The following is a 140,656-nucleotide window of genomic DNA, read 5'->3' on the forward strand; positions in this document are numbered from 1 at the left end:
CATGAAAGAACAGCAAGGAGGGTGGCGGAGTGGTATATTAATTGCTCTGCATGGAATTCCCAACAGCAGCAAAGAGAGTTAGGAGCATAACCTAACGAGGTGATTCACGACTCTGGCTGTTATGTGTGCTCCTAATTCTCTTAGGCACTTCACATTCCTACCTTGTGTCATCTAGGCCTGAGCCCTGCTTACTGTACTCCACCGATGGTAGAAATGCTGGGACATTGTATCAACAACCTCCACGAGCGTAGCTGAGGCCTAAATGCTCAAACGCCCATTTCGAGAACAGTCTGTCACATTTTCCAGGTGAAGGAACAAATCTTTGAAGGTTTGCAGGTTGTCCTCACCCTGAGCCCTTCGCCTTCACCCCCACAGGAGTTCGTACAGAACTTCCCGCGGGGTAAAACCCGTGTCTGGCTGGGACTCAGGTTTACAGCTGCAGAGAAAAACTGGACCTGGGTGGACAGCTCAGTGTGAGATCAAACGCTGTGAGTATCGCCTGCTGTGGTTGCTATTTTATAAAAATACAAAAGCACAGGTAACAACGCTCGCTGGCTTCACTCCGCAGGGGACAAGGGCGGTCAGCTGAAGAGCCGAAACAGGAATGGATGGAGTGCAAAGAGCCAGATAATTTTACAGATCTATGTAGCTAGAGATAGCCACGTATTAGATATTTCCTATGGCTATATAGATATATAAATATACGATACGCAGCTCAATGCTCTCTGCCAGAGCCAGGCCCCGCCCCAGCGCACCCTGGCTCTAAATCAATGCTGGTAACTCACTGGAGCCGCCACCGCCACTGCCACCATGTACATCTCCTACCAAGCACTGGGGCACATGCACGGAGCAGGCCCGGTACTCCCAATGTGCGGCTCTAAGGAGCCACATTCATAGGCTCAGAAAGTCAGTTATGCCTCCAGAGCTGTGGGTTGGCCACCCCGCCACAGACCCGTGTGTCTAAGCAGCCCAAACTCTAAGAGTGTGTGAGTTACAGCCCCAGCTCTGTGCACTTGGAATCTAGCAACTACACCTGGGTTCGTTTTTTTTTTTCTTTTGGTGAGGGGTAAATTCCCTGAACATAGTGTATTTAGGGTGATGAAACTATTTGTGAAGTCAATGCAAATAGGCAAATAATTTGCGCTGTCAATTTTTCTCCTCCCCAAAGTTGCAGGGGTCTGCTTGACTGTTTGAAACGCAATCGTGTGACTTTTCAGTTTCAAAATTAAACCTTCTCTCAAAATGTAGCAAGGTGAATTTAAAAAAAAAAAACATGAAAAACTTCCCAAAACAAAAAATAATACATTGTAGAGACGTTTTTGACTCATGGTGATATTTTTCCTCTTCAGTTTCTCATCCCAACAAAAAGAACTTGTGGGAGGGGGAATCAGTTTTGATTGGAATCAAACCCATTTTTCTTTTAGGTTCTGCTCCCAGACTGTTTAACTGTTGTAGCACTTGCATAAGCCTCTATTCTGTTTTAGGGCCGGTTCTGTTCAGTATCTTCATTAACGATTTAGATATTGACATAGCTTGTTTAGTTTGGAAAAGAGAAGATTGAGGGGAGACATGATAGCCGTTTTCAGGTATCTAAAAGGGTGTCATAAGGCAGAGGGAGGGAACTTGTTCTTCTTTGCCTCTGAGGATAGAACAAGAGGCAATGGACTTAAATTGCAGCAGGGGAGGTTCAGGTTGGACATTAGGAAAAAGTTCCTAACTGTCAGGGTGATCAAACACTGGAACGAATTGCCAAGGGAGGTGGTAGAATCTCCATCACTGGAGATATTTAAGAAGAGGTTAGATAGGTGGCTTTCAGGGATGGTCTAGAAAGTACTTGGTCCTGCCATGAGGGCAGGGGCTGGACTCGATGGCCTCTCGATGTCCCTTCCAGTCCTACTCTTCTATGATTCTATATGATTCTGTGATTCATGGTGTAGTCACTAGATGGGACAAAGTGCTACACTGTGGATTTCACACGGCCCATGAAAGAATTCAGTACAAGCTGCCCACTGGGTTAGTCTGGAGAACCACCTACCCGAGGTTGCTTTCATTAAGCCAACTGCATCATAACAAACTGGTCCCTGATGCAATCAACTCTGCTGATTTTGGCAGAGTTTCAAGGCTCTGAATTTGGCTCATTTGGCTTCCTTTCTCCCCCATTTTACAGGTTCCCGGTAACGGGCCCTGCTGATGTGAACTGCTGTGGGGTGATGAAAGGGAATCAGATCAAGTCTGAAATCTGCAGTGCAGAATTCAAATGGATTTGCCAGAAGGAAGCTGTGACGCTGTAGTGGCGAGACCGACCCTCTTTCCTCGAACAGACCAGTGCGCTGACTTGAGCGCCAGTTTTGAGCCACGCTTCCAGGAGTGGATGTGCCCACAGAGACATGCACATGCACCCTCCAAGCAATTATTTGTACAGGCAACTTGGGTAGATGCATGTGCAAATCAGGCTGTCAGGGAAGAGCCCCACTCTGACACTCTGAGTGCAAAACGTGGGGCCCCCAAGAGTCCTTAAAAATACTTCTCCTCTATAGGCTTCTGCTTAAAAGCTCCCCAGGGTCACACATGCCCTGACCCTGGGAGGTCGCTGCCACCAGCCACCTTCCCATAAAACCCAAGCAGATGCACTTGGGATGTCTCCCTGTGGGGCAGCTCCAAGTTCTTAACCCTCCCTTAGGAGAGAGCTGGAAACAAAGAGGATGAAGCCGCAATTTGACCACCGCTCTTTCAGTTGTAGGCCTGCATAGACACAGGCCCTTCTCCAGGACACGCAAATCACATCATTGCCTTAAAACGGTGATTTATTAACAGGACAAAAGATTTACGTGATAAAGCACACTTGGTCTCTTGGTGTTAGAGAACAAGAAAAGGTAGGTTAAAGCACAGAGAACTACTTCCCTGGCAGTCAGTTTAAAAGTCACATTGCACAGGTGGTACAGCAGCCAGGCTGAGAAGTTTTGCACCAAACCCAAAATAACACATAACCCGGTTGCGTCTGACTAAACATTTTCTTCTACTTACATGTCTGTATGCCCAGGTCATGTTGTGGCCTGAATATTTACTGAATTCCTTAAGTTGTCTTGGGATTAAACATCTCTGAGTCTCTCTGCTCAGGCCACACAACAGAAAGACCCCTCAGCAGGTAACGCCTTCAGTTCAGAATTTCCCCTCTGGGTTTGCAATGGCTCACCTGGCTGTTTGCCAACAGAGAAGTGGCCTACCCACCCACCCCGCCCCCCACTCTGTGTTTAACCCTTTACATGCATTTATTCATGACACAGGGCCACCTCATGGACATAAATCCTGCATTGCTGACTCTGGCCCAGCAAGAACATACCTCTTCCTCCCCCTGCATGACCTTCCACCATCACTGATCCTGCGTCTTCCCCCTTCACCTGTGAGGCCTCATCTGCTTTATACCTTGCACACCTCAGACTTCAATTTCCTTGTGCTTCCACTTAGTCTTCCTCTCTGCTCTGTTTTTATCGCTCCCTCATCTCCTTCTGCCCGTGAACACAGACTCCTCCTTCCCCACCCAAGGAAGTAACCTTCCTTCCAGCCCTCTGTGACGTTACTAGACTTTTCAAATAAATATGCAACCATTTCTGTAACCACTGCATTGTCTGCTCCCAGGCTTGTGCTAAGTGGGCCCTCTGCTCATCAGCTGTGTAGAATGTGACTCTCTCCTGAGCAGCTGCAGAAGTGCACAACGGACGGGGGACGCTGGTTGTCAGTGGTGTTCCCAGTCAGCTGAGCACTCGGGCAGCCGCCCTTTCCGAGCAGCCTACATGTGGCCATTGAAACCTCTCTCCTACCCTTCCCGGTGTCACATTTACCAAGGCCACCGGCTCCTCCCCAGCACTACACATAAGTCTATCTAGATGCCCCAAGAGATCCGCAACCTTCGCACCAGGCAGGCAAGTGACTGTATGGTTCTCCTGGTCATCACAAACCCAACTATCTATGTTTCCAGTGATCGAATCTCCCATTACTAACACCCACCTCTTCCTACTGCCTGGAGTTCCCTTCCCCGGAGAGGGATCCTCAAGGCGAGAGGGTACCTCACCATCAGCTGGAAGGAGGGTCCCAACTACGGGATGGCTTCCCTCTGCTCCTGTTGAATGTTCTCCCTCCCTGAGTCTCCCACCATCCTCAACCATGCAGGGGCTGTCAGAATAGCAGTGGGACAGTTCTACAGCCTCATCTACATACCTCTCTGCCTCCCTCACCTCCGCCAGTTCAGTCACCCTGGCCTCCAAAGCTCCCCTGTGGTCTCTGAGGGCCAGGAGCTCCTTGCACTGAATGCACATGTAAGCCACGTGTCCATAGGGCAGCTTATCATACATGCTGCATTGGGTGCAATGAACAGGCCAACCCCCACTCTGCTGCTGGTCTTCTGCCTGCATTTCCTCCTGGAGACCATTAAACTTTTGACAAGTTTTTTTTTGAATCCAGCAGTGTTGGTATTCTACTGGTGGTGCACCTCCCCACATGCATTGGTGCACATAATAAAACTTATTCTGTTCCTGTGTGGAAAACACTGATCAGGAGGGGTGACTTGGACAGAGAGAGTGAGCAGATCTGTTGAGCAAAAAAAAAGAAAAAGGCCATTTTTAGAGTCATCTCCCGGAGAGGAATCTCCTCTCGTGTCTCAACCGGCTGCAGAAGCTGTCGGTAGTAAAATAACCCCATCAGCTGCACCCTGCCCGTTGTTCTTTCTGGCAAAGGCAGAAGCCGCCTTCCTGAAAATCATGCACAGAGCTCACAGAGCACAGGAAGGCCAGGGCCCTGATCGCAGCTCATATCGCCACCTACGCCTGTTGGCAGCTCTGCTGCTGAATTACCACCTGGAGCCGTGATCAGAGAGAGCCCAGTCCCCAACTCTGCCCCAATTGTAACCTTGCCTCTCAGCCCTGCCTCTGTCCCCAGCTCAGCTGCAGCTCCATTCCCACCCCCCAGACTCAGACACACTCCCAGCCACAGTCCCCATTACCCTGTCTTCATAGCTCACCCCCTGGAGCCACAGACCCACTCCTGGCCCTAGTTCCAGGGGGGGGAGGATATGAAAGGAAGGTGTGACCCAGCATTTGCTGTCAGCTGGGAGCTTGGGCAGCCACCCATGAGAGATCCAGGTGCCGCCCAGAGACGGCAGTGTGTGTTTCTCTTGGTGGTGCGCATTCGCACATTGCGCATTTCACATAGCAAAACTTATTCTACACGTGGATGGGAAAAAAGAGAGAGAATCCTGGTATGAGCTTCCAAATATGGGCGGTCAGGCTGGGACGTTTCAGAGAAGGGGGCCTGATCCCAGCCCCTAGCGGAGAGGTTTGGAATGCCCTTGCTTTCTAATTGACTCGGTTGGCTAATTTTTAGCCTTTACAATGCTCCACTCCACTGAGACAGGCCACCAGGATCAACCCGATTTCGTGGTGGGGAGGAAACTGAGGCAAATCAAGCAGAAAAACACAGGGCTGCCCGGGTTCCCTGTGAGCTTGTGTGGCCTCTCTGGAGTGATTCAAATGCCGCCCAGCTGCTTAGGAGATTGCCCACAGCTGGGGTTTTTTTTGCACTGATGGTGCACATGCATCGGTGCACATAAAATTATTCCACAAGTGGATGGAAAAGCTTAGAAGGAACATGGACGCTTGCACTTATTTTGTCCTCTTCTGTTTGGCAAACATTTCTCTCCACCCTCACCCACGTCATGGGATTTGAAGGAAAAAGCTCCTGCATGTGACGGTAACCCCTCAGCCCCCATAGCAACTTCTGGTGGCTGGTGCCAGGGGGTGCTGTGCTGCAGGTGGAGGGGTGGGGACTCAATAGAGGGCACGCTTCCCTGGCAGAGGTGAGTCCAGTGCCTTGCCGTGGCAGGGAGCAGAGTGGGGCCCTAATAGGAGGGCCTCTCCCCTTGCAGTACCCCAACATGGTGATAGGGGGCACTGTGCTGCAAGGACCAGCATGGGCGAGCCACTAGGTGGCACTCTGTCTTTGCAGGTGGCGCCAATTCCACTGCCCCAGGAGGGCACCAGGAGGTGCTGTGCTGCAGGGAGTGGGGTGGGACTGTAGGAGGGGCTTTCTGCCCTGCCCATGAGGGCCCACTAAGGGGCACAAAGGCTGTACTGCTTGGCTGTGGCAACTCACTAAACCACACTAAGGCAGAAGAGAAATGTCTGATGCGCTAGCTCATGACCACATGACCTCAATCCCTGAGCCCCCAGCACTTGGAGGCAAATCCACCCATCACTCCCATGCAATGCCTGGGTTGCAGCTCAGGGATACTGTTGTGTGAAGAGCACTGCACACAGCTATCCGCATGGGCTGAAACAGAAGGGAGGCCTGCAGAAGTCAGTGGAAACTGAAGGTCGTCCACACCATGTCTTCCCTGTGAGGGGGTTGGGCACGCTCCAGCGGCCTTGGGGTCCTGCCACACCCTGCCCCAGATAAAGGCAAAAGAGAGCTCCTCCAGGCTGGCTAGAGCGGCTGCAGCAGAAGCAGCCAATCAGGGGCCAGGAAGGACATATAAAAGGAGTGGCAGACTGGAAGAGGAGTAAGTTCCTCTGTGGAGCTTGAGGTGTGCACACTGGCTGAGAGAACAGCAGTACTGTGGATAGCGTATTGTCAAGCGAACTATGTTGGCCCTTTGAGACAGAACCCTGAGGTACGGGCAGAGACACTGGCTCTGGGAAGGAACCTCTGGGGGCAGGGCTCTCGTCCAGGGAGAGAACAGGATGTGGGACACTACAGAAGGCAGCAGGAGAAGCCCTGTTAGATGTGTATCCCGGAAGAGGCTTTTTTCCTTTGGCACCCCCTTAACCAGAGAGTGCAGGCCCATGTGTAACCCCCCTAAAGGCAGACTTGAATCTGGGACTTCTGAAGCTGAGTGCATCTCAAGGGGCGGCAGGATCGGGGGGAGAAATGGGGTGGGGCGTGGGAAAGCCAGAGGCACCAGGGAGCAGTGGGAAGAAGGTGAGAGCGGGGAGGAGGAGGGGACCGCGGGCCCCTCCATAAACACAAGAACTTGATATAAAAATGTTACTTAAAATAAAAAATGAGCACAAATAGTTTTCCTTGGTCCCTTGCGGTTGCCTGGTGCAGCCCCAGCTGGCCAGCTTCTGGAGCCCTGTGCCAGATGTGACACCTGCCTGAAACCTGGACTGCCAGAGCCACCTGCCCGAGCCCCACATTGCCAGGGCCAGCCACCCACTCACCCACCAGCTCCAGCTGCAGGCCAGCCACCTGAGCCGCCCACCCAAGTTCCATGCTGCCTGGGACAGCCGCCTGCCCGCCAGCCCAAGCCACCTGAGCCCTGCAATGCCGGGGCCAGACGCCCAAGCCCCATGAATCCTGCAAGCTGTTTGCCCGCCCAAGCCCTGCAAGCCCCATGAGCTGCTTTTCCAAGCCACTCCCTTCCCACAAAGGCAAGCACCACCAGCCCTCCCCAACTCTTACCCCATCACCGTCCCTGAACTAGGCACCCCCAGCCCCACATCTAACCCCAACCTCCTCCCCGCCAACCTACACTCGCTCACCTTTGCATGTGCTTCTTTGCTGGCTGCCTGCTTTTTATAGCCACTGCATTGGGTCACCCACGTAAAGTGGCAGGGGCTGAGAGCCAGAAGCAAAGGCCAGCTCTTTCTTAGGATGTGGGGAACAATCGGGGGGTGGGGCTGGGTCACCTTGCACTCCCCCTGGAATTTCTTCACACTCCCCAGTTTGGGAAACCATGGTCTACGCTATAGGGTTTCGTCGGCAAAACCCCAGGAGCATCCGCACATTAAATGTGTTCTGTCAACAGTTACCTGATGGAAAATAGGACTTTTGGAGACGGCTGTCTGCCTCTGCCCCATGAGCCACAACACATTTTGCAACAAATTCTGTGGACCAAAAAGCAATGTGGCTGCTCCATGGGGAGCTCTGTCAACCGACAGGGCTTCCGGGTCCCCGGGCAGACCGGTTTGCCGACCTTCCGTTCAGTTGTTCTATCAAGAGAGTGGCCTGGCAGTCTTGTGACAATAACTTCCGTCGATCGATCAGTACAGTGTAGATGTAGCCCAGAGGTATTTCAAAATAAGCTATATGGAAGCAGCTGTTTTGAAACATTTTGAAACAATACATCCATACACAAAATGCATTGCAAAGTAGCCCTGAGCTATTTCGAAATAGCACGTCCAGCCACATTGTGCTATTTCGAAACAGTGTCATTGGGTGCCATTATGGTTTATTTTGAAACAGCGCTATTCCATGTCTTAATGGTGCCTATTTCAAAATAGGCCTTATTCCTCCTGCAACGAGGGTTACCAATTTTGGAATACCGCACCTGCTCTTTTGACTTTATTTCAAAATAGCATGTGTGTAGCGTAGATGACTGTTACCTTGCAATAACTCTGTAGTGTAGACGCAGCCTCAGAGTCTAACAAAGGTATTCAGGCATGAGCTTTCATGGGTAAAATCCCCTTCCTCAGAGGGAAATGGAGCGCAAAAACAGAATCCAGGCTTACCCACAAAAACTCACAATCTAATATATTTGTTAGCCTCTACGGTGTCACAGGACTGCTTGTTGATTGTGAAGCTACAGACTAACACAGCTCCCCTCTGAAACTTTTCAACAAATTGTTGCTTTTAGTTGGGATTCCTGAGATCTGGATTCAATTCCTAGCTGTGGGAGAGATGCCCTGTGTGACCTTGGGCGAGTCCTTCCATCCCTCTGGGCCTCAGTTTCCCAATCCGTAGCATGAGGATAATAATCCTCCCCTGCCAAACAAGAGCATGAGGAGGGTGTCAGATGCAGTGGTGCTGAGTGACTCCTTACCCAACAGAAAAAAAAAATCCATTGGTGGATTTTCACAACACTCCCAGTAGCCCAATGCAGACGGCTCTGGCTACAGAGCTTTTTCAGATTTCTTTCCCTGGTCTAATTCAAACTGGTGCTGAGAGGATACCAGGCAGCGTTGCCCCTGATTTTTTTCCATCCATTTTGTTTTGTGCACCAAGGTGCCTTCTGATAGACACACCCGCTGCCAGCTGTGGGCTCTCTGCTGATCACCTGGGAAGCACCTGAATCCCATGTGCCCAGCTGACGGGGAACACTAGCTGGGGTAGACGTGTCATGAGTTCAGACTACCTGAGCCACAATCAGAGCCATGTCTGCGTGAATCAGCTATCCAAATCCCTATGTCTGCGTGTCAAATGCTAATGGAATCCATCAACGTCAAGAAAACCAGTGCTGGGGGGTTCGTTTGATCCACGGGAACCCCCTAAAACAAATGCCCCCAAATTTGGATCCCTAGCTGCAGCCCCAAGCAGCACACCACATTTCAAAGCCAAAAAAGCAGTCGTGTAGCAAGTTAAGGACTAACAAAATAATTTATTAAGAGATGAGCTTTCGTGGGACAGACCCACTTCTTCATTTCAAAGCCGTTCAAGGACCCATGTGGATTTGAGAGCCTTTACACAAGTCAGCCTTTAAACAGACAGAAATTCTAGACCTTTGCTGTGGCAAAACTCAAGCTCCATTGTAATTTCCACTGTCACAAGAAACGGCATAATCCATTAAACACTTCTACATACAGTAAACTCTGTCTTAACTGGCATTCTATCATCCGGAACTCTCAAACAACCCACATTCTATCATCTGGAACTCTCAAACGACTGGCATTTTGACCATAAGTAATTTTTTCTTAGGTTTTCCATAAGTACAGTAGAGTGAAAGTAAATACAAATAAATACAGCAAATAAATTTGCAGTGAACAATACCACTGTTTTTGGTACATAAAACACTCTGCATACATTGTTGTTTGTTTATTAATATCTAATCTTTGTTTTCTTGAGCGGTCAGCATTGCTAGGTGTACCTCTCTAATACCCAGAATATTTTAATATCTGGCAGCATCCAGATCCTGGGGCTGCCAGATTGAAAGAGTCACTGAGAGGTAGCCATGTTAGTCTGTATCTTCACAAAACAAAAAAGCACTCCTGTAGCACCTTAAAAACTAACAATATTATTTATTAGGTGGTGAGCTTTCATGGGACAGACCCACTTCTTCCAATCTGGAGAATAACTGATAACTGCTGGTATGAAACAGTTTACTAGATCGGGCTTTCTACTGCATGTAGCACTGTTGACTTCCAGCCCTGCCCTTGCAATGATGGCTAAATTGTCTGGGCCTCAGCAAAAGATGCAGGAGAGAGGCTGTCAGGGTCATGTGGTGGCCTCAGAGATGTGGGGCGGGGGTGGAGGTGTTGGGTGTTGTTTGAGTGTTCAGAGGCCCTGCTTCCTGTGGTTTCTGATGAGGAGGGGGTCAGAACTGTTACTGAAGGTGAGAGTCCTGAGCTGCAGAGCCTGTGGGTCAGTTGGTAGTTACCTCTGTCCCTGCCGCTGAGGACCTGCCAAGGAGAACTCAGAGCCGGAACGAGCCTGGCCAATGGAGAATGAAGAGGGGTACATGGCGTTGGACTTTCGTCAAAATAGGACACCAAGTCGGCTATGCCAAACCAGTATCCAAAGTAAGTAACTTATTGTCTTCCTGGAATTGCCGTTACACACTATCCAGCAGTTCCCAAGCTGGAGTCTGCAGTACCTGGGTGGGCTTTGCAGAGGGTCCATGAAAAAAAAAAAGAGAAATAAAAATTATCTCAGAAAATAAGTTTTAAATAAATTGCAAAGTTACAATCTATGATTATTTTTCAGTTAAATCTCTTCCAACCATATTATCAATGGCTTTCCAAAAATCTATGTGGTGGTTTCGTTTTTTATTGAATGCCATGTACAGAGTGGCTAGAAATGGCTTTGATGGGGGTCTGCAAACAGTTTGTGGGGTTATCGGGGGTCCACAGTAGGGAAAAGGTTGGGAACCACTGAACTAGGCGTTTATATGCAACAAGAACAACTAAAGATCTAGACAACAGGAGGTCTGAGGAAAGACTGAAAGAATCGGGTTTGTTTAGTTAAGAAAGGAGAAGACTGAGAGGAAAATACTAGTGGTTTTCAAACATCTGAAAGCAGGTTACAAGGAGGCAGGAGAAAAATTGATCTCCTTCGCCTCTGAGGACAGGACAAGGAGCAATGGGCTTAAAATTCAGCAAAGGAGGTTTAGGTTGGACATTAGGAAGAAGTTCCTAACTGTCAGAGTGGTTACACACTGGAATTGCCCAGGGAGGTTGTGGAATCCCCTTCACTGGAGATACTCAAGAGCAGGTTAGATAGACATCTATCAGAGCTGGTCTGGATAATGTGTGGTCCTGCCCTGAGGGCAGTGCCCTGGACCCAATGACCTCTCGAGGTCCCTTCCAGTCCTAGGGTTCTATGATCTGCTGCTAGAAATTAGCCAGTCATCCAGTACCTGATAGAGAATTCTTCTCCTGTGGTATTCAGGAGTTCACTTGAGAGGCAGTTTAACAGTTTTGCAGCCGCTGGGCGGTACCGCTAGCTTGAGACATTTGCCTGGTGTAACTGTTGCCCTGTTCCCTTTCCCATGCCGCCCTAATCCATCCTGGATCCCTGGTACACGGCTTCTTCACAATCTGCCTATATGCCGTCAGAGTCACCCCCAGTCTCAACTCTCAACTCCTTGATTCCAGAAGCTCTGATGAGCTCTTGTTCTCCCCATGCGACCTGCTTCCCTGCTGGCAGTTTGATTAAGTCATCAGAATGGAGGCCGGTTATCTGCATATGGGAACAACCTGGCAGAAAAAACAGCACCGGGCAGTGGGCTGGCTGCAGCAGGAAGACTGGGGGAGAAGATGGGGACATTACGGTGTCCTACTGGATTCATGGCAAGGGAGAATTGTGGTCTATTTACTCTGTTTTTCTCTGGTGTGCTTGGAGTCCATGCATCTCTCTGACACCCAAAATGTTTACAAGAAGGGAACTTACGGCACACAGACTAACTGGCTTGTCCAAGAGCACACAGTAAATCTGTGGCAAAGGTGGGAATCAATGCTGGATTAACTGGGGCCCAGTTGCTCCAAGGCTCTGGGTTCTAGGGGGGCCCTGAGCTTGGTGTTGCTGGCAGGGGAAAGGCTGGCTGGGGACACAGCAGTGCTTCGGAGAGGATGACCTTTGTGTGCCAGGGCCCCAGACTACCTGAATGGGGCTTTGCTGGAAATAGATCCAGAAGAATGTCCTTTCTCTCCAGTGCCGGATCACTTGAATGTGGAAGGAGTGAGGCCTTGTTCTCAGGTGTGCATCAAACCACATTTTTTTAGACACCAGTAGTGGCTTGTTTTTTGAACGTGCTGTCGTGCCATCTCAAAGAAGAGGAGGCCCCTTATTCCGGAGTAAACTGACAACGTATATGACTTCTGTCAATCTCTGGGTGGCAGCCCCTGCAGAGATCCCTTTTCCACATGCCTCCACTTTTCTGTGGGTGGAATCCTGCAGTCCAACGTTTTTCCAGCTGCCTTTGTCAATTACACCAGCTCGTCGGCCGGTTGCATTGCAAGGGAAGTCCGATGGGGATTGGAACCTGCCCAAGTTCTCTTTTGAGAGCCTCTGTGTTGCAGGGACACAGAAGCAGAATGCTTTATTTTACCCTCAAGGTACACAGCGCTTGGAGAAGTGAATTTAAAATAACAGACTTATCCACAGCTTATCTTTTCCACAAGGCTCTGGCTACACTACAGGGTTTTTCAGAAATAACTTATTTCAACCTTCTGACATGGAAATAAGTGAAATCTGAGAAGAGTGTTCACACTGCCAGAGCATTTCAAAATTGAGCATTAAGAACATAAGAATGGCCACACCAAGTCAGACCAAAGGTCCATCCAGCCCAGTATCCTGTCTGTCATCAGTGGCCAGTTCCAGGGGCCCCAGAGGGATTGGACTGAACAGGCAATGAACAAGTGATCTCTCTCCTGCCATCCACTTCTAACTTCTGATAAGCAGAGGAGAGGGACACCATTCCTTGCCCATTCTGGCTCATAGCCATTAGTGGCCCTAACCTCCATGAATTTATCTAGCTCTTTTTTAAACCCTGTTACAGTCCTGGCCTTCACAGCCTCCTCTGGCGAGGAGTTCCACAGGTTGACAGTGCGCCATGTGAAGAACTTCCTTTTATTTGTTTTAAACCTGCTGCCCATTAATTTCATTTGGTGCCCTCTAGTTCTGATGTTATGGGAACAAGTAAATAATTTTTCCTTGTTCACTTTCTCCATACTGCTCTCAGAATTTTATATATCTCTGTCCTATCCCCCCTTAGTCTCCTCTTTTCTAAGATGAAAACTCCTAGTCTCTTTAATCTTTGTTCATGTGGGACCTGTTCCAAACCCTTCATCATTTTAGTTGCCCTTTTCTGAACTTTTTCTAATGCCAATATATGTTTTTTGAGATGAAGTGATCATATCTGTATGCAGTATTCATGGTTTTATACCAGGCCAATAAGATATTTTCTGCCTTATTCTCAATCCCTTTTTAATGGTTCCTAACACGCTGTTTGCTCTTTTGACTGCCACTGCACACTGTGTGGATCTTTTCAGAGAACTGTCCATGATGACTCCAAGATCTCTTTCCTGATTAGCTGTAGCTAAATTAGCCCCCATCATACTGTATATATAGTTGAGGGATTTTTTTTTCCAATGCGCATTACTTTATATTTATCCATATTAAATTTCATTTGCCGGTTTGTTGCCCAGTCACTCAGTTTTGTAAGATCTTTTTGAAATTCTTCACAGTCTGCTTTGGTCTTAACTATCTTGAGCAGTTTAGTGTCATCTGCAAACTTTGCCACCTCACAGTTTACCCCTTTGTCCAGATAATTTATGAATAAGTTGAATAGGATTGGTCCTAGGACCAACCCTTGGGAAACGCCACTAGTTATCCCTCTCCATTCTGAAAATTTACCATGTATTCCTGCCCTCTGTTTACTGCCTTTTAATCAGTTCTCAATCCATGAAAAGATCTTCCCTCTTATCCCATGACAACTTAATTTACATAAGAGCCTTTGGCGAGGGAGCTTGTCAAAGGTTTTCTGAAAATCCAAGTACACTACATCTACTGGATTCCCCTTATCCACATGTTTGTTGACCCCTTCAAAGAACTCTAATAGTTTAATCATAGAATCATGGACTGCTAGGACTGGAAGGGACCTTGAGAGGTCATCGAGTCCAGCCCCCTGCCCTCCTGGCAGGACCAAGTACTGTCGAGACCATCCCTGATAGACATTTATCTAACCTGTTCTTAAATAGCTCCAGTGTGGGAGATTCCACAACCTCCCTGGGCAATTTATTCCAGTGTTTAACCACTCTGACAGTTAGGGAGTTTTTCCTAATGTCCATCCTAAACCTCCCTTGCTGCAGTTTAAGCCCCTTGCTTCTTGTTCTATCTTCAGAGGCCAAGAAGAACAAATTTTCTCCCTCCTCCTTATGACACCCTTTTAGTTAGAAACCTTTATAGAAACCATGTTGACTTTCACCCAACAAATTATGTTCTTCTATGTGTCTGACAATTTTATTCTTTACTATGGCTTCAACTAATTTACCAGGTACCAATGTTAGACTTACTGGTCTGTAACTGCCAGGATCGCCTCTAGAGCCCTTTTTAAATATTGCTGTTGCCTTATCTATCTTCCAGCCATTGGGTACAGAAGCTGATTTAAAGGATAGCTTACAAACCACAGTTAATAGTTCTGCAATTTGACACCTGCGTTCTTTCAGAACTCTTGGGTGAATGCCATCTGGTCCCAGTGGCTTGTTACTGTTAAGTTTATCAATCAGTTCCAAAACCTCCTTTAATGACACCTCACTCTTGAACAATTCCTCAGATTTGTCACCTAGAAATGTGTTCACATGAGAGAGACCAATTTTGAAATAGGAGCAATGACAAGATACCTTCCTGGAGACCAGTTAAGTGGTAATTAGTCTGTTTAGCACACACTGAGTCAATTTCAAAATCTGTCAGAGAAAGTTGTTCATTTTGATGGACTTACTATTTCACGTTAAATGCCCTGTTAGTCCAAAATAACAAGCTTTGCAGCGTGAACTCAAGGGGCTTTTTTTCCGCCAGAAAAAGAGACTTTTTCTGGGGGGAAAAAAGAAGCAGCGTAGACAAGCCCTGAGCCACTGTGATAGAAATGACTTAGGGTACGTCCTTCGCTACACAGCAGACTGACCAGGTCAGGGTTGATCTCAGCTTCGATTTCACATGCCTAGTAGGGATGTGTGAAACTGAATTCTCTGGAGTCAGAAGTCAACCCCTACCCCCTCAATCTCATGAGGAGTAAGAGAAGTTGACAGGTGATTTTTCTCCCATGGGCCTCCCTCAGTGAGGATGGCCAGATAAGTCAAACCCAAATATGTTGATTCCAGCCACACAATTGCTGTAGCTGCAATTGTGCCTCTATGATTGACTTTAAGGTCTAGTGTAGACCTGGCCTAAGACACAATATAATAAACAAGAGTAATGAAGTGGGTGATGGGAAAGAAAGTATAGGAGGAACAACAATATGAAATCAAGAGACGGCATGTATAGGTTAATTAAAGTGTTGCAATGTATTTAGTACATTAATACAACATGATTTGGTAGATACAGAGACCCTCCCTCTCAGGGTTGCCCTCTTATTTGAAAAGTCGAAGAGGGTAACCCTCTCTTCTCAGCACTGGCCAGAGAGTCCTGCTGCCCGAATTAAGATTCAGAAGGATTCTAAGCCTGGCTGTTGTGTTTGGGAAGATGTGCTTTAGCTGATCTTGTTTTACAGTGGGGAGCCGACAGCTTCCACGGTCACCAGGGCAAGGTGTGGAAGGGGGAACAGTCCACACCCTGGAAGGGGCAAGGCCTTGGGTATAAGGAGCAGAGCCTTGAATGAAAGGCTGGGGCTGGATCTAAGCACCACCGAGGCCACTGTGCCCTCCAACACAGCCCTCAGAGACACCTGGCATGGCATGAGGTGCTCTGGCCATGATTTAAAGGGTCTGGGGCTCCAGCTGCTTCCCCAACAGTAGTAGCAGGCCCTGGGGCAATTGTCCGACCCCTCTTCCCCATCCATCAGCAGACCTGGTTTTATCCTTCCTGCCTGGTTTGTTTAACAACCTCTTTTGATCTAGCTCTGCATTCACTCATGGCAATATCACCCAGGTGTGTTGAAGGATGTATGACATTCATAAAAACAATCCATATATTCCAAGTTCTCTGCAGCCTCCTTGGTTACGTGCAAAGAGATAAAAGCACGTGTGTTCGCTCTCCTTCCAGCAGTCTTATGGCTGAAGCACAGAACTTGCAGTCAGGAGAAGCAGGTCCTAGTCATCAGAACAGCCATGCTAAGTCAGACCAAAGGTCCATCTAGCCCAGCGCCCTGACTTCCAAGAGTGGCCAATGCCAAGTTGCTTCCCTGTTTGTGTGTCTGTAAAATAAAGGTCTGGCCCCCACTTCCACCAGGTCTTTGAGGAGCAATTTATTTTTGTAAAGCTCTTTCAGATCCACAGATGGGATAAAAATGCTGAGATCAGTATTTAGGGTTTTGAAAAACTGAAGCATTCAGGGCTGTCATTAATCTACAAATAGTCACAGAGAAGTAGCCATGTTAGTCTGTATCTTAACAAAACAAACCCGCAGTCCTGTAGCACTTGAAAGACTAACAAAATGATTTACTGGGTGATGACCTTTCGTGGGACAGACTCACTTCATCAGATCTGGAAATAGTGCTGTACTGGAAATTCTACCAAGGGGCATGTGTCTGTAACCTTAACACTGTGTATCTCTCCTCATGGTGCACCTTCTAACCTGGCTTGTGTCTTATAACAAATTATTAAAAGGGTTAGCAGAACATGTCTTTAGATTACCCATTTTAGGGCATAGGCCAGCACAGTGGAGGAGATAATGCTTCCGGAGTCTGCTTTAATAAACCACACAGGAAGTTTAGACACAGTAATGGCTCAAGTAGAAGGGCAATATGCCAAGGATTTCAGCAGGTTGTATGCCTCAGAACTTTAATATGCATTAAGTAAGAAACAGTCAGCATGGGTATGTAAAGAATGTCAAACCAACCAAGAGCTTTCTTTGATAAGATAACGAGCCTAGGGGATAAGGGGCAAGTGGCAGATGTGATATATCTAGATTTCAGCAAGGCATTTGGTATAGTCTCCCATAAAGAACAAGCAGTCCTGTAGCACCTAAAAAACTAACAATTTTGTGTATTAGATTGTCTTTAAAGTGCTACAGGACAGCTTGTTTTCTTTGTTTTTTTGGAGGTTTTTTTTTTTTTCAAGCTACTGACTAGCACAGCTACCCCTCTGAGGTGTAAACATGAATAAACTAGAGAAGTACATCCTCAATGGAGCTACTATAAGGCAGGTACATAACTGGTTGGATAGCTATTCCCAGAGATTAGTTATCAATGGCACACTCATACTGGAAGGACCTAATGAGTGGGAATTTGCAGGAATCAGTTAGGGGACTGGTTCTGTTCAATAGCTTCATCAACAATTCAAATAATGGCATAGAGAGGACATGTATAAAGTTTGGGGATGATACCCAGCTGAGAGGGGTTGCCAGTGCTTTGTAAGGTAGGATTCTAATTCAACACAAACGGGAGGTAAATAGGACGAATCTCAATAAGGAAAAATGCAAAGAACTCCACTTAGTGAGGAACAATCAAAATGAGAAATGACGACCTGAGAAGAATTAAATGAGGAAGATAATCTAGTGCTCAGAGTAGACCACAAACTAAAGGTGAGTCAACAGTAGGACACTGGGTAAAAAAAAGCAAAAGTCATTCTGGATGTATTAGCAGGAGCGTCATAAGCAAGACATGAGACGTGATCTTCTGCTCTGCTCTGTGCTGATTAGGCCTCAACTGTGTCCCGTTCTGAGCTCCGCATTTCAAGAGGGATATGGAGAAATTGGAGAAGATACAGAGAAGAGCAATAAAATGATTAAAGGTCTAGAGAACATGAGCTCTGAGGAAAGATCAAAGAAATTGTGTTTGTTTATTTGGAAAAGAGAAGAGAGAGAGGAGAAGAGATGAGCTTTCAAGTACCTAAACGTTGTTTCAAGGAGGGTGGGAAAATTATTCTCCTTAACCTCTGATGGTAGGACAAGAAGCTATGGGCTTAAACTGCAGCGAGTGAGGTTTAGGTTGGACATTAAGAAAAACTTCCTAACTGTCAGGGTCATTAGGCACTGGAATAAATTGCCCAGGGAGGTTGTGGAATCTCCATCGCTGCTGACTTTTAAGAACAGGTCAGACAAAAACCAGTCAGGGATGGTCTAAGTGGTGCTTGATCCCAACATGAGTGCAGGGACTGGACTTAATCACCTCTCAATGTTCCTTCCCGTTCTAGGCTGTGTCTACACATGAATCATAGAATCATAGAATCCTGGAGCTGGAGGAGACCTAAAAAAGCCATCGAGTCCAGCCCCCTGCCCTAAGCAGGACCAAACCCATCTGCTACTTCTTCCAGAAGCAGCGCGGTAATAGCTATCCAGAAGATGCTAATGAGGTGCGGATGCAAATTTTCCGTGCCTCATTAGCATATTGGCATGTGGTTCAGAGTCCGGAAGAAGCTCTTCCAGACTCCAAAGTATAGCCGCGTCTACACGTGCACGCTACTTCAAAGTAGCGGCACTAACTTCGAAATAGCGCCCGTCACGGCTACACGTGTTGGGCGCTATTTCGATGTTAACATTGATGTTAGGTGGCGAGACGTTGAAGCCGCTAACCCCATGATGGCGTGGGAATAGCGCCCTACTTCGAAGTTGAATGTCGAAGTAGGGCACGTGTAGACGATCCATGTCCCGCAACATCAAAATAGCGGGGTCCGCCATGGTGGCCATCAGCTGAGGGGTTGAGAGACGCTCTCTCTCCAGCCCCTGTGGGGCTCTATGGTCACCGTGTGCAGCAGCCCTTAGCCCAGGGCTTCTGGCTGCTGCTGCTGCAGCTGGGGATCCATGCTGCATGCACAGGGTCTGCAACCAGTTGTCGGCTCTGTGGATCTTGTGTTGTTTAGTGCAACTGTGTCTGGGAGGGGCCCTTTAAGGGAGCGGCTTGCTGTTGAGTCTGCCCTGTGACCCTGTCTGCAGCTGTGCCTGGCACCCTTATTTCGATGTGTGCTACTTTGGCGTGTAGACATTCCCTTGCAGCGCCTATTTCGATGTGGTGCTGTGCAATGTCGATGTTGAACGTCGACGTTGCCAGCCCTGGAGGACGTGTAGACGTTATTCATCGAAATAGCCTATTTCGATTTCGCTACATCGAAATAAGCTACTTCGATGTAGGCTTCACGTGTAGACATACAAGCTGAACCTTCACATGGAATCATAGAACACTAAGCCTGTGTCTACATGTGCCACTTCTTCTGGAAGCGGCACAGTAATGAGCTATCCGGAAGATGCTAATGAGGTGCAAATGCAAATTTTCTGTGCCTCATTAGCATATTGGAATGTGGTTTGTACACGTGCAAACGCGCGGCCCAAGATGAATTACCCAAAATTTTGAGGGAAGGGAAGAAGGGGCTTCCGGAAGGAAGGTTTCCTTTTGGGAGATTCCCGCAGGCCGCACATCTGCACATATAAACTATGTCTACACGTGAAGCCTACATCTCTCAAACCATTGATTTTTGGTGTCTAATTTGTAGGTGGCATCATTTAGAAATGCTTAAAACTCTTGTGCTTTTTATTATTTCATCCCACTAGATGCTGGAGGAGTTTCACCAAATCTTTATTCTTACAGGTTCCCCTCCATGTCCCCGCTGGCATCGGACTGCTCTGGGACTCGAATCAGCTGGGATCCTCATCCTGACAGCAGCAGTAATAGTGATGGCTGTATGGTGTGAGTACCTCGCAGGTTGTATCCACTTTTACAGGTGACAACGATGCCCACAAATTCACACAACCAGAGCCCTCCATGGGTACAAAGTTTGCATCCACATCTGTATCTGCCACAATGAGCTGTGGCTACCCACACTATTATCTGTAGATGCAGACACCCATGGATATAAAGCAGATACAGTAAACCCCCAACTTACACAGAGGTTGCATTCCTGGCAACCCCATGTAAGTTGAATTTTCAGCCAACTCAGGGAGCCAGGAAACTGACCAGCATAGCAGCAATACTGGTCACTTTCTTGTTTCCCTCCAGCAGCAGAGTGCCAGGAGCCAGGCGGGACTCACAGCTACCCTCCACACCTGGCTCCCCGCCTGACTGTGGGAACCAGGAAACTGACCAGCGCTGGTGCTGGTCAGTTTCCCAGCTCCCGCCAATGGAGGGGAGCTGGGAGCTAGACTGCCACCTGGTTCCCAGCTCCCCACCGCTCCTGGGACCAGGAAGCTGCTCCCGTCAGTGGCAGCGGCCAAGAGTCAGGTTCTCTGGTGTGGCCCCTGGCAGGAGCTGGGAAACTGACCAGCACAGCAGCTGGTGAGTTTCTCCACTCCTCTGAGTGGCGGGGAGCTGGCACCTGACAGCCTGGAGGCAGGTACCAGCTCCCCACCACTCAAAATCACATTAACCTGAGATATGCACAACTCAAGTGTGCCCTATCTCAGGGTTTTAATGTATCTGCAGATTTGCAGGGTTTGTAGCTTACATCTAGACTATGCAGAAGACTGACCTGGTCAATTTTGCATGCCTGGTAGAGACGCACAAAACTGGACTATCAGAGGTTGGCAGTCATGCCCTGTACTCCTTGATATCATGAGGGGTAAGGAAGGTCATTGGGAGAGTGGTATGGAGTGAGAGCTCAGTGGTTTGAGCATTGACCTGCTAAACCTGGGGTTGTGAACTCAATCCTTAAGGAGGCCACTTAGGGATTGTGGCAAATAGATGTTAAGGATGGTGCTTGGTCCTGCCAAGAGAGCAGGGGACTGGAGTAGATGACCTCTCACAGTCCCTTCCAGTTCTAGGAGGTACGTATCTCCAATTATATCTACCTCCCTCAGTGAAGATGGCTAGCTATGGCAATTGCAGATAAGTTGAGTCCAGCTACACAATTGCAGCAGCTGGAATAGCGTGTCTATAATCAACTTACCTGCCTTGCATAGGCCAAGCCTAAACTTGCATCTGCATTCACTTCCCTACCTGCAAAAATGGGCTGTGGATGGAAGGGGATGTTTCTGGCGACTGGAGGTCGCTGTGGAACAGCTGTCCATGGAAAAGAGAAGCAGAGCCAGTCAGAAAGGATGTTGTAGAGAGAGATGTAGAGGCTACTGGGTCAGTACAGTAGAATTCCAGCACACAGCTGAGCAGGAAGGGCTCTTTTGGCTGTCTTTTTTTTTTAACTGAAATGAGCTGCACTTCCTGCCCTGAAGCAGTATGTAGAATTGAGTATCTGCAATCGACTTACCTGCCTATTACAGACCAAGCCTAGATCAGAGAAATTCACTTTTGAGCCACACAGGGCTGCTCTTCGGCTCTGGGAAACTTTGAGTAGACGTTCTTACATTGATTTTTCTGGGGCTCTCAACATTTAATTTAGTGGGTCCTCTGCAGACCTGCTAAATTGAACACTGGAAGATCAATCTCCACAGCATCAATTTTCCTGGAAGCATAGACAAGCCCTTCAATTAGTTCAGCTTGCACCGATAAAAACTAGATTTAAATGGCTAAACGTCCACACACTGAATTGAACCATTTAATTGATCTAGGTTTTTGAACAGATATAGAGTTGCACTTGTGCAACTGCTGCATTTATGTGAGCACGAAGGTTCACATTTTCTGTTATGGTGAGTGGAAGGAGGGAGAGAATCACAAAGTCCTAGGCCTGGAAGAGACCTCATTGAGCCCAGCTCCCTGCCCGAAGCAGGACCAACCCCAACTAAATCATCCCAGCCAAAGCTTTGTCAAGCTGGGACTTAAAACCTCTAGGGATGGAGATTCCACCACCTCTCTAGGTAACACATTCCAGTGCTTCACCACCCTTTTGGGGAAGTAGTTTCTCCTAATATCCAACTTACACCTCCCCGCTCTGTAACTTCAGACCATTGCTCCTTGTTCTGCCATCCCTCCCTACCGAGAACAGCCTCTCTCCATACTCTTTAGAGCTCCCCCCCCGACTCAGGAAGTTGAAGGCTGCTATCAAATCACCCCTCACTCTTCTCTTCTACGAACTAAGTAAGCCCAAATCCCTCAGCCTCTCCTCCTAGGTCATGTCCAGCCCCCTCACTATTTTCATTGCTCTCCACTGAACCCACTCCAATGCGTCTACATCCTTTCTGTACTAGGGGTCCGGAACTGAACGCAATACTCCAGATGTGGCACCAGCAGTGCTGAATAGAAGGGAATAGTAACTTCTTTAGAGCATAGGTTGTGTATTGTCCCAGAGCAGGACAAAATGTTTATCTGACCAAGGGGCAGTTGTGGGTCTGATGATTACACGCAGGTGATCCAAACGGAATCATTTAATCTAGGTTAATTAGCCAGGAAAATAAAAAGCATCTGCACAGCCACAGTAAATGAGGTACGTGCTCTGTCGCCCTCCTCCCTTTAAACTCTTTCCGTTTTCTTTTCCTCTCTCCCTTGGAGAGTGACGAAATATTGCTAGCCTCCTTACCACCTCATGCTGTGGTCTTCTAAGTAGAAAACAGTCATGACCCTTCATACTAATGCTGCTCTGAAGCTTTTCAGGGGCCCCATCAAGGCGAGACTGGAGCAACCTCAAATGTTACCAAAACCAAGGATGTCACTCAGAGAACCGGGAACGGACAGGCACACAGCGCTGCTCTGGAGAACTCGTTTTCTCATCTGAAGCAGAGTCTTTGTGACCCAGCCCCGAAGAGTTCAGCAGGTAACTTCTCTTCCCGCAGCGCACGCTGTCCAGGTGGGAGCCGGGTAAGTTCCCTGCACGCTCCCTGCTGAGGCGGGGAAGAGCTAAGGATTCATTTGCCCCCTGGGACCCAGTGATTCAGAGGCCTGGAGCTCCTGATCACTGCTGCTGTTACCATTGCAGCAATGGTGGCCTGATTCCTAGGCCCTTTAAATCACCACAGGAGTACAAATCCACGCAGCTCTGAGGGCCAGGGATGGGACCAGTGCCATGTGCGGACAGGTCCCAGCCACACCCTTTCCACCTGAGGCCCCGCCCCTTCCACCTGAGGCCACACCCCCTCCTGGCAAACAGAGCCAAGCTCCTCTTCCCCTCCCTCCCCCACACCCTTGCCTGGGGGCCCATGGACACTGTCAGCCCCTCTGACTCCCTGTGATTAAAAATGGGGGTCTTGTTGACAGGCTGTGACGTGCTATGGGGCTAGGTAAATCAGAGAGAAGTTCTACACTGAAGGCAACTGCTCTGCCCATAAACCAGGGCCCACGTCTTCTAGCACCAAGGCCTTCAGAGCAGCAGAGATCAGTGCCACCATCACCTCAAGAGATGCTATCGTCTCCTCTATTGACCTCATCGCCAGCACTCCCTGGAAGCTGAGCGCTTGGGCAGCCACCCGGAAGAGGTTCAGGTGCTGCCCAGCTGATTGGCAGGGCGCCCACAGCCAGCAGTTTGTATTTCTATTGGTGGTGCACATCTGCACATACCTCAGTGTGCATAAAATTTATTCCACCCACAGATGACAGAAATTAGAGGGAACCCTGCTCTTTGGCACTGTTGATTAGCATCACGCACTGTGTGTGCTCTCAGGGTTGGCTCTCGTACCCTTCTATTGTGATCAGGTGGGGTGGGTGGCCCAAACTCTAATAAGTGGGGTTGCAACCTGGCACATGGGACCACCCGGGCTTGGCCCAGCTACCCCTCCTATATGCTAGGTGGGCTAAATGCATCACCCTAGCTCACTGCCTAGCTTGCCTACTGCAAGAGCAACCCCTGTTAGCAGCAGCCGGGAGGGAAGTGGAGCCGTATGAGAAAAGGCTATCTCTGCAAGGTCTGAAGCAAAAGCAAATACAGGGTGAACCTCTCTAATCCAGCACTCACTCAGCTGGCAAACTCCATAATCCGGCATGATCTTAGTTCGCTGGACACCCACTTATCATGGGTGTGGCCGAGTTTCCTGTGGTCCCGTAAAGTGTATTTCCAGCCCCCAGTCCTGGCTCTAAGTGTTCTGGGCTGTTAGTTAGCTGTAATTACCCCTAAATGTCTTCCGAGAGCCCAGTGAGCAGTGGAAGGGTTGGTAATGTGCTAGACAATATTGACCTCCTGTAGTCTAGCAAATTGTCTCATCTGGCACCAGCCAGGCCCGAGGGGACTGGACTAATGAGTTTGGATCATCTGGTTTAATCATGACCAAGTTAAAGAAACCGTGACAGGCAGGAAACTGCAAAAATCAGAGTCCTAAGGCAGCTCAGACAAAATCTACTGGGCCAATGGCATATCCTGTCACGTGGTTAGCCAAATTAATTTTAGGCTGCACCATCCCTTGCTGTGTGCAGCAGTGGCATCTAGTGGATGGTCTGGGTAATTCTGTATCACTAATGGTCTCAAACAGCAACGAAGGGTCCTGTGGCGCCTTATAGACTAACAGAAAAGTTTTGAGCATGAGCTTTCGTGAGCACAGACTCACTTCATCAGATGCTGGTCTTGGAAATCTGCAGGGCCAGGTGTAAATAAGCCAGAGCAAGGGTGGGGATAACAAGGTTAGCTCAGTCAGCAAGGGTGAGGCTTACTACCAGCAGCTGATCTGGAGGTGTGAACACCAAGGGAGGGGAAGCTGCTTTTGTATTTAGCCAGCCATTCGCAGACTAATAGTCTCATGGCATTTAAATACCTACAGTAACAGAGCAATAGCCATGCTCGTCTATATGGTATCAAAACAAAAAAGCAGTCCAGTAGCACTTTAAAGACTAACAAATTAATTTATTAGGTGATGAGCTTTCGTGGGACAGAGCCACTTCTTCAGCCCATAGCCATACCAGAACAGACTCAATATTTAAGGCACAGAGAACCACAAATAGTAATCAAGGTTGACAAATCACAAAAATATTATCAAGGTGAGCAAATCAGAAAGCAGTGGGGGAGAGTCAAGAATTAGATACAGCCAAGTATGCTTAACAGCCCCAATAATGACCTAGAGAATGGCCATACCAGTTCAAACCACGTCTTAATGTGTCGAATTTGAATATAAAAGAGAGTTCAGCAGCCTCTCTTTCCAAACGGTTGTGAAAATTCCTCTTCAGTAAGACACAAACTTTCAGGTCATTTGTCTACCTTGATTACTATTTTTGGTTCTCTGTGCCTTAAATATTGAGTCTGTTCTGGTGTGGCTATGATCTGAAGAAGTGGGTCTGTCCCACGGAAGCTCAATCACCTAATAAATTATCTTGTTAGTCTTTAAAGTGCTACTGGACACGTGCCTATATGTAAGGTGGAAGCTGAAAGGAGATTTCACTCCCTTTTTGTCCTTGTTGTGGTTGTTTGGTACAATCTGTTCTTCTATTCTGTTGAGGTTCTACCATGGCCATTAAATTGTATCTATGAAATGTCCAGGAATGCAAAAAGAGACCTATTGTCCCTCATGTGGTTCAGTCTCTCCCTCTGCTCAGGAGGGAGGCTGCGATTGCTTACCAAGAAAAACTTGTTCTTTGCTAGTGCTGTCAGGCGCCTATTGTGGAAAGCCAGGCAGAAGTGCAAGATGTGTTGGAATAGAAAGTGGTCCTATCACCTGCACATCATTCACTCTTGTAGCAGATGACTGCTTTTATGTGAGCTATCGGTGGTGTCATTTAGCAGACTGCAGAGCTGTGGATGATCTCAAACTCCACAGGCTGGATCCTGAGGACCCTTAACAACAATATGTTATAAGGAGTCATCTCTGGCCCCTTTCTGACCATCTGTGGTCATCATACAGCATAACTATCTCAGATGACAGCTCCCTCTCTGTCCTTGGTATGAAAACCATCCCGTTCCCGGCACATCCGATTGTCCCAGCACAACCAAACTTTGTCCTTGCTTTAAGTTGTGATAAGAGGAAGCTTCGTGCCAATTGAGGGCATCCTAGCTCTTTCTGTTTAGGAGGAGTTCTTGAACAAACAGAGGGACAGATAGACAGAGAGACTCGCTTGCTTGCTCATGACCAAACGCTCTTAAATATATAATGGTTTGTAAATAAGGAAAGCTTTGCCCCAGTGTTCAAAATCATCTGATCAGAAAATGAGCCTGGTCTCATTTCTCCTTCCAGAGGCATTCAGGTGTAAACTCTGCCCCGTAGACTGGCTATCCCATGGAAGAAAGTGCTACTGGGTCTCTAAAGAGATTAAAGACTGGAAGGGAAGCCAAGAAGACTGCACAGCAAAGAGGTCTCAGATGTTAATGATCCAGGACTGGAATGAGATGGTAAAGTGTGAAAAATAGGGCATAAAACTGCAGCCAAAAGATGAGCATCCCAGTTGTACAGTAACTAGAAGATTTCGGGGTCCTTAACTCAATGACTTGTTGGAAAAAATTGAAATGGACATGCTTTATTTGACTCACGGCTCTGGGTGGGGCTGGGGAGGAGGGGTTCAGTATGCAAGCTACCTCAGGGAGAGAGGACTACCCCAGCCCTCAAGAAGTGGTGTGGTGACTCTGCACATGAGGGTCCATGCTGGGTCCCTCCATGAGTTTGGGGCTTTGCTCTGGCCCTGCACCTAAGTCCTCGCCTCACCAACTGTCTGGCAAAACTGACTCAGAGCTAAGCCATCCAGTGCCTGAAGAAGGCCAACAGATGTCCAAATAGCTATTGGCCATGAAGGTGTGAACGCTGCTGCTCTGGCTTCCTACGAGGACTGAAGTCTTTCAAAATGCTACCCAGGGAGATACACGGAGGGATGCTTCTCGGTGCAAGATGGGCGGGAAGGACAGCTGGCTGCACCACACTGTTCCCATGGTGCACTTCCTCCTCAGAGGAGCTGCAACCTTTACAAAGGCTTCCACCAAAAGACAGTTAAGGTGATGACTTCTTCCCAACATGGCTAACTTATCTATGAAAGGTCCTGTGGCACCTTGTAGACTATTAGAGCATAAGCTGTCGTGGGCAAAGACCAGCTTCATCAGGTGCATCTGTTAGTCTATAAGGTGCCATAGAACTTCTTGCTGTTTTTGCGGAAACAGACTAACGTGGCTATCCCTCTGGCACTTGAGTAATCTGTATTTCGCTGCTATTAGAAAGTCCAGCTCTGCATACTGAATACTGAATTTGGTGATCCTTCCTCTCCCCACTCAGGAAGCGTTTATGGTCCTATCAGAAAGCACATTTTGTTCCTTGAGTAGAACGATTCCCCTCCACAGTCAGAGGCTCTGTATGCACTTTAAGCAGCACCAAACTGGCTTGAGGAATAGAGCAGATTGTACTAATCTGAATGTTTCTATCGTGTATCACAGGAATTCATAGGGAGTGCTACACAAGGTCCCTGTTGGATTGGACTTCATTTCTCTTCCCCGGAGAGGAAATGGACCTGGCTGAATAACTCCTCATTCGATGCCAAACTGTAAGTGTAGCCCGATTAGTATTAGTTTAGAAATCTGGAATAAAACATATAATTTGGTCCTGAACATTGGTGTAATTGGATATAAACTCCTCCTCCGAGCCCAGTAACCAGCGAAAGTGTTGGTAATGCTGCTAGGTAATATTGACCTCCTGTCATCCAGTAAATTCTCTTTTCCAGCACTGGTCTGGTCCCGAGGTGTCGGACTAGAGAGGTTCAGCCTGTGCTAGGGAAGAGAGTATCTGCTGTAGGATTAAAATGTATCAAGTGCTTGTTTTCATCAAGGAGTGGGGAGGGGATCCAAAAATCAAGGAAATTGTCAAGACTTGACAGGCTCGTCATGTATCTCAGATGTGCAGGCTAGGCTGAGCCAAACAAGCAAAAACCCTACGTTGATGGCCCAGGAAAAATTGGTTCCCTGCAGCAAAGTTGTTATAGTTACATTGCTATATGATAGAGGCGGCTTGGGGATTTCTCTGCATTCCCATTCTCCATTCATTGTTCTGCAGTTTTAATACATTACCCAATAATTGATTATGTTGCATTAGTTTAAGAAATAAACTTGCAGAATTTTGAAATACAGGAAACTCTTTCATATCCAGGGGCACTGGGACTGGGAGATTGCCAGATATTTGAATATTCTGGATAATAGAAAGGCATACCTAGCCATGCAGAACATTAAACAAGAGCAGATATTAAGAGACAAACAAACATGTCTGCAGAGCGTTTTATTTAGCAACAAGAGGCATATGGTACACCGTGAACTTACACTGTATTTGCTGTATTTATTTTCATTCTACTGTACTTATGAGAAACAGCTAAAATGTATTTACGGTTAAATACCAGTGATTTGAGAGTTCTGGATAGAATGCCAGATATCATAGAACCCTAGGGCTGGAAGGGACCTCAGGAGGTCATCAAGTCCAGCCCCCTTCTTCAAGCAGGATCAACCCCAACTAAGTCATTCCAGCCAGGACCCTGTCAAGTCAGGACTTAAAAACTTTTCAGGATGGAGAATCCACCACCTCTCTAGGCAACGCATTCCAGTGCTTCACCATCCTCCCCGTGACGTAGTTTTTCCTAATATCCAACCTACACCTCTCCTCCTGTAACTTCAGACCATTACTCCTTGTTCTGCCGTCTGTCACCAATCAGAACAGTTTCTCTCCATCCTCTTTAGAGCCCCCCTTCAGGAAGTTGAAGAGTGCTAATAAATCGCCCCTCAGTCTTCTTTTCTGTAAACTTAATAAACCCAAATCCTCTCCTCTTAAGTCATGTACTCCAGCCCCTTAATCATTTTTGTCGCCTTCTGCTGAACCTGCTTCGGCACATCCACATCCTTTTTATACTGTGGCCTCACCAGTACTGAATAGAAGGGAACAACTTTTCTAGATCTGCTTGAAATGCTCCTCCTTATGCACCCCAATATGCCGTTGGCCTTCTTGGCTACAAGGGCACACTGTTTACTCATATCCAGCCTTTCATCCCCCATAATCCCTAGGTCCCTTTCTGCTGTACTGCTGCTGATCCAGTTGGTCCCCAGCCTATAACAATGCCTGGGATTCTTCCGTCCCAGGTGCAGGACTTGACACTTCTCCTTACTGAACTGCATCAGATTTCTTTTGGCCCAATCCTCCAATTTATCCAGGTCACTCTGGATCCTATCGCTACCCTATCTCTCCCCCCTGGCTTGGTGTCACCTGCGAACTGTGAAAGAGTTTACAGTATTATTTGCAGAATTGTTAATTTTATGGCACAAAATTCCCCCTCAGGAATAAAATAAATATTACAATAAGGCTACACCCAGAATATCCCTGATATCTTTTTCAACAGGAAACTGACCAGCCAGGCCCCAACATGTATCACTCAGTAGAGGGGCAACTGGAGGAACACACCTAGATTCAGAACATTCAAAAGCATGCCTTGTAATACAAGATAGTAAGTCAGGAAGTTTTCGTCTAACATAGATGCGTCAAGAAGAATTCACAGATTCTGTAATCCAGTTTTGTGTCATTTCTGAACTGAGTTTTCAGCTTATTACAAAAAAGCACTGACTCCCCTTTTAAGTGCATGTTGTCCCTCTTGTATACACCGGGAACTATTTAGATTTATGGAAACTTGAATATCCTAGCGAATAAGAAGACTCTCCAGCTGACTAATCCTTTAGAATGAGGAAGATCTGCTACAATTTTTGTCGAGCAGATCTACAACACCGGCAGTGATTTTCTCCTTTGCTTCACAGGTTTCCAGTAGCTGGTCCTGCTAAAGAAAACAGCTGTGGGATGATAAAGGGAAGTCAGATCCGTTCTGAAATCTGCAGTGCGGATTTTAAATGGATTTGCCAGAAAGATGGTGTCTTTTTGTAAGCAACTGTGTGGATCATCCCGCTGTCTTTAATGGAAATTGAAACGGTGTTGAAGTTTATTCTTTAAAGAATTTTTTTAAAGACAAGGACAAAAACTGTGCCTGCAAAAATATCTACATCCATTGTCCCTGCCAAAAATGTGCCTGTTTTTCATGCGTTTGCACCCAAGTGCTAGTTTGGAGGGAATAAAGATAAGACTTACAAATGGGCACTAAGCTCAGGTATATGGAAAACTCAAGCGTACAGAAAGCTCACAGTCCTGCAGTGAGAGCTGTTTAAATATTGTAATTACAAATCACATACAAAAAGCCGTGTAAAAGAATGGCGAGGCTGCAAAGTCAGAAATTAGGAACTGCAAGAATTTAAGTTGCCTGTGCAACCTTAATGCAGGTCCCTTGCCTATATGCATCATGATGGTCTTGAATTACGTGGTCGCATATTTTCCACTGAACTCCTGCCATAAACATTATGGAATTCCTGTTTCTTCTTTGAGTGTTATGTCCATTCTAATCAGATGTGCATTTACCATGTTCGTGATCCTCAGAAAATTCTTTCCTTAGCAGGTTGGTTGTGGAGGCCCCTGGAGTCATGGCACTATGCCACTCAATATAAGACCCCCAACAGCACCCCTCCTCCCCCCACTTACTTTAGTACCTTCCTTACTATCCATGATGGTTGCCAGAACATAGGATTTGCTTCACACACACTTTCCTTAGAGTATTTCTTAATTTTCTAGCTTCTATAAGTTTTAGCTAGTTTAGTGTTTTCTTTCTCAGACCCTGCTCACAAATATTCTTCACAATGTATCTCTTCAGGGAGGTTCGCCTATTTTCCCTGTCTGACAGATGAGAAATGGAAGTACAGAGAAATTAAGGGCAACATTTGTGAGTGCCCACAAATTTTGGACACTCCAAGGTCGTGATTTGTCAGAATACTTGCCATTTTTAATACTACCACGAATTCAGAGCACAGTGCCCACTGACTTCAGCTGCAGTTGTAAGTACGTGGCAAGTCTAGTCCCAAGCTGAGCACCAGAAAATGATGATCACACAGGCTACATCTACGTGACAGAGATCGTTTGAAAGAAGCCTGTCCAGAAGATCTCTTCTGAAAGAACTCCTATGGAAAGAGCACATCCACACACTAAAAACCGGATCAAAAGAGCGGTCTGTTCTTTCGAACAAGAGCATCCCCACAGCCCCCGCTTCTTTGGAAGAACGGACCAAGGATCAAAAACTCAGGCCTCATGAGGACGGCTCTTCCGAAGAAAAGGGCCTGCGGAGCATCTACACGTTGTCTTTTGAAAGAAGCTTTCGAAAGGGGGTGGTCTTCCTGAACCGGGAAGAGAAGAGCGATTTCAAAAGGAGCACCGCAGTGGTTTGATTTACTTTCAAAAGAATAGTTTGTATGTCTAGCCACCCCGCGGGACCTTTCAAAGAGCCCTCTCCTTCCGAAAAATCTTTCAGAAGAACTCGCTAGTGTAGATGCAGCCAGTTAGTGATCAGTACTGAAAAAGTTAGCTAAGGTGATGCATGGATGGTCTCCAATTCTTTTGATTGCTTTTCACCTTCCGTACCCATAAGATTGTCCTCTTTTTCCTGCAGCTCCCACTGCTTCATTCACTACACGCCTTCCAACTTCTGCAAAGGCAGCCCTACTTCTGGTATTTCCTAACTTCTGAGTTAAAAAAAGACATGGCATCACGTGGAACCATCTCTCCAGCCTCTGTCATCAGCGGGGTTTGGTTCTTTAGCTCCACAACATGGTCCTTTCATACTTGAGCGTTGGAAAAAAAAAATCAGAAAAGAGCAACAAAAATGATTAAGGGGAGGGAATGGCTGCCTGATGAGGGGAGATTAATCAGCCTGGGACTGTATAGCTTGAAAAAGAGACACCTAATGGAGTGATATGACAGTTGTCTCTAAAATCATGACCAGTCTTGAGAAGGTGAATAGAATCATAGAATGCTAGGACTGGAAGGGACCTCGAGAGGCCATTGAGTCCAGACCCCTGCCCCAATGGCAGGACCAAGTACTGTCTAAACCATCCCTGATAGACATCTATCCAACCTGTTCTTAAATATCTCCAGAGATGGAGATTCCACAACCTCCCTTGGCAATTTATTCCAGTGTTTGACCACCCTGACAGTTAGGAACTTTTTCCTAATGTCCAACCTAAACCTCCCTTGCTGCAGTTTAAGTCCATTGCCCTTGTTCTATCCTCAGAGGCCAAAAAAACCAAGATTTCTCCCTCCTCTTTATGACACCCTTTTAGCTACCTGAAAACTGCTGTCATGTTGCCCCTCACTCTTCTTTTTTCCAAACTAAACAAGCCCAGTTCTCTCATCCTTTCTTCATAGGTCATGTTCTCTATACGTTTGATCATTCTTGTTGCTCTTTTCTGGACCCTTTCCAATTTCTCCACATCTTTCTTGAACTGTGGTGCCCAGAACTGGACACACTACTCCAGCTGAGGCCTCACCAGTTCAGAGTAGAGCAGAAGAATGACTTCTCGTGTCTTGTTCACAACACACCTGTTAATGCATCCCAGAATCACGTTTGCTTTTTTGCAACAGCATCACACTGTTGACTCATATTTACCTTGTGGTCCACTATAAGAGTTATCCACACCTTCCTGTAACACAAAAACTAGGGATCACCAAATGAAATTAATAGGTAGCAAGTTTAAAACAAACAAAGGAAGTTTTTCTTCACATGGTGTACAGGCAACCGGTGGAACTCCTTGCCAGAGGAGGCTGTGAAGGCTACAGAACTTCCGGCCACCTTCCTTGAGCTCTGTGCTGAGCTGCCACTGGAACTGTGCTACAAGGACACCCAGATGAGAGCTGCTCTTTCCGTGTGGAAGCTGGCTACTTCCGACAGCTACTGCTCAGTTGCCAGCCAGTCTGGTGTGGGGAAGTGTACTGTGGGGGTGATGCTACGGCGGGTGTGCAAGGGAGAGCAATCAATCACGTTTTGCTGCACCAGACTGAGACTCCGGGGAATGTGGACGAGGTCGTGGCTGCCTTTGCAGAAATGGGGTTCCCTGCCTGTGGAGGGGCAATGGATGGGACTCACTGTAATCCTCTCCCCCGCACACCTGGCCTCAGAGTACCTCAAGCAGTGCTCCAAGCACTTGTAGATCATCAGGGCCTTTCTGCAGACATAAATGGGGATGAATCTGGAAGAGTGTATGATGCAAAGTATTTTCAGAAACAGCTGCCTGTAAGGGAAGCAATTTCCAGATGCAGAGAGAGAGAGAGAGAGAGAGAGAGAGAGAGAGAACGCGCCTGCCTGAAGGCAAGGTGGAGCTGCTTATATGGACAACTAGACCTGCTTCAGCACCACATCCCCATGGTCCTTGCCTCCTATTATTGACTTCAGATCCTGTGAGAGAGCAAAGGGGAAGTATTTGCTCAAGAATGGAGAGCGGAGGCAGAGTGTCTGGCCAATGCATTTGAGCGGCCAGACCTTCATGCTGCTAGGGTGGCCCATCAGGTGGTCGTTGATATCAGGGAGGCCCTGAGGAACCACTTTGATGATGACGAACAGTGAGATTATCACAGGATTTGTGGAGATGTCACCTTCCACTGATACCCTGGCTCTGTGCTACCTGTGTTCGCCAGCCTGTAAGAGTAATGGTACTGTAGGTACCGGCATGCTTTCTTTAATCAGTTACATACAGCAGCAGTGGGATAAGGATTGGAAAAAGAGGGAGGGGAAGAGTAACACCTGAGTTCTCCTTAATTCAACTGTACAAATTTAATACATAGCAGCAACGGATAAGGATTGTGGGTACTGGACATGGGGGGCGGGGGGCACAGCCGTGCCAGGGACCAGCTATTTCCCTGTTCGTAGCTGTGGTGTGGGGGTCAAGTGGGTTGAGAAAGGAAGTTGGGTCCAGGCAGGCTTTGCATTGGGGTGCATGGAGCAGTTATGGCAGCAGAATTATGCTGGCTGTGCACGTGGGGCAACTTTTGCCAGCGCTGCTGACTGATCTGGGCCATGGAGCGTATTAGCTCCATCTGTTCCCCTGGAGCTTGGCGAATCCTTTCAGTGGCTTGATCTCTCCTTTGCATCTGTGCTGCCCTCGCATCTCTCTGTGCTCTGCAATCTTCCCTCCCTTCCTTCCACAGCACTGCCACTTGCTGGGTACAGGTGTCCATGAGATGGTGCTAGGAGCAGGGGCAGCGTGCAGGGCCCTCCCCCTAATCCTGCTGGGCTCAAGGTACTCAGAGAGCCACATAGCCCCGCCACATCTGGGCACTCTGAGCAGCACAGAGGGCACACACAGCAGGGAGCATGTTCAAGGCTCCCACTGGGCTGCGTGCTGGAACCAGAGCGTGGCAGGTTGGATCCGGCCCACAGGCCGTACTTTGCCTACTGACGCTACAGAAATAGACCCATAGAATCCTAGGGCTGGACGGGACCTCAGGAGGTCATCGAGCCCAGTTCCCTGCCCAAAGCAGGATCAACCCAAACTAAATCATCCCAGCCAGGGCTTTGTCAAGCCGGGACTTAAAAATCTCCAGGAACGTAGATTCCACCTCCTCTCTAGGCAACGCACTCCAGTACTTCACCACCCTCTTGGGGAAGTACTTCTTCCTAATATCCAACCTACAAGTCTTCTTCCATAACTTCAGACCATTGCTCCTTGTTCTGCCATCTCTCACCACTGAGAACAGTTTCTCTCCATCCTCTCTAGAGCCCCCTTCAGGAAGCTGAAGGCTGCTATTAAATCACCCCTCAGTCTTCTCTTCTGTAAACTAAACAAGCCCAAATCCCTCAGCCTCTCCGCGTAGGTCTTGTGCTCCAGCCCCTTAATCATTTTGGTTGCCCTCCGCTGAACCTGCTCCAGCACATCCGCACCCTTTCTATACTGGGGGGAGCCCAAAACTGGACACAATATTCCCAATAATCACCAATGCCCAATAGAAGGGAACAACCACTTCTCTAGATCTGCTGGAAATGCTCCTCCTAATGCACCCCAATATGCCGTTAGCCTGCTTGGTTGCCTCTCTGCTTTTCATTTCCTCATGGTTCTCGCACTGACAGTCTCTCTGTATAGCTATCTGCTTTGCTACAGATCCAGCGTCTCAGTGAGGAGCACCAGGAACTGCCCACAGCTGCGTCATTCAGGTAGGCACATTCTCCTCTGCCTCTTACTTCAAACCTGCAAGACAAAAGCCAGTGAGCCAAAGTCAGTCGGGGGGGAGGGCGTTCTGTCACCATTGCTCCAGAAACATCTTGCCACTCCAGCTCCTCCTTGGACAGCGGGAGCACCAGGGGGCTGAATGCGCAGCTGAGAGAAAGACATCTGCTTGCATCTGGGTCCCGATTCCCCCACCCAGCCGGCTCCAATGGCGGCATCTCCTGCAGTGTGGAACCTCCGTGCCAGTGCAACCTGGAGAGTGCTCCCCGACCCTCTAAGTCATTCCCACGCACCAGTGTGTTAGGAGGACCCTGAGGCTTTCATGGTGTTGCAATAGAAATGACCCAAATAGCAAGAGGAAGACCGACCTTATGGGACAGGCCCTGCGTTGGGACTCAGGAGAGAGGGGTTTAGTTGCAGGTCTGCTGCAGGCTCCCTGAGTGATGACATTAAGTCAGTCATTGAATCCCTCAGGGTCTCAATTCCCCATCCACTAGAACAGAGCAGTGCTATTTCCTGATCTCCGAGTGTTGTAAGAATGAATGCACTGATGGGGGGGTGTGGTCTGACACTACAATACAGCGGCCCAGAGCAGTACCTGCACTGAAAGTCTCTCGGCTCCATCAAATAGGAAAAATAAATCTTTTCTAAAATTGAAATTATATTCCTTTCCCCAGATGCAGGCATTTATGATCAAATTTGAAACTGACAGCCAGCAAAAGCCCAAGATTACAATACTTGATTGAAATAATTTACTTTCACATTTAGAAATCGTGAAGCAGTGTGCGTACAGAACTTTTAAAGGAAGTCAGAAATTCAAGTGAGAGCCATTTCCCCCAGCCCTGCCTGGCTGAGTTCACCTACAGTAACACACCGAGATATGCGTACCCAAGTTGCACGTATCCCAGATTAGTACAACTGCTGCCCCGACAGGAGCGGTTTCCCAGGTCCCGGGAGTGGTGGAGAGCTAGGAACCAGATGGAAGCCTGGCTCCCTCCGCTGGCGGGAGCTGGGAAACTGACCAGCACATGGCAGGGAACGTGCTCAAGGCTCCCACTGCGCTGCAGGCAACCCTCACGCAACAGTGCACATACATATTGCAACAGGGAACATTTCCAGCACAATGACAGGCACTGGCCAAGCTTAGGTGCCTACAGCCATCAGTAGCAACTGAGCAAGGGTTCTGTGACCCCCAGGAGGGTCCGAGTCAGGCACCTGATGGTCAGTTTAGGTGCTTAAATTATTTTATCACTTTAGCCCTTTGACACCGTAATCAAGTCACCTCTTGATCTTTCTGCTAAAAACTATTTTCTGCAGCCCTCAAATCATACTGTGGTTCTTTTCACACCCTCGCTCCTTATTTAAAGTGCAGAACAAAAGCACATTTTTCCTTGCGTAAGCAAAGCCACGCCTGTGGCCGTGCTGTATTATAAACTTTAATCTTTACAATTTTATTATCAAGCCAGTTCTTAAACTGCAATACTTCTCCCCAGCGTGCTTACAGGAGCCCCATGTGTTCTGCCTGTAGTGGCAGACAAAGTTGTCCTGATTTCTGACAGTGCTCCACACCCTCAATCCTGCCACTTATTTACATGTCACACTGAGAACTGTGGGGTAGTGAACTATTCCGTGCTGTCTCACGTTCTCCTGAAATGCTAACAAGGGAAAAAGCCACGTTCAGGTTTCAGTAATGAACATGAGATCAGCCCGAACTTGGCTCCTTAGTCAAAACATTGAGTTAGAAGTGACAATTTCACAAACAGGTAACTCACATGTTATTGAATTCTCGGCCATTCACCCATATCCACAACTTGTTGAGATCCCACCTCAAACCAATCCAGTGCTCAGAGGGACCTTTATAGCGATGCATGAAATCCTTTAAAAAACAGAAAGATGAGAATGATTTACCTTCATTTCCTGGGCTCCAGCTTGTGTAATGGAGCTAAAAGTCTGGGGAGTTTAAAGTCTGTCTGCATTACCCCCCCCAACACACACACACCAATTACTCACTGGAGCTGTGGGGCACAAGCCCCTTTCCCCTGAGCTGCTGCACGCTCCAACTGCCCCAGATGCCCTGCCACACAAACGGCCTGGCCTGAGTACCTGCCTCTGCTGCTGCGTCACACGCTTGTCTCACTATGTGGTGGGATGTGTCTGCAGAGAGGTGCCCAACATTTGTGGTTCCCGAGTCGCATTCGCCACAATCCGCTGCCTCGTTTGCTACACCACGGCTCTGACCCCTGAGCTATCCCTCCCGCCCTCAGAGCAGAGGTGGCTTTACCTGACCAGGAACTTGAACTCTGGGTCTGCAGATTAAAAGTCTGATGCTCTACGACTCAGCTAGCCATTACTCATCGGTCACGGAAACGTTCGGCCAACAAACCGATTGTTTGACGCGCCAGCGGTTTCTGGAGAGGTGCGAGTGGGCTTGCTGGCAGCAGTCAAGAGTTGCTGCAGCGAGAACCTAGCAGTGTAAGCTCCCCTTAAGGAACGCTCCATCTGTTTCAACTGTCCCAAAGAGCAAATGACAGATGAATTCCTTCCTCCATGCTCGGATCTCAGAATGTTTGCAATGCTTTCCATAAGCCTCCTCGGGCCTCCCAAAACAGAGTCTCTTTCCGGAGCTGGAGGAAGGACAGAGGAGCACTGGGGGCCAGCAGAAGTGATACAGCAACATGCTGAAGGCACACATGAAAAAGTGCAGCATCGGTGCCAACACTCAGGAGAACCTGGCCCAGGACTGGCCCCAGCAGAGAGCGGTAATCCAGGAGCAGGTGGTGCAATTTGAGAGGTCGCACCGCAGTGCAGACAAGGCAGCTCTGGCTGGGAGGCACTTACCTAAGCAGCTCCTGACCAGCAGCATGCCAAGGCAGCTTCCCTGCCCACCAGCAGCCCCAGCCCACTGCCTGGCCCATGTGACTCTGCACGGGGGCAGAGGGATGGCTTCATGCGCTGGCCCCAGAAAAACTCTCAGCTTCTATTGGCCAGGGAACAGATTTTGCTGGGATCAGGGGCAGCATGCAAAGCCCACCTGCTGCAGCATGGAGAGCGAAAAGGAGCAGGCCAGATTAAAAGGTCTGATGGGCTGTATCTGGCCCCTGGGCCACATCATGCCTGCCCTGGCCTCTGGGCTGACCTCAGCCCTGGAGGTTTCGATCTGGGCTATAGCTCCTCTGCCCATAGGGATGAGAGCCAGCCTGAGGCTGCTCTGCACGATACAGGAGGGATGTGAACCACGAGTGGGCACTTGCAGAAGGGGAGCTTGTGCCCCATTAGCTGCTGCCTCCTCCCTCGTGGCTCAGCACAAGCGCACCACTTCCTTTCTAGCTGCAAACCCTCCTGCTGCACCTGGGAGCAGGGCTCCCAGAGCCCCTGTACAGCTGCCTCCCTCTTCACCCGCCAGGTCCCGACACTGCTGCCAGGGCTCCAACAGCAAGTTCCTGGGCGTAGGCACCCACCCACCCACCCTTTAAATATGTGAGCCTCTGGTTTCTGCATTTAAATATTCCTCGTCTGGGTTAAATTCCAGCCGTCAGCTCCAGAGACATCAAAGCTCCTTAACCCGTATTGAGTACGGCTGGGCAGTGGTTAAACTAGACTGGAGAAAAGCAGGGCAGGGTGCACCATAACCTCGGTGCATGTGAGCGTTCATGCCCTTGATGCAGAAGTTTTTATACACACACTATGTAGTCCCAGGCCAGTTGGAGTCATCAAGCGCCTTATACGTTTTTACTGCTTTTAAGCAGAACTTACACTGTTACAACAAAATACATCCTGCGTGTTCAAGGGATGGGAGTTGTGAGGGAGAGGGAGTGCAGTGAGATTCGGTGCAGGCTGGGATCTCGGAGGCTGAAGCCCGAGATTTGTGGGTCTTGAGATACAGGGCTGGGGGTGCAGTGAGCACAGGGCTCAGAGGAAACCGAGTTCATCGGGCTGCCCTGGACTGCGGCGTTAGGCCCTGCCATCCTCGCTGATCTCTGTCCCAACCCTCCCTGCTCTCCCATATGCCCACCTCTCCCTACAGCGCTGCGGGGCAGGCAGCAGAGAGTCCGTGCCCCCTGTGGCTTTGCTTAACCCCTCCTGCTGCCTCACAGGCTTGCCAGACCTCCCTGTGCTGGTACAACCGCTGCTCCCTGATGGACACGGCCCGTGTGTGGGATGGGCAAGGGCAGGGGCAGCCACAGAGTGAGCACTGGAGTTGCACAAGGCAGCAGCTGGAGGCCCAGGGGAGCTGCATCAGGCTGAACTGCTTGAAGCTCCTGGTGGTCAATAAGGGATGTGGAGTGTCTAACCCCCTCCCCCCATGCGTTTTTCCTACCCAAACTCTTTAAGAGCTGGGGCCTGGCGTAATGGGACAGACTATACCTCCACACGCTCACCACAGCACTTTACAAGAATCTCACCCTTTCCTGTGGGGCGTCAATCACAGCCAGGGAGGCACCAAGGGAAGAGCAATTGTCCCGGCTGTATGTCCAGTTCCCTTCCTCCTCTGAGAAGTAGTAGCATTTCCCTCGGTACCCGACCCAGCCGTCTGGGCACCAGGGGGCATTGGGGAAGTCCAATGGAGCCCGGGCGGACTTAAACACAGCCACTGAAAAGAAAGGCAAAAGACCTTGACATTTGCAGCTTCTAAAGAGAGGAGGAGATTGTGGTGACACCTTCCTTCAAAAGGGGGATGGGGTGTCCTTAGCACACCTCTCGCTCAAATGCTTTTCACCTGAACAGTTTTGCTCTAGAACGCCCCACAGGACATTGCAGAGAAGCAGGTCATTGGGTTTGTGGTCTGAAATTACAGGGCTACCAGGAAATTTAATAGCTGGAGAATTAAATCAACACAATACTTCACTGAAGTTCAGCCCGCTGGGAGCAAAGCAATGGTCACCCATGGAAGACATGAAGGGGAACTTTAAGGAAGACCAAGGAGTAGCTACAATCAGGCAGATCGTAAATAACTGCAAAGGAAGTGAACAGAACAAGCCTGAAAGTCTTTTCTACTCTGTGGAATTTCTGACCCAACCAGAGAGGTGACGGTGTGTAATCGACAGTGTCAATGCGAATGGGAATCTCTGTCTGCGGCAAAGAGTTGAGAACTTACCTGCCAGAGCAATGAGAGCAATGCCCATAACCAGGAATACAACTAGGATGCAAGCTCCAACCTTCCACCCAGCTGGATTCCTGAACATAGTCAAACAACCTGGAAAAAAATGAAGCCATTAGTACTCCTGGGCTGCTTGGAGGGGACCAGACTTGCCAGAAGTTGTATGAACAGCCATACTTTTTTTATTGAAACCTAGGCCAGGAAAACACCAAAAGTGACCGTCACAAAGAAGAAAGTTTGGGAAAAAGGACAAAGTTACAGAAGATAAAGATAAAGATTAGTTACACTGTGTTGTGAATGACTATGAGTTCCAATATTATAGCTCAGGCTTGGTCGCATCATCCACAGTGAAGGTTGCTGGACACTGCCCGGTTTTCAGTTCCATATACCTCTGCCAAACTTCAGGCATTTGGGCTGAAATTTCCCAGACTGGGGTTGGCTGCCTCAGAGTGAAATTTGTCTTTAAGTCTCAGGCACAGTGCTTTAGTACAAGGTCCAGATTAGGGGAAAGCCACCTTATTCTTCCCACGCTAAGAAACTTTTACAACTTCTCCATCTCCACATTTTGAAGCAAGGCCTTGAAATTGGGCAGGAGATTGCCCTGGTGACAGATTGTGCAATTTTTTTTTCCAGTGGAAGTTCACCCACATTAGGCTGAATGATTAGAGTCTGGCAATTTGCACATGCTCAGAAGTAACCTGCTAGAGTTTGGCACCTAAATTCTTTACACTGCTGTCTGCACCAACCATTCCCCAGCCCAGGGCTGCGGGGCCTGAGCTGTAGTTTCCCTGCCGCTGTGCTTTGTGGAGGCCAGGAGACAATTTAGTGCTAACCTGGGATTGAGAGAAGGAAGATTGCTAGAAAAAGGTTTAGCCTACCTAATCCTTATGGCTTGTTTAATTAGATAATTAGGGTTAGAATCTATCACTCAAATATATAATACAGAAAGCTGCAGTAAGAGAAATCCAGAGTTGCCAGCTGCCCCATTGTCATTTTCTTATTTTAGGTTACGTAATACACGCCTCTTATACTGGGGCATCCTGGCCACAGACCATAATGATGCCATAAGTCTATTCCCAATTTTACTACAACATAACTCAGCTTTTCCAAGGGAACCCCATTTAATACTTGTTTTTCCTCCAAAAAAACAGAAGTCTCAATGAGTTCAATGGGTCTTACTCCAAATGAACTGCCCTGTAAGCACAGTCTTAGCTTTTTTTGGAAGTTTCATTTAAATCAATGATTTATTTGTGTGGTGATTTTAAGTAGTTTCATTTAAAATCATGCCACACTATTACCTTGCTTTTCTCTGCTCTCCAAATCTCCATGAGAGTGCTCTCGGGATTGTAGATTCTTCCCTGCACCCTGCCTTCCTTTCCCCATCTTCCTTCTCTCTTCAAGAGGCACTGAAGGGTAAAAAGGACCAGCAGGGTGACATGCGCTGATCAACCTTCTGTGGTCGTAACTATTTCTTCTTTCTTGATAGAGCTGTAATGAAAGTCAACACAGTATGAAGTCAGCGTAGTCTGCTCCTGAGTAGGATAAAACCACCCAGCGCGATGAGGATTGTAGTAAATAACCCCTTATTTCATCAGCACCCACACTCCTCCTGGCTCACAAGCGTTAAATTAATGCAGCAAGAAGGGACTCCTGCCTGCATAGAAACCAATGGGAGTTTTGCCATTGCAGGGCCAGGACTTCACCCCCAACACACAAGCCAGTTTGCAGGGAGGAGACGTGTAGCTAAGTGGGGCTCTGGAAAAAATGGCGGGGGCGGGGGAAGTAAGGGACAGAAGAACTCTCCTCTCCTCTGCAGGCTTCTTTTCTATGGAGTACCTGAGCTTTCCATGAGATGGGAATCTGCTGTCTTCCTCCACTGAAACTCCTGAGAACCCCTCTTAATAGCCTGCCCAAGGGGGCTAATGGATCAGCCAACTATATGGGAGGTACAGACCGTACCTGAGGCATCCTCTCCAGCAGCAAGGGCCAGAGCTTGCTGCTGGCACAGCCTTGCATGAAATGTGGCACTTTGCAGGAAGGACTGAATTTGCAGATGGGACCTGAATGCATGTGGAGGAGGAGGAACTGGAGCCAGGGCTGATGTCGGGGAATCTCTGAGTGGAGGGTTCAAGGGGGATTCAGGAGTCTGCAACCCAAACAATCAAGCACCATTCTCAGCTAAGTGCTCCCTCTCACACTTAGCCGAGGCAGGTGTGGGATAAGGAAGGGATTTGTATCCCAGCATAGTAGCCTTTGCACAGGGAAGAGGAACATAATCACTCTCAGGTGAAGAATTTTTTGGAACCAGAGTTAGTTCTAATTATTACAAGCCACTAACTGACTCGTTAAAGGCCCCATCCTTCTAGAGGCTATGTAATAGTGTAACAACCCTGGAGAGTAACGTAACTTTTAGCGGAAACTTTGTATTACTGTGTATCTTTGTATTTTAATAGACCACAGACTTTTGTATTACTCTTTAGATTACTAGTTTTATACTACTTTGTACCGTTGTATTAGTCTTTTTATTGTTTATTTTATATGCATAGATGCTTTGTACCAGATTCCATAGTGTATTTAAAACTCCATTTTACCTTTGTATTAGTCTGTAAACCTTGTGCTGTCTGTGCGAGAGCCACCTGGAAGCATGAATATAGATGCTTTAAGAGAGGTGCCCTCTGGAGCCAGCCTGTCTGGACAACAAGGACCTAGTAACTGAAGAACAATAAGAACTGGACTCTACCGCAGTGATCCACCCACCCAGGAAGATTAAGTCTGGTCTGTAGGTGATGAGTCACACAGAAACCTGGGCTATGGGAAAGGATCAAACCCACCTGCCGCTGACTGGTGACTCGCAGGGTCTGGAGCAGTGGGACAGAACCAGAACTATGGAATAAAAGCTGTACAAGATGTGTGCACCACTACGGAGCTGCGTTCCCCTTCTTGTCTTATCAGAGAGGCAGCCATGTTAGTCTGTACCTTCGAGAACAACAAGTCCTGTGGCACCTTATAGACTAACAGATATTTTGGAGCATGAGTTTCCATGCGGGTCTTTGCCCACGAAAGCTTGTGTGCCAAAATATCTGTTAGTCTATAAGATGCCACAGGATGACTTCTTGTTCTCTTCTCATCTTGTCCACATCGGAGCACTGACCTGGATCAACAGAACCTGCCTTCACACTCACCTCTAATCCATCTGGCCAATGGATTAGAGTAAGCGACCTCTGGTAACTATAAGCACGCACACCTCTGAGTAAACTATGTAGATCATAAGCATATAATATGATGGTGCTGCATTCTCAATGAACGCAGCGTTCTTGCCTCATCCCTTTAAAAAGAGCCTGAGTGCTTCTTATAAGCATAACAGTACATCAGAAAAGTCCACACAGAAAGCAGCAGGCCCAGGGACCAGCACACCCCACTGCCTAGTGTGGCCTTTTCACTGTTTGGAAGATACAGGGAGAGACCCAAGTGACGTGGGAATGACCAGCGCTCAGGAGAGGAATGCGGAGACAGTACCCAAACTCCAACTGAGGCCCCCTGGGGCAATGTTCCCACTAATCTTTTACATCCACATGTGGCTTTTTTCCCCACATAGGGGATAGGTTTTATGTGCAGAGATGTGTGAACATGCACCAACAGAAGCAAAAACCCTGGCTGTGGGAGCTCTGTTAATCAACTGGGCAGCACTGGAATCTCTCCTGAGCGGCGGCAGATGCACACAGCTTACAGAAACTCAGCTCTAGCGATAAGAGGCTGTGATTTTGTGTAGATCAGGGGTTCCCAGCCTTGGGCACATGGCCACTCGGGGTAATCCACTGGCGGGCAGCAAGGCATTTCGTTTATGTGACCATCTGCAGCTATTCCTGCTGCTTTCTGGGGCCCCCGGTTACTGGGACTGGTGGCCTCTGGGAAGTTGCGGGGGCGGGGGAGGGGGCGCTGCCTGCCACTGAATTACAGAGGTGGGCCAGGTGCTGAAGATTGCAGCCCCCTGGTGAAGATGTACAACACATCACAGACTTTAGTAAGGCATTTGACATGGTTTCACAAGACCGTCTTATCAATAAACTAAACAAATACAACTTAGCTGGGGCCACTGTAAGGCAGGTGCATAACTGGCTGGATAACCAAACTCAGAGAATAGTTATTAATGGTTCTTGGTCATGCTGGAAGGGCATAACAAGTGAGGTTCTGCAGGAGTCTGTTTTGGGCTGGTTCTAGTCAATATCTTCGTCAACGATTTAGATATTGGCATAAAGAGTGCGCTTACTAAGTGTGCAGATGATACCAAGCTGGGAGGGGTTGCAACTGCTTTGGAGGATAGGGTCAAAATTCAAAATGATCTGGACAAACTGGAGAAATGATCTGAGGTAAATGGGATGAAGTTTAATAGGGACAAACATAAAGTACTCCACTTAGGAAGAAACAATCAGCTTCATACATATAGAATTGGAAGCGAGTGTCTGGGAAGGAGTAAGGTGGAAAGGGATTTAGGGTCATAGTGAACCACAAGCTAAATATAAGTCAACAGAGTGACGCTGATGCAAAAAAAAAAATTGATTCTGGGATGCACTAACAGGAGTGTTGTGAGCAAGTCATAGGAAGTCATTCTTCTGCTCTACTCAGCGCTCATTAGGCCTCAGTTGGAGTATTGTGTCCAGTTCTGGGCACCACATTTCAAGAAAGATGTGGAGAAATTGGAGAAGGTCGAGAGAAGAACAACAAGAATGATGAAAGGTCATCATGAAAGATGAACATGAGCTATGAGGGACAGCTGAAAGAACTGGGCTTGTTTAGTTTAGAAAAGAGAAAACTTAGAGGGGACATGACAACGGTTTTCAAGTACCTTAAAGAGGGTCACAAGGAAGAGGGAGAAAATTTTTCTCTTTGGCCTCTGAGGACAGGACAAGAAGCAATGGGCTTAAACTGCAGCAAGAGAGGTTTAGATTAGACATTAGGAAAAACTTCCTAACTGTCAAGGTGGTTAAACACTGGAATAAATTGCCTGTGGAGGTTGTGGAATCTCCATCACTGGAGATTTTCAAGAGCAGGTTAGACAGACACCTATTGGGGATAGTTTAGACCATGGGTGTCCAACCTTTTGGCTTGCCTGGGCCGCACTGAGTGAAGAGGAATTGCCTTGGGCCACATATAAAATATATAATATAGTTAATGTATATAAATCACATAATAATGTTAAAAGTTTATGATCTTGTGGGGCCACATTACTAGCTGCCCAAGGCCGCATGTGTCCCACAGGCTGGACACGCCTGGTTTAGACGGTACTTGGCCCTGCCGAGAGGACAGAGAACTGGACTCAATGACACCTCAAAATCCCTTCCAGTTCTATGAATCTACAGAAGTGTGCAGCTCATTGCTGATTCAGATTATTGCTCTCTCTTCACTAGAGATGAGAAGAATGTGTTTTTAGTCTCTAGGTAAAACCAAACAGGACAAAAAAACCACACAATAGTTTTAACTTTGGTATAAGTAGTCAAGAGCAATATTATATTACCTAACTGAATCTGATCTCAACTAGCTACCTAGAGGCTAAAAACTACTAGAGGCTTGCCTCTCTATTTTATTTATTTTTTTTTTAACCTGACAACTGGTAAATTGAAACAATTCCAAATTGAGGCCCACTTGAACTGCAGCTGGTCACCCACAGCAGCATCCCTCCTGCACAGTGGTAACTCCACTCTGGCTCAGGGCTCCGCACCCACCCACTCCACTTCTCTTGCTCTCATGACCTTCAATCAAAAAAAAAAAAAAAAAAAAAAAAAAAGCAGTCCTGTAGCACTTTAAAGCCTAAGAAAATAATTGATTGGGTGATGAGCTTTCCCGGGACAGACCCACTTCTTCAGATCGTAGCCTCACCCCAACAGACTCAATGGATAAAGCACAGAGGTCCAAAAATTGTCGTCAAGGTTGGCAAATCATAAGAGCAGACGGGCAACAGGAGGGAGGGGAGTGGGGGATGGGAAGTTAAGAGTTAGATAAAACAAAGTATGTAAAACAGTCCTAATGGTCCGGGAAATTGCTGTCCCAGTTCAAACCACGTGTTAGTATGTCGAATTTGAATATAAATGAGAGTTCTGAGCACTCTCTCTGTAAAGAGTTGTTAAAGTGCCTTTTCAGTAACACACAGACTTTCAGGTCATTAACAGAAGGGCCCACTCCGTCAAAGTGCTGGCTGACAGGTTTGTGAGTTAGGAGTTTTTTGATGTCTGTTTTGTGTCCATTCATTCTTCGTGGAAAAGCGTTTACAGTCCGTCCTATATACATGGCGCGTGGGCATTGTCGGCATACGTGATGTTAGTCGACAAACAGGAGAAAGTGCCTGTGATTTTGTAATTAATGTGGTTCGGCCCAGTGATGGTATCTCCAAAATAGATAGGTGGACAAAGTTGGCAACAGGGCTCGTTGCAAGGAGACGTTCCCGGAACGGCATTATTGCGGGATAGCCTGTGGTTGCCGGTGAATTATTTTGCTAGTCTTTAAAGCGCCACATGAGCGCTTTGGCGTTTTGATACAACACAGCCCAACACGAGGACCTTCCTAGCACTATTCCAAACCGTGGAGCTTGTGGGCGTGGTGCGTCCGGCTGCTGAAGTTTGCAGACCCGGCTGCCATTTTTGGGGTGCACCCGCTTATGTTTTCCTTTATTCGTCCCCCCTTTGGTTTCCTTCTCTACAAACGCGGGGGAAGGAGGGAGCAGCCGGGCCGGACTAGCCCCGTCCGGCGGCTCCGCACCACCCTCTGCACGGGAGAGGTTTTTCCACCGCAGCCTCCCCTCCCGCGCCGAGCCCAACGCTGGCCGGGGTCCCCCGGCTCCCTACCTGCTGCTGGGCGCTCCGGTAGCCGCTCAGTGCGGGGCCCTGGCGAGCCGAGGGGGAGGAGGGAGCGAACGGGCGACCCCCCCGGGAGCAGGAACGGCGCCTAGAAAGCGGCCGCTGGGCGCAAACTCCGCAGCTAAACACCAACGACGCGGCGCCCGGCAGCTATAAAGCCTCCGCCCCCGCCCAGCGGCACTGAAACACGCCCCCCCGGGCCACGTGTGTGGGGGGCTCCTCCCTCTCTCCAGTCCTGTTGTGCGCGGACGGTGAGCGTGACGCTCTCCCTGGGCAGGGCGGTGCTACGCTCGGTGCTACGCTCCGGGGTGGCCCCTAAGGGGTTGGTGTCAAGCGTGTGTTTGTTTTAGTCTGCGAATAAACTGGCGGAGTCATTCACGCGTGTGTACCGCGGGCGAGCCTCGATGCTGTCACTCAGCACTGCACACGAGCCGTGTCTACACGTGCACGCTACTTCGGAGTAGCGGCACTAACTTCGAAATAGCGCCTGTCACGGCTACACGCGTCGGGCGCTATTTCGAAGTTAGCTTCGACGTGAGGCGGCGAGACGTCGAAGTCGCTAACCTCATCAGGAGATGGGGATAGCGCCCTACTTCGACGTTCAACGTCGAAGTAGGGACTGTGTAGACGATCCGCGTCCCGCAACTTCGAAATAGTGGGGTCCGCCATGCCGGCCATCAGCTGAGGGGTTGAGAGACGCTCTCTCTCCAGCCCCTGCGGGGCTCTATGGTCACGGTGTGCAGCAGCCCTTAGCCCAGGGCTTCTGGCTGCTGCTGCTGCAGCTGGGGATCCGTGCTGCAGGCACAGGGTCTGCAACCAGTTGTCGGCTCTGTGGATCTTGTGTTGTTTAGTGCAACTGTGTCTGGGAGGGGCCTTTTAAGGGAGCGACTTGCTGTTGAGTCCGCCCTGTGACCCTGTCTGCAGCTGTGCCTGGCACCCTTATTTCGATGTGCGCTACTTTGGCGTGTAGACGTTCCCTCGCAGCGCCTATTTCGATGGGGTGCTGCGCAACGTCGAAGTTGAACATCGACGTTGCCAGCCCTGGAGGACGTGTAGACGTTATTCATCGAAATAGCCTATTTTGATGTTGCTACATCGAAATAAGCTACTTCGATGTAGGCTTCACGTGTAGACGTAGCCATAAGAGTGTACTGCATTACACTGCACTGCACTCCATAACAGTGCACCGCATTGCACGACATTACATTGCACTGCATTGCACAGCACATTACATTGCGCTGCAGATCCCTGCACGCGCTAAGCGGGCAGCCAGGTGTGTAAATCGTGTGTGTGTGAAGCGCTGCCCGGTGTTTGACCCCTCTGGAGCCCGAGGGCGGCTCTCAGATGTCCTCTGTCCCGTCACTTTCCCCCACACGCGAGAAGCGGGTGAATTCGCTCATTGTGTCCCGGCACCCGCCGGCTCTTACGGGCTACGTCTACACGTGCCCCAAACTTCGAAATGGCCATGCAAATGGCCATTTCGAAGTTTACTAATGAAGTGCTGAAATGCATATTCAGCGCTTCATTAGCACGCGAGTGGCAGCAGCGCTTCGAAATTGATGCGCCTTGCCGCCGCGCGGCGTGTCCAGACGGGGCTCCTTTTTGCCACCATGAGCTAATGGGAATAAGGGGACTTCGAAGTAGGTGGCGTCCTTTCGAAAAGGAGCCCCGTCTGGATGCGACGCGCAGCGGCGAGGCGCGTCAATTTCGAAGCGCTGCTGCCGCCCGCGTGCTAATGAAGCGCTGAATATGCATTTCAGCGCTTCATTAGTAAACTTCGAAATGGCCATTTGCATCCATTTCGAAGTTTGGGGCATGTGTAGACACAGCCCTCATGTGTTATCCTGTCATCTTTACAAGGAGACACCTGGACCACTTCTAAGGAATGTGTTTACGTAGTTACTTAGAAGGTTCTTTCTCTGCCACCCTGTAAGGCCAGGAACATATTTCCTTTTGTGGTGTTCTGTCACAGCCTGCTCTGGTTGGTGCTCCAGCAAAACTAACCGTGTGAGTGTTATGGTATGTAGGAGGATGCTAGGAGTTGCTCTCCTGTGTTTGCATTAGGAAGAGCTTCAGTAAGGTTCAGCCTGCCAATCTGTGCTTATTAATGATTTGAGGGATACAGTTACTTTGTGCTCCACACCTTGAAGCAGCCCTTTCATCCCAGGCTGCACCCAAAATCAGAACTTCTGACTGATGGTTTGACTTGCACACGGGAGTGGGCGGGGAACATTCTGTGGTCTGCAGTTTGCAGGAGGTCGGATTAGATGCTGGTGCTGGAACTGTCTCGCTTTAAAGTCTGAGCTTTTTGCATCCTAACATTCTGTTACTTCCTTCACAGGAACGTTCCTGGGGGTCTATGGACGGGCTCTCCCTGAGTGCAGCCGGACAAGATAAGTATTATCCCATCTCTCCCCTCTTGCTCAAACTCTTACCCCAGGCTTCGCTCCCAGAGGCTTACCATTGATTCTTTAGAGGATCTTTCTGCTCTGTCCCTTCAGGTTCAGCTCAGAGACCAACTCACCCTTTGTCCCAGGAAATGTCCACAAGTTTATCCGACTACTGAGGAGGATTCAGCTGCTGGGATATCTGGTAGCTATGGAGGGATCAGGAATCTGACACAGACAAGAATCAGTTGAGTGGCTTCCTTAGTGGATGGGACCTGAGGACTCTGGCCTGGCTGCTCTAGGGAAAGTTTAAAAACCAGTTCACTTTATAACTCCCCAATTCTCAGGTGCTCCCGAAATTGTAGATTTCTCAGCGCTGGGCTGGAGCAAGGCCTACATTTTCAATGCATCATACTTTAGAAATAACTAGAAGTTTTGTCCCAAGACAGAGTGAAGTGGAGGAGACTTGTAGATGACCTATACTCCTTCTGTAGTGCAAAGGTGTAAGTCAAGGGGTCAGCAACCTTTCCGAGGCAGAGTGCTGAACTTTGACCTTTTGGTTTGTATGGACAGTCCCAGTGCCAGTGATGATTTTTAAAGTCTGTAATAGTTCTACTTACAACAGCTTCATTAAGAAGTATATTAAGATGCAGAGCTTTACCGTTTAGATGGTGGTTGATAGCATTAGCTGGACTTTTGTTAAGCCACAGTCTTTGAGCAAGCGTCTGGCTTCATGGGAGGGGAGAGGGGGTGGGCACAGCACCCGCCTTATGTGCTGAGGAAAATCAGCTCACATGCCAGTCTTGGCACATGTGCTGGGAGTTGCTGACCCCTGGCCTAAATCTTCAGTAGTATTTTGGTGCCTAGCACTAAAGCTGGAGGGCCCTTAGACGGCATGAATCAGTCTCCTTAGTAGATAAAGAGGGGCTCTTCCCTTAGAAGGAGGTTCTCTGGCTCTAAGGTACTCTCTGCCTGAGTAGCTGTGCAGATACAAGTGAGCTTTTGGTTCGAGGGTTCTCGGCCTAGGCAAGTTGGATTAGGGTGTCAAACAGCTGCATTCGTACTACCCTAATTAGCTGTGTCTACACTAGCCCAAACCTTCGAAATGGCCATTTTGAAGATTACTAATGAGGCACCGAAATGCATATTCAGCACCTCATTAGCATGCCGCCGGCCGCAGCTCTTCAGAATTGCCTCTTTTCGCTGCTGCGCGGCTCATCCAGGTGGGGTTCCTTTTGGAAAGGACCCCGCCAACTTTGAAATCTGCTGATAGGAATTTGCATGGCCATTTTGAAGATTTGGGCTAGTGTAGACTTAGCCATTGAGAGTAGGGTCCCAGCGAGATCACAGGTCTTGAGGGCTGGGGACTCTGGTATGAAAACACTTGCAAATCTGTCATGGCTAGAACCATGCAGCTGTCCAAGTCATGAGAGATCAGGAGGGAGTCTGCGTGTGACTAGGATTGATTGGGGCCACATAAAGGCATAAGCATTTTTGCCCTTGATTCGGGCCCTGGCTCCTGGAGTCCCCTGTTACTTCATACTGCTGTTTTGAATCCTTTGGAAGAAAATCTTGGAATTACAACCTGAGACTAAATGATACACGTCTGCCTGAGTCTGCAGCATGCCTGGGATAAACCTTCTGAGAGGGGGGGAGCTCCCCCTGGTTCTCAATGGGGTGTTAACCCCAAGGCCTGCTGGTGTGGGGTCCCCCCATGAAAACTTTCCAGTAAAGGATTCTGAATGCGCCGAGAGGGAGAGTGCAGTGGGTTCTGCTCTTACACCTCCTGCCCAAATAACCCTGCAGCTTTTCTTTGTCTCCTTTGCTTCCGGCTGTCTTGGGAAGCAGGTGGCACAAAGTGCCTGGAATGGGAGTTATGGACTTTTGTGAACCCAGAAGGAAGGGGAGAAGCTGAGAAAAGGACTGTGGCCCAGGAAGGGTGAAGAGTTTGTGGTGTGTGATTTTTATTGGCTTACCCCAGAGGAGAGAGGACACTTGTTGTCGTGGTGGCTGTGAAGAGCTAAACTGACCTTATCACACAGCTGCTGAAGGGAAACTGGTAAACTGAGGCACAGGCTCACCGGACGCCAGGCCAGGTAAGAGGCACTTTCAGAACCCAGTCTTGGTAACTTGTGATGGTTCGGGGTGTTGGTGCACAGGGCTGTGTTGCTTTGGGAGCTGCTGGTGGTGCTTTTGGTTACTTAAAGCCGTGTGCAGCTTTGATTCCCTACATCGTTATTGGGGTTAATATTCCTCAACTTCCCTGTGGTTTCTGAGTGCAGTTCAGTAGTGCTCCCATGGTGGGACTAGTACCTGCCATTGGTGGTTCGGTCTTAACGCATTGTATTGCGCCACATCTTCCATATGAATCAGGCTGTTTTCCTGCATCTCTCCAAATAACCAAGCCGTCACGCAGCACAGCCGTGTCCGATAGGAACTGAAAGATCACCACACTTGTGGTTGTCGTCCTTCTGTATTCGCCACGGTCATTCCTCTGCCCACCCCCCAGAGCTAGGCACCTCTTCCCGCCCCCCAGCAAACAACGTGGTGGCTCACTGGAGCTGCTGCCTCCTCAGGAGTCGGCCGAGCCACGCTGGGGTCCAATTCGCGTCCACCAGGGCCCGAGGAGCCCCTGCTGCTGCCTCCATGCATTTGTCCCACCAAGCAGTGGGCGCGTGCGTGGAGCGTGCAGGGGGCACTCGTGTGTGGCTCGGAGGAGCCGCATTTCAAGGCTCCAAAAGCCACGTGTGTCTCCAGAGCCAGTTGCCACACTGCGGTGTCCGTGCACCACACGTGGTGAGTAGGGAACACATTGGATGCCCTGGCTGTAGCTCATTAAAGATTAACATTTTTCATTAGGTATGAGCTTTCATGAGTAACCCGCGAAGGCTCAGTACCTAATCTGATGAAGTGAGTCTGTGCTCACGAAAGCTCATGCTCAAAACTTTTCTGTTAGTCTGTAAGGTGCCACAGGACCCTTCGTTGCTGTTACAGATCCAGACTAACACGGCTGCCCCTCCGATACCTAATAAATTGTTCATCTATAAGGTGCTACGGGGCTGCTTAGTTTTTCTTTTCTTTTCTTTTCAATTTCCTTGAATTGGGACCATTAGCATAGATAGAGGTGTTTATGCTGAGTCAGTCTTTTAATGGTAGAATTTAGAAAAGGAAGGCTGGCAGCCGTAATAAGAGCTGGAGGCCTCCCTTGTAAAATCTTGAATGGTTTTCATGAGGTCTCCAGTGCTTTTACCTGGGCATGGGGCAGGTTGTTTTGTCTTGTTCATACTGGTTGGTTGGTTGGAGTTCAGTTTCTTGTTAGTGTCTCTGGAAAAGGCTGTTCTCCTCCTGTTCTTGGTTTTTCACATTTCTGGTGGGATGGGGTGTGTCTGCACTGGGCCATCTGTTATATTAGGAGAGGACGGAGACGTGAACCCTGCTCTTGGGACAGAAGGTGATGGTGCAGCTGCCTCTTCTGGTGTCTTGAGGCAGAAGCTTGTTGGCATGCCAGCCTTGTACGGGCAAGCTCTGTACTTGGGTTAGAAAGTTCTGTGGTACCTCAGGAGCACAGTAGAGTGGTAGCTTATGAGGAAACAATATCTAAAAATTGCAATTCAATTCATTGGTGCATGAAGGGAAGGAAAAAGAACTAGGTAACAGGAGTACAAAGTTGGGGGTGTTACATAAGAGTTGGGCTGGGTTATAAGCAAGTGAGAATCCCTAAAGTGCAAAATGACTTGATAATGAGAGCAAACCCCTATTCAGACCAATTTCAGGTTGCAGTCTGGTTTTTCAACTGTGGGTGGGAACTTTCAAGTCAGTAACTGTGTGTCCAGAGAGGTTACGCTCTTCTCCCACTGTTTTTTGTACATTACCAATCTTGATGTGTCCATTTATTGTGTTCTGTGGTGTGGTGAATATTCTTGTTCATAAAATTTGATGTGTAACCTTATTTACTCATGTATAATTTTTAATTTAACTATAAACGTAAGGTTCTCCACGCCCCGGCCAGCTCCCAGCCCCAGGGCTGCAAAAAAAAATTCGGTCTGGCTGCATGCAGCTCATGGGCCACGCATTTGACATGCTTGAGCCTGTGCTGGAAAACAAGGGTGTGCTGGAGGGTATCAGCTGGGGGCTGTACATGAAGACCAGCAATGTTCTTTTGTTCTGCTTGTTGGCTGTCCTGAAGTGTAGGTGATGTTGGGCACTCATCTGGCTCTGTCAATCTAATTCTTCCCCAGGTGGGTATTTAATGCTTGATAAAGACTTGCAGGCTTTTGTCTCTGTCCCTGGGATTGGAGCAGATAAGGTTGTATCTGGGGACTTAGCTGTAGACAATGGGTTGTGTGATTTGTCCTGGTTGGAAGCTAGAGGGCTCTAGAAGTGGCCCTTAGGTTTCCAGTGTAGGGGGGTGGTTTATGTGACCAGTGTTTGTATTGTCCTCTCCAGGAAGTGGCTCTCATGTGGACTGATCTGGGCTGAGGTGGGTAGTGGGGAAGAAATTGGTGGAATTCTTCAGAGGCCATTTTCCCATGGGTCCACGTGTTGGAGTCATCAGTGTAGCAGGAGGAGGGGCACTGGGGATGGAGCTGAGGAAACACTGTTTAAGGTCAGCCATAAAAATGTTGCCTATTGTGAATGTCCATAGCAGTGCCCTTCAGGTATGTTAACACTGAACTGCTTAATCAGTAAGCCCCACCCTAAACAGATGCAGCTTGCAGGCTAAGGTTGACTAGAGCGGCAGGGGTGAGCAAACTTTTTAGGCCACACCCCCCCCTTTTGGCCCTGGAATTAGCTGCCCCCCCACCTGTGGGAGGACGACAGGAAGGGATGCATGTGGGGGTGTGCACTGGCTGGGGGCTCAGGCGCAGGGCCAACAGTGGCTCCTTCGAGGGTAGAGGGGAAGTGCTGTGAGGCCAGGTCTGCTGTGGTGCCAAAGGAGAACCTGAGTGTGTCACCAGGACACCCCCAGGCAGCGTGGCCCAGCTGCTTCAGCCTGGCAGTGGGGCACAGGTATCTCCGCCTCCTCTCCCTGATTGGCCCAGCGTGATTGGCTCCCCTCATCCTCCTGCAGCTTCTGTGGTGGCAGAGGGTAACAACACAGCAGAAGGGGGGAACCAAGGGGGCAGTCGTGCTGTACCCCACCCTTATAAAGTGTCATAGAATCCCAGGGCTGGAAGGGACCTCAGGGGGTCATCAAGTCCAGCCCCCTGCTTAAAGCAGGAGCAGCCCCAACTAAATCATCCCAGCCAGAGCTTTGTCAAGCTGGGACTTAAAAACCTCTAAGGACGGAGAATCCACCACCTCTTGGTAACGCATTCCAGTGCTTCACCACCCTCCTGGGGAAGGAATTTTTCCTACTATCCAACCAACACCTCTCCCTCTCATTTCACACCATTGCTCCTTATTCTGCCATCGGTCACTGCTGAGAACAGCCTCTCTCTATCCTCTTTAGAGCCCCCCTTCAGGAAGTTGAAGGCTGCTATTAAATCTCCCCTCTCTCTTTTCTTATGCAAACTAAATAAGCCCAAGTCCCTCAGCCTCTCCTCATAGGTCATGTGCTCCAGCCCCTAAATCGTTTTCATTGCCCTCTGCTGGACCTGCTCCTATGTGTCCACATCCTTTCTATACTGGAGGGGCCCAGAATTGGATGCAATACTCCAGATGTGCCCTCACCAGTGACTAATAGAGGGGAATAATCACTTCTCCAGATCTGCTGAAATCCTCCTCCTAATGCACCCTAGTATACCATTCACCCTGGTAGCCAAGAAGGCTCAGTGTTGACTCTCATCCAGCTTCTTATCCACGGTAATCCCAGGTCCTTTTCTGCTGCACTACTACTTAGCCAGTCAGTCCCCAACCTGTAACAATGCCTGGGATTCTTCTGTCCCAAGTGCAGGATTCTGTACTTGTCCTTGTTGAACCTCATCAGATTTCTTCTGGCCCAACCCTCCAATTTATCTAGATCACACTGGACCATAACCCTACCCTCCAACGTATCTACCTCTCCCGCTAGCTTAGTGTCATCCACCAATTTGCTGGGGGTGCAATCCAGTCCCTCATCCAGGTCATTAATAAAGATGTTGAACAATACCGGCCCCAGAACTGATCCCTGGGGCACCTCTCTTGAAACCAACCACCAACAAGACATTGACTCATTGATCGCTACCCATTGGGCCCAACTAACTAGCCAGGTTTCTATCCATCTTACAGTCCGTTTATCCAATCCATACATCCTTAACTTGTGAGCCAGAATATTGTGGGAAACTGTATCGAAAGCTTTGGCAAAGTCAAGGTATATCCCATCCATTGACTTCCCCATGTCCACAGAGCCAGTTACCTCATCATAGAAGCTAATCAGATTGGCCAGGCACAACTTTCCCGTGGTGAATCCATGTTGACTACTCTTGACGACTTTCCCCTCTTCCAAGTACTTCAAAATGGATTCCTTGAGGAACCCCTCCATGAGTTTTCTGGGGACTGAGGTGAGGCTGACTAGTTTATAGTTCCCTGGGTTGGCCTTCTTTCCCTTTTTAAAGATGGGCATGACATTTGCCTTTTTCCAATCATCTGGGACCTTTCCTGATCTCCATGAGTTTTCAAAGATAAGTGTGAAAGGCTCTGCAATGACGTGCCAATTCCCTCAGTACCCTTGGGTGCATTAAATCCAGACCCATGGATTTGTTTGGGTCTAGCTTTTCTAAATAGCCCTTAACCTGTTCCTTCCCCACTGAAAGGTGACCACCTCCTTCCAATACTGCATTGCCTAGTGCCGTAGTTGGGGAGCTGACCTTGTCTGTGAAGACAGAAGCAAAAAAAGCACTGCGTACTTCACCCTTTCCCACATCAAATGTCACCAGGTTACCTCCCTCATCCAGTAATGACCCCACACCCTCCTTGATAACCCTCTTATTGTTACCAAGCCTGTCGCTACCCTTCTTGTTGCCCTTCACATCCCTTGCCAGCTGCAGTATCAGTTGTGCTTTCACCTTCCTACTCGCTCCCCAGCATTCTCCAGTGACATATTTATACTCCTTCTTAGTCAGCTGTCCAAGTTTTGACTTCTTATATGCATCCGTTTTGTGTTTAAGCTCACCAGTGATTTCCCTGGCAAGCCAAGCTGGTTGCCTACCCTATTTGCCTTTTTTTTTTTTAACTGAGCATGGGGGTGGTTTGTTCCTGTGCCTCTTGAAAATACTGCCACTTCTCCTGAACTCCTTTCCCCTTCTTATTAGCTTCCCCAGTATGCACTCCCCCACAGTAGGGGCAAAAGCAGCCCACGGTTTCCCTCCCTCTGTGGCCTGCCTCATTGCTGCCCCCGGCATCCCTATCCCCAGTCCTTCTCTCCTGTTAGGAGTTGGCTACTTGCTAAGGCGCATAGGTGGGATCAGAGCCAGTGCTAGGGATGGGCGAGCTGGGCGCTTGCCTGGGGCCGCCAACTTCAGTGGACTGGCCCACGTGGGGCCAGAGCTAGCAGACACTTGCTGCAAGGTGAGGGGCAGGGCCACAGCTGAGCACCTTGGGGGCTGGGGTGCGCTGAAGGTGGCCAGGCGTGCAGCAGGGCCTGGCAGGAGGGCACAGCTGCACTGAAAAGGAGCACCAGCTGCCTCCCCCACCCTAACCTGGCAGCCCCTATTGGCCAGGACTGGCTCTAGTGGGAGGAATATTTTTCTTCTCTCCCACTCCTGGGGGTGCCAGTCATAGGTGGTCAGACCCCAGTGGGCAGGTTTAGGGCAGATCTGGTCTCTGAAGCCCTTTGGGGGGGAGAGGCTGAGGGTTTCAGGGGTTCATCCCCATTTCAATGCCCCATGTCCTGCAGGGCTGGGTACCAGTCTTCCACACGGGTGGGAATGGCTCCCATAGAGAAGCAGGGGCAGAGCAGGGAGTGGCCCTGTGCTCAGAGCACCACTCTGTGCCTTTTCTTCAGTGTGTAAAACACCCCTGCTCCCCATTTAAATACAGATCACAGAGTGCAAACCAAGACCTTTGCTGCATGGGCAGGTGTGGGAGAAGGTCTTAGCACATCCAGAATGAGGCTCGGGGCATTTCTAGCTTCTGGTCCCTCATCCCCTGCCCTCCACCACTTCCTTTGGGCTGGTCCTGACCCGAACAGAAGGGCTGCGCCTCCCCTGGCACAGCCACACTGTCCTCAGCCAGACCTGGTGCTGGGGGGGGGTGGAAGGGGCTGGTGGGCGTGTAGCCAGGCCCACAGGGGGACCTGGACAGCTCCTGTCTCTGTCTGAAACACCAGCCAGGAGCCCCCGGGCCGGAAGAGCCAGCAGAGGCACGGGGCCCTATGGGTGTTTGATTGGAAGACAGAAATGGGGGCGTGCGGGATGGACAGTTGCCGTTGATTGCCACTGTGGGTGGCCTCATGGTCTGCTCCCTCCTATGGAGCGAGAAGGTGCTGGGCAGGGTTCTGGGGGTGTCCAGCACCCCTACATCGCCCAGCCAGGGAGCAGAGTGCCGGGGTTGCTGTGATCATTTTGCTTCACTGCCGTCCACTGCTGCAGCTCTTGCCTGCCAGTGAGTGTCATCGGGTCCTGGGGCCAGGGGGAGACAGCCAGGAGGGGTGGGGGCAGAAGTGGGAGCACCAGCTGGCTGCCCAGAGAGCTGGGGTGGTGACCGAAGGGGACAGGTGAAGTGGGGGGTCAGATGGGGAGGGGTGATAGGTACGCAGGTGCGGGGGACTTGACTCTCCGGGTGAGTGTGTATGTGACTGGGGGGGTGCGGGGGCTGAGGAATCACACAGGCCTGAGATAATGGGGGGGGTGGGGCGCTTGGTTCCCCCTGGGCTCAGCTTGGGGTGGAGTGAGGGGGGCAGCAGCCCTGCCCCGTGTGCAAGGAGGGGGTGAGACAGACGCAGCCTGGGTGTGTCGTGGGCGGGGGCAGCTCTCAGGGCTTTGCCGGCCTCAGCCCATATCTGTTGCAACCGGCGGGGTAGAGCCCTACGCTCTGCCCCATGAGCTAAAGGCCCGCTGCCTCTCGGGAGCAGGGCGGGGCCCGGGGGAGAGAGGAATCGTCCATGCCAGGCTGGCTGTTCCCCTTCCACTGCTTGTGTGCAAGGGCCGCTCCTTGCGCGTGGAGGGGAAGGTGGGCGGAGCAGCTTTCCAGCATTCCTGAGCCGGCTGCAGCGGTAGTAGAGAGACGGTGGCGCGCAAGGATCTTGCAACAGCTGTCACCCAGCGCTCCAATCCCTGCGCTCGCAGCGAGATCGCGCGTCTGCGCCTCTCACGTTTAAAGCCGAAGGCAGCTGTGATCCTGTTCCACATTTGTCCGCCCCGGGCTGAACGCGCAGCCGCGGGCTGAGGAGGCCAATGCCTGAGCGCTGAGTGAACCCGCGCTGGGCGGCCCTGAGCCCCTGCTGCATCGGAGAAGCGACCGGCTGCCTGCTCGTGGCCGCTCACGCCGCCGGTTCGGGCGCTGCACGGAGACCTGAGGAGCGGGCTGGTGGGTGTCGGGGGTCCCGGGCACAAGGGAGCAGGAGCCCCGCAGAGAGCCGGGGGGGCTGGGAGCGGGCCGGTGGGGGAGGGGTGTTAAGCTTGGGGGGAACTTGTAGGGGGAGGGGAACACGCGGACCCGGGATAACAGCGGGGGGCGCTCTTGGCGGTGGGGGACGGGAGGCAGCCGCAGGAGCGGGGGGCGTGCGGGGGGAGGCAGGTTTCAAGGCTCTGCCCGCTCCGGCGGCGGGGCGCAGCGCTGGGCGAGCCCGGTTGGGCTGTCAACTCGCTGTCTGGGGCGCTGCAGCTCGCCCGGCACAGCGGGGCCAGGGCGAGCCTGTGCCCGACAGAGCAGCGCGCTGGGGCCGTCCGGATTCTGGGGCGGTCCGGGCACTGGCCGCGAACCCGCATTGGCCCGGCGGAGGCCGCGGGAAGCAGCCGATTCTTAGCCCGCCGCTCGGGCCGCCCCCCTGCTCTTCCCGCCGCCCCGATCGCCTGAAGCCACAGCTCAACCCCACCCCAGACCGTCTGTAGCCGATTCTCTCTTGCGTGCGGTACCGGCACTTGCTCTGCTCGCGGCGCTCTTGGAGACCCGGAGCGGGGAGATTACGGCCGCTGCCGGACTAGAGAGGTTCAGCTTGTAGCAGCCCCCGCTGAGCCCTGTCGTGCCGGGCGCTGCACAGACCCAGTCTCTGCCCCACAGAGCTGTCAAGTGAAATAGACAGAGGGGGTAAAAGGGGGGAGGGGTTTCTCCTCGTGTGAGAGTCACAGCTCGGCAGGAACGTGCCGCTGGTCTCTGTGCGTTGTACCCAGGTCTGTGACTTGTGTGGGGCTGCTCCAGCTGCCAGCAGGGAGGCTATGGCTGGTCTGTTAGTAACAGTTAGTGACTCTTGGCCCAAGTAAGGAGAGAGACGCGCGGGGAGGAAGCAATAGCCAGGGGAGGCGCCAGGCAGCTGGAAGTGGGCCAGGGCACGGTGGGAGGGCCAGAGCCCTGATGCTGGGTCCCCCCAACTGCAAGATTACCGAATGTTCCCGTTTCCTTTGCTGGCAAGTGCTGTGCCCTGTCCCTGTTGACTAATTAACCTCTGCGCTCTGGGTGCTGGCTGAGAGTCCCTGTGGGCGGCAGAGCTGGGAGCGGGGCCCTCTGGCTCCCCCAGACTGGGCTCCTGAGTCTGGCCCTGCGCACTGCTCCTTGCCCCTGCCCCCCCACTCCCGCCGGCTGGGCTCCCTCCCTCCTGCTCTGTGCTCTCCAGGGGGGTGGCTCACTGCCCCTCCCCCTTTGGTGCAAGGCAACTCCTGGGCAGATCCCTGGTCTGCTAGCTGGGGCTGGGCACCTCTGTGCAGCTTGGAGCTCCCCATGCCTCTCCTGTGACCCCCAGCCTCTGTTGGCACCAGTGCAAAGGTCCTCCCCCTGCACCCTGTGTGAGCTTCCCAGGGGCTGCTGGGGTTGCCTGTGTGGAAGGGGATGGGTGACACCTCAATTTCTCTCCCACTTCCTCTCCCTCCACCCCCCCGGAAGTTGGAATGGTTCTGTCGGCTGCTCCCCTGGGCCTCGCCCCAGAAGATCACGGACGGGTGAACGTTTGCACGGGGGTAACTTAAAATGAGTTTTTTGCATTGAGGGTTTAGACTTGGTGGTGTAACTGCCTTGATGTTAATCAGTCCCCTGTTGCCCCTAACCGCATACTAGGAGTTGGTTAGTGCCTGTGTGAGGGGATGTTTTCTCCTGTCCATCCCCCACTCCAGTGGGTACCAGTCACAGGTGGTCAGAGCCCAGTGGGCGGGTTTCAGAGCAGAGCCATTTTTTTCGACTTCAGTAAACACCCACTGATTCAAGAGCTGCAGCACGTGTGAATAGGAGACGGTCCTCCATAAATAACGTCCAACCAGACTTTTGTAACCCATGTTGGGAACAGCCACACGCAACGAGTTGTAATTCGACACGGGGGGGTCTCGACAGTCGCCAGGGTTCTGTGTTGGGAACCCTCGCGAATGTTGATTATTCACGAATAGTGTGGGGGGGGGGATGCCCAGATCCCCGGGGGTAGCTGTGGCTGCCAGCACTTCTCCCTGGAGAGCAGCCGATCGGCTGTCATGAGTAATAGGATTCGCGAGCATTAAGTTGGCGAATCCTGAGACTCTGCTGTGCATGTGTGCTGAAGGATGGTCACAGACTTTCTACATATTCTCTTTCCTCACCCTTTGCACGTGTGTGTTTGAACCATGGTCTTCCCGACTTTCACTCCCAAGCCTATTTTAATTATGCCAGTTTTACTTCGTGTTTAACTTTTGTTTTCTTTCATCACGTGTGTTGCCCTTCCCAGCAGGGACGCTGCAAGCTTCCTTTTCAAAATCAAGACTTTATTAGCAACTGGATCACGACAAAGACCCAGTGTCATATCCCACGATGCGCTGCACATAGTAAAGGGGAGTTATCCAGCGTTTGGAGATGACATATCACTTGCTGTTTAGATCTGTGTTGTTCATTGTTGGGCTTTTAGACGTTCACCATTTTATCGACAATAATCTGGAGGGTTTTGTTTTTTGTTTTTTTTTTTCCCCCCCCACTTTGCAGTTTCAGAGTCGGGAGCCACAACGATGTCCTTAAAGAGCCACGTGAGGCTCCGAGCGGCAGGTAGCAGATCCCTGGCCTAAGCTGTGCTGCCAGGCGGCTTCCCATTAAGCCCAAGTGCAGGCTCAGGGGTGCAGTGGGAGTAGATCTCCCTCTCCAGGCCCTGAAGGCTCCCTGGCCGGTGTGGGGTGAGCAGAGGGAGAGACCCCTCCTGCCAGCCTTGGCACAGCGCTGCTGGGGGCAGCAGAGTGGAGCCCCTCACTGTCCCTAGCCCTGAGCCCCTCCACAAACCTGGAGTCCCCCTTCCTGCACCCCCAAAACCATCAATCCCAGCCCTGCCCTAGAGCCCCCAGCCAGAGCCCTCACACCCCTGCATCTCCTCTGCCGTAGTCCTGAGTCTTCACCCTGCACCGAGCCCTTTGCCCCCCCCACCACAGGAATTGTGTGAAGCAAACTAATACCAAGGTGACGGGTCACATCACCTGCGTCACCCGTCCCCCCACATTGGGCCCATAACAAATTTCATTCCAGTTGGGTGGAAACATTCTTGGGCCCCTGACCTGGCCTTGGTGCTGATCAGCTTTCAGGTTGGCTGGCGAGTCCACAGTGGAAAGGAGGAAGCAGGACCAGGACCACAGCCTGGCTGGCTTCACTGCTGCTGCATCAGACCCAGCACAGAGGAGCTGAGCCTGGCCCAGCACCTGCATCTGGGTCCTCGGTCTGGGTGTGGCTGAGAGACAATGGTGGACAAAGCTGAGATCCAAGTGCCCCTGCAGGGGCCTGTTAACTCCAATGGACATCTGGAGAGTGGACGGCATCCAGGTACTAGGGTGGCTGCTGGGAACAGGCTGGGGGAGAGATACAGACTGACCCAGGTGGGGCCAGGCCCCAAGTGGCAGCAGCAAGTGCCCAACCCCCATTTTTGGGCAGCAGGGACTGGATTCCCCTCTTTACCCCCTGCCCCAGCTCCCAGTGGCTGGCTGGTGCACACAGTTACCGTGTGGCTGTGCAGGGGCCATTGAGGCCGATGTATGAGACCCCCCCGCCCAGGACAGTGCTGGCCCAGCTCTGCTTGGTTCATTTCCCCATCCCCCTTCAGCTGCATATTGCCACTGTCAGACCCCCATGTGTGGAGCCAGGTGCTCAGCACCGGAAAAATGGCCGGCACCCAGCAGGGGAGTGGTGATGGGGGGGGGGGGGGGCACCTTGAGCTCCAGCCAGCAGAACACGTGGGTCTTTATCTCTGTGCGCTGAGCTCACCCAACCTGGCTGAGAGTGGTGGGCGGGTCGGGGGGGCTGTTCTGCTAGCCCCAGCTTCTCTGAGCCTCTGGGCGCCTATCCCACAGCGTCTGACGGGAGGGGCAAGGGACGCAACAAGGCCTACTCTGGGGCAGCCCCAGCCCCGGTGCTGTCGGTGGGATGCGGCCTCACGGCCCTGGCTGAGGGGTGTCTCTGTGGTTCAGCTCATAATTACTACAAGAAACATAGAATCACCCTTGGACTCATGGTCTTAGTTCCCATCATCATCGTTTCTGCTGTCCTGACTGGTAAGTTCTCAGTCTTCTCTGTCCTCTCCCTGCGCATCTCATCTCATCCACTGTCACAGCATCTCCGCCTGGCCTGTCCGGCTTCCACCCTTGGGACAGAGGGACCCTGGGGGATGTTCCTGCACAACCCCCCTCCTGCTCGTTCCCAGCCCCTGCCCTGGACCCTGGCTGTGGGGAGGGTCGGACTGACATCAGCTCCCCAGCCCATGTCTGAGCACTGTAGGCCCAAGTCACCTTTGCCATGTGTGGGGCAGCCACTTACCAGAATAGTGACACCTTTGCTAGCGCTGTGGTGCTCTGAGGTTATTGGCCTGGCCCCACCATCTCCGGGTGCTGCTGCTATTGAAATGAGCTGTAAAAAGCCTCAAAACCCACCAATCACGTGGCCCCAAAGGTCTGCTATTTTTATTGGCCAAGTAAAATTGAGTGAGTGAGGAGTCGGGCTCTTCAGTCGCAATTAGAGGCGTCTCTCAGGCTTAGCTTGTAGGATGGGCCCAGAGTCTCACACCAAGAGAACCTGTTTGTATACTTGTCAGATCCCACTGCAGTCGATGGGCTGTGCAGTGTCGTGCTGGGGTCCTCGAGGCGAGGTGTTCCTCTTGGGGCTTTCCCACAGCTCTCTTGTTCCTGGTCTGCTCTCTAAGGAGTGTCTGCCTGTCTCCAGGGCCAGTCTGCTCTGCTCATTCACTCAGCCTCAGGGACCACTGACGTCCTTGGATCACCTCCAGTGATCATCCCCAAGTCTCTCCGAGCATCTGGGCCTTTCTGACGACGTTCACACCCATTCTTCACTCGCGCTGGGTGAAACAGAAGCACACAGCACTGATAAGCAAATCACTACGCCTCACACTTACATTCTTGTGTCACTCCTACAGTACTGCAGCGTGGCTATCGGTTACACAGCTGCAGGTGCAGGGAGCCCACAGAACACCTGACATGGAGAGGGAAGGTTAGAGACAGCCAGTACCATCATCTGTTAGTCACTGATTCTCTGCTCTGGGAACTGCCTCTATTAAACACTAAACCTAGTGGAGACCCCAAAGCCTGGCTGCGTTTTGCTGCTGTTCTGTTAAATCGGTGTTTTAAAGTATTTGACCATGTTTTCACCCATTTGACTGGTCACTTCACTCATTATCTTTGTACCAATTGAATGCCTGACTTTCAGGGCTGCTCTGACCCCCGTGTTACTGTCTCATCCTCAGTGCTGGCAGCTAAGCCTCCATCAGCTGCTCCAGGCCCCCCGGCTGTGCCCTGCTGCCCGGACAGCTGGATTGGGTACCAGCAGAAATGCTACTATTTCTCTGAGGAGGAAGGGAACTGGACCTACAGCCGGAACCACTGCTCTGCCCTGGGGGCCTCCCTGGCTGGGATCGACACCCTGCAGGACCTGGTGAGAGACTCCCATTGCAATGGGTTGGGCTCAGCGGCTGCTGCAGCAGGACCCGGCCTCTGCCCTGTGGGGCGAGGAGCAGCTCCGAGCCCTCGTGCTGTGAGCCCAGAGCGAATGGACGTCCAGCTGTGGAATGACCGGCCTGGCTGGGCCCGGGCCCCCACTGTCTGGGTGTGACCATGGGGATGGACCCCTCTGCGCTGCCCCCACCCCACATAAGGAGAGGGCCCCTGTCCAAGGCTGGCAGCTCAGTTATCTCCTGGCTCTGGAATAGGTCTGAGCACAGCTCTGCTCCTGCCTTGGGGATGGGCCAGGAGCGGCCAGCTGAGGATGGGGCAATGTGAGCAGAGCCCCCTGCCCTTGGCTGAGGATGGAGGCTGGGGCCTCCTCTCAGCACTGACCCCTCCCAGCCCAGCTGGACTCTCTCCATCCCCCACCCCACTGGGGGGAGCGGTGGCTGCTTTGTGGGACCAGACGTCTGTGCAGGGCTTAGACCCAGCAGAAGGTGGGTGTGGGTGACTGGGAGCTGGGGCTGCTGTGTGCAGTGGGAGGATCATACTCGCAGCCTGGGGGACCTTGTGCTTTGCAAGAGGGTAAATCTCACCCTCCCACGCCCCAGTGTAAACAGCGCCCTCAAGGTGCTGCTGGGATTTGCAGCTCGGAGGTGGGGGTGGGGGCATGAAGCATGGGGGCTGGGGCTGACCCCTGCTGTCCTTTGGTTTCTTCAAGGCATTCCTGCTGCGCCATAAGGGCACCTGTGACCACTGGGTTGGCCTCCGGCGGGAGTGGAATCAGCCCTGGAAATGGGCCAATGGCACCGAATTTGACCACTGGTGAGTCTCTCACCCCTGTGTTAGCTCCCTGGGCTGGGAGTTCTGGGGTCTGTGCTGGGCGAGCTCAGGGAGAGCCACCGCTGGGTGCCAGTGACACAACCCGACCCCGCCCAGGTCCCTTCCTGCGTGCGTTGGCGTCGGCCAGGTAGAGGTGGCCTGTGCCCGGGTCTCTAGGCTCCTGCCAGCACAGGCTGGGCCTGCAGCATTTCAGTGGCTGGGGGAATCCCCAGTCTGTCTGGGGTTGAACCAAACTGTATCTGTTTGGCCCCAGCACTGAGAAACGCCGGGTTTGCTGCACTCTGCTCCTGTGGGGCTGTGAGAGCGGCTGCTCTGCGCTCCAGCCTGTGACCTGGGAACGGCTCCCCTGGCTGAGACCTGCCCTGCCTCTGCGTGACTCGGCTCCCTGGCTGCTGCACTGCAGGTTTGCGATCCGAGGAGGAGGTGACTGCGCCTACCTGAATGACAAGGACAGGGTCAGGAGCTCGCGGTGCTACTCAGAACGCCGGTGGGTCTGCAGCAAACCTGCCGGGTACACGATGGGGACAGACCCTGCGCTGGGAAGGGGCTCGCACTGAGAGTCTCCTGAAAATTACACTGACAGCTCGCGTGGCCTTGAACCTGCCATGTCCCCAGCGCTCAGACTGGCGGCCTCCGGCTCTCCCAGCCAGGCCCTGGGGCCCTCCAGCAACCCTGCACGCAGCCTGTGCCTTTGGCTTTAGTACATTTAAACACAAGGTCCTGTTCTCTGGCTTTTCTCTGCACTGGGAGGCCCTGATGGGATGAGGAGGTGTCTGAGCGGCACCATTTGGAACCGCTGGGGAATTAGCACCAGGGACGGGCGTGTTTGTTCCGGCCGTGGAGCAGCGGTTCTGCAAGGCAGCCCCCCGCTGATTCTTTAGAGTTACCATATGAAAAAGAGAGCGCCCCCGAGAGGTCAGTATCAGTACCAGTATCGACCCGGTATTACTGTGTGTGTCTAGTACGTGAACAGGACGCGAGGTGGGTGAGACTCTCTCCCCTTCTCGGGGGCCTTCTCTTCTTTGAAAGGTCCAACGTGGCCACGCGTGATTGCTGTGCCACTGTGACAGCCTCCAGAGCGCCCCAACCAGTGCTGGGATGTTGAGCATTAAGGTTGCCTGAAACATGACACAGCTCCCAGGCGGGTGACCGAATTTCCCTCTGATGGACACCGAACGCTCGGTAAAATTGCTCATAGTCAAGCAAGTTCAGCAGCAGTCAACGTAGTACACTCCCGGAGCTGGCGGCAACAGCGGCACAAGTACACGGCACCTTTTGACCTCGACCTCAAAGGGGCCCTCAGATTTAGGCACATGTTCGTTGTTCAGCCTCTGAGAGGCTAGAAATGTGTTCAGTAAGAGTGTTCCTGTCCAGCCTCACGCTTTTTTGGAACCTTGGTTTTGTTTTCATGTATCATCTTGAGGGTTTGTTTTAATTTGTGTTACGATGAGGGCCCTCAAACGCTGGGAGTGGTGGAACAATGAACTTCTCAGCAGCAGTGGGAGAGGCGGTCGGTCGGTCTGTCTGTCTGTCTCTCTCTCTCCCCCCCCCCCCCCCCCCCCCCCCCCCCCGAAACTATCTTTCTGTTTGGCAGAGAAATTCATCACATTGAAATGTCTGTCGTGCAGTGGCACAATAGCACTCACACACAGGAAAGTGAACAAAATTACCAAGGAGCTTCAGAGGTGCAAGGCATTAAATGATGGAAAAACTGGAGCTCAGAAGCCATGTTCCCACTCATATTTTCCATCCTTGTGCAAGGCTGGAGTGGTTTAGTTTTTGTTCACGAAGGAAATTTGGACACATTGGCAACTCTGTCCTCTTCTTTTTTTTAAGAACAGAAAAGCAAACTTTAGCATATGTTCTGGTGTTACCAGGCCAGTCCCTTTTTTCACCTGCCTGGAGAGCATCCTACCCCTCCCACGCTTTTTTTTTTTTTTTTTTTATAGGGCAAATTGTCCCATATGCTGATCTGCTGTTTAAAGGGCTGTTTGGGAGGGCTGGAGAACAGTATAAACAGCAGAGTAAAGAGCTACCTCGGCCTGCTGGAGAATGAGCTGGGCGGGGTCCCTAAACACCATGAAGCTGCTGTTTAAAGAGCTGCCTGGCAGGGCTGGGGAAGGTGGTAGGGCAGGGACCTACTGTTCAGAGACATCAACTGCATCCACCCTGTCAGTGGTGCACCACAGTTCTCTCTCATGTGTAAAGCCGACAGACGCAGGTTGTCAGCCAAAGGCAGGGTGACCATCCATCCCTTGTTGGGCGGGACAGTCCCGTATTTGGGATATCAAAAAGGCCTCCTGACTTATTTTTAAAAGGAGACAAATTGTCCCGTACTTGGGCCAGCGCCCCTCCCCTTTCCAGCGGCAGCTGCTGGCAGAAGTCACCTCTCATGCCTCAGGGAAGTGGCGGGAGTGTGGGCAGCTGCGGCATCCCTGCCGTTTCCCCGGGCTCCCGGGGGGGCCGCTGGCTGCTGCTTCCCCGGGCTCCCAGGATTTATTATCCCGGGCTGGGACGGTTAAGACCGGCTATACCTTCACGTGCTGCTCACAGCTGCTCATGGAGAGAGGAGCCTGGAGCCAGAGAACCTTAGGGGGTTGCTAAGGGAGGGGGACTACTCCATTGCCAAGCCCTGGTGGAGGAGTGCAGCAGCGGCCTGGGGTGGGTTGGTTGTACCCATGGGATTTTTAGCTCCTGTCACTTCCATGGTTTCACTGCAAATGTGTTTTTTAAATGGGGGCAAACCAGATTCAGCAGGTTTTAAATCAGCAACTGCACCAGGCCACTGCAGGCTAAAAAGAGGGGAGAAACCCCGGCATTTATGTCCATACAGTGTCTTTATGGTTCTTTCATCATTATTACCTCTGGTCAGTTACATTCTGATTAGCTGCACAATTTTTATCGGGTACCCGGCTGTGTAATAAATGCCCGAACTCCCCTTGGGCGTGAACACCCCTGTGTGATTGTCCTGAGCGTTGTTAATCTCCGCACCATAATGGCAAAAAGGCTTTTTAGTCATTAATAGTCACCGGAATTATTGTAAGAGAATTTGACACCCCAAACAAATTTGATTATAACCATTAGTCCCTAATATCGTGGTGAGCAACCTGCTGGCTGCACGGCTCCAGCTCTGGCCTACAGACCCCCCCAGTGCCACCCCTGCTCCCCTCCATGCCTCTTACACACTTGTGTACCAGAGCCCTGCACTTCCCTGCTCCTTCCCCTCCTCTCAGTGCTTTCAGAGCTGTTGCAAACAGCATGAGTCATACTTCTCCCTGTTCCTCCCAGACCTCACCAATCAGCTTCCTGCGGCTGCTCCAGCTCTGGGAGTGAGAGGAGGCTGGACAGGGCCCAAGTATGAATCAGAGAATTTGTTCATTGCAGGGACAGAAGTGGAGGTCTGCCTGATGTAAAAGGTTTGCTCGCCCCAATTCGAAAGCCTGGACTTGATTAACAAGATACTTTCCGATCTAACCCCAGATGTTTGCAGCGCCGTACAGCCAGTCAGGCTGTGACCCTTCTCTCCTCAGGCCTGCAGGCTGTCAGTTTGCCTCTGAGATGAAGGATGAAGGAGCCCAGTGTGTCTCCCTGTGATATGCCAGCAGAACTGCCTCATCCAAAGGGTGGGTCAGAGTGACAGATCCAGCACCCACACTGTGGGGGCGATCGGTCTGTAGTGGCTGCCTCATCTGCCCTATGGATGGGATGGACCTGGGGGGGTTATGAGGGTGAGGATGATGAGCAGTGTTCCCTTTAATTTTTAACATGAATGAGTGGAATAAATTTTATGTGCACCAAGGCATGTGCACCACCAATAGAAACACACACTGCCGGCTGTGGCAGCTCTGCTAATCAGCTGGGATATATCTGAATCTGCTGGGCAGCGACCCAAGTGCTCAGCATACAGGATGGAAGATTAGCTGACAACAGGAGCAGGGCAGGGTTTGAGTGGGTCAGGTGTGGTTTTGATTTAGTGTCTATTTCCCTGGTACTGAGGGCCGAGTGGCTGAGTGTCATTTGTGCGGGGGCGGGGGGGCAATTTCTTCTTCCCCTTTCACACGAGCCGGATGCGTTTAGTCTAGTTCAGTGGAAAGAGGCACAAATGTTAGAGAGCAGGCGTGTGTTTAACCGAGAAAGCTGCACGGCTTGCGCTCCACTCATACAGCTGAATGCCCTGGTAGGGACACAGCAGATACGTCTACACAGAGGCCTTAATTCAAAAGAAACTATTCCGGAATAGCGCATTTTGAAATAACACAGCTGCACACAAAAATGCATTTCAGCGACTGGCCCGGCCCATATCTCCCCGCAGCTTCTTCCCAGCAACCCCCCACCCCACCCCGGTATCTAGGTCCCCTCGGGGCTCCAGGGACCCGTTGGCCTTAGCTCGCTCCTGCAGCTGCACTTGGCTCATGGGGGACCCATGTAACGAGAAGGGCATCCTGGCTGCAAACTTTGGGCAACCCCAAAGAGCTTCGGTCTAAGGTGGAGGACTTGCCCTTTGATACGCAGAAACCTTTCGCCACGTCTACGGCGCTCGAGCAAGGAGTCGCATAGCTCCCTTCGGCCTTTGGGTGCGTGCACACCACCGTTCAGGTGTAGGCGACGTGGCCCGTGTCGGAGGCGGCGGCGCTCCCAACCTTCCCACAGGCAGCACCAGCCTCGCCCAGGCCGTCCCAGAGACCGCCCAGGCACAGACATACACAGCCACGTGGCCAACAGCAACAGCCGAGGCAGCGAGTTTGACGGCGCCATGGGCGCCAGCCGAACCCCCCTCGACCCAGTCGCTCCGTCCCCTTCTCTGACGCTGTTGAACCACCGTCCACGGCCAGGCTGCAACCAACGGTCCAGAATTACAACAGCCCGATGGGTGCTGGAAAGAGCATCTGTGGGTGACGTGATCCCATTTGGCAGCATCCCCCGTCCCCGCCCCAACGACCCCACCGCCCCCCCGCCCCCCAGGGACCCCTCTCACCAGACGACTCTGCAGCAGAGGTGGTGGATTCTCCATCCCTGGAGGTTTTTAAGCCCCGGCTGGACGAGGTCCCGGCTGGGATGACGTAGTGGGGGTTGGTCCTGCTTGAAGCAGGGGCTGGACGAGATGAGCGCCCGACGCCCCTTCCAGCACTGGGAGGCGGAGCCGGTGACTGGCGCGTTGAGAGGGAGGGGCGGCTCCTCCCCACCCTGCCTCACGCGGGGAGGCGCGGCGCGTGGAGACCCATTCCGATTCGTTGCCGAGGGCAACCATGGGCCGGACGCTCCATTGCGGGGGAGGGGGATGCAGAGCGCAGGAGCAGGACCGAGCCCCTAAGGCACGGGGCCAGCGCGGCGCGGCCAGGGGTGAGCAGGTGTCTCCTGCTCGGACATTGTTTCCCATATTTTCCATATAAAGTAGATATGTCAATTCCTGTACATTTTAGTGCGGCCCGATCCAACCCCCCTATGCGCCCGAGAGGTTGGTACTGTCCGTCGGCAGCTGTTTGTCCCGCACGAACCCCTCCCATAGCTGATTGGCTGACGAATTCGAGCCCCGTTCCCCGACCGCTGGCTGCATCGTCTATAAAAGGGCGCTCAGCTCCGCCTATCGGGGACAAGCTCGTTGAGCTGAGCGAAGTGGGGAACAGACGGCGAAGAAGCGCCACCACCAGGAGCTCCGCTTCGTGCGATCCGGGGACCAGCGGGGCCGCTCGGGTGAGAGTCCGGGCGAGACGCGCCCCTGGGGGATGGGGGTGGCGGTGGCTGACGCTGCGGGCCGGGCGCTACCCGCGGCCGAGCGGGGACACCCCGGTGCGCGCTGCAGGAGCAGGAGCCGCCTGCCCCTCGCTCCCTGACGGCCCCCAGAGAGGCGGCGGTCGGGAGTGTGAGGGGGTTAATCCCCTGGCCCCGCACGTGGCTGGGGGGGCTGCAGGGCAGCGGCCGAGCCGAGCCGGGCCAGACCCCTCCCCACCTTCCCGTGTGCGCGGCAGAGGCAGGCGCTGCCCAGCGGGCCCGCAGCGCGTCTCGGGGTGGTGCACATCCCCGCAGGCCTCTGTGCACAGAGCAACACTTATTCCCCACGTGAAAAGATGGGCCTTGACCGCTCTGCTTGGCTCTCAGCTTTCAGCTCCGCCACTGAGGTGGGAGCAGGGAGGGAGCCAGGTCAGGACCTGCCGGGCTGAGCGCTGCTGCTGCATGGAGGCTGTCACAGGGTGAGGAGCCCAGCCTGGCCTAGCACCTGCAGCCCGGTGTGGCTGAGAGACAATGGAGCCAGCTGGGGAGAGCGAAGAGCGGCTGCAGCAGCCTGAAAAGGCCAGTGGTTCCCTGAAAAGTGGAGGTACTGGAGCCTGGTTCCTGAGAATGGGCTGGGGGAGACCAAGACTGGATTGGGTGGGGGGAGGTGCAGGGGTTATGACTCCATCTTCTGTCAGTGACCCTGCTTCACCCCAGAACTTCTTCCCCCTCCTGCCTGGGGAGAGCTGGAGCCCCCTGTCCCCCGGGGAGGCCGGGCAATTGTGGAGAGCCAGGGGTCTTGGGGGATTAAGAGCAACTCCTGGCCTGTGTCCCTGCCCCCAGATCTGTGGCTCCCTACAGCTCAGCTGTGGGGATGAGGCCCTGCTCCCCAGCCACAGCCAGTTCATAACAGCTGCATAGGGAGCCATGGACCCCACTTTCTATCCTGGGGGAAAGAGCTTGGGCCTGGGGCTGCCCTCTGCACCCCAGAGAAGGGGGGGTGCTCTCCACCTCATTCTTGCCCCCTACTTTTGAGAAACTTCCACCCATCCTGGGTCAGGCCAGGCACTCAGTGGAAGGAGCAGCTGCCCCAATCCCCTGGTCTGTGGGCAGTAGGGCTGGGATTCTTCCCAGTGGCTCTCAGTGTCCTGACCCCTGACTGCAGGGGATGTTGGGGCTGGTGTGTCAGACTCCTTAGGACAGCACAGGCCCAGCCCTGCCTGATTTTCCCTGCCGCCCACCTGCCCTTCACTGCTTTGCCAGTGTGAGAGCCCCATGTGTGGGGATGGGAGCTTGACCTGGGAGGGGTGAGTGGGGACAAGGGGCTGACACTCAGCAGTGGCAAGGCAGGGGTGGGGGGCACCTTGAGCTCCTGTCCCCAGAACACAGGTCCTTCCTTTTGTGCCCCTGAGCTTGCTGGCCTGGTGGCAGCCTGGCTGGGAGTGCCCAGGTGGGGGCACTGGGCTGAGGGGAGGGAGGGGCTGTTCCGCCTGAGCTTCCGGGTGTCTCTCCAGAGAGTCTCAGGAGGAGCAAGAGACACAAGGAGGCCTGTCCTAGGGCGGCTGCGGCCCCAGTGTGATCAGTGAATTGCAGCCTGGCAGTTCTGGCTGACGGGTCCCTCTTTCAGGTCCTGGAGCCAATGGCAGGAGATGCCGAGCACGAATGGTCGTGGTCGCCCAGGTACTTCTCGTGTCAGCTTTGGTCGCTGCCATCATTGCTGTGGCTGGTGAGTTCCCATCCTCCGCCCTCGTCCCTCCCATCTCTGCACATCCCACCCCCGGGAGCTGCCGCAGTTGGTCTCCTCTGGGCTGTCTGCCCGCCCCTGGGACACAGGATCCTGGGGGGGATGTTCCTCCTGGAGCTGGCTCCTTCCAGGCCCCTGCCTTGGGCTCAGGCTGTGAGCTGGGACAGTGTGACATGCACTCCCCAGCTTATCTGTGAGCACTGCAGACCCCAGTCACCGTGGCCATGTGCTGAGGCAGTCACTTAGTGGGGTATCTGAGGGGATGGGGGCAGAGCACCTAGGAGCCCTTTGGCTGTGCTGTGACCAGCCTGGCCTCCCCACATCTTTGGGCCCTGGCTGGGGCTGGGCAGCAGATGCTGTCTCCAGCTCATCTCAGTAACACAGGAAACTATATGCTCTGTTTTTCCATTCATGTGTGGAATAAATTTTGTGCACCAATATGGAGGTGATGTGCACCACAGCAGAAACCAAAAACCTACTTGTAATACAGCAGGGGTGTCCAACCAGTTAGACAAAAGGAACCAAAATAGCTGTATGTGAAGTCCAGCGAGCCGTGTATTGTATAAATAGACATCTGTTTATTGAGATTATCTTACACTGTAGGTATACTTCTCTCCTGCTCTCTGAAAGATGGACAATAGCTGGCTCAATGCTTCCCCCTCCTGCTGTGCCAGGCAACCACAGCCCCTCTGCTTTAATCCAAGGCCTCCCCAGAGGCAGGCACCCCTAGCTCTCCCTCCCAACCCAATGTGTCTTCTCCTCCTTACCTGGCTGATCTGGCACAGGCATCTCTGCCAGCCTTAGTCTGTGCCCCCTGGACAGTCCTGGGTGGTGTCCCTATGCAGCTGGGTGAAGGGGTCAGTTGACCCTGTTCGGCGGCTGCTGTCAATGTCACATGCTCCAGCTGGAGTGCAGGGCAGGAGGCAGCCACGTTTTGACTGGGTCCTGGAGCCGTGTGCTTTGCCCAGAACTTTGTCTCATGGCTTCATTTTGAAATGGGTGGTGGCGGGGGGGTGGGGGTTGGTGGTGAATGACTTAGGCTACTTCTACATGTGCAGCCAACATCAAAATAGCTTATTTCGATGTTGCAACATCGAAATAGTCTATTTCAATGAATAACGTCTACATGTCCTCCAGGGCCAGCAACGTCGATGTTCAACTTCGACGTTGCTCAGCCCAACATCGAAATAGGCGCTGCGAGGGAACGTCTACACGTCAAAGTAGCACACATCGAAATAGGGATGCCAGGCACAGCTGCAGACAGGGTCACAGGGCGGACTCAACAGCAATCCGCTCCCTTAAAGGGCCCCTCCCAGACACAGTTGCACTAAACAACACAAGGTACACAGAGCTGACAACTGGTTGCAGACCCTGTGCCTGCAGCATGGATCCCCAGCTGCCGCAGAAGCAGCCAGAAGCCCTGGGCTAAGGGCTGCTGCCCACGGTGACCATAGAGCCCCGCAGGGGCTGGAGAGAGAGCATCTCTCAACCCCCCAGCTGATGGCCGCCATGGAGGACCCAGCAATTTCGATGTTGCGGGATGCGGCTCGTCTACACGGTCCCTACTTCGACGTTGAACGTCGAAGTAGGGCGCTATTCCTATCTCCTCATGAGGTTAGTGACTTCGACGTCTCGCCGCCTAACGTCGAAGTTAACTTCGAAATAGCACCCGACGCGTGTAGACGCGACAGGCACTATTTCGAAGTTGGTGCCGCTACTTCGAAGTAGCGTGCACGTGTAGACGCAGCTTTAGTGTTTCAATTGGGCATCTGCACCTGTCTAACACCCATCCTCCTGCAGAGCGGAAGGCCTGGCTGATTTCTTTTTTTAGTACTGTTCTCGGCGCTGGGGTGTAAAACACTTGATCATTCTTGGACCCATCTGACTGGTCACTTTACCTATTGGTCTCTGTACCAGTCAAGTGCTCAACTCTAGGGGCAGCTCTGACCCCCCCCTTCACCCCACCCTGTTACTGTCTCATCCTCAGTGCTGGCTGCTAAGCCTCGATCAGCTGCTCTGGGCCTGGCTGCTGAGCACTGCTGCCTGGATGTCTGGGTCGGGTACCAGGGGAAATGCTACTATTTCTCTGAGGATGAAGGAAACTGGACCGACAGCCAGAGCCACTGCTCTGCCCTGGGAGCCTCCCTGGCTGGGATCGACACCCTGCAGGAAATGGTGAGTCTCCTATTGCAATGGCCTGGGCTCTGCCCTGCTGGGGGGGAAGAGCAGCTCTGAGCCCTTGTGCTGGGAGCCCAGAGTGAATGGACGCCCAGGTGCAGAATGCCTGGCCTGGTTGGGCCCAGGACCTCACTGTGTGACCACAGGGATTGTCCCATCTGCTGCCCCTGCTCCACATAGGAAGGTGGCCCCTGTCTAGGGCTGGGCTGCTCAGGCATCTCCTGGCTCCGGAATGGGGCTGAGCACAGCCCTGCTCCTGCCTTGGGGATGGGCAAGGAGCGGCCAGCTGAGGATGGGGCCTGGGATCTCTTCCCATCTCAGCTGGACTCTGCCCCTCCACAACCTCGCTGTGAGGAGCAGCAGCTGCTCTGGGGGCCAGATGTCTGCACAGGGCTTAGAATCAGCAGCTGCCCTGGCCAGGAGGAGTTGAGTGCAGGTGATGGGGAGCAGAAACGTGTGCAGTGGGTCATACTTGCTGCCTGGGGGACCTTGTGCCTCACAAGAGGGAGATTGCACCCACCTCCTCACAATAAACTGAGTGCCCTTCAGTGTGTGCCAGCCAGGGTCAGGGGATGAAGCGCTGGGGCTGACCCCTGCTGTCCTTTGGCTTTATTCAAGGCCTTCCTGCTGCGCTATATGGGTGGCTATGATCACTGGGTTGGCCTCCAGCAGGAGCGGAATCAACCCTGGAAATGGACGAATGGCACCAAATTCAACCACTGGTGAGCCTCTTACCCCTGCTCTCAGGGTCCTGGGGTCTGTGCTGGGCGAGCTCAGGGAGAGCCATTGCTGGGTGCCAGTGAGAACCCAGCCTTGCCCAGGGTCATTCCCTTCCTGTGTCAGCCAGATGGTGCCAGACTGTCCCTGGGTGTCTGGGCTCTTGCCCTGAGTGTGGGCTGGGTCTGTGGCATTTCAGTGAATGGGGGAAGCCCCCCAGTCTCTTTGGGGTGGAACGAGACACTCTCTCTGGCCCCAGCACGGAGAAACACCGGGTTTGCTGCACTCTGCTCCTGTGGGGCTGAGAGCAGCTGCTCCGCGCTCTGGCCTGTGACCTGAGAACGGGTCCCCTGGCTGGGACCTGCCTGGCCTCTGCCTGACTCAGCTTCCTGGCTGCTGTGCTGCAGGTTTGAGATCCGAGGAGGAGGTGACTGCGCCTACCTGAACAACCAGAACAGGGTCAGCAGCTCGCGGTGCTACTTGGAACGCCAGTGGGTCTGTAGCAAACCTGTTGGGACAGGCTCTGCGCTGGGAGGGGGCTCACAGTGAGTCTCCTGGAAGTGACACTGATGCAGGCCACATGGCCTTGAACTACCTACACCTGTATTGATCAGCCTGCCAGCCTCCAGATCTCTCAGCCAGGCCCTGGGACTCTCCAACCCTGGACGTTCTTTTCTACCTTTTAAACTCGGGGTCCTATTCTCCAGCTCTTCTCTGCCCTGGGAGGCCCTGATTGGAGGAGGTGTCTGAGCTGCATGGTTTGGAAATGATGGGGAAACAGCACAAGGGATGTCTACTTGTTCAGGCTGCAGAACAGTGTCTCTCAAAGGCAGCCCCCAGTTGATTGTTGTGCTACTGTGAGAGCCTCTAATGTGCCCCAACAATCAGATGTTGAGTCTTGAAGTTGCCTTCAACATGCCATGAAGCCTAAGACACATCTTGCCCTTTGCTGTAGCCTGCTCTGTGGCAGGTGAACTGATCTGTGCAGGGGTCCATCTATATATCTCTGTATTTAATCATTTTCATACCACTTCTGTATTACGTCTCCATGTTTAAACTTCACTTCCAGAGGTTTATGTGAAGGCTTCTGTATATCTCTGCATTGTCACTTTACATAGCAGCTTTTTATAACCTGCTATGAAGTCTCTTTGCACTGAGCTGAATGTCTTTCTGCCAGGTTCTCTCTTCCCCACTTCTTTTTTTGATCCATTGCCCTGTTGAGTGAATGAGGTGAGTGGATAAGGCAGGAGAGGCAGCAACAGGTGCATTGGCTAGGGAGGGGACAGATGCAAGAGCCATAAGACCTGTGAACAATTATCAGGTGGCCGTGTTAGTCTGTAGCTTCGAGGACAAGTCTTGGGGCACCTTTCAGGCTAACAGATATTTTGGAGCATCAGCTTTCGTGAGCAGAGACCCACTTCATCAGATGCATGAGAGGGGCTGGGGGGGGGTTGTTCAAAGAAGTACTTGAAGAGTAATAGGCAGTCTGTCCTGTCCAGTGTCTCGAGCTTGCACAGGCTCATTGCTTGTGGACTCGCATGTGGCTGAGGAGTCCAAGCTTGGAACGGCCTGGGCATCCACAGTGGGGAGCAAGGGAATTGTCCTGGCTCTGTTAGTTTGGCTTTTGCTTTCTTCTCAAAGCATCTGAGGCACACACATCACTGCTCTTCAAAGTTGTCGTACGAGAGCACGCCAGCCTGTTTGTTTTTTTTGCGTGCTGATCTGGTCTTAAACCAGCATGAGCAACGTTGGCCTTCACGCAGTCTTTATACCTCTGGCAAAGCCTCCTTTGATTCCTCTTGCCCTCGGAGAGCTCACGGTAGAGGAGTTGCTTGGGGTGGTGGTGGGGGGGTGTCAGGTGTATTTAAAGGGGGGGGTGGGTCCCAGTAAAAGGGAGGGTTGGAGTTGACAAGGTCTATTCAGTCAGGGTGGAAATGGCCCATTCTCAGTAGTATACATCAAGAGAGGAGAAAAGTCAGATCAGTCGGGGCGGGGGGGTGGCCCACTGTCAGATTCTAATGTGAAGGTCTGAACATAGAGAACAGAGAAACTGCTTTTGTAAGGGGCCAGCCAGTCCCAGCCTCTGTTTAATCCTTGGTTGAAGGAGTCAAGTTTGCAAATGAATTGTAGCTCATTTTTCTCCATTTTATTTTTGCAACTTTGTTTGTAGGACTGCTACTGTTAAATCTGTTACTGAGTGTCCAGGGAGATTGAAATGTTGCCATTCCTTATGTCTGATTTATGTCCATTTATTCTTTTATATAGAGAGACTGTCCAGTTTGGCCAATGTAAATTGCAGTGGGGCATTGCTAGCACATGATGGCACCATGATTTCAACAGTTTCCAACCCACCATCAACCATAGCCTGGACCAGTCCACACAAGAGATCCACTTCCTGGACACTACTGGGCAGATAAGCAATGGTCACATAAATACCACCTGATATCAAAAACCCATGGACCAATATGCTTATCTGCATGCCTCCAGCTTCCATCCAGGGCACACTATGCAATCCATTGTATACAGCCACGCACTATGGTACAACTGTATTTGCTCTGATCCATCAGGCAGAGACAAATGCCTACAAGCCCTTTACCAAGCTTTCCTCAAACCACACTACCCACTTAAGGAAGTGAAGAAACAGGTCTATTCAGAGTGGAAATGGCCCATTCTTAGTAGCATACATCATCAAGAGGATTAAAAACAAGTCAGATCAGTCAGGGTGATGTGGCCTGTTGTCAGATCCTAGCAGGGATGTGTGAACTTCCAGCACAGAGAAGCTGCTTTGGTAACAGGCCAGCCGCTCTGTCTGTTTAATCCTTGGTTGATGGAGTTAAATTTGCAAAGGAATTGCAGCTCAGAGATTGGTTTTATTTTTGAAGTTTTTTCATTTGTAGGACTGCTACATTTAAATCTGCTACTGAGCATCCAGGGAGATGTAGAATATTCTGCAGCAGCAGCCTCTGGAGCCACTGAGCAGCCAGCTGCAGTGGCTCCATGTGTGAAATCAGTCTGTGGAAAGTGCTGGGGAGGGGTGACTACACCATTGGCAAGCCCTGGTGAAAGAGTGTAGCCGCAGTGCAAGGTGGGATTGGTTGTACCCATGTGACTTTGAGCTCTTGTCTCCAGTCACTTAGATGGCTTTCACTGAAAAGGGGTGTGGCTTTTTTCACTGGCACAAACTAGATTAGGTGACTTTTTGAAATCAGCAAATGCACCAGTCCACTGCAGGCTAAAAATGGGGGTGGGAAATCCAGCTTTTATAGCCATATGCTGTCTTAATGGTTCTTTCATCATTACCTCTGATTGGTCACATTCCAATTAGCTCCATAACTTTCATCAGGCGCCAGCTGTGTAATAAATGCCCAAACTTCCCTTAGGTATGAACATCCCTGTGTAACTGTCCTGTGCGTTTGTTAATCTCAGCTGCTTCTTCGAGTGGTCCCCGTGGGTGCTCCACAGTAGGTGGTGTCGGGCTCACCCCGGTGCCGCAGCTCAGAAGTTCTTCAGTCTCCCTTGGGTCGTGCATGTGCCGATGCGCGTCGGCTCTTCGCGCTTACGGTCATGTGCGCGATCCGGTTCCCGCCAGTTCCTTCTCGACCGCCAACGGGTGCAGACGGAATCCTCTCCGGCTCCAACGCCCGAGACAAACTCATTTTATTCGTGTTAATAGTTAGCAGTTATTTAGTTTACCATGTTTATAGTTGGTTTTAGAAGTACAAGACTGTTTTAAGGATGGGAGCGGCCACCTCCAGGTGGGCCCGCTAGTTTTGTCAAGCCTTCAAAGGCCAACAGTTGCTATTGTTTGGCAAATAGACTTAAGTGCGCTGTTAGCACTTAAGGACTCAGAGTTAAATTCTAACAATGTCGTTCCCCAGTTTTAAAAAGTGCGAATCTTGCTGGCAGCAAAGGGAGGGACCTGCGCTCTCATTGGAACAGAATGCTGTGTATATATACCTGATAATACTAACGATGTAATAAATCGCGCTAGTCACTGGGAGCAAATTGCATACCTTCCCCACAAAGAGCCAAGTTCCTTGTGGAAATGGCTAAGTGGTTTCTTTAATTTCTCTAGCCTAGGAAACTGGTTGTTTCAAAGAATTCTAACTATCTTATTTGGAATTTTAATGATTTTTGTATGTTTCCAATTAATCTTTTATTGTATCCAAAGCTGTGCAAGGCACACCATCCAACAGGTTACCCCTAACCAGAGTGCCAATCTGATGGTTTTAAATATCACCGATGAGAGAAATGAAAAAGAATGGTTAATGTATGGAACCTGGTAATTGTTGGTCATAGGCGTAGCTTGACCAAAAGGAGGGATTGTGGAAGTATAAGATGTGATATTGTACATAAGGGTTACATTGTAAAAAGAAATTAAATTGCACTGATACAACGTTGCTTCTAAGCTCAACAAGGGGAGGTTATGCTGATTTAAACAGAGCCAGCTGTGCCTGGAAAAGCAGGAACCAGAGCATTAGGTACTAAATGGCAATTAATTAAGGTAACTAAGGAGTCATTGGCAGGGGATTGCTGAGGGTGATATGGAAATGACCTGACTGGTCTCAGGGACTATATGGGGGTGTGTGTGTCTGTCTTTTTTTCTTCCTTTGTCTATTAACTTGCCTTCTTGATCTGTATAAATTAAGAGACCTGGGCCCTGGGAGGGGGCTGACTTTTCTAAAGGTATTAGCAGAGCAGCTTTGCTAATAAACAGTGGTCTGACAAATTGTGAGTCTTGAGTCTAACTTTGACAGTACTTAGAACAACAAGTCGGTCGTTAGAAAAACAAACTCTCCTTTTAACTGCCTGTGTGGTGGTACTGAAGGCAAATGGGCAATCCTGGCGTGTAACGATCGATTTTTCTGAAGGACTAACAAAGGCACGATCCCCAGAGCCCCTACTGTTGCTGACGTGACATGGGTCATACAGAGGGTGCAAGTCGCATCTAGATATTTTTTCAGTGTTTGACTTGGTGAACTGCTTCTTTACCATCCCTCTGCACCCAGATTTTCAGGCCCAATTTCCATTTACTGTAATAGAACAACCTTGGGCTTCCTGATGGTTACCACAGGGTTTTCAGAACTCCTCAGCTGTCACCCACCCCCATGTGCCAGCTCGGCTGGACTGCCGGCATCCCTAAGACAGGCCTCTTGTGTTGGCCTGTGTAGGTGATATCTTAATATTTGGGGGAAACTGAGGCAAGAGTCCAACAACTTACTGAAAACATCCTGGCACTGATCCAAGAAACAGGATATAAGGTGAGTGTAGGAAAAGCTCAGCTAGTCCAATCTTGGTGAACTTATCTGGGCCCAGTGAGTGGAAGGAAGGGAAGACAAGTGGCCCATGGGAAAAGTAAGGCCTGGCCATAAGTGTCTGCTCCCTCCTTCCCAGTCTTGCTGGGAGGGTATAACTTCTGAGACCACACGTTCATGCTGCAATCACTGCCCCTATGGAAATCGATAAAGATGCGGTGGGCTTGGGGCCCGGAACGCAATGCTGCCTGAGCTGGTTAAAGCACAAGGTAGCCATGGCTCCAGCCTTGCACTTTCCTGGTGAACCAAAGCCTTTCGCTAGCTGCCAAGGATGCAGCTCTGGCAGCTGTGCTGTTACAGAGCAATGAAGAAAGAAAGCTGGTCCCAGCAGCATGTGTAAGGTTTCTGCACCTGGGCCCTTGGTGGCTGAAGCCCTGTGCTCTATCTACCACCTGAGCTCCAGGCCTGCTGCCTCTTAGCCACGCGTGTAGAGCAGAGAACCTAGCACGTGGCCTCAGTGCCTCTGGGGATGACAAGGGGCTGAACTAAATTTCGAGCCCTGCGGACACAAATGATTAGGAGCTGTCTGGGTAGTACAATCTTCTGAGCCTCTGACGGGCACAGCAGCACTTACTGTTCAGAGTACACACACACCCCTAAAATTTGTTTGGTCTGGGAAACCGATAGGGGGCCTGGTTTCCAATACCCATATGGCCCAATGGACCTTGTATTAGTTAATGGGGGGGGGGGGTCACAACAGAAACAACATCTAACCCAGAGGTTAGGTTGCTGGCCAGTGTGGGGACAGAAGTGCTCTGTGTGACCAGTTTAGTGCCTTGTTGTGCAGGGCCCCCACTCTGGGGCTGTCAATAGCCCTGTTTTAAGCACTTTGCCCTGATTTGGCTCTCTCAGCCCTCTCCCCTGCCCCTCCCCTGCCCTCTGTGCTCCCCGCCTGCCCCCATGCAGCCCCTCGCTCCCTGCCTGCCCCACACGGCCCCAGCTACCCCTCCCCTGCCCTCTGTGCTCCCCGCCTGCCCCCATGCAGCCCCTCGCTCCCTGCCTGCCCCACACGGCCCCAGCTACCCCTCCCCTGCCCTCTGTGCTCCCCGCCTGCCCCCATGCAGCCCCTCGCTCCCTGCCTGCCCCACACGGCCCCAGCTACCCCTCCCCTGCCCTCTGTGCTCCCCGCCTGCCCCCATGCAGCCCCTCGCTCCCTGCCTGCCCCACACGGCCCCAGCTACCCCTCCCCTGCCCTCTGTGCTCCCCGCCTGCCCCCATGCAGCCCCTCGCTCCCTGCCTGCCCCACACGGCCCCAGCTACCCCTCCCCTGCCCTCTGTGCTCCCCGCCTGCCCCCATGCAGCCCCTCGCTCCCTGCCTGCCCCACACGGCCCCAGCTACCCCTCCCCTGCCCTCTGTGCTCCCCGCCTGCCCCCATGCAGCCCCTCGCTCCCTGCCTGCCCCACACGGCCCCAGCTACCCCTCCCCTGCCCTCTGTGCTCCCCGCCTGCCCCCATGCAGCCCCTCGCTCCCTGCCTGCCCCACACGGCCCCAGCTACCCCTCCCCTGCCCTCTGTGCTCCCCGCCTGCCCCCATGCAGCCCCTCGCTCCCTGCCTGCCCCACACGGCCCCAGCTACCCCTCCCCTGCCCTCTGTGCTCCCCGCCTGCCCCCGGGTGCATTCCATTTTAACCGGGACGGGGGGGTCCCATCTCTGGCCTGGGCGATACGTCCCCCCGCCCCCCGCCCCTCTAACCACACAGGTGCTTCCCCCCCTACCCGGCTGGCTGAGGCTCTGCCTCCGCGCCCTGCCCCAGAGCGCCGCCTGCTGGCTGCATCCGGCCCAGCAGTCTCCTGCCAGCCCCAATCAGGAGGCTGCCGCAGCTGCACTGACGGCGGCTGCCCAGCAGGGGGAGGCTGGAGCTGAGCGTACCGCAGAGCCCGACTGCCACGGTTTTGGTTTAGTTTCTTGCAATAACAGGAGTGGAAATTGTGAGTGGTGGGGAGCTGGGAACCGGCCGTCGCTTGGCTCCTGACTCCCCTCTGCTTGTGGGAGTGCGGAAACTGAGCAGCACTGCTGTGCCTGGCTCTGGGCTCCCCACCGCTCAGGGCAGTGGGGAGCCAGGTGCAGCCAGGACTGGGGGACCAAAGGTGGCAGGGCCCCCCAGCACCAGGTCCTGACTTATGCAGAATTTGACTTACATGTGATTGCCCAGTAATGTAACCTACTCATAAGTCAGGGGTCTCCTGTACGGGGCAATTTGCTTGATTTCTTTTTTTTTTTTTAAAGGTGGGGCAGTTGAAAGAGGCCTTAAATATGGCACAGTGTGGTTAAAAATGTGATGGATGGACACCCTATGACCCATCCTATGGACTGGGCAGGCCTGCTGGCATACCACGGCATGCAGAAACACACTGGGGTTCTTCCTCTCAGAGGCAAACTGACACCCGCACACCTGATGAGAGAAGGGTCACAGCCTAAAGCACTGCAAAGAGTTGGGGCACGAAGGACGTAGGCAGACAGGAAAGTATCTGGTCAGGTGAGTCCAAGCTCCAGCACACAGGTTATGAGTTTATTTTTCTGTGTAATCTTTTGTTTCCAACACTGCCACTGGAATCTCTGCTCCCTGGAACTGAACAGAGGTCAGTGCTGGGTGTTCCATAGGGTCAGTGATCTGGGGACACAGGGGATGTGGAAAGGTGTTACTGTTCCTCCAGAAGCAGTTGTTTGGTGCCTACTGTCTGTGTCTTGGGGTAGGTCTAGAAAGCAAAGTTATTCAGAATAGTTTATTCCAGAGTAATTATTCCAAAATAAACTATTCTGGAATAACGTGTCCACACTACAGGGAAGTCCCCAGATAAGCAAAACTTATTCTGGAATAAAAAAACATAAAAGCAGTCCAGTAGCACTTTAAAGACTAACAAAATAATTAATTAGGTGATGAGCTTTTGTGGGATAGACCCGCTTCTTCAGATCTGATAAATTATTTTGTTTGTCCTTAAAGTGCTACTGGCCTGCTTTTTCGTTTTGATAGTATATAGACTAGCACGGCTTTCTCTCTGTTATTATTCTGGAATTGTGTGTCTATACACAACAGAGCCTATTTCAGATTAGAGACCTGCTGCCAGGGGCTCTCACCCAAAATACCAGCCTGCACAGCAGAATTATTTTTGAATAAGTTATTCCGGAATAGTTTACAGCGAAACAGCCCTGATTCTCCGTCTATACGGCCCCTATTTCAAAATCTCTCTTTGGGAATAGGGGCCATTCCTCACAGAATGAGCTTTGCCAAATTTGAAATACGCTGTCTGCCAGTTTGACATGATTTCAGAATAGCGGTTGCATTGTGCAGACACTCACAAAGTTACGTGGGAAAAGTGGCCAATGTTCTGAAATAACTTTGCTGTGTAGACACACCCCAGGAGGCCAGGGATGGGTGCAGGGGATGCTCTGAAGGCAGATGGGCACATTGCTACCCTGCAATGACTGCAGGCCCAGTGGTGAGTGTGTCTGGGGGCCAGTGGGGTTATGGTGCTGATTCCTGGCAGGCACAGATAAGGCCCCCTCAGGAAAAGGAGAAGCAATTCACGTCCCAGCCTGGGATACCCAGGGAAGCATCACAACATAGTAATTGATGACTGGTTTAAAGAGACCTATAATTATAATTACAACTCTGCCTAAGGCAGGGCTGGGCAATAATTTTTGTGGAAGGAGCCACTCTGTGAATTTTGGTAGTGGTTGTGGGCTGGCTCTGGGCCCACGCATAGAAAGGGCGTGGCCTTGGCCAGAAGGGTCAGGGCCTTGGCCAGGAATGGCGGAGTCCTGGGCTACAGAGAGAGAGACAAAGAGAGGGGGTGAAGGTGAAGGAGAAACACTTGGGCTATGTCTGTACTGCAGCATAACATCAATTGTAAGGTGCTTGGCTCAATTTTACAATGTGACAGTCTTCACTGCAAATACCATTTGGTCAAATTTAAGGGGCACTCAGGCCGGGGTTTTTGTGTCAATCATTCAATGCGGATTAACGCCAAGTTCAAATTGAAAAGATGGGAGTAATACTGGTATGGAAACAGCGTGACTTTGAATTGATACTATTGGGATCCAGAGATGTCCCACAGGTCTCCCACCTCTGCTGCTCTCCAGGTGTGCAGGAAGGAAGTAGGTAATAGGAAGCCTGAGGATTTGAATTAGGTAACAGGAATATGAATTCATTTTCTTTCTGACCAGCACGGCAAGCGCACCTCAGGAGCAGGCCAGCGCACCCAGCTGTCACAGCCAGCTCAGCAGCATGACTACTCAGGGTTCTTCTCAGGATTGGAGTTCCTGGGCTCACAAAAGAGCTCCCACCTGGAGCCAGAATGAGAGCCTGGATCTCATTTCTGTGTGGGGGGAAGAATCAGTGCTGAGCAGAGCGTGAGCCTGCAAGCAAAATGTGGACCTTGATGAGAAGGTTTCACAGCGCAGGACCGTTCTATTCTCCAGAACACAAACTCTCAGGTCTTTAACAGGATGGCCCACTCCATTAAAGTGCTGGCTGACAGGTTTGTTTATTTGGAGTTTTTTCGATGTCTGTTCTATGTCCATTCATTCTTCGTGGAAGAGTGTTTGCAGTCTGTCCTATATACATGGTGCGTGGGCATTGTTGGCACATGATGGCATATATGATGTTAACTAAGGAACAGGAGAATTTGCCAATGATTCTGTAACTGACGTAGTTACGTCCAGTGGTGGTATCTCCAGAATAGATATGTGGACAAAGCTGGCAACAGAGCTTGGTGCACAGAAAAATTCCAGGATTAGTATTATTGTGGTATAGCCTGTGGATGCTAGGAAGGATCCTCATAAGGTTAGGAGGCTCTCTATAGGAGAGAACAGGCCTGTCACCTACCATGGGCCACGGTCACCATGGCAACCACAGTCCAGGAAGAGAGACATAGAAATGAGAAATTAGGCTGTCCCGGGGCAGGCGAGGGCAGGAACAAATACTTGATTGTCATGTACCTTCACTAATTTCTGCTTTGATTCTTTAGGTATAACACATAAGAACATAAGAACGGCCATACTGGGTCAGACCAAAGGTCCATCGAGCCCAGCATCCCATCTGCCGACGGTGGCCAATGCCAGGTGCCCCAGAGAAGGAGAACAGAAGACAATGATCAAGTGATTTATCTCCTGCCATCCATCTCCTGCCCTTGTTCTGAAGGCTAGGGCACCATACTTTATCCCTGGCTAATAGCCATTTATGGACCTAACCTGCAAAAATTTATCAAGCTCTTTTTTAAACCCTAATAGAGTCCTGGCCTTCACAGCCTCCTCGGGCAAGGAGTTCCACAGGTTGACTGTGCGCTGTGTGAAGAAAAATTTCCTTTTATTAGTTTTGAACCTACTACCCATCAATTTCATTTGGTGTCCCCTAGTTCTTGTATTATGGGAAAAGGTAAATAATTTTTCTATATTCACTTTCTCCACACCATTCATGATTTTATATACCTCTATCATATCGCCCCTCAATCGCCTCTTTTCCAAACTGAAAAGTCCCAGTCTCTCTAGCCTCTCCCCATATGGGACCCTTTCCAAGCCCCTAATCATCTTAGTCGCCCTTTTCTGAACCTTTTCTAATGCCAATATATCTTTTTTGAGGTGAGGAGACCACATCTGCACGCAGTACTCAAGATGTGGGCGTACCATAGTTTTATATAGGGGAAGTAGGATATCTTTTGTCTTATTATCGATCCCTTTTTTAATAATTCCTAACATCCTATTTGCCTTACTAACTGCCACTGCACGGATGTCTTCAGAGAACTATCCACTATAACTCCAACATCCCTTTCCTGATCTGTCATAGCTAAATTTGACCCCATCATGTAGTACGTGTAATTTGGGTTATTTTTTCCAACATGCATTACCTTACACTTACCCACATTAAATTTCATTTGCCATTTTGCTGCCCAATCACTCAGTTTGCTGAGATCTTTTTGTAGTTCTTCACAATCCCTTTTGGTTTTGACTGTCCTGAACAACTTGGTGTCATCTGCAAACTTGGCCACCTCACTGCTTACCTCATTTTCTAGATCATTGATGAACAAGTTGAACAGGATCGGTCCCAGGACTGACCCCTGGGGAACACCACTAGTTACCCTCCTCCATTGTGAAAATTTACTATTTATTCCCACCCTTTGTTTTCTGTCTTTTAACCAATTCCCGATCCATGAAAGGACCTTTCCTCCTATCCCATGACCACCTAATTTACATAAAAGCCTTTGGTGTGGGACCGTGTCAAAGGCTTTCTGGAAATCTAGGTATATTATGTCCACTGGGTGCCCCTTGTCCGCATGTTTATTAACCCCTTCAAAGAATTCTAATAGATTAGTTAGACACGACTTCCCTCTGCAGAAACCATGCTGACTTTTGCCCAACAATTCGTGCTCTTCTATGTGCCTTGCAATTTTACTCTTTACTAGTGTTTCTACTAATTTGCCTGGTACTGATGTTAAACTTATCGGTCTATAATTGCCAGGATCTCCTCTAGAGCCTTTTTTAAATATTGGTGTTATATTGGCCGTCTTCCAGTCATTTGGTACCAAAGTGGATTTAAAGGATAGGTTACAAACCACTGTTAATAACTCCGCAATTTCACATTTGAGTTCTTTCAGAACCCTTGGGTGAATGCCGTCTGGTCCTGGAGACTTGTTACTATTCAGCTTATCAATTAATTCCAAAACCTCCTCTAATGTCACTTCAATCTGAGTGAGTTCCTCAGATTTGTCACCTAAAAAGGCTGGCTCAGATTTAGGAACCTCTGTAACATCCTCAGCCGTGAAGACTGAAGCAAAGAAATCATTTAATCGCTCCGCAATGGCACTGTCTTCCTTGATCGCTCCTTTTATATCTTTATCATCCAAGGGCCCCACTGCTTTTTTAGTGGGCTTCCTGCTTCTAATGTATTTAAAAAACATTTTACTATTGTTTTTTGAATTTTTGGCTAGCTGTTCCTCAAAATCTTTTTTGGCTTTTCTTATTACATTATGACACTTAATTTGGGAGCGTTTATGTTCCTTTCTATTTTCCTCACTAGGATTTGACTTCCACTTTTTAAAAGCTGCCCTTTTCTCTCTCACTGCCTTTTTAACATGGCTGTTTAGCCATGGTGGTTCTTTGTTAGGTTTCTTACTGTGTTTTTTTATTTGGGGTATACATTTAAGTTGGGCCTCTAGTATGGTGTCTTTAAACAGTTTCCATGCAGCTTCCAGGGATTTTAGTTTAATTACTCTACCTTTTAGTTTCTGTTTAACTAGCTTCCTCATTTTAGTGTAATTCCCCTTTTTGAAATTAAATGCCAGAGTGTTTGACCGCTGCCGTGTTCTTCCCAACACAGGAATATTAAGAGTTATTAAATTGTGGTCACTATTTCCAAGCGGTCCAGTAACAGTTACCTCTTGGACCAGATCCTGCGTTCCAGTCAAGACTAGATCGAGAATTGACTCTCCCCTTGTGGGTTCCCGTACTAGCTGCTCCAAGAAGCAGTCATTTAAGGCATCAAGAAATTTAATCTCTGAATCCCGTCCTGAGGTGACATGCACCCAATCAATATGGGGATAATTGAAATCTCCTATTATTACTGTGTTTTTTATTTTGATAGCCTCTCTAATCTCCCTTATCATTTCAGCATCACTATCACTGTCCTGGTTAGGTGGTCCGTAATATATTCCTAATGCCATATTCATATTAGAGGAATGAATTGTTATCCATAATGATTCTATGGAACATTTTGATTCCTTTAGGATTTTTACTTCATTTGATTCTATATTATCCTTCACATATAGTACCACTCCGCCACCCGCACGACCTGTTCTGTCTTTCCGATATAATTTATATCCCGGTATGATAGTGTCCCACTGATTGTCCTCATTCCACCATGTTTCTGAGATGCCTATTATGTCAACTTCCTCCTTTGATATGAGGTACTCCAGTTCACCCATCTTATTAGATGGACTCCTAGCATTAGTGTAAAAGCATGTTAGAAAACTACCACTATTTATATGTCCGCCTTTCACAGACGCGTTGGATTTTTTTATGCATGATTGTTTCACTTCTGATCTTGCCCATATATTATTTCCCATGTTCCCTATCTGACTAACTTCTAGGGAATCCCTATCTATGGAGCCTCGTGTAAGAGAAGTCTCCGTCCGATCCAGGTGCTCCCCCGCACCAATCGGCTTTCCCCCACCTCTTAGTTTAAAAACTGCTCTACGACCTTTTTAATGTTTAATGCCAGCAGTCTGGATCCACCTTGATTTAGGTGGAGCCCATCATTCCTGTATAGGCTCCCCCTACCCCAAAAGTGTCCCCAGTTCCTAATAAATCTAAACCCCTCTTCCCTACACCATCGTCTCATCCACGCATTGAGACTCTGAAGTTCTGCCTGTCTATCTGGCCCTGCGCGTGGAACTGGAAGCATTTCAGAGAATGCCACCAAAGATGTTCTGGATTTCAGTCTCTTTCCTAGTAACCTAAATTTGGCCTCCAGAACATCTCTTCTACCCTTCCCTATGTCATTGGTACCAACATGTACCACGACGACCGGCTCCTCCCCAGCACTGCCCATAAGTCTGTCTAGATGCCTCGAGAGATCCGCAACCTTCGCACCAGGCAGGCAAGTCACCATACAGTTCTCCCAGTCATCACAAACCCAACTATCTATATTTCTAATGATCGAATCCCCCACTACTAAAACCTGCTTCTTCCTAACAGCTGGCGCTCCCTCCCCCGGAGAAGTATCCTCGGCACGAGAGGATACAACATCACCCTCTGGAAGGAGGGTCCCAACTATGGGATGGTTTCCCTCTGCTCCCATTGACTGCTCTCCTTCCCTGAGCCTTTCATCCTCTGTAACAGCATCAGGACTGTCAGATTGGAGGCGGGACAGCCCTATTATGTCCCGGAAAGTCTCATCAACAAACACCTCTGCCTTCCTTAGCTCCTCCAGTTCAGCCACCCTGGCCTCCAAAGCACGCACTGGGTCTCTGAGGGCCAGGAGCTCCTTGCATCGAGTGCACACATACGCCACCCACCCACAGGGTAGGTAGTCATACATACTGCACTCGACACAATAAACAGGATAGCCCCCACTCTGCTGCTGGGCTTCTGCCTCCATTTCCTACTCTAATTATATATGAGGGTTAATTAAATGTTTCAGAGAGAGGTTGTTATAAAGGATTTAGTTTAAGGGCAATAGAAGTCACTGGCTGCCTCCAAGCTCCCCCTCTAAAAACTCCCTCCTGTTAGCACGCACCCTGGTCGCTTACTAGAGGGGTTTAAGTGCTCGGCCTCCCGATAGCTCCTCCCTCTGCCTACAGCTCAGCCAATCAGCACACGGTGTTTCAATTCAAACCTAATCAAGACTCTCAGCTTCCAGCTGCCTGCCTGAGCACACGCCCTTTCAAACAAACACTCAGCTCAGCACTCCAAACTCACACACACACACACAAGCCCAAAACCTCCAAATATAAGCAGCCACTTACCCCAAGGTGCTTTAGTTTGCTCCTTCCTTCTCCTCCTCCAGGAGAGCCTCTCAAAACTACCTCCTGTTAGCACGCACCTGGTCGCTTACTAGCGGGGTTTAAGTGCTCGGCCTCCCGATAGCTCCTCTCTCTGCCTACAGCTCAGCCAATCAGCACACGGTGTTTCAATTCAAACCTAATCAAGACTCTCAGCTTCCAGCTGCCTGCCTGAGCACACGGCCTTTCAAACAAACACTCAGCTCAGCACTCCAAACTCACACACACACACACACACACACACACACACACACACACACAAGCCCAAAACCTCCAAATATAAGCAGCCACTTACCCCAAGGTGCTTTAGTTTGCTCCTTCCTTCCCCTCCTCCAGGAGAGCCTCTCAAAACTCCCTCCTGTTAGCACGCACCCGGTCGCAAAGCTCCCTGGTCGCTTACTAGCGGGGTTTAAGTGCTCGGCCTCCCTGATAGCTCCTCCCTCTGCCTACAGCTCAGCCAATCAGCACACGGTGTTTCAATTCAAACCTAATCAAGACTCTCAGCTTCCGGCTGCCTGCCTGAGCACACGCCCTTTCAAACAAACACTCAGCTCAGCACTCCAAACTCCAAACAAACACACACACACACAAGCCCAAAACCTCCAAATATAAGCAGCCACTTACCCCAAGGTGCTTTAGTTTGCTCCTTCTTTCTCCTCCTCCAGGAGAGCCTCTCAAAACTCCCTCCTGTTAGCACGCACCCTGTTCGCGAGCACCCTAATGGTCATATGAATGACCATGAATGACCGAATGGTCATATGAATGAATGGTCATATTCACGTGAGGATAAAATCTTTATGCCGACATATCCATCACTACTTTACACATTATTGTCAAATGATCTTTACTCTGGTCAAAGAACTTTCTGTACGCTGCGGCTGGAGAGTCCTATTGTCAGCTTATTGCGCTAATTGTGCTAATTTCTCATGCTAATTGTGCTAATTTCCCTTGCTGTTAGCTTCTGTCCAGGGGTTCTGGGGTCTCTACCTCCCCACCGCCGCCCAGTGCTTCAGATTCCAGTCATCAGTATCCTATATAGTCAATTGTAACCTGTTGTTTGGCAGTGTTCACAGAGGCCTAACAAACGAAGTGACACTCCACCAGCGCTGTGTGTGTGTGTAATAAACCCTCCAGCTTGCTTCATACATAGGATCCAGACTTTGTTCCAACACACCGGACTGACATCTCAGGTGTTGAGGGAGGGGCAAATTTAACTGACCCTGAATGGGCTTGTCTGGCTTTACACTCTGCTAAGGACTGACAAGCTGGGTGGGGCCGAGGGAGCAGCCTCTGGGGCGTTACTGCCCAGCTCGACCCCAGACCCAGCTGCTGTTCAACAGGGTGCTACAGAGGAACCCTTCAAACATCTCAGAGGGGCTGGCCCGGGCCAGGACATCAGCCTTGCGGGGAGGGGCTGGGGGTGGCAGTGATATCACAAAGGGCTCTTGCAGGACCTCAGCCTATTGGAGGACACTGATGACCTCACAGTGAGACCCTGACAATGGCCAGTCAGGACAGAAGCGCGAGGCCGGGACAAGCTCAGAGATTCCCGCAGCTTGGCAGCAGCGCGGCGCCTTCCCTGGGTCTCTGCGGGGGACGGACAGAGAACTGGGACCGATGGGCGAGGGCAGGAGGAGCCTCATCAGCATTTTCTCCTTCCCTGCAGCTGGTGGTGTTGGGCCTGGTGAGAAGCTCAGAGCTTCTGAGAGGTTTGGACCCTGCTAAGTCTGGTTCCCCTTTCTCTCCTTCTTTCCTACCTAGTCCTGCATCTTCCCTCCTTTCCCAGGCCCCCCCCGCCCCACTAAGCAGGGTGGGTGGGTGTTGGGGTGAGTGGCAGACCTCACACAGAGCTGGGGCTGGCAGAGCACTGGGAGCTGGAGGAGACCTGGGCTGTTCTTTTGGACATCTGCTGAGACCTATCACCCTGCCAGCTCCCAGAGTCTTGCTGCTGACTGGCCGAGCAGTGGTTACTGACAGGGACACTCACAGCCTTTTGTTCTATTTAAAACCCTTCTCAGGGAGTCATCATTAAAGGTTCCCAGCACTGCTGGAAGGGCCCAACACGTGGGGCTCCACAGGGGGCTGTTCTGGGCTTGGTTCTACTCAATGTCTTCATCAGTTATGCAGATATTGGCATGGAGACGGTGCGTATTATGTCTGCAGATAACCCCACACTGACAGGGGCGACCAGTGCTTTGGAGGACAGGGTCATCATTTGAAAAGATCTGGGCAAGCTGGAGCAATGGTGTGAGGTAAATGGGATGAATTTGATTAAGGGCAAAGGCAAAGTGCTCTCCTTAGGAAGGAACAATCAGCTTCACACACAAATAATGGGAAGTGCCTGTCTAGGAAGGAGTCCAGCAGAGAGGGATTTAGAGGTCAGAGTGGGCCAGAAGCTAAATAGGAGTCAACAGTGTGACACTGTTGCCAAAAAAGCCGACACGATTCTGGGCTGCATGAAGAGGAGGGTTGTGAGCAAGACACAAGAAGTCATTCTGCCGCTCTGCTCGGCCCTGATTACCCTCAGTTGCAGCGTTGTGTGCAGTTGGTGCTGGGTGCACCATTTGTCAAGGAAGATGTGGAGAAATTGGAGAAGGTCCATAGAAGAGCAGCAAGAAAGACGAAAGGTCTAGAGAAGATGAGCCGTGAGGGAAGGCTGAAAGAACTGGGGTTGTTTAGCGTAGAAAAGAGAAGGCAGAGAGGGAACATGACAGCACTTTTCAAGCATCTAAAAGAGGGTTACAAGGAGGAGGAGGAAAATGTTCTTGGCCTCTGAGGACAGCACAAGGAGCAATGGGCTTAAACTGCAGCAAGGACAGTGTAGTTCGGACAGGATGGCAGAACTCCCTAACTGCCGGGGTGGTTAAACACTGGAATTGACCACGTAGGGAGGTTGTGGGATCTCCATTTCTGTAGCTCTTTCAGAGCAGGTTGGACACACACCTGTCAGGGATGCTGCTGCGGGGGGATAAGGAAAAAGAAAAACTGCTGTAGGGGTTAAAATTTTTACTTTTCCACAATAACCAGACCCCACCCTGTGAGAGGGAATTAGGGGGTTGTCTGCACCTCTTGGAAGTTCTTACCTTGTCACCTGGAGACCATTGACCCTGTAGACTCCTCTGTTTTGGTCATCATGCACCTCTGTAGGGTAACCTGAGGTCAGCAGAGCTGGTGTTTGCAGACAGATCTCAGGATAACTTGGCTGAGACTTTGGTATGTTAAAGAAGACAATTAACTACCAAACTATCTGAACAAACTGTATAAAAGGGCCTGAAAACTGATTCTCAGGGCTCCCACTTCTCTGGAAGGTGGCAGCCTGCAGATATGCAAATAAACTTTCCTTTTGGATCTCACTCTTGCCTCACTGCTTTGACCTCCAGCCTCGGACCTCTGGGGAACACTGTACCCCAGGGGAAAGTGGCTTCCCCGACACCACCCAGCTGGGAAGGCCAGGAGAGATCACCAACATTTCTTCTCATTTCCAAACTCAGCCTGGACATGAAACCTGGGGACTGCACACGAGGCCAAGGCCGGGAAAGCCCAAACGTCTGGTGCCCCTGCGAGCGACCCTCCTGCCCTCGCCTTGCTGCCCACTTCTGGGCTGGGACCCCCCAGGGGGGAGAAACGCTGCACTAGGGGATTCCTCTACAACCCCGAGGGCCAACACGGCCAGGAGTTCCTGTGGCAGCCCCTTTCCCACCACTTCCACTGACTCCAGAGTCCCTGCTGCCTCCTCCTGCATTGCCTGGAACAGCAAATGTGAAACACGGTCTCTCAGAGATGCTCCCTCCATGCCAAAATCTCCACCCACCTCAGGTGTAACCACATCAGGAGCCGAATAAAACAATTGTGAGACTGGCTGAAAATAATGAGATGAAAGAGAAATAAGCCAATAATTTAATTTGTGTCTTTTTTATGAATTTTTCTTCCTGGGCCTTAAGCACATACTCAGGTCATGTTTTAGCCTTTTCTCTGCAAACCAGAGGACTTGGAACACTTTCCCCTACAGCTGAGGGTGCAGTGCAGGCTGGTGGCATTGGGGTTCCAGGACTGGTCTGATGCTGCAGACAGATGGGGGCTTTCTGGCCAGGCTTCATTTATGAATAAAGTAAAATACTTTGTCCTACACCAAAGGTTCCTTCATTGTCTTTTTCTGCAGCAGGGGTGGGGAGTCTCTTTTGGGTTAGGGCCTCTGTCCCACAGAAAAGTCACTTGGGAATTGACGTGGCCCCCCAAAGGAGAGACCTCACTGCCCTGGTGCTCCAGCCCCATGTGGCCAGCAGGGAACATAGGACTGAGGTTCAAGGCCTCAGGCCAAATTAACACCGCCTGAGTTCCAGGGTTGGTGGATTTTGTGGTCCCTCCTAGGCTCTAGGGTGGGACCAAAATAGGGGTTCAGCACATGAGACAGGGCTGCCAGTAAGTGTAATCTGGATAGGAGTCAGGTGTTGGTTCAGGGGGAGGAGGCAGGAGCAGGGTGGGAGTCGGATGTCTGTCCAGGGGGAGCGGGTAGAAGGGGGCTGGAGGTGCAGGGCTTCGGGGGGGGCAGTGGGGTGTGCAGTGTCTGCGCAGCACTTACTTCTTTTTGCACTGGTGCTGCTCGCAGGCTCCCTGCCCCAGGATCAGCTTCCTGCTGTTCCACTGGCTGGATTCTGGCCCAAGGAGTAGTGTCTCGATCCCCAGACTGGGCCATGAGCAGAACCGACTCTGAGGGACTGGATAGGACAGGTCTGGAGACAGCTCCCTCGGCCACCTGAGCCTCCCACCCACTGCCCAGCTCCCCCTCACCCTTCCACCCACCCCTCAGTGCCCCCTCAGCCTCACACACACCATCCTACCCCCCCGCCACCCCAGCCTCCCTCCACAGTGCCTGAGAGATGCAGCATCACCTCCAGCCTGGCATGTGGGCTGGTACCTGGGCATCTCCAGGGACAAGTGTCTCTGGGCAGGGTCTGCAGGCGGAGCTGGAAGAAGGACAAGAGCCGCCCTCTCTCAGGAATGCAGGACTGCAGCCGCTCCTCGTCCTCAGAGCCCGGATCCCCCTGCTGCCACCTGAGGTGTCACACCCACCTCAGCCATAACCCCCCAGACACCAACCACAATCTCAGCCATAACCCCCAAGTCACCAACCCCCCACCTCAGCCATAACCCCCCAGACACCAACCACAATCTCAGCCATAACCCCCAAGTCACCAACCCCCCACCTCAGCCATAACCCCCCCAGACACCAACCCCTCACCTCAGCCATAACCCCCAGTCACCAACCTCCCACCTCAGCCATAACCCCCAGTCACCAAACCCCCACCTCAGCCATAACCCCCAGTTACCAACCACAATCTCAGCCATAACCCCCAGTCACCAACCCCCCACCTCAGCCATAACCCCCAGTCACCAACCACAATCTCAGCCATAACCCCCAAGTCACCAACCTCCCACCTCAGCCATGAGCCCCCCAGTCACCAACCTCCCACCTCAGCCATAACCCCCAAGTCACCAATCTCCCACCTCAGCCTGGAGCTTTGGGCCATGGGGAGGAGGTGGCTGTGGGGAGGTTTGCTCTGGGCTCTGTTGAGGTGGGGTGGGGGGAAGGGTGGAGGGACAGGGGCTTGTGCACAGGGGGGAGGGATGGGGGCCGGTCTCCCTCAGCCGCTCATTCATCCACCACCCATGTGGTAAGTTCAGTAGCACTCGGCTTGCAGGGCTTAGATTGTGTCAGTAACTGGGGGATTTAATTGCACACACGCAAACCGTATTTCCACCACGGCCCATCACACTGCACAGAGAGGCACAAAAGCCACCGGGCTGCATGAGAACGTCTGAGAGTTCCCTGCCAGGAGAGTGACTGTGTCTATTTGACAAGCATCAGAGAGGTGGCCATGTCAGTCTGTATCTTCAAGAACAAGAAGTCCTGTGGCACCTTATAGACTAACAGATATTTTGGAGCATTAGCTTTCATGGGCAAAGACCCGCTGCATCAGATGCATGAGTGTGGGTGGGGAGGGGCTCAGAGGGCATTTAAAGAGGGGGGTCCCAGTAATAGAGAGGGCCAGAGCTGAAAAGGTCTATTCAGTCAAGGTGGAAATGGCCCATTATCAGTAGTATGTATCAAAAGAGGAAAAAACAAGTCAGATCAGACAGGGGGCTATGGCCCATTGTCAGAGTCTAAGGTGGAAATGGTAACAGCCACAGCAGAGAAGCTGCTTTTATAAGGGGCCAGCCACTCCCAGTCTCTGTTTAATCCTTGTTTGATGGAGTCAAATTTGCAAATCAATTACAGCTCAGAGATTTCTCTCTCCATTTGATTTTTGAAATTTCTTTGTTTGAGGTCTGCTACTTTTAAATCTGTTACTGGGTGTTCAGGGAGACTGAAGTGCTCTCCCACAGGTTTCTGTACATCACCATTCCTGGTGTCTGATTTATGTCCATTCATTCTTTTATGTAGCGACTGTCCAGTTTGGCCAACGTAAATTGCAGTGGGGCATTGCTGGCACACGATGGCATATGTTATATTAGTAGATGTGCAGGTAAAGGAGTCCCTGATGGTGTGGTTGATGTTAGGTCCTGTGATGACATCTCTGGTGTAGATATGTCAGCAGAGTTGGCAGCGAGGTTTATTGCAGGGATTGGTTCCAGCTTTGGAGTAACTGTGTTGTGATCTATAGTTTCTGGTGAGAATTTATTTAAGGTTGGCAGGTTGTCTGTAGGCGAGGACAGGCCTGCCCCCCAAGGTCTGTGAGAGTGAAGGATCATTGTCCAGGATGGGTTGCAGATCACTGATGATGCGTTGCAGAGGCCTTAGGTAGGGACTGTATGTGATGGCCAGTGGTCTCTTGTTTTCCTTGTGAGGCCTGTCTTGTAGCATTTGACATTTGAGAGTCACAGTCTGGGATTTAATGGAGATAAAGTTTAAACTTTCTGCATGTCAGCATCTCCTGTCGCTGAGTAACGATTCCCTGACGCCCGATTGTCTTAGCCCCTGAATATTTCCCAACACTGTGAAATGGAGGGAAAAAATCTTTAAAAAGTCCCTGTATTCTGTGCAGCTGTGAATGTTTTACTCCATAAATAGTGAAAAATGAAGAAACACCAGTGCTCCCCCTCCAAACAGAGCAGTGAATTCTGCCCAGACTGGCGGCCCCCTTAGACACACAGCCCCTGCCCCTGCCATCACCACCACAGGGGGAGGCTGACGTCCGTGGGAAGCCTCTGTGAGCACAGGCGACGGGAGGTAGCACTCCGGAGATGCGCTGCCCCCACCACAATTTTAACTGCTAAATGGGTGTCCCCTGCCCCTCCCGGCCCCCCTGGGTGGCCTCCCTGCCCCCTCCCCCACAGGCACCAGTACCCCTGTCAGCGACTCCCCACACCTGAAACTGGCCCTAGTGGCCCCTTTCCCACAACAGCCTCCAGGGCTCCAATTTCAGAGCAGGGCCTGTTAGTCTGTCCGAGTCAGAACAAGGAGGAGGCTGCTGGTACCTGACGGACTAACAGATTTATTCTGGCTGCCCACGAAAACTTAGGCTAAGTCAATGACCCCACCTCTTGGAGTCCCAGGGCTCCAGCGTTACCAGGCAGCTCCTCCCAGCCCAGCAAACAGCCTGAGTCAGATCCAGGAAGAGAAACACCCACTTGCTACAGCGCATGAGCCTGTTCCTGAGCTCAGGGAAGTGAAACTAACCCTGTTCCCAGCCCGGAGGGAGCCATGGCTGCCGAGAACCCCGTGGGAAGTCTCCAGGAAGAAGCCACATGTCCCATCTGTCTGGAGTATTTCACAGCCCCGGTCACTCTGGAGTGTGGGCACAATTTCTGCCGAGCCTGCATCAGCCAGTGCTGGGAGGGACCTGACACAGCCGCCTCCTGCCCTCAGTGCAGAAAACCTGTGCAGCAGAGAAGCCTCCAGCCCAACAGGCAGCTGGCCAATGTTATAGAAATAGCCAAACGGCTGAGTTTGCAGGCAGCGAAGGGAGCAGGAGGGGACGGGGTGTGTGGGGAGCACCAGGAGGCTCTGAAATTGTTCTGTGAAGAGGATCAAACCCCCATCTGCCTGGTGTGCGATAGATCCAAGGCTCACCGCGCTCACACTGTGGTTCCCATAGAGGAGGCTGCCCAGGAGTACAAGGTACAGAGCTGCTGCCCAGGCTGATGGGTAATAACTTCGCATTTTGCTGACAAGTTAATGGCACCGTTCCGGTGTGTGCAGCCTTCATGGCATCAAAGTTGCTGTACAAATTAATGATGCTCCAGCCTGGCAAAAAGGCGACAAAGGAAGTTTTTAAGTTTGTCTTGTGAGGGACACCCCTCCCACCTGTGCTTTATGGAAAATGGGCTGTGACTATAAATATGGATAGCTTAGAGATGCTTTGAACCAAAGATGTTTTGTAACCAATTATGTTTAATGTTCTAACCTGCTGAAGGTGTAATTGTTGTGTGTTGTTGGAAAGATGCCATGTGTGCTTGTTTAGAGTTAAAGGTACTAATGGCAGCCATTGCTGCAGGTTCTGGAGTTAGCTTTCCTGATGACTGAGCAACTCCTGAGGGCTTGCAAATGGCTTTTAGTTCTATAGATCTGGGAGGTGGTTGGTTTAAAGACATGTAACCCTGCCACCTGGTACAGGCCTCCATTTTGGGAGGATGCTTAAAGAATGCCTGCCGGGGAGGAGGAGGGAGAGAGGGAGCCTAATTAAGCAAGAGGAATTTTTCAGCCCAGTGTTTTGGCCAGCTTCACATTTTGCTTTCATCCTGCCTTCAAAATTGCCTAACATCCCCTGAGGCTACGTCTGCTCTTACTGGGAATGGCGATGGCTGCTACGCACCTAAAATTCATTTTGTAGTTGTTGACTTTATTCCCTGTCTTCACTGCCAGATGTCAACGGGAGCGCTCCTCCAGTCGGCATTCCTTAATCCTTGCAGCTTGCAAGGAGTTCTGAAGTCAACAGACCCTGGAATGCACCGTTTCATGTAGGTGCAAAAGAGCACTCCAGAAGATCAGCCGTAAGCAGTCGATCTTCCATGGCCAGAGTAGGCCTACCCTAAAGCTGTGTCTGCACTGCAGGGTTTTTCAGAAATAACTTATTTCAACATTCTAACATCTAAATAAGTTATTTCTGAGAAGAGTGTTCACACTGCCAGAGCATTTCAATATGGAGCATTCACACTAGAGAGACCAGTTTTGAAATAAGAGCTATGATGGGATGGATGTCTCCCTAGAGGCCAATTAATTCTTAATTTCCTGTGCTTATTACACACTGAGTCAGTTTCAAAATTGAAAGGGGTTGATGAAAGTCATTTGTTTTGGTGGAGTTACTATTTTGAGTTAGATGCCCTGTTAGTCCAGAATAGCAAGCTTTGCAGCGTTGGCAAAAGGGTTTGTGGGTTCTGTCCCCCACCCAGGGTCTTTTATGGGAAGAAAAAAAAAAACAGTGTAGACAAGTCCTAAGAAACACAGAGAACATTACTGGAGACCCAGGTTGGGATAAGGTTCTTTTTGACTTAAAGATTTTACCTGTTATAAAGGCAGCTGTTTTGGGTAATTACTAGATTTTTAGTTTTGCTGGTGTGGTTTTTCTTTTGTTTGATTTGGTAACTTACTTTGATTTGCTTTTTCCTATTTATAACCACTTAAATTCTACTGTTTTGTTTAATAAAAACTTTTTTGTTTGTAAATAAACTCAATGCAACTGGTTGGGAGGATTACTACAGTGCATGTCTCTGTTTCATTGATAAAGGGGGCTTACCTAATGAGCCCTCCTTGTGCACATCTTTTGCACAGAGGGATACAGATTTATTTGCACTTTTAATCACTTCTGGGTGAGGAACTGGATTGACCTGGATGAGGGACTGGATGACGTGGATGAGGGACTGGATTGCATCCTCAGCAAGTTTTCAGACGACACAAAACTAAGGGGAGAGGTAGATTCACTGGAGGGTAGAGAGAGAATCCAGAGGGACCTGGATTAATTGCAGGACTGGGCCAAAAGAAATCTGATACGGTTCAACAAGAAGTGTAGAGTCCTGCACCGGGGGCGGAAGAATCCCAAGCATTGTTACAGGCTGGGGACCGACTGGCTCAGCAGCAGTACAGTGGAATGGGACCTAGGGGTTCTGGTGGATGAAAGGCTGGATATGAGTAGACAGTGTGCTCTTATAGCCAAGAAGGCTAACGGCATACTGGGGTGCATTAGGAGGAGCATTTTAAGCAGATCTAGAGAAGTAATTATTCCTCCTTATTCGGCACTGGTGAGGCCACACCTGGAATATTGTGTCCAGTTTTGGGCCCCCCAGTATAAAAAGGATGTGGATTTGCTAGAGCAGGTTCAGCGAAGGGCAACAAAAATGATTAAGGGTCTGGAGCACAAGACCTATGAGGAGAGGCTGAGGGATTTGGGCTTGTTCAGTTTACAGAAGAGAAGATTGAGGGGTGATTTAATAGCAGCCTTCAACTTCCTGAAGGGGAGCTCTAAAGAGGAGGGTGAGAAACTGTTCTCAGTGGTGTCAGATGGCAGAACAAGGAGCAATGGTCTGAAGTTGAAGAGGGAAAGGTGTAGGTTAGATATTAGGAAGAACTACTTCACCAGGCGGGTGGTGAAGCACTGGAATGTGTTGCCTAGAGAAGTGGTGGATTCTCCATCCCTTGAGGTTTTTAAGTCCCGGCTGGACATGGTCCTGGATGGGATGACTTAGTGGGGATTGATCCTGCTTGAAGCAGGGGGCTGGACTAGATGACCTCCTGAGGTCCCTTCCAGCCCTATGATTCTATGATTCTGTGGGTAGATTCCCTGGGTGCTGTGCCCTTGAACTGTATCCACTGAGAGCCGTGGTAAATCAGTGTCTGCATTGCTCTGTAGAGGGCCAGTAACCCCAATTCTGTGCCTTGGCCGGGGAGACCAGAGGATCTGGTCCAGCAGTACAGGGTGATAGGGAGCAAGAGAGCAAGAAGGTCAGTGATACTGGCATGATCAGCACACTGGGGAACATCCCAAGGGGCCTTATGTGACGGGTGCAGTCACAGGTCTGCTGTGGGGAAGTTTTCTCTGAGCAGTGGAATCTGTTTCAAACCTTGCTCCACAGTGACCCATGGGAACTCTGAACAGACCGGGAGCTGCTCAGTGATTGGCGATGTTTCACTCACAAGAGCTGCAGGCTGTTCTAGGTGAGAGAGCTGCCTTCAGGCTGCAGAAGGGCAAGTTACGGGCAGTGCCTGTTATTACCAGTTCTATCACAGAGCTTATTGTTGTTACTGGCACCCCAGCAGCTCCCGCAGGCCCCTGATGAGATCTGCCCTCAGTTGTGCAGGGCCCTGCACAGAACCTGGTGAGGGACAAGCCCTGCCCTGAGCCATTTACATCTAACCGGATGAGACAGACAAAAGGTGGGAGGAGAAACAGAGGCATGTGGAGGGGAAGTGACTTGTCCAAGCCCACTCAGCAGGTCAGTGGCAGAGCTGGGTATAAACCCCCAATTTTTCAAGGCCACGTCCAGTGTCCTAGCTACTAGGCTGTACTGCCCTTCTCACCAGCCCTGAGCAGTGAAGAGGTGCAGCCGTTGGGGGGAAAAGACGCCTTGCTGAAGGCCCCAGGCCCAGCAGGGAAAGGAGGTTTCCCACTGGGAGGCTGAACTCCTGTGTAGCTGCATGAGGAATTAAACTCAGATGCAGTGGCCGGCACTAGAGGAGGTCACTGGGCTGAAAGCTGTGTGGGTCTGAGATGTCTTGAGCCCACCTACAACAGGGCTCAGATGGAGCAGCTGATTCACCCCCTTGTGCCTCCAGTGTCCTGGAATGTGCTGTGCCACTCAGCAATTCGCAAGTACCAAAAAAGTTTGGTTATAATCCAGATCTCTGCAAAGTACTAAAAAGACCTAATGTGAATTTGTAACACGTCTGACTGTGACCACCCCTCGGTCTGCATTGATAACGTGTCTTCTCCTGGGTAGTCTTGATGTCACAAAGATTAACAATTATCTTGAGTTCTGGGGAGAAACACCCAGCTCCATCCACCTCTTGAGCCAAAGTAAAAGCTCCCAAATCTTTTCTGTTTCCTCAGGGAAAAATCCAGGCCCAACTGAAGACTCTGAGAGAAGAGAGAGAAAAGCTGCTGGGACTGAAAGGGACAAGAGAGGGGAAAAAATCAGAGTATCTGGTAGGTACCTGTTGTTATGAACCATCAGGTGCTGGCAGTGGGAGGTCTGTTTGGAGGCAGACTCCCGTGTGACTTTGGTGAAGGTGGGATAGTGAGTGTCTCTGGGATCAGGGACTGAGGGATGAGAAGGCAGCCGCAGTGAACAGGAGCAACTAACAGGGAGTTTGCCTGAAGTTTGCCTTAGTGGGGAGCCCCATACCAGTTATCCCTTTCTTAGAGGTCTGTTTCTCTTGTGTCCTTCAAGGTGGCACTAGAAACATCTAAGGGAACTCTCTGGAAGGGAGAAAATGGATGGTGACATGCTACTGAGAAGTCTGCTGTAGTGACCTGCATGGCACGTGCCATGTTTGTCTTCTTCCCCGACGACAGAAATAATGTTGTATGTACCAAGTGCAAGCTAGTAACCATTTTGGAAGAGAAGGTTGGAGGACTTGAGGAGTAAATATCAACCCTCGGGTCCATCAGAGAGGGTGAAGACTTTCTGGATAGAAGGCACCATGTAATACTGCAGGAAGAGCAGGCTGTTGAAAACAAGGAAGAGAACTGGAAGCATGTTACCGCTAGGAGGAGAAAACCAATTCAGGTCTCTCCAATTCTATTCGAGTTAAGTAACCACTTTCAGCCTCTCTGCACAGGTTATACAGTGGAGAGAGCTGGGGCTGACACCTCACAGGGAATGGGTAAGAAGATGACCCCACTGATTGTAAGGCATGGGATGTGCAGTCCTAGGGAGGGGGGTTCTACTACCACCACCCCTAAGAGAATAAGACGGGTGGTGGTGGTCAGGAACTCCATCCTAAGAGGGACACAGTCATCCATCTGCTGTCCAGACCTAGAATCCTGGCAAGTTTGCTGCTTGCCAGGAGCTAGAATCTGGGATGTTATAGAGTCTCTGCCAAAAATTGTCAAACCTGTAGACTATTACCCCTTCCTACTTCTCCATGTAGGAACTAAAGATACAGCCAAGAGTGACCTTGACAAGATCACAGCAGATTACGTGAGCCTTGGAAGAAAGCTCAAGGAATATGGTGTTCTCGTCCATCCCCCCTGTGGGAGGAAGGGATCTGGGTAGGGATCGTCGAATCGCAGAGGTGAATGTGTGATTGCATAGCAGGTGTTGCAGAGAAGGATTTGGTGTCTTTGACCATGGGATTCTCTTTCGTGAACAAGGGTTGCTGGGAAGAGATGGGATCCACCTAAAGAAGAGAGGAAAGAGCATCTTTGCAGGCAGGCTTGCACACCTAGTGAGGAGGGCTTTACACTAGGTTCGTCAGGGGACAGTGACACAAGCCCTGAGGTAATTGGGGAAGGAGTAGGGTACTACAGGAGAAAGTGGGCCAATCAGTCACTGCTCTAAGATGCTTGTACACAAATGCAAGAAGCCTGGGGAACAAACAGGAAGAATTAGAGGCCCTGGCACAGTCACAGGAGTAAGAGGTGGCTGGAATCATGGAGACTTCGTGGGATGATTCACATAACTGCAGCACGGTCATGGAAGGTTATAAACTGTTTAAGAAGGACAGACGGGAGAAAAGGAGGAGGAGTTGTGTTCTGTGTGAGGGAGCAGTATGATAGCTCAGAGCTCCAGTATAAGGAGGGATAAAAACCAGTTGATTGTCTCTGGGTTAAGCTTAGAGGTGGAAACAACAGAGGTAATGTAGTTAGTGCCTGATACAGACTGCCAGATCAGGGAGATGGGGTAGATGAAGACTTCTTCAAACAACTAAGAGAAGCTTCCAAATCACAGGCCCTGGTTCTCATGGGAGACGTTAATCATTAGGACATTTGTTGGGAGACCAATACAGCAGCACACAGGCAATCCAGGAAGCTTTTGGAGAATGTTGGGGATAACTTCTTGGTACAAGTGCTGAAGAAACCAACCAGGGGCCATGTGCAACTTGACCTGCTGCTCACAAGCAGTAACATACAGACCTTTGCTTTCAAAAGAGCAGACTTCAACTCCCTGAAAGAGCTGATGAGCAGGATCCCTTGGGAAACGAAGATGAAGGGGGAAAAAAGTTCAAGAGAACTGGCAGTATTTTAAAGAAGTCCTACTGAAGGCACAGGAATAAACCATCCTGCTGCATAGTAAGAAATGCAAATATGGTAGGCAACCAGCCTGGCTTAACAGGGAACTCCTTGGTCAGCTTAAACTCAAAAAGGATGCAGGCAAGAAATGGAAACGTGGATAGTTGTCTAAGGAGGAGTAATAAATATGTGGCTGGAGAGTGCTGGTGAGTAATCAGGAAACCAAAAGCACAACTGGAACTGCAGCTGGCAAGGGATGTGGAGACTAACAAGAAGGGCTTCTACAGGCATGTGAACAATCAGAGGGTTATCAGGGAAGGTGTGGGGCTGTTGCTGGATGAGGGAGGTAACCTAGTGACAAGTGGTGTAAGAAAAGCTGAAGTACTCAATGCTTTTCTTGCCTCAGCCTTCATGAACAAGGACAGCTCCCACACTATGGTGCTGGATAATGCCGTATAGGAAGATGGAGGGCAGCCATCTGTGGGGATGGAACAAGCTAAAAGCCAGCTCAAGGGGTAGAGTCCAGGGCTTTAATCTCCAAGGTCACAGGTTCATTCCTGCCTGCCCCTGAGCTGGGCGGGATGGCCTTATAAGTAGGGGCTCATCTCCAGTAAACTCCTGGAAGCTTGGGCTGCACATCCTCATTTGAGGAAAGTATGTAACCCCAGAGGCATTGAGACCGATGTGCTAGAAAAACTAGATCTGCACAAATCCCTGGGTCTGGATTTAATGCACCTGAGGAAATTAGCAGATGTCATTGCTGAGCCTTTGTCCATTATTTTTGGAGATCCCAGAGGACTGGAAAATGGCAAATGTAGTGCCCATCTTTAAAAAAGGAAAGAAAAACAATCCAGGAGACTATAGACCAGACAGCCTTACTTCAATCCCTGGGAAAATGATGGAGGGAATCATCAAGAAATCCATTTTGGAGCACTTGGAAGAGGGGAAAGTGATCCAGGGTAGTCAAGATGGATTCACCAAGGGCAAGTCATGCCTGGTCAATCTGATTAGCTTTTATGAGAAGGTAACAGGCTCTGTGGACATAGGGAAGTCAGTGATATACCTTGACTTCAGCAATCTTTTGATACAGTCTCCCACAACATTCTTGCCCATAAGTTGAGGAAGTATGGATTGGATCCATGGACTATGAGATAGATAGAAAGCTGGTTTGACGGTTGGGCCCAATGGGTAGTGATCACTGACTCAATATCTGGATTTTGGTTTCACGCGGAGTGCCCCAAGGCTCGGTTCTGAGGCCGGTGTTGTTCCACATCTTTATTAATGATCTGGATGATGGACTGGATTGTACCCTCAGCAAGTTTGCAGATGACACTAAACAGGGGGAGAGGTAGCTACATTGGAGGGTAGAAAGAAAATTTAGAGTGACCTGGATAAATTGGAGGACTGGGCCAAAAGAAATCTGATGCGGTTGAATAAGGAGAAGTGTAGAGTCCTGCACCTGGGGTGGAAGAATCCCAAGCATTGTTATAGGCTGGGTACTGACTGGCTAAACAGCAGTACAGTGGAATGGGACCTAGGGGTTCTGGTGGATGAAAGGCTGGATATGAGTAAACAGTGTGCCCTTGTAGCCAAGAAGACTATCGGCATATTAGGGTGCATTAGGAGGAGCATTTTGAACAGATCTAGAGAAGTGCTTGTTCCCCTCTATTCGGCACTGGTGAGGCCACATCTGGAATATTGTGTCCAGTTTTGGTTCCCCCAGTATAGAAAGGATGTGTATGTGCTAGAGAACGTTCAGTGGAGGACAAAGAAAATTATTAAGCGGCTGGAGGACATGACCTATGAGGATAGGCTGAGGGATTTGGGCTTGTTTAGTTTACAAAAGAGAAGACTGAGGGGTAATTTAACAGCAGCCTTCAACTTCTTGAAGGGGAGCTCTAAAGACAATAGAGAGAAACTCTTTTCAGTAGTGACAGATGGCAGAACAAGGAGCAATGGTCTGGAGTTAAAGAGGGGGAGGTGTAGTTTGGATATTAGGAAAAACTACTTCACCAGGAGGGTGGTGAAGCACTGGAATGCGTTGTCCAGAGAGGTGGTGGATTCTCCATCCCTAGAGATTTTTAAGTCCCAGTTTGACAAGGTCCTGGCTGGGATGACTTAGTTGTGGTTGATCCTCCTTGAAGCAGGGGCTGAACTAGAGGACTTCCTGAGGTCCCTTCCACCCCTATGGTTCTGTGATTGCAGGGTTAGAGCCATGTGTAGACAAGCCCTAACCTTCCATTGCAGGAGGTGAATTAATGTCTAGCCCAGCAGTTCCCAAGCTTTTCCACATGGGGACCCATTTTGACAATTCAGGAAGACTTGGTGACCCAAGACAATTCAAACATGGGGGAAAAGTGGGAGAGCAGAGCCATAACTAGCTAATTTTGCACCTAAGGCAAGAGTATAAAATTGCAGCCCCTCACGTTTATATATTCATAATAGTTATTTCATAGAATAGGGGAAATACATGAATAAAATAATAACACTACAGATACTCTAGTTAACCAGAGTTGTGGTGGTGGAAAGGCACTCCTCCCCAAACCGCTCCCCCTGGCTTAAACCCCACACTGAGGGGCAAAGGGAGTCACACTCGGGCTGCATAGGGTTAGGGGAGTCACACTTAGGGCCTAGGAGCCACTCAGGGGCTGGAGGGAGCTGGGGGAGTCACAGAGATCCCCGACCCCCACAGCTGGAAGCTGGCTGAGGGGTGGAGCCCCAGCCAGCAGCACCAGCCATGGGAATCCCGGCCAGGTGCGAGGGAGACCCCCAAACCTCACGGCAGGAAGCCGGCTTGGGCACGGAGCCCTGACCAGCTCTCAGCACCCAGTTCCAGGCTTAAGCCTCCCAACCCCCAGCCTCAGCCCTCCCCTCTCCACCTACCTCACCTGAGCTGGGCACTGCTTCTTTGGTTCCCTAGATCTCTGCCCTGTCTCTTTTTCACATGTGGTGCTTATTTTAATTGATTGGTTTAACTGCCTAATGGTGACCCCTTTCAGATGTCATAGGTTGGGAAACCCTGGTCTATCCCTCGTGCCTTTCCCACAAACCCTCCCCAAGGGAACTGACTGTCCCCCAGGAAGTGCTCCCTGCTCTGGCTGCTCGTTTTGTTGAAACACGTTTGCTTCTTTTTTCTCCGCTTGCATCTGTGTCAGTGCGGTGCTGAGCCCGGCCTCCTGCTGCTCGGGGCCTGAACTCCCACAGCCCAGGAATGACAGAATGTGCTAACATGGCAGCCGTGGCAACCTCCCTTCCAGAGACAACTGGGAGCAAACTGTGAGAGACTCTTCCGCCTTGTGTGCACAGAACAGGGTCAAAAGTCAGATATTGGGATTTTCACAGATGTTCTCCCTCCGGCGCACTCAGCTCCCCACGACAGGGCCCCAGGCTCCACCCGTGTCCCTGACCAGCCCTTTCCCTGTCTTCCTACAGAAACAGACACAAACCGAGAGGCAGAAAATCGCGTCTGAATTCCGGCAGCTGCGGCAGTTCCTGGAGGAACAAGAGCGACTCCTGCTGGCCCAGCTGGAGAAGCTGGAGGAGGAGATTGTGAGGTTCCAGAATGACAGTGTCAGTAAAATCTCTGCGGAGATTTCCCGTCTCAGTGAGCTGGTCGGTGAGATGGAGGAGAAGTGTCAGAAGCCAGCGAGTGAATTCCTGCGGGTGAGACTGAGGGAGAAACAGAGACTCTGTGTGTGCTCCAGGGCTGCAGATTCCTTGGAAACAAATTAAATTAATTCTTTGCACCCACCAGCCACAGCTCCTCCACTTCTCCCTGCACATCCTGCCCGCCACAGTCAGCTGCGGGGGTCGGGGGGAAGGAACAGGGCCAAGGTGTGCTTGGGAGAGGGGATGGGCACAGGTGGGACAGAAGGAAGTGTGGGGGCAGGAAGAGGTGGGGCAAAGTGTGGCATTGCTGGAGGGGGCGCAGTGGGAATGGGGTTCTGCATCCCCTGGGAGAAGTAGCAGCTGGTGCCTATGGTTACAAACATCCCAGCTCCCCTCACAGGGGAAGGGAGGCTCCTGAATCATAAGCACCAGGGTCCAGGAGTCAGAGGTCTCAGTGTGACTCAGGGTTTTCAGTGCTGAGATGTGAGCAACTATTGTGCCTTGCAAAGTTACAGACACAGAGATGTTAGAGATGGCAAAGCCCCATTAGCTCAGGGAATCCATGGCCCTGGGGCCAGGGCAGGGCCTCCCTTTCCCACGTTTGCAAAATCCCTTTCTAGGATTCCCTCTGTGTGTAGTATGGGACTGAGATTCTTTTCTCTCTCCCCTGTAGGACGTCAGAAGCACCTTGAGCAGGTACGTGGCTCTAACTCCCCTCACCTATCACAGTGTCGGGAAAGAGTTTAGAGATGATGTTAGCACCGAATCTCCCCAGGGCTCTACAGTGAGATGTTAGGGGAAGGTCACATCCAAGCTACAAATATCCCTGATCGTCTCCAGCCTGAGGGACTCACCCTTGCACAGAAGACTCTGCAATTATCCCCTCAATGGCAAAGTCTGACCCCAAGTATTTCCTAGAGACGGCACCTCCCTGGGGGACCAGCTGCCTCAGGGCTATGAGGAGGGAACATCGGCTTGTCACTGCTGGGCACTGGGTGAATTGGTGTCTGAGTCTAGTTCCTAGTGGGCAGATTTGTACAGCACTTCCACTGGCAACATCCTGTCCCTCAGAGCCTGGAGGCCAAGGAGTGAATTGGCCATAGAGACGTAATTCCCCTTTTGCCCCCAGAGCTGGTCTCTCCAGGCCATGTTTCTAGAATATGAATGGGGCCTTCTAGGGGAATGTTGCAGGGCCATGGGCTGTGCTGCACCTGCTCTCAGGCTGGGAGAGGCAGAGGAATTCTAACTCCCAGCCCATTGGAGCAGCAACTCACTGGCAAGAACTGAAGAATAGAGTCACTAAATCCCCTATCACCATCTGACGTTGCTTCTGTGCAGGTGTGAGAAGGGGAAGTTCCAGCCGCCAGAGGAGATTTCTTCTTCACTAAAAGGACAAGCCATTGGTTTCTCCATGAGAACTATTGCACTTTCTGAGACTCTCGGCAAGTTCAAAGGTAATAAGAAGGGATCTGGGAGGGGAAAGTGAGTTAAGTATCTGTACAATGGAATGCAAAAGGCTCTAGTGAATTGGTTCACAATTTGGTTATACGTCTATTTAATTGTGGGGTGGGAATGGTACAATCTTGGGGTCCAACACACTCAGGTTGATTAATTCAAAGGCTTATTTGTTCCAAAAATGTCTTTGCAATTCCAGTTACCGTTAGAGTGAGAAATGACAGACACACGGAAAGAAATACTGCCCAGTTCCCTTCTCCCGGGGCACAGGCAGGGCATGACGCATTTCCTCTGTGATGCTCTGACTAACTCTTACCATATCTGAAATTTTATACACATCCTGATTGTGTATTTGACTAGCAGATTTGCCCGGCATTGCTCAGGTCCTTAATTCAGTGAGGGGGTTTTTTGAAAATAAAAGGATAAGGTACATGCTTTATTTAAATGATTGTATTTTTCAAAACTACAGTGTTGTTTTATGAAGTTAATTTTTATTTTAGATTTTTTTATATCCATTTAATATTTTAGAAAATTTTATAAAGAGGAATTTCATCATGTGTGTATTTTTTCATTGCTATAAACTCTTTCCATTCACTATGTTTTAACCAAAAGGGCAGCAGTTAATGTGTGTTCCCATTTTATTTTAGTTTTCATTGATTTAGTTGTGCCAAAACAGAACACTTCTCCAAATTTCTCTAAGGTTTATTGAGAGACAAGCCAGGTTCATCCAATTTTTTCTGGCCCATCCTGCTTCAGTCTCTTTCCACATTCACTCATTTATGTTAATTTTGATGACTGTCTTTGACTTGGTGATTGTGTTTAGCAAATTGAGAAGAAATCCCATTACACACACCTCTCATTTTCCTGGCACTACAAAATCCTTATATTGTTAGAGGAAGCCATATAGCGAATTTGGTGGTCCAAGCTCTTACCATTTAGGGGGAGTTCTTGATCAAACAGAAAGACAAACTCTTGAAACTGTACAGTAGAAGATGTGGGGAAACAGTGATCTGGGGAGATTTTATAAGAAAAGCTAATTTGAAAAACTGGTAGGCAACAGAGTCACAGAGCTTAAGACAAGAAGGGGCCACTGAATTTTTTTGTCTAATGTCCCAAAGAGGATGCTGATTTCTCTCTGTCTTCATTGTTGTATTGACGACAAGGAGAAATTAAACAGAAGAAAAGGGAAATGCCTAACAAACACATGCAAATATATGATATATAACATTTATTTCTCTTCAATTTCAGACAAAGTAAATGAAGGAATAAGTAAGTACCTTTCTTTCTTTGAGAAGTTTCTGTATGTAATTTGGATCCTTCCGTGGGGCTTCTTTTAACTGTGTGGATGTGTTTGCATTAAATTTAACTTGTTCCAAGAAAATCTCCTTTTCTGTTTGCTTGCTGACATGATTTTTTATTAGTATCATTCTGTTTGGAGCTGTGGGTTGTTTTTTAGGGTAATGTAACAGACAATAGGCCAGACATCAGTGGCCATTGTATAAGAGCGGGCAAGTCACGTACACAGCAGCTTAAACTTTTGAACTATACCCCCCCCAGTACTCAGAGAAGCGGCTGAAATAGCCCTTAACCAGTTTTTTCCTGTGCTTACTTTTGCTTGTGTAGAGAAACATTGTTATGAGAACTTGGGGTAAACACCAATGAGATGTTAGCTTGGCTGGAGTTTATCTCGATATTTATATAAAGGACCTTCAGCTCTGTATCCAGGCAGAGTCTTTGTACCAAGGTACTTGGCTCTCCTCTCTTTCTGCAGAAATAAAGTAATCTTCCTTATCCCTGTCTAGTTGTTATTGGCTCTCAGCTAGGCGGACCAAATTTTCGGTAACAGTTTCTGGCACCCCAGATGGGACCTCCTAGCTTGGATATCGGACTCCGGACGGTGGTGGTGAACAAGGAGCGGTGCCACCAGGGTGATTGACCCTTATTCCTAACTTCGCCGCGGCCCCTGGGGTTCGTGCTCCGATAAGATGAGTCCCTATTTGGATAAGGAATCTGGTTCTGGTTATCTGGTGAATTTGGTCCTATTACCTTCTTCCAATAAGACCGGGTGTTGGATGGTGGACGAAACCGAGATTCTCATTTGTAAAGCCTCGGCGTGGAAGCCATCGCGTGTGAGGAAGCTCCGGGGTTAAATCGAGACTTTGTTTCATCACCTATAACAATTGGCGTGGACAGAGACAGCCGGCTTGGACCTTTTTCAGATCTGACCTTAATTCCTGTCTTTCTGTGTAATTCTCTATTGAGTGTCAGAAAGGATGGGTGGGTCTCAGGGAAGTCCTCCAAGGGACAGTCCCTTAGGTAATATGTTAGGCAAATGGCCTTTACCTGGTGTTCAAAAGGGAATGTCCAAGAGTCGATTATCACAACTATGTACCCAGTATTGGCCGACCCTGGGTACCGATTGGCCTGAGGTTGGATCCTTTGACGTTCTGAGTAAATTAACCCCCCTTGGTCTAGTGTTAGAAGATCAGGCACCTGGACAAATGGATTATTGGTTTGTGTGGGATGATGAGGCCCATTGACGCCTGAGGAAAATAAAAATTCAGGCTCCTCTCTATCCTAACCCCAGTGCTCCTAAAGAGCCTGAACCCTGGGAGGATGACCTTCCAGTTTATCGTTCTTGTCTGCCACCAGCGGCGGCAGCAGGCGACTCTGAACCCCCCAGTGGCAGCTCAGCCGCGAAACAGCCTTCCTATAAAGACGCAGCCCAGCCCGCAGAGTCCTAACTGACAACTTCGCAAACAACACCTTATAGTCTACCCCAACTCAGGAGTCAGACTAAGGTCCTAGTACCCCTTCATGTTGTTCCGCTTCCTTTGCTGGAGGGCAACATTGCGGATCGCCGTATTCATGTTCTGTTTACCACAGCGGATCTTATGAACTGGCAATCGACCATGCCCTGTCTTAGGGATGATCTGGATGTCGTTCACCGACGATTTCGGACCATTTTCCTGTCTCATGATCCGGATTGGCAGGAAGTAAATCAATTCCTTGATTGCCTTTTGCGTACGGAGGAAAAGGAACGGGTCCTCTGGGGCGCCAGGGAAGCCACACGGGAGGCTCAACTAGACCCAAATACTGTAATTCCTACCAACGCTCCTGATTGGGACCTGAATGAAGGGGCCCACCGGATGTTATTAGAGAGATACAGGGGTTTTATTTTAGATGGCATAAAACGAGCAGGAGAGAGGACCTTAGGTTGGTCAAAGGTCCATAACACCATACAAGGAAAAGAGGAACACCCCTCTGATTACTATGAGAGGCTGTGCAAAGCATTCAGTACACATACTAACATGGATCCAAAAGCTGCAGACACCCAGTCCACGGTGCGTCTTGTGTTTATCTCTCAATCAGCTCCTGACATTAAGAAACGAGTACAGCGTCTTGAGGGCATGGAAGGAGAATCATTGGAAAAGCTGGTGAGTGTGGCCACTCGTGTATTTAATACCCGGGAGGAAATTCAGAAGAAGGAGCGAACCAAGCAGGAGGTGAAGCAGGTAAGAATGTTAGCAGCTCTAGTGAACGCTGGAGATAGAAGACAAGGAGGTTGGCGGGGGCCCCCTAAGAGGCAACCAAGGGCGAGTGGGGCCCCAGGACAGGTAGAGGACGTGTGTAATTATTGCAAGCAACCTGGCCATTGGAAGAGGGAATGCCCATTGCAACTCACTGGATAGCCCCGCCGGTCAGAACCACCACAGCATCAAATGGCCGTGGAGAGGACGGATGCTAGCACCGGTGAGGAGTGATGGCAACCAGGGGGTCTTCCTACTATTTGTCTGGATAACTTTAAAGTGTATGTTTGTTCCTCCGCCGACCCCCAGGTCCGTTTAACCTTAAGAGGGACAGTTTATTCTTGCCTCTTGGACTCAGGGGCTGCCCTTTCTATGGTCACTACTATGATGGAAAAGGGAACCTTTCAGGAGAAAGTATCCCAGTAATGGAAGTAGGCGGAAGACCCGTTGACTGTTCTGTGTTGCGGGAAGCTACTGTGGAAATCTCCGGTGTTTCTGCCTCTCATGCTTTCCTTTTAGCTCCGGATTCTTGGTTAACCTGTTGGGTAGAGATCTTTTGTGTAAATTGCATGCTCAGATTTTCTTTTCAGATGACAAAATTGTCTTCCGGTTGCCACAAAACCGGCTTCCCCAGTTGTGCGCAGCATTGACTCGGGTAACGGAGGATCCAGCCCTGCCTGAAAAGCTCAGGCAGGAAGTAAAGACTACCTTGTGGGACACTTCCAAAATGGATTTGGGTACACTCCAAACAGAACCTGTGCGAATAACCTTAAAACCAGGCATTGTAACACCATGAATACGCCAGTACCCCATCCCCCGTGAAGCTCTATTGGGTCTTCAAGACCTTATTTCTACCTTCTTGAAATTAGGACTACTGGTTCCTACCAAATCCCCTTTTAATACACCTATTTTACCTGTGAGAAAACCCAGCTTGGGCCCGGATGGAAAACCGGTATATCGATTTGTCCAGGATTTGCGGGCTGTAAATGAGGTCGTCCAGGCCAGACACAATGTGGTACCCAACCCTCATACTATTCTTACCGCTATACCGGCTGGTACTACCTATTATTCTGTGATAGATTTGTGTAATGCATTTTTTAGCATTCCTCTAGAACAAGATAGTTGGGATATCTTCGCATTTACCTGGATGGATCCTGAGACTGGAAGGGCAGAACAATTAACCTAGATGCACCTCCCACAAGGCTATGTCGAGTCACCAACTATATTCTCCTCTATCTTGGCACGTGATTTAGCTGATATCAAGTTACCTGGTGGGTCTATCTATCTCCTATATGTGGATGACATCTTGGTTTGTTCACCTGACCAGGTATGCAGCCCAGTTTCAGTCTTTACCAGCAGACGTACCTGTTCACCGAATCCAACCAGGGGATTGGGTCTATGTGAAGGAGTGGAAGAGTGACCCCTTCAGCCCCAGTGGATTGGCCCTTTCCAAGTTCTCCTTACTTCCCACACTGCGGTACGTGTAACGGAAAAGGATACTTGGATCCATCATACGCGGATCAAGCTAGCCCCTAGGCTGGGGCCAGAAGACGACGACGACGGACCTCGAGGGACCTCCTCTAGCACTTCCTGCCATGAACCGGAAAGGCCAGAAGTAGACGGCACCGGGGAAGCCAAGCCTCTTGATGGACTGAAGTTCTTGTTTCGACGAACCATCCCCAAACCACCCAAATAACTAACATCTTTATTTACTATGACACATTTTTTGTTTTGTATGGGTATGGTCCTGATAGGCCAGAAACTTTTCTTTAGCATGTCTACACCCTTCACCCCATTAGCGAAAACTGGTGGGTCCTTTTGGCTAAAGCTGCCCTAAACTCCTCCCATTTCTGTGTAGGAGGAGGGTATACTGTCGGGGCAGTGTTATCTACTTGTTACTTAGGTTACTAAGGGGTACCTACCCCTTTGCAACTTATATGGCATGATACTGTGTCTCAGTGGTTTGACATTAACTTAACTGCAGCTAATCTCTATGATTTTGGCCCCATTAAAAATCCAAATGCCTATTCTAACCAATATCGCTTACAGTTATGACTTGCTAATGTAAGTCAGGGTTTTGACTGTTTTGTGTTTCACAATGCTACAGAACCCAGCGTAAACCATAACAATTCTGAATTGGCCTGTAATTCTACAACTCTTATATCCTATGCAAATGCACCCATGTTTTTACCAACGGGCTGGTTCCAGATATGCAGACTATTAGCCTATACTTATGTACCCGCTAACAGCACTGGTGGATCCTGTGCCTTGGGTAGACTCACTACCATGTTGTTGTCATGGGATAAGAATCTGGCCGAGTTCCAACGTCAGGTTAGGTGTAGCCCAAGAACTCTTGGTGAGGAGTGTGATTCGGATGTGGATCTACTATCCAAGACGGAGGCTGTAGTGATGGCTTTATCTCCGGTAGGGCTCCCCGGCCTAGCAGTACAACAAATATCTAAAACTGCTTGTGCCCTTGCTAAATTGATCAACCGCACCTCTACTTTAATTGAGTCTTTGGCTGAGGAGTTATCAGAAGTCCGCCAAGGGGTGCTACAAAATCGCATGGCCATTGATTATTTGCTCCTTCGCCATAATCATGGGTGTACAGAATGCAAAGGAATGTGTTGTTTTAATCTTTCTGATAATGGCTAACTAATTGAACAGCGTCTTCGTGATCTCCGACTATTAGCAGTAGGCATTAAACAAAATCCTGAAGGAATTCATTTTGAGGACCTCCTCCCAGACCTTGGGTCATGGTTCACTGCCCCTTTCCGTACAATAGTTAAGTGGATTATATATATGCTCTTTTCCCTGTGCATTATCTGGGTTGTTCTGCAATGTGGTAGATGCCTATGTGGTGTGCTCACACGGGGCCTCACTCAGGACAGGGAACAGCGATATCTCTTGCTAGAACTTGATCGTAGGCTTTGCAACGGGCCTGACTATCTTGGATTGTCAGGCCCGAAGTGGGGACTGTAACAGACAATAGGCCAGAGATCAGTGGCCATTGTATAAGAGTGGGCAAGTCACGTACACAGCAGCTTAAACTTTTGAACTACGCCCCCCAGTACCCACAGAAGTGGCTGAAATAGCCCTTAACCAGTTTTTTCCTGTGCTTACTTTTGCTTGTGTAGAGAAACATTTGTTATGAGAACTTGGGGTAAACACCAATGAGATGTTAGCTTGTCTGGAGTTTATCTTGATGTTTATATAAAAGGACCTTCAGCTCTGTATCCAGGCAGAGTCTTTGTACCAAGGAACTTGGCTCTCCTTTCTTTCTGCAGAAATAAAGTAATCTTCCTTATCCTTGTCTAGTTGTCAGTGGCTCTCAGCTAGGCAGACCAAATTTTTGGTAACAGTAACTTTGTAAAATGTGGGGAATGACTAAACCAGATGAATTTCCCGCCAGAAGCTAATCTGAAAACCTGATGGTCAGTTCAGTAATAGAGTCATGGAGCGTAAGGCCAAAAGGGAGGACAAGACCCTCTAGTCAAGTGATACTCAACCTGTGGGACCCACCCTCCTAGGGGTATATGGTGGAATGCTGGGGGGGGGCCCAGGCCAGCCCACATAGGGGTAGGGAGGGAGCTCCAGACACGGCCACTCTGCCTCCAGCCCAGCTGTGATCCCAGTCACAGCTCCAACTCTGCCCCTAGTGCAGCTCCCTCCCCAGTTGTAGCTCTGTTCCTCCCCATCATCTGCTGTCAGCCCAAGCTCTCCTGAGGAGCCAGCTGTTCAGTTGTGTGGAGAGGGATACAGACTGATTCCGTTACTGGAAAGGTTGGGGATTTTGGGGCAGGACAGAAAAGCCTTAGGGCACCACCGGTCTAGGCCGAGCAGCTTCTGAGGAGTGTGTAGAAATAGTTTCTCAGACTGAACTCTTGTAGTGACGATAAAAGGGAAATAAAACATAAAAGTGGAAAACTCCTAACCAATGGCATGTGTGTGTCTCTTTCAGCTTTAGGTAAACCAGATCTGGGAACTGGTAAGTGTCATTCTCCTACCACTGACAAGAAATGTTTTGTACCAAATCAGATCCTCCTGCGGGAGGTTGTGTGATCACCCTGTGCTGATGTGACGTATCACCTCTCAGTTCTTTCCTTCCTCTTTTCTCCTCTGAAGAAAGCCATGAGCTCTGCAGTGACCCCCACCCTGATGGGGTGAGCTGTGTCTGTGGGTGACCCCCCTGCAGGCTCAATTGGAGGGACAGAGCCTGGATCCCAGCCAGGGGCTCTTCTGGGGCCATTATACACCCCTGGGGAGCTCCTGTGACCAGAGCTGGGGGCTTCTTTCTTTTTGCCTCTCTGCATCCACCAAAATCCCAGCCTGCTCCTGTCTCTGGTACACAGGACCTGACTTTCTCCTTCCCATCACGAGCATGGCCCTCTCCCTCTTTCCACCAGCCACCTGTTCTACACTCCCCCTTCCAGGGCAATAGTTAAGTAGCCACTGGTAGTACAGGACAGTTCCCAGTGGCCCGAATAATTTGAGGGGAACAGAAAAAATGGGCATCTACATGCCTCAAACTGCTCTGCCTGTCCACCCACCACTCCTGCCAGGGAGTGGAATTAGGTTGAGGGAGCTTGGCCAGTTTCCAGCTGGAGCACCAGGTAGGTGCAGTGGGACCTGTCCTGTGCCCTGACCCCATTCCCGTGACAGAAGCATGAGGAGTTGGGGGCTTGCAGGCAGAAGGAGGGAGGGGCCCCCACATGGTCTGGCCCAGGGCCCCACAGAAACCTAATCCACCTTCTCCCAACACTTGTAACCTCTGTCTCATTCCACCATCAAACCCCTTCCCCGTGTTAACCCCTCACTCCCTGCCCCTGGCTAATGGACTCTTCTGCTGCAGCAGCTGCTGAGCTGTGATATTCAGGGCAGGTTCTATCCTGGCAGCATGTGGCCTGTTATTCCCTGAGCTGTGACATTTCCCAGCAGGCTGGGTGCAGTGGGGAGGCCTCAGAGCAAAGTCCAGCCCAAGGACAGCTGGGACACAGGGGGATTTAAGGGATGTTGGGGGGAGGGGAGCTCTGCCAATGGTCACTGAGTTGGACCATCTGCCGGGGCTCCCAGAGTCTCTAGTCCCTCCCCAGGGAGAGGTGGGGGCAGGAGGGAAAGATCCTGAGCCCCAGGCCTGGCCCAGCCGATCCTTTCACCCTGTCCCTGACCCGTCCCTGCCTGTGAGTGACTCTCCCCAGCCCTGGGCTGAGATCTCAGAGCTGTTGGGGGAAGGAGATTCCCTGAGTCCCTCTCCACCTGGGCCCAATTCTGTCACTGACCCCAACAAACCCTCCCCCAGGGCTGGTGCTGTCCCTCACTCTCTGATTCTCTCTCCCCTGCAGCCAGTGTGACTCTGGATCCAGCCACGGCTCATCCCAACCTCGTCCTGTCCGCGGGTGGGAAAAGTGTGAAATGGGCAGAGACAAAGCAGCGACTGCCCGACAACCCGGAGAGATTCGATTCTTGGGCCTGTGTGCTGGGCTGTGAGGGGTTCACCTGGGGGAGACATTGCTGGGAGGTGGAGGTGGGAGATGGGAAAGACTGGGCTGTGGGGGTGGCCAGAGAGTCTGTGCAGCGGAAGGGACGGATCAGCCTAAACCCTGGGGGCGGGATCTGGGCTGTAGATCACTGGGTGGGTCAGTTCCAGGCTCTCACCTCCCCTGTGACTCCCCTACCCCGGTGCCGGGCCCCCCGCAGGATCCGGGTCTGTCTGGACTGTGACATGGGGCAGGTGACATTTATCGATGCTGGTACCGAGGCCCCGATCTTCACTTTCCCGCCGGGCTCCATCCCTGGGGGGAGAATCCGGCCCTGGCTGGGGGTGTGGGGCAAATCCCAGCTCCGACTCTATCCCTGAAATCAGCCTCTCTAGCCTCAGGCTCCATGACCTTGGAGGACTCCTATCTTGCCAGCTCCGGCTCAGCCCTCTGACCCCTGCATGCTCCTTCCCCTCCCTCTCTGCAGCCCCAGAGATAGACGAGGGAGAAAGATGAACGCCTGGGGCTGCCAGAGGGGCCCTGAGAGGCAGATGGGGAGCTGGGCAGGGATGGGAAGGCAGGACACAGAATTAATTAATGAGGATTGGAAGCTCTGCAGCCATGGGAATATTTTGTACTGATCTGTGTCCTTAAATCTCATTGGGCTCTCCCAGCTAGAGCACCTGCTGCAGGAGCTAAAGTCCCCTTCCCCCGTAACTGCTGGAGAGCTGGTACCACTGTGACTGTCACACCCCTGGGGCTGGGTAGGGGGGAGTTCTAAGATCACCAGACAAAACCAGACACATAATGTGTTGCTTTGAAATTCCAATTCTAGGGGGTTAGTGTCGGTTCTAACTCATGATTTGTAACTTCTGGGGCTGGCGACACTGTGAGAGTCAGAGGGGCAGCGGAGAAATGGAGGGAAAAGGGAAAAGATAGAATAAAACCAACTAACCAGAGTGTCCTGGAGAAAAGGTGAAAGTCGACAGATAAGGCTGCCGGGAAACCCCCTTCAGAGGAGAAGCTGCCAGAGGCAGGGAGAGGAGAAGGGATAAATCCAGGGGAAAGACTGGAGAACAGGAGGGGGATGTTTTGTGCCAGAGATCACAGGCGAGTGGAGCGAGACAGAAAATACAAAGGGCTGGCCAAGTTAGTCTGTATCTTCAAAAAGAAAAAGAAGTCCTGTGGCACCTTACAGACTAACATATTTTGGAGCATCAGCTTCCATGGGCAAAGACCCGCTTCATCAGATGCATGGGAAATGAATGCTGGAGAAATGGTGCTGCAGCAGGATGGTCTCTACCAGAAGCTGTGGGGCGCAGAAGGATGACACCATTTCAGTAAATGGTGCCTGGTCTGGGAGAGGTGGCAACCCTGGAGCAGGGCAGGGAGGGAGGCTCACCTGCAGCCTCAGGGCAGGTGGCTGGAAATGGGGATGGCGTGGGCAGCATCTGGAGGAGCCAGGGGGAGTCTCATATCCCACCAGAGTGATGCTGTGCTTTGAAAGGGAAACTACCGCTTCCCTCCAGCCACCAGCTGTGCAGCCACCGCCTGCTCCTCTGGAGTCCTGCAGCCTGTGCTCGGTGCTGCTCACCACCAACTGGTGAGTGGGGGCTGGGCACAACCCACGGGGGGCTGGGCAAAGGAATGAGGCTGGGGGCTGCTGGGGCCCCAATGCTGAGCACTGGGTGAGGGTGGGGGCTATAGGAGCCATCACTGCCCCTGGCTGCTTTTATCATCCCATCCCTAGGCACACCCAGCACAGAGCACCACTACCTTTGGGGCACCACATGGCCTAAACACAGCCCTGTGCGAGAGGGAGAGAGATTGATAAAAGGTCACTGAAGGGGAGACTGTCACTCAGTCATTTCACAGGGTGCTGCCTTGAGTTTGTTGTCATTTCAGTGTCATTTAAAAAAAACCTTTTCCCCAAATCTGTGGGAGTCTTTTCCATTGTTGTGGTTATTGATGGTGAGTCTCAGCACCTTGTCTCTCTGTCAGGTAGTTACAGTAAATAAAGCAGGAAAGACAATTCTGATGTGTTTGTTCCTTTTCCAGTTCCCAGCATCAGTTGTTGTGGGTAGAGTGGTGGGTTTGGTTCCCTGCTCAGTTGGGTCCCACGAGCCCCAGCAGGGAACAGACCAGCATGTCCCGGTGTTGAGGTGGGACATTACTAAAGTGTAAAATGAACGTGCAGAATATGGTTGCAACCGCTCTTCTCTGTTTGTACCAAATCTTATGCCAACTGGGCCAAGGGAGGTGTCTGGTGATTCGCTGAATCTCTTTATTCGGCTCAGATGGTTGTATCATTGTTACCTGTGGTGTTATAAGTATTGGCTCTGGGGTTGTGTTTAAAATTTTAAATTTCTAGGAGAGCACAATCAAAGGCGTGGGGGCAAACTATTGTGAAAGGGGTCAGGACTGAGAAGCTGTATGGCTGCGTTTACACTAGCAAGTTCTTACAAAAGATTATTCGAAAGTGCCCATGGAGCATCTACACACCAAACACATTCTTTTGAAAGCACATCGAAAGAATGCGGTGCTCCTTTCAAAACCACTCTCTGTCCTGTTTCAGGAAAAGTGCCTCCTTTCGAAAGCTTCTTTCGAAAGAAAACGTGCAGCTGCTGCGCCAGGCCTTCTTCCTAAAGAATAGTCTAAAGTTTCAGTCCCCGGCCTGTTCTTTCAGAAGAGTGGGGGCTGTGCGGACGCTCCCTTTCGAAAGCGCAGATCACTGCTTTCATCGGCTTTTTTGTGTGTGGACGCACCCTTTCGACCGAAGCTCTTTCAGAAGAAAGCTATGAGAAGGGCGTCTTTCAAAAGATCTCTGGAGTATAGATGTAGCCTATGTGACAGAGAAAGGCCCTTATCTGATTCCAGTCCACACCTGCAGAATTTGGCTGTGGCCCTGTAACCCAGGACACAGACAATGGCGGATTGCCCAACAAGGCCGTGAACAGGTGACCTGAGCCTTGTGACAGCGCAGCCTATTCCACCACTGCTGTGAGTGTGCTTTAAGCATTCTGTGATTGGTGTGTGTCATTCAATTGCTTTAACAATTTCACTCTCTCCCTGTATTTCTTTCTTCCTTCTGTTACAAAACCTTTAGATGTTAGATTCTGAAGGATGGGCCCAGCTGCTCTTTTGGGTAAGAGCTGAGGTGTACATTGACCCAGGGATGGGGCTGGTCCTTTGGGACTGAAAAAAACTCTTTGGATTTGGGAGATGAGTTTTCATAACCTCATCCTAATAAGGGGAAAGATCCTGAGCCCCAGGCCTGGCCCAGCTGAACACCAGAGGTAGTTGTGGTGATGGTGTCTAGGTTGTGGCGGTATAGTGGCGCTGACGCTAGGTAACGCTGGGCAGGTGGAACACAGCTTGGAACGTGGTAAATGGTGACGTGGAACGATAACAGTGACTGGGAACGTAGCGTACGGCAGCTTTGCTTCCTGCAGGAACGATGACGTTGCATCAGCAAACAGCACAACAGTAACCAGGAACCAACGAGGAGTTCAGGCACGTGATCAGCTCGTGTGAGACAGTTCGTTACGACAGCACCGTTGTGCTTGTCCTTAATGGCTGATCTGTGCCTGCACAGGTGTATCAACAGCACCTGACAGTGACAGCGACGCCACAGCGCATACCATTGGTGGGCAGCTCCAACTTGGCTTCTTAGCTTTCAGCGCTGCTTCCAGAGATGATGTCTTCTTTCTCCAATCTTCAAGTCTAGTAAAACAGAGTCAGCTGCAATCGGGCTACTATGTCAGGCTTGTATTGAGATGTTTCTTTGTTTAAACATATTAATAGTTTAGGGACTTTGACCACACCTCAGCTCAGGTAGATCGAGATCCGACTCCCTCCCGTATCTCTATCACCGGTAGTTATATTAGTACTCAACACAGAATTTAGAGCCAAACCATGTATTGGAGAAGAATTTAGAAACAAGGCAAGAAACTTAACCACACAACACACGTAAACATCACCTGGAACAACCTTTACGCTCCCAAACCCTAAACCTCGCAACCCAGAATTCAATACTTTCCAGGATATGAACGAGGCTCACGGCCTCCAACTCCACGACTCCTCGGAGCCTTAGAGAAGGAACAGTGAGGTGATCCCACGATGTCGGAAATCGTGGTGATGGTGTCTAGGTTGTGGCGGTATAGTGGCGCTGACGCTAAGTAACACTGGGTAGGTGGAACACGACTTGGAACACAGTGAACGGTGACGTGGAAGGATGACGGTGACTGGGAACGTAGCGTACGGCAGCTTTGCTTCCTGCAGGAACGATGACGTTGCATCAGCAAACGGCACGACCGTAACGAGGAACCAACGATGAGTTCAGGCACGTGATCAGCTCGTGTGAGACAGTTCGTTCTTACAGCACCGTCGTGCTTGTCATTAATGGCTGATCTGTGCCTGCATAGGTGTATCAACAGCACCTGACAGTGACAGTGGCGCCATAGCGTGTACCTTTGATGGGCAGCTCCAACTTGGCTTCTTAGCTTTCAGCTCTGCTTCCAGAAATGTCGTCGTCATCTTTCTTCAATCTTCAAGTCTCGTAAAACAGAGTCAGCTGCAATCAGGCTACTATGTCACGCTTGTATTGAGATGTTTCTTTGTTTAAACATATTACTAGTTTAGGGACTTCGACTATGGCTCAGCTCAGGTAGATCGAGATCCAACTCCCTCCCGTATCTCTATCACCGGTAGGTATATTAGTACTCCACACACAAGTTAGGGCCAAACCATGTATTGGAGAAGAATTTGGAAACAAGGCAATAAAGTTAACCACACACCACACGTAAACGTCACCTGAAACAACCTTTATGCTCCCAAACCCTAACCCTCGCAACCCAGAATTCAATACTTTCCAGTATATGAACGAGGCTCACGACCTCCAACTCCACGACTCCTGGGAGCCTTAGAGAAAGAACAGTGAGGCGATCCCACGATGTCGGTAATCGTGGTGATGGTGTCGAGGGTGTGGCGGTATAGTGGCGCTGACGCTAAGTAACACTGGGCAGGTGGAACACAGCTTCGAACACAGTGAACGGTGACGTGGAACGATGATGGTGACTGGGAACGTAGCGTACGGCAGCTTTGCTTCCTGCAGGAACGATGATGTTGCATCAGCAAACGGCACGACAGTAACGAGGAACCAACGAGGAATTCAGGCACGTGATCAGCTCGTGTGAGACAGTTCGTTCTGACAGCACCGTCGTGCTTGTCATTAATGTATGATCAGTGCCTGCATAGGTGTATCAGAGCCTAACGCCACCTGACGGTGATACTAGCACCAAAGCACATACCATTGATGGGCAGCTCCAACTTGGCTGCTTAGCTTTCAGCTCTGCTTCCAGAGATGTCATCGTCTTCTTTCTTCAATCGCCAAGACAGGACCGACAAAAAAGCAACCTAAACGAGGCTCAAACCTCCGCCTTATATACTCTCCGGGCAGTCGCCTGCCGTGCGCACAGATGTTGTGTGCTGTGTAAAGAACCACAGTCCTCGGTTAGGTAGGCACTACATACTAAGTTAGCTTGCCAACTACAGATGGCGTGGATGACAGTTCTCAATCAGGTCCACCTTTTCAGTCTCAGGAAACTTGTCAACAACATAAAATGGCGCCATTTCAAACCCCACTTTAGAAAGAACATGTCTGCCCTTGGGGTATCGCACAGGAGCCAGGAGCAGGAGAGCGGGTGGCCGCGCACTAGGTTCCTCTTGCATCCAGAAGCCCAGCCCCCTGCCCCGCACAGAGCTCCTCTCCCACCTGCCCCACGGCCAATACCAGGGAGCCTCCTTCCTCTCTCTGGCCGTGGCACGGAGTCTCCTTCTCACCCCTCCGGCACAGGAACTTCGGCGGGGTCTTTCGCGCCTCAGTTCCTTGGCTCCCTGCTGAGCTGTGCTCTGGGTAGGACCCCAGCTCCACTTCCCGCCCTCGGCCTCCGTTTTGCCCTCTCGGCAGAGCACAGCAGGCAGCAGCGCCGGGCGATCGCTGGGCACCTCTCACAGCCGCACTTGCCGAGGGAGGGAACAGCGGCCCCGGCGGCAGAGCGCCGCTCCCTGCCAGGTCAGGCCAATTCCCAGCACAGCCGGTCTCACAGCTGCGTGCGTTGGCGGCACCGGCTGTTTCCTCTCCGATCATTCGGTGCGGTGCCGCCCTGATCCGGGGTCCCTGGTCGGGGCTGCAGTCATGGGAGTGGTTGTGGGGGCGGGGGGCGCCCACGGGAGGGGGATTTGCTAAAACGCCCCGGGGAGCTGGGGCAGGAGTTCCAGGGGACCCTGAGTTCTCACCTCCCTTAACCACTTGGCCCCTTGAAAACACACACAAGGCCCTGCAGCACTTTCAAGACTCAGCAAATCTGGAGTTCTGCGCTGCACTGCGCAGCGGCGGGGCACACGCCCCTCTTCAGCTCTGGCACTAGCGCTGGGGCGGACACAGCGCCCAGCCGGGCAGCGAGCTCTGAGCTGAGCAGCCCTTCCAGCTCCACGCCCGGCGCGGGACTAAGGCACCACTGCACAGCCGCCAACACACCCACCAGCTTCCCCCGGTGCCATTCTCATAGGGCGCAGCACAGCCAATAGCGCCGCTCCTCAGCGCGGGGCCCCGTGCGGCAGAACGCGGGGCAGCGCCCTCCGCGCACTCGCCGCCGCGAACACAGGAACTTTTGGAACAGGGCGCGCGCCCTGTAGAATAACCAGCGCTCAGTGCCGGAGCCAGGCGGCAGTGGGCGCTGAGCCAGCTCGTGGCACAGCCGGTTCCTGCGCGTGACCCGGCGTCAGGGGGTGGAGCGGGGCTGTGTCCAAGCAGGGATAAATATCGGCAGTTCGAAAAGAGTTTCACACAACTGAGCCTCGCAGCGTTCCCACGGGGCACCCACTTCACATAGCTGCCAAGAAGATACCAGAGCAGCCCAAATTATCCAGTAGATAATACACCATTCCGGACCAGGCGATATTGTACCACACGGTGCGAGAGGAGACCATCATTATACGATAGGACACCAGGCGGTTTTATACCATATGGTACAATACCAGGCAGTATTACAGAAGGCCATACAATTCCAGGCGATCGTACACAGTACGATAACTGGCCATTAACACCCGATACGATACCACACAGTACGATACCAGGAGATCGTACACAGTACGATAACGGGCTATACCACCCGATACGATACCATACAGTACGATACCAGGAGATCGTACACAGTACGATAACGGGCTATACCACCCCATACGATACCATACGGTACGATACCAGGAGATCGTACACAGTACGATAACGGGCGATCACACCCGATACGATACCGTACAGTACGATACCAGGAGATCGTACACAGTACGATAACGGGCGATCACACCCGATACGATACCGTACAGTACGATACCAGGAGATCGTACACAGTACGATAACGGGCTATACCACCCGATACGATACCATACGGAACAATACCAGGAGATATCGTCCCATACGCTGGGAGACCAGGCGATATTATACGATACCAGAGGCTACCAGGCCAAATTACACCATACGGTAGAATTGCAGGTGATATTATAAAAGGCCCTACCCTACCAGGCGACATTATACCATACGGTAGCATACACTAGGAGAGCAAACGCGCTGTTGCTGCGGGGCACGATGCTGCTGGAGTTCTCAGGGGCTCTGGGTCCCCCATGGCGAGTGGAGTTGGAGCTGACACATTCCCCCTCTGCCCACAGCCGGCAGTCTGCAGGACGCGCTCCTGGCTGGGGAGCCACACACATGCCGGATACGATGACTATTCGCTTTCCGAGGCCCTCCCCGAGCACGGAGAACAATGCAACGGGCGCTCCGCGCTGGCGACTCACTCTCAACGTGCTTCCCAAAGAGCCTGGCTGCCAGGAAGAAACGGAGCCCACGGCAGCCACTCACTGTTGGGCAGCAGCAGGGGCCGAGCTGCAGGAGCAAGCCAGCAGCAACAGCGAGCTGGAGGAGATGGAGGTGACGGAGGAAGGCGAACGGAAGAAGCAGATGGCGGCGTGCCTGACTCCTGCTCTGGCAGAGCCTGTGGGGCCTCTGGCACATCGACTCCTGGTGGCTGGCACAGGCCGCCCGCGCTGCGTGGGGCGGCATTTCCTGCACCAGGTGCACCAGAAGGGTTGCGATAAGGCACCACCGGGCCAAGCCCGGGGAGTTCCTCCAGCAGCCGGCCGGTGGCTCAGACTTCTTGCTGCCCAGGGACTCGGTGCTGCGCGGGACGGAGGAGAGGCAGCAGAAGTGCAGAATCTCTTGTACAAGCGAATGAAGGCGGTTGGCAGAAGGCGCCGGGAGCAGAGAGCAGCGAGGCGCTGAGAGTCCGTGCGGAGCACCCAGGGGTCTACCCCAGACTCCGGCCACACGTCAGAGACACCCCCGAAAACTCAACATTTCACCCTGAACCCCTTTCTGTGGTCGGGTTAATCAATAAAAACATTAATTACTCATAGTTGTATTTATTTATATTTGTATAATTCATATTTAGTTATGTTGTAAACTGTAATTTGTATCTGAACAAAACCAGTCTCCATATTGTAACCAAGGACCCATTTTAACACCGTTTGGAAACAAGGCAATGAACTTAACCATCAACACACATAAACGTCACCTGAAACAACCTTTATGCTCCAAAGCCCTAACCCTCGCACCCCAGAATACAGTACTTTACAGCATATGAACGAGGCTCACGACCTTCAACTCCGTGACTCCTCGGAGCGTTAGAGAAGGAACGGTGAAGCGATCCCACGATGTCGGTAATCGTGGTGATGGTGTTTAGGTTGTGGCGGTATAGTGGCGCTGACGCTAGGTAACGCTGGGCAGGTGGAACACGGCTTGGAACACAGTGAACGGTGACGTGGAACGATGACGGTGACTGGGAACGTAGCGTACGGCAGCTTTGCTTCCTGCAGGAACGATGACGTTGCATCAGCAAACGGCACGACAGTAACGAGGAAACGACGAGGAGTTCAGGCACGTGATCAGCTCGTGTGAGACAGTTCGTTACGACAGCACCATCGTGCTTGTCGTTAATGGCTGATCTATGCCTGCATAAGTGTATCAACAGCACCTGACAGAGACAGTGGCGCCATAGCCTGTACCTTTGATGGGCAGCTCCAACTTGGCTTCTTAGCTTTCAGCTCTGCTTCCAGAGATGCCATTGTCTTCTTTCTTCAATCTTGAAGTCTAGTAAAACAGAGTCAGCTGCAATCGGGCTATTATGTCAGGCTTGTATTGAGATGTGTCTTTGTTTAAACGTATTAATAGTTTATGGACTTTGACTACACCTCAGCTCAGGTAGATCGGGATCCGACTCCCTCCCGCATCTCTATCACCGGTAGATATATTAGTACTTGACACAGAAGTTAGGGCCAAACCATGTATTGGAGAAGAATTTGGAAACAAGGCAATAAACTTAACCACACAACACACGTAAACGTCACCTGAAATAACCTTTACGCTCCCAAACCCTAACCCTCGCAACCCAGAATTCAATACTTTCCAGGATATGAACGAGGCTCACGACCTCCAACTCCACGACGCCTCAGAGCCTTAGAGAAGGAACAGTGAGGCGATCCCACGATGTCGGTAATCGTGCTGATGGCGTCTAGTTTTGGCGGTATTGTGGCGCTGACGCTAAGTAACGCTGGGCAAGTGGAACACGGCTTGGAACATAGTGAACAGTGACGTGGAAGGATGACCGTGACTGGGAACGTAGCGTACGGCAGCTTTGCTTCCTGCAGGAACGATGACGTTGCATCAGCAAACGGCACGACAGTAACGAGGAAACGACGAGGAGTTCAGGCACGTGATCAGCTCGTGTGAGACAGTTCGTTACGACAGCACCATCGTGCTTGTCGTTAATGGCTGATCTGTGCCTGCACAGGTGAATCAACAGCACCTGACAGAGACAGTGGTGCCGTAGCGTGTACCTTTGATGGGCAGCTCCAACTTGGCTTCTTAGCTTTCAGCTCTGCTTCCAGAGATGTCGTTGTTGTCGTCATCTTTCTTCAATCTTCAAGTCTAGTAAAACAGAGTCAGCTGCAATCGGGCTACTATGTCAGGCTTGTATTGAGATGTTTCTTTGTTTAAACGTATTAATAGTTTATGGACTTCGACTACACCTCAGCTCAGGTAGATCGGGATCCGACTCCCTCCCACATCTCTATCACCAGTAGATATATTAGTACTCGACACAGAAGTTAGGGCCAAACCATGTATTGGAGAAGAATCTGGAAACAAGGCAATAAGCTTAACCACACAACACACGTAAACGTCACCTGAAACAACTTTACGCTCCCAAACCCTAACCCTCACAACCCAGAATTCAATACTTTCCAGGATATGAACGAAGCTCACGACCTCCAACTCCACGACTCCTTGGAGCCTTAGTGAAGGAACAGTGAGGTGATCCCACAATGTCGGTAATTGTGCTGATGGCGTCTAGTTTTGGCGGTATTGTGGCGCTGACGCTAAGTAACGCTGGGCAGGTGGAACACGGCTTGGAACACAGTGAACGGTGACGTGGAAGGATGACGGTGACTGGGAACGTAGCGTACGGCAGCTTTGCTTCCTGCAGGAACGATGACGTTGCATCAGCAAACGGCACGACAGTAACGAGGAAACGACGAGGAGTTCAGGCACGTGATCAGCTCGTGTGAGACAGTTTGTTACGACAGCACCATCGTGCTTGTCGTTAATGGCTGATCTATGCCTGCATAAGTGTATCAACAGCACCTGACAGAGACAGTGGCGCCATAGCCTGTACCTTTGATGGGCAGCTCCAACTTGGCTTCTTCGCTTTCAGCTCTGCTTCCAGAGATGTCGTTGTCTTCTTTCTTCAATCTTGAAGTCTAGTAAAACAGAGTCAGCTGCAATCGGGCTACTATGTCAGGCTTGTATTGAGATGTGTCTTTGTTGAAACGTATTAATAGTTTATGGACTTCGACTACACCTCAGCTCAGGTAGATCGGGATCCGACTCCCTCCCGCATCTCTATCACCAGTAGATATATGAGTACTCGACACAGAAGTTAGGGCCAAACCATGTATTGGAGAAGAATTTGGAAACAAGACAATAAACTTAACCACACAACACATGTAAACGTCACCTGAAATAACCTTTACGCTCCCAAACCCTAACTCTCGCAACCCAGAATTCAATACTTTCCAGTATATGAACGAGGCTCACGACCTCCAATTCCATGACTCCTCAGAGCCTTAGAGAAGGAACAGTGAGGCAATCCCACAATGTCAGTAATCGTGGTAATGGTGTCTAGGTTGTGGCGGTATAGTGGCGCTGATGCTAAGTAACGCTGGGCAGGTGGAACACGGCTTGGAACACAGTGAACGGTGACGTGGAAGGATGACGGTGACTGGAAACGTAGCGTACGGCAGCTTTGCTTCCTACAGGAACGATGACGTTGCATCAGCAAACGGCACGACAGTAACGAGGAACCGACGAGGAGTTCAGGCACGTGATCAGCTCGTGTGACACAGTTCGTTCTGACAGCACCATCGTCCTTGTCATTAATGGATGATCAGTGCTGCATAAGTGTATCAGATCCTAACAGCACCTGAGAGTGATAGTGGTGTCAAAGCGCATACCATTGACGGGCAGCTCCAACTTAGCTTCTTAGCTTTCGGCTCTGCTTCCAGAGATGTCGTCTTCTTCTTTCTTCAACCTTGAAGAGAGGACTGACAGAAAAACAACCTAAACGAGACTCAAACCTCCGTCTTATATACTCTCCGGGCAGTCGCCTGCCATGTGCACAGATGTTGTGTGCTGTGTAAAGAACCACAGTCGTCAATTAGCTCCACGCTTCATACTGACTTAGCTTGCCAACTACAGATGGCGCGGATGACAGTTCTCAATCAGGTCCACCTTTTCAGTCTGAGGATACTTGGCAGCAACATAACATGGCGCCATTTCAAACCCCCCACTTTAGCAAACAACATCTCTGACTTCCTGACTCAACAGATTTAAGCCCTGTTCTATAGAAATTGAGTTCTATTTTGTAGAACAGTTCCTAGAAGTAGGCAAGGTAAAGAGAAAACTCTCTGTACCCTTTCTTTTTGGAGTGCTTAATTGATTGCCCTGTTGCGTGAGTGAGGTGCGAGTGGAAAGGTGGGCGACCAGGACTTCCAGGTATGGAGAAGGTAGATCCAAACCCAGTGAGAAGAACAATGGAGCCTTTGAAGTGGGGCCCATTGAAAGAAGCCTGGACACATGGACGCCTTGGGACTCATCAGCAAGGGACACCTTGGGAAGCACCACCTGCAAAAAGGTGCTAAATACGTATTCTTAACACTGATCTCCCAGATTATACATAGGCGTGAGATGGCTAACTTGTGGCAGCCTGTCTGAGAGAGAGGCCTGTATAAATGAAGGCATCTTGCACAGGGACCCCGGGTTTAGTCTTGTCATCACTGGAGCACCGATCTGGATGGGCAGAAGCCCGGCTCCACCCCTCCCCCATCTAACTCACCTGGCCAGTGCAATTATGGGGAGCAATGATTGGTAACAGCAACAAAACAGGAGTGTGCTTGTGTGTGTGTGTGTGTGTGTGTGTGTGAATGGGGATAGGATGTATCATATATATATGATGTGTTGATTTCTACATGTGAATTACCAATAAATGCGGCATTTTGCCTTTTCCCCTGAAAATATCCCGTGCAGTACTTTTCAGTAACGTACCGTGCGCATGTCAGCCGGCCTCTGTGTGTGGTGGGGGTCCCCAGGCTCCGCCCCCACCCGCAGCCAGAGGGGTCTCTCACTCAGCAGGGAGAACAGGAGGCTTATGAGGCGACAGGGCCACAGACTAGCACAGACTTGTCAGCACAGGAACCAGGGGCAGTTGGGACAGGGCATTTGAGGGAGGAAGATGCCAGAGGGGGTCCCCTGCTGCCCCCGCACCCGAACCGGGGCCTGGACCCTCCTCCCTCCACTCCTCTCCAGCCACACGCGACCACCCCACTCCACAGCCCGCTTCCAATTCCAGCCACCCAGGCCCCTCCTGCCGCCTCTGTCCCGGGTCCCGGGGAGGAAAGGTGTCACCTGGTGGCCTCAGTTCCGAGGAGCAGGGCGGGCCGCTGCCCCCCGGGAGAAGCCAACACCCTCCCATCAGTAGCCTGCCCTGCGCTGTGCCGCGGGAAACCGAGGCACCCACCTGGGGTCGCTACAGGACACGCAACGTCAGACACTCGTGACAGCCCCGCGCCCGCGTGGCGTGTGTCCGCTGGGCTGCGGCGCCGTCTTCACCCGGGCTCCGGGGTGCCTGGGCCTCTTCACGGGGGGAGCAGGGCCGGGGAGGGAGAAATCCCGGCAGCAGCGCAGGGGCTCCCCGGGGCTCCCCCTCGCAGGAACTGAACTGCCAGCGCCGGGGGCGAGGCGCGACGCAGCCCGCCACGAGGGACCCCAGCCGCCCAGGGCGGGGCAGTCCCGCGGCGCCACCCCCAGGCTCACACTTGTGGCTCTCCCGGGGCAGAGCGGAGCCCGCCGCAGCCGGGAAGCTCTTGGCCAGCGGCAGCGCAGAGCCCAGCCCGGCCCAGCCCAGCGGCGCGCACAGCCCGCAGGGAGAGTCTCCGTGGCCGCAGCGGGGCCCAGCCGAGCTCGGAGAGACCCATCGCCCCGGCCGCGTTCGCCCCCCAGAGCGGGACGGGCTGGTTCCGGGAGCTGCCCGGGCGTGTCCCCAGCCGGCCGCCATCGGGAGCGGGGAGGGCCGGGTGGGACCGGGCCCCGCCAGGGGGGATTGGGACCGGCCGAGCTTTGCAGGCACCAACCGCAACACGACGGGGGAAGGTGGGGGGGTCTGGACGCGGCTGAGCACATCACACCAGGGGAAAAGTGCTGAAATCTGGGCCGCCTACCGCCCAGGCTGCGATTTGCTTCGCGCGAAGGCAAATCAAACCAGCCACGAGATGTCTCCGCCGTCCCCCTCCCCTCCGCCAGCCAGAAGCCGCACAAGGAAACCCGCCGATTTCCCAGCGCTCTCCAAACGCCCAGGCCAACAGCCCCCCTCAGCTGAGAGCCGCTTCAGACCTACTTCACCGACTCCACGCAGGTTCTTCGGGGCCCCAAAGGGTCCAGACACGCTCCCAGGTCCAGATGTACTTGGATCTTTCCCAGATCACCACCCCGGTGCCAGACCTTCAGCGCTGGAATCGAAACGTATATTCACAAAGAAAGAAAGAACAAGGGAGAGAGAAATTGTTCTCGTGGTACTTGTCACCCATCCGGTACCGCTATTGGCGCAGGCCAGCGACGTTCTGCGCAGCTGCTTCAAAGTCTCTGACAGTCCGCCCCAGAAGGGGTTCGATTCCAGGTGACAGAGGCTTAGTGACCGGATCCCCGCAGCCTTGTCTTCTGCAACGCTGAGTTCTGGAACTGGAGCCGAGGTGCTCACGGCCAGGGCCATTTTCCAAGTGGAGGGGAAAGCCCTTCCTCCTCGCCAGCAGGCTCTGCAGGGGCAGTCACCTGAGCCGGGTGAGCTGGTGCCTCAAACTCCCATTGGCGGCTGGCTTTGTTTGCCCGCCCCAGTTATTTACATGGCCCGAGGAATTGGATGTCTGGCCCTCTCATTTCAATACCATGGTTCAGCCTATGGCACCTCAGCAGTGGGCTGCATTCCCCTGACAAGTCCCACCTTCCTGAGAGGTGGAGTCCACCTCTGAGCCTTTGTTTTTTCGTGCGTCATCTCGGCTGGGCTGGGGATCTCACTTCCTCTTGTGAAATTCATCCCGAACACATTTCTATGCCAGCTGGAGAGCCAACATCTCCAGTTTGTGAAGCACCGTGGAACAGGCATACAAGCCGCGTAGCCAGGTGCAGGCACCTCCCAGCTTTCATTAGACTCCTCACTTGGCCCACACGGCACAAGGTTTGGTGCAGCTACACGCCAGGGTAACAGACCTCTCTTCCCTAATTGACTTCAACGCCTGGTGACGTGGCACCGGCCCTGCGGGGGCTTTCACTTGTCTACACACTATTTCTTCCCTTCTTCTGTTATTTCCTGCCCAGCTGCTCTCTGCGGGTCGGACCCAGCTCCCTTCCCAGTTCTGCCCTTGGGGTATCGCACAGGAGCCAGGAGCAGGAGAGCGGCTGGCCGCGCACCAGGTTCCTCTCCCGGCCCCGCACAGAGCTCCTCTCCCACCCGCCCCACGGCCAGTACCAGGGAGCCTCCTTCCTCTCTCCGGCCGTGGCACGGAGTCTCCTTCTCACCCCTCTGGCACAGGAACTTCGGGGGCTCTTTCGCGCCTCAGTTCCTTGGCTCCCTGCCGAGCCGTGCTCTGAGCGGGACCCCAGCTCCACTTCCAGCCCTCGGCCTCCGTCTTGCCCTCACGGCAGAGCACAGCCGGCAGCAGCGCCGGGCGATCGCTGGGCACCTCTCACAGCCGCACTTGCCGAGGGAGGGAACAGCGGCCCCGGCGGCAGAGCGCCGCTCCCTGCCAGGTCAGGCCAATTCCCAGCACAGCCGGTCTCACAGCTGCGTGCGTTGGCGGCACCGGCTGTTTCCTCTCCGATCATTCGGTGCGGTGCCGCCCTGATCCGGGGTCCCTGGCCGGGGCTGCAGTCATGGGAGTGGTCGTGAGGCGGGGGGCGCCTACGTGAGAGGGATTTGCTAAAACGCCCCGGGGAGCTGGGGCAGGAATTCCAGGGGACCCTGAGTTCTCACCTCCCTTAACCACTTGGCCCCTTGAAAACACACACAAGGCCCTGCAGCACTTTCAAGACTCAGCAAATCTGGACTTCGGCGCGGCGCTGCGCAGCGGCGGGGCACACGCCCCTCTTCAGCTCTGGCACTAGCGCTGGGGCGGACACAGCGCCCAGCCGGGCAGCGAGCTCTGAGCTGAGCAGCCCTTCCAGCTCCAGGCCCGGGGCGGGACTCAGGCACCACTGCGCAGCCGCCAACACACCCACCAGCTTCTCCCGGCGCCATTCTCATAGGGCGCACCACAGCCAATAGCGCCGCTCCTCAGCGCGGGGCCCCGTGCGGCAGAACGCGGAGCAGCGCCCTCCGCGCACTCGCCGCCGCGAACACAGGAACTTTTGGAACAGGGCGCGCGCCCTGTACAATAACCAGCTCTCAGTGCCAGAGCCAGGCGGCAGGGGGCGTTGAGTCAGCTCGTGACACAGCCGGTTCCTGGGCGTGGCCCGGCTCCAGGGGGTGGAGCGGGGCTGTGTCCAAGAAGGGATAAATATCGGCAGTTCGAAAAGAGTTTCACACAACTGAGCCTCGCAGCGTTCCCACGGGGCAGCCACTTCACATCGCTGCCAAGAAGATACCAGAGCAGCCCAAATTCTCCAGTAAATATTACACCATTCCGGACCAGGCGATATTGTACCACACGGTGCGATACCAGACCATCATTGTACGATAGGACACCAGGCGGTTTTATACCATATGGTACAATACCAGGCAGTATTACAGAAGGCCAACAATTCCAGGCGATCGTACACAGTACGATAACGGGCGATAACACCCGATACGATACCATACAGTACGATATCAGGAGATCGTACACAGTACTATAACGGGCTATACCACCCGATACAATACCATACGGTACAATACCAGGACATATCGTACCATACGCTGGGAGACCAGACGATATTATACGATACCAGAGGCTACCAGGCCAAATTACACCATACGGTAGAATTGCAGGCGATATTATAAAAGGCCCTGCGCTACCAGGCGACATTATACCATACGGTAGCATACACTAGGAGAGCAAACGCGCTGTTGCTGCGGGGCACGATGCTGCTGGAGCTCTCAGGGGCTCTGGGTCCCCCATGGCGAGTGGAGTTGGAGCTGACACATTCCCCCTCTCCCCGCAGCCGGCAGTCTGCAGGGCGCGCTCCTGGCTGGGGAGCCACACAGATGCCGGATACGATGACTATTCGCTTTCCGAGGCCCTCCCCGAGCATGGAGAACAATGCAACGGGCGCTCCGTGCTGGCGACTCACTCTCAACGTGCTTCCCAAGGAGCCTGGCTGCCAGGAAGAAACGGAGCCCACGGCAGCCACTCACAGTGGGGCAGCAGCAGGAGCCGAGCTGCAGGAGCAAGCCAGCAGCAACAGCGAGCTGGAGGAGATGGAGGTGACGGAGGAAGGCGAACGGAAGAAGCAGATGGCGGCGTGCCTGACTCCTGCTCTGGCAGAGCCTGTGGGGCCTCTGGCACATCGACTCCTGGTGGCTGGCAGAGGCCGCCCGCGCTGCGTGGGGCGGCATTTCCTGCACCAGGCGCAACAGAAGGGTTGCGATAAGGCACCACCGGGCCAAGCCCGGGGAGTTCCTCCAGCAGCCGGCCGGTGGCTCAGACTTCTTGCTGCCCAGGGACTCGGTGCTGCGCGGGACGGAGCAGAGGCAGCAGAAGTGCAGAATCTCTTGTACAAGCGAATGAAGGCGGTTGGCAGAAAGCGCCGGGAGCAGAGAGCAGCGAGGCGCTGAGAGTCCGTGCGGAGCACCCAGGGGTCTACCCCAGACTCCGGCCACACGTCAGAGACACCCCGAAAACTCAACATTTCACCCTGAACCCCTTCCTGTGGTCGGGTTAATCAATAAAAACATTAATTACTCATAGTTGTATTTATTTATATTTGTATAATTCATATTTAGTTATGTTGTAAACTGTAATTTGTATCTGAACAAAACCAGTCTCCATATTGTAACCAAGGACCCATTTTAACACCGTTTGGAAACAAGGCAATGAACTTAACCATCAACACACATAAACGTCACCTGAAACAACATTTATGCTCCAAAGCCCTAACCCTCGCACCCCAGAATACAGTACTTTACAGCATATGAACGAGGCTCACGACCTTCAACTCCGTGACTCCTCGGAGTGTTAGAGAATGAACGGTGAAGCGATCCCATGATGTCGGTAATCGTGGTGATGGTGTTTAGGTTGTGGAGGTATACTGGCGCTGACGCTAGGTAAGGCTGGGCAGGTGGAACATGGCTTGGAACACAGTCAACGGTGACGTGAAAGGATGACGGTGACTGGGAACGTAGCGTACGGCAGCTTTGCTTCCTGCAGGAACGATGACGTTGCATCAGCAAACGGCACGACAGTAACGAGGAAACGACGAGGAGTTCAGGCACGTGATCAGCTCGTGTGAGACAGTTCGTTACGACAGCACCATCGTGCTTGTCGTTAATGGCTGATCTGTGCCTGCACAGGTGAATCAACAGCACCTGACAGAGACAGAGACAGTGGCGCCGTAGTGTGTACCTTTGATGGGCAGCTCCAACTTGGCTTCTTAGCTTTCAGCTCTGCTTTCAGAGATGTCGTTGTCATCGTCGTCTTTCTTCAATCTTCAAGTCTAGTAAAACAGAGTCAGCTGCAATCGGGCTACTATGTGAGGCTTGTATTGAGATGTTTCTTTGTTTAAACGTATTAATAGTTTATGGACTTCGACTACACCTCAGCTCAGGTAGATCGGGATCTGACTCCCTCCCGCATCTCTATCACCAGTAGATATATTAGTACTCGACACAGAAGTTAGGGCCAAACCATGTATTGGAGAAGAATTTGGAAACAAGACAATAAACTTAACCACACAACACATGTAAACGTCACCTGAAATAACCTTTACGCTCCCAAACCCTAACCCTCGCAACCCAGAATTCAATACTTTCCAGTATATGAATGAGGCTCACGACCTCCAATTCCATGACTCCTCGGAGCCTTAGAAAAGGAACAGTGAGGCGATCCCACGATGTCGGTAATCGTGGTGATGGTGTCTAGGTTGTGGCGGTATAGTGGCGCTGACGCTAAGTAACGCTGGGCAGGTGGAACACGGCTTGGAACACAGTGAACGGTGACGTGGAAGGATGACGGTGACTGGGAACGTAGCGTACGGCAGCTTTGCTTCCTGCAGGAACGATGACGTTGCATCAGCAAACGGCACGACAGTAACGAGGAAACGACGAGGAGTTCAGGCACGTGATCAGCTCGTGTGAGACAGTTCGTTACGACAGCACCATCGTGCTTGTCGTTAATGGCTGATCTGTGCCTGCATAGGTGTATCAGCAGCACCTGACAGAGACAGTGGCGCCGTAGAATGTACCTTTGATGGGCAGCTCCAACTTGGCTTCTTAGCTTTCAGCTCTGCTTCCAGAGATGTCGTTGTCGTCGTCGTCTTTCTTCAATCTTCAAGTCTAGTAAAACAGAGTCAGCTGCAATCGGGCTACTATGTCAGGCTTCTATTGAGATGTGTCTGTGTTTAAACGTATTAATAGTTGATGGACTTCGACTACACCTCAGCTCAGGTAGATGGAGATCCAACTCCCTCCCGCATCTCTATCACCGGTAGATATATTAGTACTTGACACAGAAGTTAGGGCCAAACCATGTATTGGAGAAGAATTTGGAAACAAGGCAATAAACTTAACCACACGACACACGTAAACGTCACCTGAAACAACCTTTACGCTCCCAAACCCTAACCCTCGCAACCCAGAATTCAATACTTTCCAGGATATGAACGAGGCTCACGACCTCCAACTCCACGACGCCTCAGAGCCTTGGAGAAGGAACAGTGAGGCGATCCCACGATGTCGGTAATCGTGCTGATGGCGTCTAGTTTTGGCGGTATTGTGGCGCTGACGCTAAGTAACGCTGGGCAGGTGGAACTCGGCTTGCAACACAGTGAACGGTGACGTGGAAGGATGACGGTGACTGGGAACGTAGCGTACGGCAGCTTTGCTTCCTGCAGGAACGATGACGTTGCATCAGCAAACGGCACGACAGTAACGAGGAAACGACGAGGAGTTCAGGCACGTGATCAGCTCGTGTGAGACAGTTCGTTACGACAGCACCATCGTGCTTGTCGTTAATGGCTGATCTGTGCCTGCACAGGTGAATCAACAGCACCTGACAGAGACAGTGGTGCCGTAGCGTGTACCTTTGATGGGCAGCTCCAACTTGGCTTCTTAGCTTTCAGCTCTGCTTTCAGAGATGTCGTTGTCGTCGTCGTCTTTCTTCAATCTTGAAGTCTAGTAAAACAGAGTCAGCTGCAATCGGGCTACTATGTCAGGCTTGTATTGAGATGTGTCTTTGTTGAAACGTATTAATAGTTTATGGACTTCGACCTCACCTCAACTCAGGTAGATCGGGATCCGACTCCCTCCCCCATCTCTATCACCAGTAGATATATTAGTACTCGACACAGAAGTTAGGGCCAAACCCTGTATTGGAGAAGAATTTGGAAACAAGACAATAAACTTAACCACACAACACATGTAAACGTCACCTGAAATAACCTTTACGCTCCCAAACCCTAACTCTCGCAACCCAGAATTCAATACCTTCCAGTATATAAATGAGGCTTACGACCTCCAATTCCATGACTCCTCGGAGCCTTAGAGAAGGAACAGTGAGGCAATCCCACGATGTCGGTAATCGTGGTGATGGTGTCTAGGTTGTGGCGGTATAGTGGCGCTGACGCTAAGTAACGCTGGGCAGGTGGAACACGGCTTGGAACACAGTGAACGGTGACGTGGAAGGATGACGGTGACTGGGAACGTAGCGTACGGCAGCTTTGCTTCCTACAGGAACGATGACGTTGCATCAGCAAACGGCACGACAGTAACGAGGAAACGACGACGAGTTCAGGCACGTGATCAGCTCGTGTGAGACAGCTCGTTACGACAGCACAATCGTGCTTGTCGTTAATGGCTGATCTGTGCCTGCATAGGTGTATCAGCAGCACCTGACAAAGACAGTGGCGCCGTAGCATGTACCTTTGATGGGCAGCTCCAACTTGGCTTTTTCGCTTTCAGCTCTGCTTCCAGAGATGTCGTTGTCGTCGTCGTCTTTCTTCAATCTTCAAGTCTAGTAAAACAGAGTCAGCTGCAATCGGGCTACTATATCAGGCTTGTATTGAGATGTGTCTTTGTTGAAACGTATTAATAGTTTATGGACTTCGACCTCACCTCAACTCAGGTAGATCGGGATCCGACTCCCTCCCCCATCTCTATCACCAGTAGATATATTAGTACTCGACACAGAAGTTAGGGCCAAACCATGTATTGGAGAAGAATTTGGAAACAAGACAATAAACTTAACCACACAACACACGTAAACGTCACCTGAAATAACCTTTACGCTCCCAAACCCTAACCCTCGCAACCCAGAATTCAATACTTTCCAGGATATGAACGAGGCTCACGACCTCCAACTCCACGACGCCTCAGAGCCTTGGAGAAGGAACAGTGAGGCGATCCCACGATGTCGGTAATCGTGCTGATGGCGTCTAGTTTTGGCGGTATTGTGGCGCTGACGCTAAGTAACGCTGGGCAGGTGGAACACGGCTTGGAACACAGTGAACGGTGACGTGGAAGGATGACGGTGACTGGGAACGTAGCGTACGGCAGCTTTGCTTCCTGCAGGAACGATGACGTTTCATCAGCAAACGGCACGACAGTAACGAGGAAACGACGAGGAGTTCAGGCACGTGATCAGCTCGTGTGAGACAGTTCGTTCTGACAGCACCATCGTGCTTGTCTAATGGCTGATCAGTGCCTGCATAGGTGTATCAGGGCCTATCAGCACCTGACAGTGACAGTGGTGTCAAAGCGCATACCATTGACGGGCAGCTCCAACTTAGCTTCTTAGCTTTCGGCTCTGCTTCCAGAGATGTCGTCTTCTTCTTTCTTCAACCTTGAAGAGAGGACTGACAGAAAAACAACCTAAAGGAGACTCAAACCTCCGCCTTATATACTCTCCGGGCAATCGCCTGCCATGTGCACAGATGTTGTGTGCTGTGTAAAGAACCACAGTCGTCAATTAGCTCCACGCTTCATATTGACTTAGCTTGCCAACTACAGATGGCGCGGATGACAGTTCTCAATCAGGTCCACCTTTTCAGTCTGAGGAAACTTGGCAGCAACATAACATGGCGCCATTTCAAACCCCGCACTTTAGCAAACAACATGTCTGACTTCCTGACTCAACAGATTTAAGCCCTGTTCTATAGGAATTGAGTTCTATTTTGTAGAACAGTTCCTAGAAGTAGGCAAGGTAAAGAGAAAACTCTCTGTACCCTTTCTTTTTGGAGTGCTTAATTGATTGCCCTGTTGAGTGAATGAGGTGCGGGTGGAAAGGTGGGCGACCAGCACTTCCAGGTATGGAGAAGGTAGATCCAAACCCAGTGAGAAGAACAATGGAGCCTTTGAAGTGGGGCCCATTGAAAGAAGCCTGGACACATGGACCCCTTGGGACTCATCAGCAAGGGACGCCTTGGGAAGCACCACCTGGA

The 140,656-nt window shown here is 51.1% G+C and overlaps 5 protein-coding genes and 1 long non-coding RNA gene across 13 annotated transcripts; 4 read left to right on the forward strand and 2 right to left on the reverse strand.

Moving 5' to 3' along the window:
• The first annotated feature begins 17,235 nt into the window (after positions 1-17,235).
• LOC142024662 (killer cell lectin-like receptor subfamily F member 1) lies at positions 17,236-32,754 on the forward strand. Its single transcript, XM_075016815.1, has 5 exons — positions 17,236-17,283; positions 22,550-22,709; positions 26,044-26,198; positions 27,225-27,331; positions 29,571-32,754. The coding sequence occupies exons 1-5, from the start codon at positions 17,236-17,238 to the stop codon at positions 29,692-29,694; spliced, it is 594 nt and encodes a 197-aa protein (XP_074872916.1). The 3' UTR covers positions 29,695-32,754.
• A 179-nt stretch (positions 32,755-32,933) lies between these two features.
• LOC142024951 (C-type lectin domain family 2 member B-like) lies at positions 32,934-46,908 on the reverse strand. The gene is made up of 6 exons (XM_075017332.1): positions 46,779-46,908; positions 41,241-41,430; positions 39,940-40,038; positions 39,248-39,435; positions 36,617-36,720; positions 32,934-34,865 (listed from the first exon to the last, which is right to left on the reverse strand). Exons 2-6 carry the CDS (start codon positions 41,323-41,325, stop codon positions 34,727-34,729), a joined length of 615 nt encoding a protein of 204 aa, XP_074873433.1. The 5' UTR covers positions 41,326-41,430; positions 46,779-46,908; the 3' UTR covers positions 32,934-34,726.
• Positions 46,909-58,358: 11,450 nt separating this feature from the next.
• LOC142024926 (C-type lectin domain family 2 member A-like) lies at positions 58,359-66,512 on the forward strand. Of its 7 annotated transcripts, XR_012648531.1 has the most exons (8): positions 58,359-58,624; positions 61,190-61,249; positions 61,767-62,008; positions 62,533-62,733; positions 63,936-64,123; positions 64,853-64,956; positions 65,228-65,889; positions 66,004-66,512. XR_012648531.1 is itself a non-coding variant. In XM_075017274.1 (7 exons), exons 3-7 carry the CDS (start codon positions 61,927-61,929, stop codon positions 65,529-65,531), a joined length of 879 nt encoding a protein of 292 aa, XP_074873375.1. In that variant the 5' UTR covers positions 58,359-58,624; positions 61,190-61,249; positions 61,767-61,926; the 3' UTR covers positions 65,532-66,512. The 7 variants fall into 7 exon arrangements, 6 of the variants coding, with proteins under 6 accessions (XP_074873375.1, XP_074873377.1, XP_074873379.1 ...); XM_075017274.1 differs by having other exon boundaries at positions 65,228-66,512; XM_075017278.1 differs by having other exon boundaries at positions 58,361-58,624; positions 65,378-66,512.
• Positions 66,513-70,495: 3,983 nt separating this feature from the next.
• Positions 70,496-77,154, forward strand: LOC142024953 (C-type lectin domain family 2 member B-like). The gene is made up of 6 exons (XM_075017335.1): positions 70,496-70,665; positions 71,071-71,287; positions 72,311-72,409; positions 74,415-74,602; positions 75,224-75,327; positions 75,730-77,154. The coding sequence occupies exons 2-6, from the start codon at positions 71,215-71,217 to the stop codon at positions 75,869-75,871; spliced, it is 606 nt and encodes a 201-aa protein (XP_074873436.1). The 5' UTR covers positions 70,496-70,665; positions 71,071-71,214; the 3' UTR covers positions 75,872-77,154.
• An 18,366-nt stretch (positions 77,155-95,520) lies between these two features.
• Positions 95,521-110,377, reverse strand: LOC142024996 (uncharacterized). 2 transcript variants are annotated; one of them, XR_012648558.1, is made up of 4 exons: positions 110,294-110,377; positions 107,744-107,966; positions 98,204-98,377; positions 95,521-97,015 (listed from the first exon to the last, which is right to left on the reverse strand). It is a non-coding gene; the product is annotated as an uncharacterized LOC142024996 (long non-coding RNA). The 2 variants fall into 2 exon arrangements; XR_012648559.1 differs by lacking the exon at positions 110,294-110,377 and adding an exon at positions 109,181-109,267.
• On the forward strand, positions 97,828-120,400 carry LOC142024837 (zinc finger protein RFP-like). Its single transcript, XM_075017108.1, is given in 9 exon segments — positions 97,828-98,251; positions 102,174-102,269; positions 107,730-107,960; positions 108,580-108,602; positions 109,245-109,360; positions 110,610-110,630; positions 116,853-116,879; positions 118,234-118,719; positions 118,722-120,400. Coding segments are annotated over 9 exon segments (1,518 nt in total). The 5' UTR covers positions 97,828-97,834; the 3' UTR covers positions 118,823-120,400.
• The last annotated feature ends 20,256 nt before the right edge of the window (positions 120,401-140,656 follow it).

This window comes from Carettochelys insculpta, chromosome 22 (assembly GCF_033958435.1).
Source record: "Carettochelys insculpta isolate YL-2023 chromosome 22, ASM3395843v1, whole genome shotgun sequence".
NCBI lineage: Eukaryota > Metazoa > Chordata > Testudines > Carettochelyidae > Carettochelys > Carettochelys insculpta.

Bases quoted from the DNA above. Each gene is read 5' to 3' on its own strand.
- LOC142024951 (XM_075017332.1), bottom strand. From the start codon at position 41,325: ATGGGGAAAGGAAGGCAGGGTGCAGGGAAGAATCTACAATCCCGAGAG. The intron at 40,039-41,240 runs GTAATAGTGTGG...ATTTTTTTCCAG, and splicing joins GGAGAGCAGAGAAAAGCAAG to GTTGTTTGACTATGTTCAGG. The intron at 34,866-36,616 runs GTGAGTTACCTG...TTTGTCTTGCAG, and splicing joins GGCCGAGAATTCAATAACAT to GTTTGAAGTAAGAGGCAGAG.
- LOC142024953 (XM_075017335.1), top strand. From the start codon at position 71,215: ATGGAGCCAGCTGGGGAGAGCGAAGAGCGGCTGCAGCAGCCTGAAAAG. The intron at 72,410-74,414 runs GTGAGTTCCCAT...TCTCATCCTCAG, and splicing joins TGCCATCATTGCTGTGGCTG to TGCTGGCTGCTAAGCCTCGA. The intron at 75,328-75,729 runs GTGAGCCTCTTA...GCTGTGCTGCAG, and splicing joins GGCACCAAATTCAACCACTG to GTTTGAGATCCGAGGAGGAG.
- LOC142024662 (XM_075016815.1), top strand. From the start codon at position 17,236: ATGAATAAACTAGAGAAGTACATCCTCAATGGAGCTACTATAAGGCAG. The intron at 17,284-22,549 runs GTACATAACTGG...GAAGCTTTTCAG, and splicing joins ATGGAGCTACTATAAGGCAG to GGGCCCCATCAAGGCGAGAC. The intron at 27,332-29,570 runs GTAAGTGTAGCC...TTTGCTTCACAG, and splicing joins TCCTCATTCGATGCCAAACT to GTTTCCAGTAGCTGGTCCTG.
- LOC142024926 (XM_075017274.1), top strand. From the start codon at position 61,927: ATGGTGGACAAAGCTGAGATCCAAGTGCCCCTGCAGGGGCCTGTTAAC. The intron at 64,124-64,852 runs GTGAGAGACTCC...GGTTTCTTCAAG, and splicing joins TCGACACCCTGCAGGACCTG to GCATTCCTGCTGCGCCATAA. The intron at 64,957-65,227 runs GTGAGTCTCTCA...GTTTGGCCCCAG, and splicing joins GGCACCGAATTTGACCACTG to CACTGAGAAACGCCGGGTTT.